Source organism: Myotis myotis, unplaced genomic scaffold (assembly GCF_014108235.1).
Source record: "Myotis myotis isolate mMyoMyo1 unplaced genomic scaffold, mMyoMyo1.p scaffold_m19_p_12, whole genome shotgun sequence".
NCBI lineage: Eukaryota > Metazoa > Chordata > Mammalia > Chiroptera > Vespertilionidae > Myotis > Myotis myotis.
In genome coordinates this window covers 46,863,909-46,991,888 of record NW_023416316.1, presented here as the reverse complement: position 1 = coordinate 46,991,888, position 127,980 = coordinate 46,863,909, and the positions used below count along the sequence as shown (strand labels likewise).

General features: G+C 42.3%; 1 protein-coding gene and 2 long non-coding RNA genes across 10 annotated transcripts; 2 read left to right on the top strand and 1 right to left on the bottom strand.

Moving 5' to 3' along the window:
- Positions 1–18,332: 18,332 nt before the first annotated feature.
- SLC1A1 (solute carrier family 1 member 1) lies at positions 18,333–79,908 on the bottom strand. Of its 7 annotated transcripts, XM_036331018.1 has the most exons (13): positions 79,660–79,750; positions 54,610–54,750; positions 40,220–40,312; positions 38,895–39,009; positions 37,623–37,665; positions 36,028–36,126; positions 32,567–32,751; positions 31,244–31,351; positions 29,271–29,393; positions 28,493–28,687; positions 23,379–23,513; positions 20,983–21,243; positions 18,333–18,743 (listed from the first exon to the last, which is right to left on the bottom strand). In XM_036331018.1, the coding sequence occupies exons 1-12, from the start codon at positions 79,748–79,750 to the stop codon at positions 20,997–20,999; spliced, it is 1,575 nt and encodes a 524-aa protein (XP_036186911.1). In that variant the 3' UTR covers positions 18,333–18,743; positions 20,983–20,996. The 7 variants fall into 7 exon arrangements, with proteins under 7 accessions (XP_036186911.1, XP_036186915.1, XP_036186910.1 ...); XM_036331022.1 differs by lacking the exon at positions 20,983–21,243 and having other exon boundaries at positions 18,335–18,743; positions 79,660–79,908; XM_036331017.1 differs by lacking the exon at positions 18,333–18,743 and having other exon boundaries at positions 20,279–21,243; positions 79,660–79,908.
- A 15-nt stretch (positions 79,909–79,923) lies between these two features.
- On the top strand, positions 79,924–127,367 carry LOC118667501. Of its 2 annotated transcripts, XR_004971296.1 has the most exons (5): positions 79,924–80,828; positions 117,647–117,767; positions 122,345–122,652; positions 126,780–126,848; positions 127,071–127,367. It is a non-coding gene; the product is annotated as an uncharacterized LOC118667501 (long non-coding RNA). The 2 variants fall into 2 exon arrangements; XR_004971295.1 differs by lacking the exons at positions 126,780–126,848; positions 127,071–127,367 and having other exon boundaries at positions 80,186–80,828; positions 122,345–123,533.
- On the top strand, positions 105,953–108,801 carry LOC118667502. Its single transcript, XR_004971297.1, has 3 exons — positions 105,953–106,008; positions 107,138–107,295; positions 107,790–108,801. It is a non-coding gene; the product is annotated as an uncharacterized LOC118667502 (long non-coding RNA).
- Positions 127,368–127,980: the final 613 nt, after the last annotated feature.

Genomic DNA, 127,980 nt, shown 5'->3' with positions numbered 1-127,980 from the left:
TTATATGGTTTGATTGCTTAAAAGTCTGCCTCTTCTACTTAAGTGAAACCTGTCCCTCCTGCTCCCTGTTTCGTAGCCGGCATGTAGTGCACGACAATGGGATCTCATTTAACTCAGCCACACATGCCAGGCTTGTGGCCTCAACAAGACTCCCACTCCCACTCCCTACCTGCCGCTGTCTTTGTTTCAGATGACTCCACACTGTGGTTGGTGCTCAGTAAATATTTTTTGAGTGAAGGTTTAATGAGGGAATGAGGTAGCTCTAGAATTCAGGTAAGTGGCAAGTAGTTGGCTATAGAGTGGGTATTGTCATTTTTCAGGTATTCTCTTCTTTTCCATTTCCAGCCCAGGACCCAGATAACACTAGGTCTTCATTATCAAGTCCTCCCTGAGTGCCAGGAACTGGCCCCAATACTTCACATCTATTAAATGAGTTAACATTTAATCCTCACAATCCTGTGAAGTAATTATTATCACTACTTCCATTTTACAGATAGGGAAACTGAGGCCCAGAGCACTCAGGTGCCTTGCTCAAGGTGACATGGCTAGTGGATGGCACAGCTGGAATGTGAACCTGACTATGGGTCTGGCTTCAGTGCCCACGCTGTGAACCATTGCCTTCTAGTGCTTCTCCAAACCTCGAGTTGTGATGGGGAACCTGGGGAGAAAGACAAAGAGAGCCCTTTGGAACCCCAGGAGAGCTTGTCTCCCACAAGGATCCTATGGTGCTGTATCATGAAGTCCCTCATGCTAGCCACTTCAAAATAAGTACGAGTCTTTTTAAACAATAAAGGAGTGTAGGATGACATGCTAAGTTTTTACTTAGTTAGGGTCAGGCTCCCAGGGTTGGCCAGGACTCCCCGCCTTCAGCGCAGAGGAATGTGGAGGACAGCTCAGTAATTGCCTAGTCTGCAGGCTTCCACCTTAGGACGTTCTGCTTGGTAGATTAAAGGATGGATTCTGGGCCACTTAATGTCCCGTAGTCAAAACAGCCATCTAGGCATTTATTAGGTGGTTATTCGGAACATAACCCACATAATTACCACTTAGGGAACACGGCCACATAATTACCAAATGCCAGACTGCATCGAATTTCAACATAGGTGGTGGCATTGAGTTACAGAGTCCTGGAACAGCGGATATGTGCACACTGATGTAAGGGGATAGAGCGAAGGTGAGAAAAGAATTAGTAAATTCTGTCTTACAAAATGGGTTTCCCAGGTAACATGAGATCCATGCCAATGGCCTCTACCTCCGCTTGCTGGGTCATGGATGGGTCATGGATTCCTGGTGAGGCAGGGGGCCTGGAGGTTTTCATGCTTATAAAAAAACCCAGGTGGCTTTGACTGTCTTGAGCAAATAGAGCATTTATTAGAAAGATGCTGAGTATCACAGTGAATCCAGAGAAGACCCAAATAAGTAGGGCCAAGCAGCTAACGCTGGGCAGTCGCAGTCTCGTCACGAGTTGGGAATACAGTCCCGGAGAGGAGCACTCGGCAGAAGACCCGGTGGGCTTCCAGGGCACGCCTCCTTCCCTGCTGCTCTTTTACAAACAGTGCTGCACGAACATGCTACACGTCCTAATAGCCAATCCCTCCCACCCCAGAGTAAGCCTCTGGGTTCTCATCTCTGGAATGGAATGTTTTGTCAGACATTGCAAAATGATACTGTTAACAGAGAAGGTGCTGTCAGTATTCAGCTAACACACTGACTCAAGATACTAATATGCTTGATCAGTGATATCCCAAATTCTGCTTTGAACCTTTTTTTTTTTCCACTGAGGGCGCTCACATCCCACTTCCTGGCACCAGTCACTGAGGGATCGGAGGGCAGCACCAGTTCTCGTCCCTCTCCCACCTTCTCCACTTCTGCTGTTTCACTGGTGATCAGCCTGCCCTCTCCTGGTTTCCTAGTGATCTCAAGATTCGGGGGGAATTGAAAAAGTTGAGTCTTGCCACAGAAAGGCCAGGGATTCTTGAGCCAACAAATAATGAGCCCGATTGTCTGACCAGGGAATGGGTAGAGGAAAGGAGTCAAAGGGGTTGGAATATACTTCTTCTTATTCTGGATGGTTTGGGATTTGATATTTTTGGTATAAAGTAGATGATCCCTTATATATTTTTAAGTGGTTAAAATGGTGAACGTTGTGTTATGTGAATTTTATCACAAAAAAATTCCCATAAGTGCACGCACACACACACACACACACACATACACACACACACACTCTTCCTCGCTCTCTCAGAAGCTTGGTTTCCTCTGTGTCCTTGTTCTTCCCAAGTGTGTGAGCTGATCTCCCATGTCCAGTGTGCGCTCACTGAGATGCCGCTCGGAAGGATGGGCTTGTGAGGCCCTCTTCTGCGAAACCTCTGGGTCCCTCAGGAGGAGCCAGGGCCTCTGCCACTTGCTCCTCCGCACGCCTCCACTTGTACTTGTTTCCCTCAGCCTTGTACTGTAATTGGGTTTCCTTATGAACACTCCCCCAAGAAGGGGACAGAGGACGGGAGGGCAAGCCTCTAGGAAGGGAGGGGAGACTGACCACAGGGCACCACCTCTGGCCCCAGGAGTGTTCCACACCTGTGAGCAGTGTCCTGTGATCCATTTCCACCACCACAGCTGGCCTTCAGGGGGAGCTAGCCCACCTGTAATGCTCCCACCCCGACGGTGAGCCGGGAAACCAGGCACAGACAAGAATGATAGAATAAACTTTTCTAGAATTAAACAATAGCCAAAAGGAGATAAACCAAGAAAAGGAAAAGTAAATAAAGGACAACAATTAACTGAAGCACAGGTTTCTGATTCTGTCGCCTTCAGCTCCTAAGATAGTGGCCAGTATGGCTTCCACCCTTACCTGTCTGCTGGCAGGCAGGAGCTGTTTTACTTCCACCCACAGGGCCCCCTTCGCCTCCAATACAACCAAAGCAAAAAGCAAACCAGACTACAGATTCTAAACTCCCACCTGCGGGACCTCCCTCTCTGATTTGGTCAGCAGTTTCTGCGGGATTTGTCATTTGGTGGCTTGTGGGGATTGGCTCAATAGGTAATAATGCACCTCCCTTCATCCCAGGAGCTCCTGGTCCCGTCAGAGTCCAAGAGACCCCACAGGCTTGTCTGTGTCCCCGAATCACAAGGCAGACTCCTGAGTCAGCAGTCTTCCATAAATGGCAGAATCACGGGGAAGTGGGAGGGGTGCTCAGGCCCCACTTCAGACCAATTCAATTGGAATCTCTGCGGTAGTGCCTAGTATTTTTATAAAGGTCCTTTGGGGGATTCTGATGCACATTTAGGATTGAGAATCTCTGCAGTAGGCTGCCAGTGCCTGATGACGAGGGACTTCGAACACCCTCCAATCCCATACTGACCCCACTCCACGTTCAAAAATAATTGTTTCATAGAATAGAATTGATTGGGGGCATGGTTAACAGTTTAGCTCAGTGACACCTGGCAGTTTCTGCTCATTTACAGTGTGCCAAGGACTAGCCTAACACCTCACAATGACACTCTCCAGAGATGGCTCCTCTGCTGATCATCATACTCATATTATTCAAAGAGGTCAGGTCACTTGCCCGAGACCACACAGCTGTCTTGTCAGGCTCACAAATATTGCCTCACTCTGCACTGTGAGTGTAGAAGGGGCTCAGACACCAAGTGATCCCTAGAGAGAGAGAGAGAGGCCAAGATTAGGGTAGAGTGAGATCATCTCCTTGGTCCTGTTGACTGTTGGCTCTTTTTCTCAGTCCCACCTGTAGAGGAAGCTGAAAGAACATTGGAGGAGCATCATGAAGAACTCCCTCATCCAGACAACTGGCACGTCCTTAGGGAAACGAACAACAATTTTTTGTTATGTGAATGGAGTTGCTGGTCTCTAATCCCCTTTAAATCAAACCCTGTACTCAATCTTTTGTACCCAGGTAAGAGTCGTTGATTAAAGTCTTCGTCGTTTGGGGCTCAGATTTTCTTGTCAAGCTGGAACATTTGTGTCTCATTTGGTTTGTTTTGAGTTTGAAATAGAAAAATAGCAATAGTTGAGTGATAGGTCCTTGGAAAGTACTTCTTAGATTTCTACTGAAAATGTCAAGATGCCTTTTCAATGTTCCTCATTTGGGCAGTGGAGTGTCCTTGAAAAGTACTCTCTCTCTTTCTCTCTCTCTCTCTCTCTCTCCCTCCCTCCCTCCCTCCCTCTTTCCCTCCCTCCCTCCCTTCTTTCCTCCCTTCCCCCCCACCCCCTTTCTTTCCAAATCAACTTACAGTTCGCATGAGCTAGAGGAAGCTGCTATTTAGAAGAATAACCCAATCAATCTTCTAGGAAAAGGTTTTCTCTTTTTGGTAAATCTGCTTTTTGTGTTGTTCATTTGTTTTTTAGTGTTAGGCTTGATGTGCCTGAAGTTCACTGAACACCTAGGAAGAGGGAGGATTGTATCTGGACAATTCAGGTCTTGCTTTAAAGGTTTAATTTCTATGATACTTTTGTAGGAGGAGGCTAATTTCTTTGGACCATCGTTCAAACATTTTTTTCTGTCACTACCCCTCCTTTTGTTCAGCGATTCTGAATAAATTCACATGAGAAACAACAGCTTCCTCAAATAGATCTACTTGAAGTCAATAGGCTCTGTAAACATGATTGTCAAAACTGAGTTTAAAATCGGTTAGAGCCCTAGCTTGTTTGGCTCAGTGGACTGAGGAGTCCCAGGTTCTATTCCGGTCAAGGGCACATGCCAGGGTTGCGGGCTCAATCCCAGTTGGGGGTGTGCAGGAGGCAGCCGATCAATGATTCTCTCTCATCATTGATGTTTCTATCTCTCTCTCCCTCTCCCTTCCTCTCTGAAATCAATCAATCAATATATATATATATTTAAAAATTGGTTAGGAAGTTGCCTTTATGAAATGCTTACACAGTTTGTGAGAGCAGGAAGAGGACAGAGTGGGAGGAAGTGGGACTAGAGCAGGGGTGGGCAAACTTTTTGACTCGAGGGCCACAATGGGTTCTTAAACTGGACCGGAGGGCCGGAACAAAAGCATGGATGGAGTGTTTGTGTGAACTAATATAAATTCAAAGTAAACATCATTACATAAAAGGGTACGGTCTTTTTTTTTTTTTTTTAGTTTTATTCATTTCAAATGGGCCGGATCCGGCCCGCGGGCTGTAGTTTGCCCACGGCTGGACTAGAGGCACATTTGTCTTCATGAGTATAGACCCAGAGAAGAGGGGCCTGAAATGGAGACCTTTTTCCTTCAGACTACAACCTGGGCACTTTGCTCTGTCTGGCACTGAAACCACTTTCGATTTTGGAAGATTCAGTGAAGAGTCCAGTTTCCTTTTCTCATTATGACCACAGGAAGTAGGTAAATTAGGAAAAGAAAATTGTAAAACTAAACTCATTTATCCTCTTCTCAGAGTTTCCACCAAATAAAGATACAGTATACATTACAACAAACATTGCTTCTTTGGAAAACAGACAGCATGCTTAAATTACACCTGCTTATCTGTTCTCAAAGTGCCTGAAACTATAGTTGCCGATTTATTATTTCAGTGTCTAAGGAGTCATCAAAAATAAAAAAATACTGTATTATATTAAGACTGAGGTACAAGTCTCAGAAAAGGGCCTTATAAAGCAGGACAGAAGCAGCCAAAGGAGATCAGTTCTGATGAATCGGTACCCCACGTCAGTTGTTGCTCAAATATACACTCTGACACTCATGTTCAGGTTTTTTTTTATGTTCGGTTTTTTTGAGCATAATTCCTTAATTTGATTAATGGATAAAATCTTAAATGCCCATTCTTACTTAAAGTGGTTTTTTTTCTTTTTATTTGCACAACTCAATCTGCCTTTTTCTCATTTTCGGGTCTGCTAACTCTATTGTTTAAACGAGTCCTACTTAACTTTTTATTTCTCCAGGAATTACTTTAGTTTTGGGGAATCATTTTAGGCCAGGATTGCAGTTGAGACATTTTGGGTTTTTTGTTTGTTTTTGTGAATCCCCACCTGAGGATATTTTGTCCATTGATTTTTAGAGAGAATGGAAGGAAGGGAGGGAGGGGGAGGAAGGGGGAAGGAGGGAGAGAGGGAGAGAGAGAGGGAGAGAGAGACATCGATGTGAGAGACACACATTGATTGGTTGCCTCCCACATGCACCCTGACCAGGGCCAGGGATTGAACCTGCAATTCAGAAACATGTCCTTGACTGGGAATCGAACCCATGACCCCCACGATCCTTTGGTGCACAGGCCGATGCCCTAACCACCGAGCACACTGACCAGTCCAAGACATTTTGCTTTTGGTGTATATGATAACATGAATAATTTTGTGACATATTGGGGTTTGGATTTCTTTTGGGAAGGCCTGTGTCATTAACCATAATAAAAATCCCCACTTGTCTTCAGTTTATTAGTCCTTTCTTGAGTTTCACAGTTGCTGACCTATGAAAGCTGGGACCATATTTTACAAGTATGCTTCACAGGGGCTGGGTTTTCAGAGACTCCTGGAAAAATCTCCCTTGTGGAGCTTGGGCCCTCTAAGCAAAAGCCACCATCCAGTGAGGCCATTTCCCTATGGTCACCCGACTGACTCCAAGTTAGTTGAAGCCTGAAGACCCTGAATTATAAATAGGATTTAAAAAATGAGACTGTATATGTCTGTTTTTTTTTTTTTAAAAATTTATTGATTTCAGAGAGGAAGGGAGAGAGAGAGATAGAAACATCAATGATGAGAGAGAATCATTGATCGGCTGCCTCCTGCATGCCCCCTACCGGGGATGGAGCCTGCAACCCCGGGCATGCACCCTGACCGGGAATCTTCCCGGTTCATAGCTTGATGCTCAACCGCTGAGCACCACCGGATGAGCAAGAGCGTATATGTAAGTTTAACATAAAGGAAGGTGGGTGCTTTTCAGTGTATAATTAGAGGATGAATGGGTTGCATGTGCAAGTTCAGCCTAGCCCCCAATGCCTGGCCACTCTCAGTAAGAGCCCTGGCTCTCTTTGATTGGTCCCATTAAAGGAGCCTTCGGGCCTCTCTAAGGGCAACCCGAGGAAAGGCCGTGCCCTCTAATCTGTGTGTGACCAACGAACCTGCTAGCACTGCCTGGTGGAACCTCTGTGCTTCTCAGAACAGGGGACCTCTCCCAGCACTCCTCTGGGGTGTGCAGGTCCTGGGGAGAAGCCCCTCCTCTCGCCATGTACTTGGAGCTCTGCTGACAGTGAGAAGAGCTAAAACCCTCAGGCTTCCCGGGAGCTGTTCCCTCCTACGCCTCCACGCTGGGTCTAGGCGCAGCAATCATTACTTTGTCATCAGAGGAAAGACCTGTGCTTAGTTTCACCTTCAGAACTAGGAAATTTGGCAAAAACAGGCTCTTGCCTAGGCCATGAGCTTTCCCCTGGGGCACGTGGGTCCTTTCCAGGAGGGCTGGGTTGTTGGAGCTTCCTCAGCCAAGTGAGGAGCTCCCGCTCTGAAATTTCCCTTTGAGATTCCGTATCTTTTAGAGAGATCCTCCTGCACCCGGTAAGTCTATATTTTTCTTTCTCCTTATCTTTATTTTAAAAGCAGCTCGTAGCTAGTATTATCCTCAACTACCCATTAGATCCACCTGCTGGGGCTCATTTGCTCTCTGTATTGATCACAGCTTTGCCTCCTCTCCAAGACCAGGCCAGCCAATAGGACAGACAGAATACAGCATATTGCATGGCGGGGTTTGCTTTGTTTGTGTGGGACGGGCAGGTGGGGAGGGCGCTAAGCTTCATCTAGGCAGCGGGAACGTTGAGGAGGCAGCACGGAGTGACTCAGCATTTCATGGCTTGCCCCAGAAATGCTGAAGGGAATCGGAGGGCCGTTAGGTTGCTGAGTCACCAGCATTAGGACTTTCCAATGAAGAGGGAGAAGGAAGACCCTGATGAGGCACAGAGTTGGCTCCAAGGTAAGAGTGTTGAAGTACTTGTGGCCTTTGTTTTGTGTTTGGTTGCGGATGCTTTTGAACCAGCCAGGGTTACTGCATGGATGGGTGTGGAGGGTGATGTATTCTAGGTTCTTCCACAGGGGAGGCCAGGACAAGAGCAACGTAGAGGGGCTTGGGAGAGCTACAGTCTTTTCAAGGTCTTCCCATCTAACCTTGGTAAACCCAAATCCCAGCAAAGAATTGGAAAAAGGGCTTTTCCCTTCTTCCTTCCCCCTCTTTCTCTCATTTTTCCACTCCTTTGTTTAGCGCCTCAGCCTGCCAGGCTGTATCAAATGCTTCATGAGGGTGTTATTGTGTTGGTGTGAAGACTGAGGCTCTGGAGGTAGAACACCTAGGTTTGAATCCTGATTCTGCCACTTAGTGGCTGAGTGACTTGGGCAAATGACTTAACCTCCTTGTGCCTCAGTGTCTTTCTTTGTGAAATGCAGGCAATAATAGTAATGCTGTCATAAGTAGATGAGTCAACACATTTAAATAAAGCACTTTAAACTAGTGCCTAGAATAAAATAAGCACTCAGTAAGTATTAGTTGTTATTATTTTTATTAAATTATTTGCAGAAAACATTCCCCCCTCCCCCACCCCCTCTTTTTTTGCTAGGGACACAGAGGCTCAGAAAAACTAATGTGTATCAGAAGCAATTTCCAAACCCTGGTTTGTCTTGTTTCCAAACCTCTTGGGTTTGTTTTTTTTCCCTACCACTTTTTACCGCCTCTGGGTTGTCACCTGATTGTCCCTGAGGTTGGTGCATGCTGGATAATTCAAGGGGTTGAAAAGTGAACTCAGTGTTTCAGTAGAGTGATGGGACAATTGCCTGGAGTTGGAATGAGGTTAACCACTTCCTGTTTAGACCAACAAAAGATGATTTCCGCTCTTATGTCCTGTCATTGGGATATTATGTTTGTAAATAGCCACCCCACCACCCCAAAATAAATATCCCTGTTCCTTTTCCTCCAGGAACTAACACTCAAATTGCTATCTTGAACTGAGATAAATATCACACCTATTTTAGTGGAATGATTTCCAGGAACAGATTGTATGTGAGAGGTGCCATTGTTGGAAGTGCTGAATTCGTGGTGAGAGTTCCTTGTCATGAAGGCTCATTTGTCATTGCGTAAGGGAAGTTCAACCCGGTTGAATGATGACATCCTTTGTTTACTGAGTCATGCGGTCTCCCAGCCCTGACAGATAACTAAACGGATTCCATAGCCTTGCATGAAATCACTCAACTTGTATTTATTCAGCTTCTACTATGTGCTCAGAATTGTACTGGGCCCTGTGGAGTAGGGGAAGCATTATGCTCAGGAATATCTTTCTGGAGTCTCTGGAATTATTAGGGCAATGAGATATTTCAGGTGTGACTGTCTAAAGGTGTTCCACCCTCCAGTGCCCTCAGAACCAGGCAGGATTTGTGATTGCCAGAAGCAGTGGGTTGGAAATAATTGTTAGTGATGGGGGCTGGGGTGAAATGGAAACTATAACTTCATCCCCTCCACCTCTGGCAAGGTGTTCAAATTATTCAAATTCAAAACAATAAAAGGCTTGATGGCCACAAGCTTTTTATTGAAGCTAATCTTGCCTACAGCCACCAGTTATGACTCTTACTTAATAATATGAAATAATACCTAAAGTTTGTGGAACTCAATTTATTACATTATAATCAACTCTCATATTGATTAACTTAATAATACAAGGCAATATCTGATTATGCACCAAGATTATTACTTCTCTAGGTTCCATGAGGTAAAAAATAATGGGATTTTGTCCTAGCTGGTGTTGCTGTTTAGAGCACTGGCCCTCAGACTGAAGGGTCATGGGTTCTATTCCTGGTCAAGGGCAAATATCTGGGTATCTGGGTTGCAGGCTCGATCCCCAGCCCTGGTTGGGGTGTGTATGGGAGGCAACCAATCAATGTGTCTCTCTCACATCGATGTTTTTCTCCCTCCCTCCTTTCTTCCCTCCCTTCCTCCCCACCCTCCCTCCTTCCCTTCCACTCTCTCTAAAAAAATCAATGGAAAAAATATCCTGGGGGGACGATGAACAACAATAACAAAAAGAAATAATGGTATCTTGGGGTCAGGGGCCAAGAATTTATTTTTGACATTAAGAACTAAAAGCACCAGGTGGAGAAGAGGTTTGGGAGAAGTGAGGAAATTGGGAATATCCTCTAGGGATATCTTCTGAAGTGTCTTAAATATCGGGCCTGGGATTTTAGACTGTGCTGTAGACAATAAGAAACCATTCGAATTTTGCGATGGGAAAGCAGACTATTAATCGGATGATCTTGTTCAGGTGGTTTGGGAGTGGGTAGAGGCTGGCGGCAGGGAGACTGTGACAAAGCCATTGAAGAAGTCTGGATATTAGAGTCTGGACAGGATGGGAGGGTCATAGAGAAGAGAGGGGCTCATTAAACATGGGGGTGGGAAGAAATCAGGCAATTTTGTTTAAGGTGCTTTAATGGTGTGTGGGGGTCGGGGAGGGGGAGTCTGGTTCCTTTAAGGAAGAAGCAGTTAAGTCAGAAGGCGTGGGGGGAGTTGCAAAATGAAGGTGAACTATTTAATCAGGAGTGAAGTACTGATTGAGAGAATAATTTACTCTGCAGATAGAAGGACACAGTGTCCTTCATTTTGTAGATGTACATTCTTTATGACATGAGGTAAGATGAACTCAGGACTAAGAGAACAAAGTAAGAGGCCAAATAAAACCTTTTGGGGAGGATTCCCCTGCCCCCCCGCCCCCCCCCCCCCCCCCCCCCCCCGCCTCCATGATGTCTTTTTGGCAATAGGGCCACAGTAGGGAACACTCAGAATTACAAGGGGTGTGTGTGTGGTGGGGTGGGGGGTGGGGGGGTGCTGTGAGGCAGGGTGGGTGCTCAGAGGCAATGGGCACCTTCTCTTGGATTTAGATTTTTGTTGTGTTTGTTCTTGCTTTGAAGCTGTCATTGTTGAAAGTAGAACTGAGGATTGTCAAAGTACACATTATTTATTTAAGAATGATGTGGGGAGATAAAATGCAGGAATGCACTATGTCTGAACTGAGGCTAAGCCATAGGCCACCCACTGTCACTCAGGGGCAACATGTGGAGGGATTCAAATAAATGGACGAACCTCTGTATACCTGCCATACCACCTCCAACCTCAAAGAAATTATGATCTGAAGTTGCAGAGGAAATCATGGTGGTTTTAAAAGCACAATGCTCAATTTAGGAAAGAGCGACTGCAGAAGAAAATGTATAAGTTTGACTTTGGGTAAGTTCAGTTTAAAAAGAGGGTGCAAAGGTCAAAGGGAAATGTCCAGTAATAGTTGGAAATATGGATCTGAAATTTGGCTGGGAGGTCAGGGTTGGCGAAACCAAAGGCAGCTATAGATTTGGGGGATACACATTTTTGTTAATCATCCGAATAGAGGTGGCATTTGAAGCCATAACAATGGATGAGTCTCCGGTGGAGAGAATGGAGAGAGAGAGAGAGAGAGAGAGAGAGAGAGAGAGAGAGAGAGAGAGAGAGAGAGAAACCAGAAGGAAATGGAGCTTCTTCACTCATCCCACATTTGAGGGACCCCTGTGTGCTTGGCACAGGTGGAGCACTGGGCAGAGATGAGGCCCACAGGACGGGAGCAGCAGGAGGAGGAGGTTACAAAGGTAACTGAAGAATGCGGGAAGAAATTTGGGGCAGAACCCAGTCATGTCTTAGAATTCAAAGGAGCTTGGTGGAAATTAGATAATTACCAGCGACAAATGTTGCAAAAAGGTAAACATTAATGCCTAAGAAATTGTTCGTTGGATTTTACAAGCAGGACATTGGTTTGTTGACCTTTGAGTTTATGCTGTTCCTTATCTGAGAGGAAATACTTTCAGCTTTTCACCATTGAGTATGTTAGCCGTGGGATTGTCATGTATGGCCTTTGTTATGTTGAGAAACATTCCTTTTATTCCCAATTTGTTGAGTTTTTATCATGAATGGAGATTGAATTTTGTCAAATGCTTTTTCTACATATATTGAGATGCTCATATGATTTTTATCCTTCATTTTGTTAATGTGACGCATCATATTTATTGATTTGCCTATGTTGAACCATCCTGTATCCCAGAAATAAATCCCACCTGATCATTGTGTATGATTTTTTTGAAAGTTCTATTGAATTCAGTTTGCTAATATTTTGTCGAGTATTTTTGCATCTATGTTCATCAAGAATATTGACCTGCAAATTTTTTTTTTTTCTTGTAAATGTCCTTGTTTGGCTTTGTTTCAGGGTAACGCTGACCTCATAAAACAAGTTTGACAATGTTTGCTCCTGCCTCTTCTATTTTTTGGAAGAGTTACAGAAGGATTGGTATTAATTCCTTAAATGTTAGAATTTACCAGTGAGGCCATCCAGACCTGGATTTTTCTTTGTTGGGAGATTTTTGATTACCCCTGCTTTCTTTTGGTGGAATTTTTAGGCATTTTGAAGTACCATATCTTAATGGTTAGGAACACAGACTTGGGAATCAGGTTTGAGTTCCAGTTGTGTGAACTTGGGTGAGCTAATCTCTCCAAGCCACAGATTCCTCATCTGGAAAATGGAGGGTAATAATACCTGTCTCATAGGACTGTTGAAAAGAATACATGAATTAAGCATGTAAAATATTTAGTACAGTGCCAGGCATGCTGTTAACACTGGGCAAATATTAACGATTATTATTTGTCTTGAAAATGTTAGGCCATCCCAGACTTGAGTTAGAATTAATATTCTAGCACTCCTGGCCTTCCATAGCTTTCAATGCCTAGTAAAGAATGTTGCCCTAACCGGTTTGGCTCAGTGGATAGAGCATTGGCCTGCGGACTCAAGGGCCCCAGGTTCAATTCTGCTCAAGGGCATGTACCTTGGTTGTGGGCACATCCCCAGTGGGGAGTGTGCAGGAGGCAGCTGATCGATGTTTCTCTCTCATCGATGTTTCTAACTCTCTATCCCTCTCCCTTCCTCTCTGTAAAAAATCAATACAATATATTTAAAAAAAAAAAAAGAATGCTGACACTGGAGCCAAATTGCTGTGCCACCTATTCGTTGTGTGATCTTGGGGGCAAGTTACTTGACCTTTTGTACCAGTTTCTCGTCTGTGGTACTTGCTTCATGATGTTGATGAGATCAAATTAGTTAATATTTGTTAAGTGCTAAGAACAGTGCTTGTCACATAGTAACGGCTATGCAAACATTTGTCAAGTAAATAAAAACGCATTTCCTCTATGTTGTATTTGCTGTCTTTAGTTCTGGGGAGACATGACATCCCATCCTCTCACCCACCCAGTTTCCTAAAGACCCGAACATTTCATTGTCCTCAGATTCATATTGGAGAAACTTTTTTCCCCCCAACTCCTCAGCTCTGATGAAGTTTTTTTCTGGGTTCTTACTATTCTTGCTAAGCTAAACTGATGACTTTGAAAACACAACACGAGGACCCCTTAAATCAGCGGTTCTCAACCTGTGGGTCGCGACCCCTTTGGGGGTCCAACGACCCTTTCACAGGAGTCCCCTAAATACATCCTGCATATCAGATATTTACATTACGATTCATAACAGTAGCAAAATTACAGTTATGAAGTAGCACCAAAAATAATTTTATGGTTGGGGGTCACCACAACATGAGGAACTGTATTAAAGGGTTGAGGCATTAGGAAGGTTGAGAACCACTGCTAAATGAAAGTCACATTCATTTAGTGATCCAAGTCATCTTTAACAGGTGCATGTCTTCAGGACTTTGTGAAGGTGGGTCCATAAAGGGAAGCACCTGTGCAATGACGGAGTGGTGCCTTTTCTGTGACTACCCTCCTGGGACTACTCAATTCACTTCAATCAATCTTATTCTCACCTTGGAAAAGGCATCTTTCCACAGGGTCTGGACAAAATAAAGTAGATCCTGTCTAATGACTCATTTTTTCCCCCTTGGCAACTGGACCTTTGACTCTGAAACACCCAGGTGATAAAACTCCTCAAATGCCCTGAAGTGAGGGATGAGAATGTGACATCCTCATAACCTTGCTGATAGAACAGCAGGTACCAGATTCTATGGTCTGAAAATGATGTGTGTGTGCTGGGATCCAGACACTACTCTTCAGGCGTTTGGTTGATTCTGTATATTAGTTTCTAGTGTCTCTGTGTAATAATATCCTGGTTCTGCTCTCATGAGGGCAGTTTTCTAGCTTCAGGCTGGTGAGGACTTCTGGAAACCAAACTTCTCTAGAAGAGGCCACAGCTTTCCTTTTTCCTTTTCTTCAACAGAATAACAAAGGGGTGTTGATTTTATCTTGGCTTTGGGGGTTTACTAATGACTCTTCTGAATTTTGGAGTATCTTAAAATTGGCACACCAAGTGAGGCTTTGTAGACAAGTATCTCGGTGATCCTGGAGAGACCACCACCAGATCACACATGGCACTGGTTTTTCCCAGCGAGGAGAAATGGACCGGTCAGCAGTTGTGAGATGGATCTGAATGCTTTCTTAGGACTTTTGGGGTGTTATTTAGCCTGGGCCACTGAGAAATGTCCCCAGTCATCTCCATTCATTATCAATAACTTCATACACTTAATGTACAGTCATCTAATTCGATACATGTGGACCAGTATGTATTGTTTCCAAAGCTAATTAAACAAGGCTTACTTCTTGTTTATATTATACAGCTTTTACTTAAAAAGTTAAGATTGCAGGGGGGAGAGGCACATTTCCTACCACAGAGGGTATTTTAAAAACCTCACGTGGGGCCCAGAGCCAAATCTCAGCATGGGGAGAACAGTCTCATGAGACATCCATGCAGACATGGCAGAAGTGAACTTCATGTCACAAATCTCAGGACTTAGAGTTCTGGAAGGATTAAAGCATCTGTGACTGTACCTATAACCTTGGTTGAGCTGGGGTGATGTCACTAAGGAGTGAATGAATGGCATCTGGAAGAAGACACTAACGAGACTTTATGCCTTCAACAATCAAGTTTAGAAATAAATTACAGCCATCTGAGTGCTAACTGTGAAAAAGAGATCCAGGAGCCAGGAAGCCCAGAGGTCAGAGTGGGACCATCCAGTTTGCAGCTCTGTGGAACCATAAAAGACACACTCAGGGGGAAGACTCAGTGAGCACCAAAGCCCCATTGAAGCAAGTCTAGCCCCAGAGGGGTGTCTCCAGCACAGAAGTTCTCCCACTGCAGACCCAGCTGATTCTCACAGCCAATTGGCCTGGAGGTCAATTCCTCACAGTGATAACTACAACAATCAAGGCTTAATTACAACAAGACTGTGCACAAAGCCCACAAGGGGGTGCACCAAGAGTGTCTACCTCAGGTAATTGGGGCACTTAGCACAGAAATGCCGAGACAAAGAAACAGGACACAAACGACAGAATTGGAGGAAAGCAAACTGCTGCATATAGAGTTCAAAACCACACTTTTAAGGTCTTCAAAGAACTGTCTAGAAGCCGCCGATAAACTTAATAAGGCCCTCAAAAAGACTGGTGAGACCGTCGATAAATGTAGTGAGATCTTCAAGAAGACTGGTGAGACCGCCGATAAATGTAGTGAGATCCTCAAGAAATCTAATGAGACCCTCGATGTTGTGATAAAGGACCAACTAGAAATTAAGCATACACTGACTGAAATAAAGAACATTATACAGACTCCCAACAACAGACCAGAGGATCGCAAGAATCAAGTCAAAGATTTGAAACACGAAGAAACAAAAAACACCCAACCGGAAAAGCAAAATGAAAAAAGAATCCAAAAATACGAAGATAGTGTAAGGAGCCTCTGGGACAGCTTTAAGCGTACCAACATCAGAATTATAGGGGTGCCAGAAGATGAGAGAGACCAAGATATTGAAAACCTATTTGAAGAAATAATGACAGAAAACTTCCCCTACCTGGTGAAAGAAATAGACTTACAAGTCCAGGAAGCGCAGAGAACCCCAAACAAAAGGAATCCAAAGAGGACCACACCAAGATACATCATCATTAAAATGCCAAGAGCAAAAGACAAAGAGAGAATCCTAAAAGCAGCAAGAGAAAGAAAATCAGTTACCTACAAGGGAGTACCCATATGACTGTCAGCTGATTTCTCAACAGAAATTTTGCAGGCCAGAAGGGAGTGGCAAGAAATATTCAAAGTGATGAATACCAAGAACCTACAACCAAGACTACTTTATCCAGCAAAACTATCATTCAGAAGGGAAGGCCAGATAAAGAGCTTCACAGATAAGAAAAAGCTAAAGGAGTTCATCACCACCAAACCAGTATTATATGAAATGCTGAAAAATATCCTTTAAGAAGAGGAAGAAGAAGAAAAAGGTAAAGATACAAATTATGAACAACAAATACACATCTATTAACAAGTGAATCTAAAAATCAAGGGAATAAATAATCTGATGAACAGTATGAACTGGCGATTGTAATAGAATCAGGGACATAGAAAGGGAATGGACTATTCTTGGGGGGGGGAAGGGGGTGAGGGAAGAGATTGCACAATAATCGTGCACCTATGGATGAGGACAGTGGGTGGGGAGTGAGGGCGGAGGGTGGGGTGGGAACTGGGTGGAGGGGAGTTATGGTGGGAAAAAAGAGTAACTAATGTAATAATCTGAACAATAAAGATTTAATTAAAAAACAACAACAAACAAACAAAAAAAAACAAAAACAAAATCTCAGGACTTAATAGAAAGAGTGCTATGTGAATGCACAGCTCCGCCTCACACAACCTGATCTCAAACCTCTCTGCCGCAGGTCACAGCCAAAAAATTGTGGATGCTTTTTGTTCAGTGCCCATGTGATACTTTACAGGAGAGAATATTCTAAGTCTTACACTATTTATATCAAAATGTCCGGTTTCCCCTTCATAGGATGGGATTTGTTAGTATATTAAGTCTCACTAAGTTGGATGCACTATTTGCTTTAATAACTGAGACAGGTCTCAAAACACTGACTAGCAACTAAAGTTGCATCTCTATGGGTTGCCCATGTAAAAGGGGGTGAGAGTGTAGGGGTTTTGTGTGGTGTGGGGGGCACTAGCATTTATCAAACATGTGACAGGGCCTCTGCTAAATGAATTATATGCATTTTCTCATTTAACTTAAAGCAACCCCAAGGGGCAAGATTTATCACCATTTCACAGAAGATTAAACCAAGGCCTTAGATTACTGGCAAGGGTCACAAAATGGTTAAGAGACCAGCCACATGCCTACTCATGGGTCCCTTGCTGGGCAGCTAGAGAATACAGAATATTCTGTTGCATAGAACTTTTTAGGATTCTGCCAAGGTTCTGCATGACCATTTCTTCTTTCTGTACCAGGAGGGAAGATTCTTAAACACCTGCAAAGCCAACACTGTTGCTGGCCCACTGCCAACGAGAAGCCAAACACAGTTTCTTCATACTATTCTAAGACTGCTATGGTTTAAATAACAGGCATTATACCAAGTGGGCTCACTAAGGTTTTGTGGGGAAAGAGTTATTTTCCAGCGCTAATAACACCTTTGCTCTGTTCATGAGTATACTTTGGGCAGATCAAAATCATATGGGGGTCCCTACCCAGGTTCACTAACATTTCCAAACAGATCTCTCTGTAAGGACTTGTGTTGTTGGGTATTTTATCCCATGTTGCCAAAAGAGAAGACTGTTCCGAATTAGTTTGACCAGGCAGTGATAAGCATTTTTATGAGACACACACTAAGTGGGGCAGAGAGAGCTGTCCATTCCGTATTGTCTGTCACTAACCAGTGTGTCTGCTGGAGGAACCCCATCATGACCGAGGTTCCAGGCAGGACTGTGCCATTCCTTTAAAGAACTCTCTGAAGTACAGCTGGTGGGCTCAGTGGTTGAGCATTGACCTATGAACCAGGAGGTGATGGTTCGATTCCCAGTGAGGGCACATGCCAGTGTGGGGTGTGTAGGAGGCAGCCAATCAATGATTCTCTTTCATCATTGATGTTTCTATTTCTCTCTCTTTCTCCCTTCCTCTCTGAAATCAATAAAAACATATTTTAGAGAGAAAAAAAAAGAGCACTCTGAATACAGCCATTTGTCGTTTGTAGGAACATTTCAGAGGTCCCAGGATCATTCCTTCAGTGAAACCAAGTCACCATCAATATGGTGATTTTCCCCCATTACAGTAATTTCTAACCAAATTCTATTTTCCTTTTCATCTCCGTCATCAAGTATGGGCAAGCTGTCCATAATGACAATGAATTTCAACCTTTTAATCCCCACTGAGTAACATGAAGAATTAGATTACTCCCCCTCAGCCCTGCTTCTTCATTCTTGGCTATAAAGACAGTTTTGGAAATGACAATCTGTCTACAATCTGAATGAACTGACCACGTCTCCACCTTCCCACACCCAGCAGGGTGAGATAAAAGAACAGAGAAAGACGGGGAAGAAAGAATGATGGGAATGTTTATTGAGACTGAAATGGAACATTGTTCTCTTTGATGAATTAACAGCACAGTGTGTTAAGAGGTCAGTTACAAACGGACTCCAAAATAAGGATGGCCCGCAGTTCATGAACAGCTCTGCAACTCTGGTGCCTCAAATCGGAGAAACCTGCCAAGGGGGTAGAACCATTCAACCTAAGATAAATTACCAACTCAACTGCATTATATTTAGATTGACTTTCTATAAACAATACCATTCTTTGCATTTAAAAACTCACATTGAATTACTGGTTCATATCTATGATGTTTACTGGACAATTCAGTATCATGCTCCTGTAGACTGCAGGTGCAGGTGGTCCACACTGAGCATGTATTCAAGTCTCCATGCTCTTTGGCACAATTCTGGTTTCTTACTAGGTAAATACGAAAGCACAGGCTTAAAGTGGCTACTCAGTACTGCAGAAGCACAAGTATTTTGGATCTCAGTGTAAATACAAAAGTCATGTTAAGCATTATTTACAAGATGTGAGCTGAAGCACAGACTTCAATAAGATATCTTCATAAATTAGCAGGAGAATGGCAAATGATGGATTTTAACAAGCAGGGCCAAGATCACTAGACTGCTAGTCGGTTAGAACAATCCTCTCTGGAGGAAGAGACAAGTGCCACACGAGTGAAGGATTTTCCTGAACCACTGATCCCAAGGTCTCAGGTTGTGGGAGTTACTCTGCAAGAATCCAGGGCAGGGATAGTTCTTTTCTGGGCAATGTGGCTTGTTCAACCTATCAAATTCGTATTGAAATACAAGTTATCTGGTAGCTTGCCACTGTTGCTTGGGCCCTGATGGGTACAAAAGGGCAAAGTACTATCATTTTTAAGTGGGCATTACTAACCTTGGAAGAACGAAGCCTTACAGTTGGATAAAGACACATCCAGCCTTATGTGAGTGACATCTTCGAACATAATCTCACACAGAGCTGATATGATTCCCTCCCAACAGAATTTAGAAGGTGTAACGAATGTCTATGCCACATCAGAATATCACCATAACACATCTCTGCTTTGGGGCAGAAATGATCAAACAACATGATTTCTCAGTCTAGTGCTCCTGGGAGAGGAGTTCTGATAAGCCCCAGAGTAGGTCTGGATTAGAATCATAGTTCATATTCAAGTATTAGGAGAGCTCTTTATTTCACATTGACTGTTCCACTCTGATCTCTGTCTGGCAAATTATATGAAAATAATATATACATATCTATCTATCTATATATATATAAAACCCTAATATGCAAATAGACGAAACTGCGGACAACTGAACAACTGTTCGCTATGACGTGCACTGACCACCAGGGGGCGTGCGCAGAACATGGTGGGTGTCGGCCACAGCAGGATGGTGGAGCAGGTGAGCAGGGGCACCAGACCAAGGCGGGGCGCTGGTTGCTATCATCAGGGTGAGCCTCTGGTGGTTATTGAAAATTTTTTGCTCCTGTGCGCCGCAGTCCCGCCTGGCACTCGCACCCACTGCTGGTGATGGCCCTGCTCACACCCACTGACGGCACGCAGCAATTGGGGCTGGCACCAGCAGCAGGTGCCGAGGGACTGGCGCCATCAGTGGGTGCGAGCGGTAGCTGCTGGCCCTAATCGCCCTTGAGGGCTTCTCTCCCTGCTCCTGAGGGGTGATCTGGGCAGCAGCTGCCGCTCGCACCTGCTCCTGGCACCAGCCCCAATCACTCCATGCTGTCAGTGTGTGCAAGCAGGGCCAGCACGGTCAGTGCGTAGGAGCGGCAACGGCGGGAGTGGAGCTGCGTGCGGAAAGAGGACTGGGGGTCACGGTGGGAGGGGTTAGGCGGAGCCATGAAGGATGGGCCAAGACCTGCCCCTGTGGCCACCGCAGCCTTGTGGCCCACAGTTCCTTTCAAGGTGCACGAATTCGTGCACTGGGCCCCTAGTATATATATGTGTGTGTGTGTGTGTGTGTGTGTGTGTGTGTGTGTGTGTATAGTTCTACACTGAACACTGGGTTAGGTTAATAGTTACCAGTGTCCCAATACAGTACATTGAAAAAAGGATTTCCCTTCCCCCCAAACCTGACATTCATCTTAAAACTGTTATTGCAGAACTGTGCTGATCTGTTTTCTTTCAAAGAAGTTTCTTTGAAATTGGCTGGAGATGAGTTCAAAATGGACAATTTGGCACATTAACTAGAGAAGAGGGATGGTTTGGATGCATTAAAATCTATAAAAAATGTGAGACGTCAAAGGAAATCCATGCCATAGAAAGCCTGAGTAAAAAAGTTGTAGTCACTGACAGAATAGTTTTTTAAAAACCCCAAACACTGATGTGTGCGTGAGAAAGCAATTGCGCTTTCACATCTGTTACCTAATTCCAACAGCTGCTATGTTATATACTTCTAAACTTCGTCTCTTGTAGAATTTTAAAACTCCAGATAATATAGCTTGCTTTTTCATCAATTTCCTTTTCTCTTACCCCACCCCCAAGTCCCAGAACATAGAGAGCAAAAGTTCTGAATCCAAATATAGAAAGTAATTTGGAGGTCTGTGTATCAGGTCAAATGTACAATTGGCCATTAGTGTTCTTCTTTTCCTTAATGTTTGAATTCGCTAAGAGATGTCCTTCATCATTCCCAGTCACCTGAAGCCAGGGCTCTAGAACTGTGAGGTCTGGGTGAATGAGATGGCGTCAGATCTGTCGATGGCAAAGCCTCCGTTGACATAGGACTTCTTGGCGTCTGAGTCTTCATTATCGAGTGTTGTGGTTTCCACAGCAAAGGGGTTCGAGAAGTTGACGTCAGATGCAACACTCATCTGCTCCAGCTCCTTCTTAGAGAGCTTCTCCACGATGCCCGTCCCAAAGGCATCACCAAGGACGTTCACCATGGTCCTGAACCGGTCCCTGGGGAAGGGAGAGGGTGAGTCAGACAGGAGGCCCAGATTTCATTTCCCTGGCCATTGGAGAGAAGAAAGGACCTGAAGTGTTGAGTTACAAGTTAAGCAAATGCAGAAAGTGCTGTCCTCATGGCTGGCTGACCAGAGGCTCCTCTCCTCACAGGCCTGGAGCAGAAGTTGGTTTATAAAGGGGACAGAATGAGCAACCCAGCTCCCCCAGGCCTGTGCTCCCAATAAGTCACAGTGACTCCCCAAACTTCAGCACCAATTTACCTGAATTCCCTCTTTTCTTCCCAAAGAAATGGGAATAGCATTCACAGATTATTTTGGGACAGTCAAAATTCCATAAATCTTTCACCCCTAACTTCTGTTTTGTGAACATTTCCGGGTTCTCTTAGCTAAGCTGAGAGAACTTGGATGTTTTGTGGGTGGCACATGGTATGTGTCCAAGTGTTCTTGTGTTTGTGTGTCCCTGGTGTACTTATTTCTTTACCACACCAAGCCACTCCATGAATAAGCCAGCAGGGATGCCACAGATCGCAGGGTCAGAAAACCAGGTTTGCCTGGGAATGTCTTTCTCTTTGAGGCACCCCCAGCTAGTCTTTACTCCCAAACAGCCTGGAGAAGAGGCTGAAGGCAGGAAGCTGTGTAGAAAGAGAAGGCATCCTGGTGAGAGGATGCTAGAGCACTGTTGGTAGAAACTATGTACATGAATATCCTTATGAAAACTACACCTGCAGGACAGAAAAGGCCAACAGTGCTTACACATGTCCACTCTGGATGCCCTGCTGTTATACAGAACAAGGCTATGGGTTGAACTAGACCCTAGAATGGACCATGGATCAGACTAAACCTTTGACTTTTCTGGGATTTTGGAGTGAAGGTCATCAATTCCAGGAAGAACCAGGGAAAGGAGAGAAGTGCAAATCCACCAACACCATTGGAAAAATTGAAGCATTCGCCTCAGTGGTTGGGTACCTTTGCAAGAAAGGTGCCACCTCAGTAGGGCTTTGTAGAACCAAGTAGCCACTAAGGGGAGCCCACATGGCACAGCTTCCCTGTGCAGGAGCTTCTGCCTTCAGGGACATGACTGTATCTTCACACCCACATGGAATGTTTCCCTTTCCTTAGCTGCCACTTGCAAACTGCACACCACTGGACTCCCCAGTAAGCCTGGCTGGCTCTGAGTGAAGGCTCGCTAAGGAGCTACACTTACTCCTGATGGCCAGGGGACAGAGACCTCGATGCCAGATGATCAATGCACAACGTGGGTATTAACCAAGGATAGAGGTGGAATCAGGCTTGTTCTAACTTTAACCTTCAGGGTCACAAAAGGCACATTCTTAACCTTACCCTGAACATACCACAGATGCTCTGCTGTGTTCCTTAGCCGTGTGTGTGTGTGTGTGTGTGTGTGTGTGTGTGTGTGTGTGTGTGTGAGAGAGAGAGAGAGAGAGAGAGAGAGAGAGAGAGAGAGAGGGGATTATTGGCTTGAATGGTCTAACTTATTCTAGTTATAACAAGACTTGCCTTTTATTGAGCACATACTGCTTCCAGACACCGTTTTAGATCCCCCACATTAGCTCACTCAGTCCTTAAACCAACCCAATGAGATAGACGGGATCTTTTCCATCTTACAGATAATGCAACAGGACCTCAGAGAGGTTAAGGAACTTAAGGTCAAAAACCAGTAAGACACTGATGAGGGATTCAAACCCAAGTCAGTCTTATTGCAAAGCCTTTGCTTGTGCCACTGCCCCTGGTGGTCTGAAGCTGGGAAGATAGGCTGATTTTGAACTAGGTGGTCTGAACCTATGCTGCTGACCTAGGGCTGGGATAGGCCAGGGTGGCCTATGGGGTTTGGAATGTCTGGGGCCTTGCCTACCTTCTTCACTATATCGTTTTGTGTTTATCTTGTCCAATGCCAGGCTCTTAACCTTGAGCATTTCCAGGTATAATGAGCTAGTAGAGATCATTGGCTTTTTTAAATCACTGCTTGAAGTTACGAGGAGTTAATTTTTAACCACATTATCAGATAGCCTGGTCAGAGGGAAATGAAAGCAGCAACAGATGGCTCATTAGGCAATCTGAAGAGAGAATGATGACAGACTGCAGATTCTGCAGCACTTTATTCCAACTCACAGGAACCAGTCGACAGCGATGATCAGGGTGACATCCTCAGTGGGCAGGCCCACAGCACTCAGCACGATCACCATGGTCACCAGGCCAGCCTGGGGTACACCCGCAGCTCCGATGCTGGCAGCTGTGGCTGTGACACTGTAGCCAAAACACACCAGCACGAAAGGAGTTAGACACCCATTTCTTCCTTCAGGGTTCCTGGCCCGAAACAGTCCCAATGGCTGTTACTGCTGTGTCCCCAAAGTGGCCAGTCAGAATCTGTTATCTGCTGAGCACCAGCTCTGCCTTATTAAAGGGCTGTGGGAGACTGAGGAGAGTATGGTCTTCTAGCCGTGGTCGGCAAACTGCGGCTCGTGAGCCACATGCGGCTCTTTGGCCCCTTCAGTGTAGCTCTTCCACAAAATACCACGTGCGGGCGCACATGTACAGTGCGATTGAAACTTTGTGGCCCGTGCGCAGAAGTCGGTATTTTGTGGAAGAGCCGGTATTTCGTGGAGGAGCCACACTGAAGGGGCCAAAGAGCCGCATGTGGCTCGTGAGCCTCGGTTTACCGAGCCGCAGTTTGCCGACCACTGTTCTAGGGGAAATAGGGCAAACCACTCTAATGCAAGGACTGCATGAGGCACACAACATGCAAGAGATATATTTAAGAGGAAGGCAAGTGTTTACCAACTGGGGTGGGTGACTATCTACCCATCCCTCCTGAACAAATGACAAATGTCTCTCCACCTACTTCTGTCTACTCACCCATCATGCATTTAATGAGAATCTAATATGTGCCAGGGATTTATGTTGCCTTGAAGGATAGTAGAGGGATAGTGGTATGGATAGATGGACAAGGGCATTTTAGGTGAAGCTAAAACCTCAAGTGTTTGAGGTTTTATTCACTTTCTCAACATCATAAGACTCTTGACATCTCTGGCAGATGCCCTTTAGGGCACTGACTTGAGAAATAGCTGACTCCTGTCCAAGGTATAAGCGTTCATTCCTGACTGCTCCTTTTTGCCAGTGGATGCTCTTTGTACAAAAGAAAGGTCTGGAATTCAGGAGAGGCAGTCATGTGAACTTTGCTAAGTATTTAAAAAGATCCCTCTTGGGCAGATAAAATGTGGCACATCCCTTTGGAATGTACAGTTTTTCATCAGCAACTTCCTAAGTCTGGTCACTTTGGAGGAAACAAGGGCTCTCCTCCGGTCCTGAAAAGTTCCTTGATTTGAGTCAGCTTGAAGGGGACACCCACGACATTTTCTCAGACACGTCCTTACTCTCGGCTAAAGCCTGAACTGTCTCCAGGATGTCACTGAGTTGAAAAGTAAAGATGCAGAAACTGCCTATTTAGACAAGAAGAATCCCCGATTCAAGCCACAAATCCATATTCTTGTGAGTTCATAAAGCCTCAGAGTTCCTACAAAGCTGATTCCAGTGCCCATTCATCTGCCCAGTGTGGGTCACAGGTGGTGTTTGAGGGTATGGTTAAACTCAGGCCAGAATTCTTAGACAAGTAAGTTTTTTCTTAGTGGCTATGGCCACCCAATTTCTAGTAAGTTAGAGATTTCTGGGGCTGTCCCAATTCCTCTCAAAGTTCCAGGCCTGCACAATCCTTTGGATCTGTTCTGACTTAAGTATTTGTTGTTAAATTCAAGTTTGTCTCAATGCTGGTTGAAAAAATTTAAACTGACCGCAATGATGGATTTTCTTTGTCAGAAGTAGTAGGTGCCCATGTCCACTGCTCCTTCTTGGAACCCCCAACACATCACTGTTAACCATGGGGTCACTATAGCCTGAGGCTGGGCTTGAGATTCAAAATCCATTTAGTTAAAACTCTGCTCTTTGACCTTGACCTTACTTTACTGGACTTTAGCTATCTAATTGACTTTTGTCTGAAGTATAAATCTTCAGATAGGTGGGAAAAATTTTACTAATAGCTGCCCTTAGGCAAGTTACTTCTCTGAATCTGTTTGTCACCTATAAGATGGAACTAATGTGTTTACTTTGTAGTGCTGCTGTGCAGATTCAATGAGGTAACACATTTAAGGCACCCAGCACAGCACCTGGATCTAGTAGATTCTTAAAAACTGATGCCACTTCTGCTACGTCAGCAGCTGCTGCTATTGCTTCTACTACCAGTGGTAGTATTATTACTACCACTACAAAAACTATCACTGCTACTTTTTCCTCCAAGCTCTTTCTGGGCCCCAAATTCTATAATTACCTTTCATTATAAGAAAATGTATCCTACTTTTAATCAGTTATAACCTTTGATAAATGAATGTTATGAGAAAACCACAACAGGGTGTGTTTTGGGTAGATGGTGCTTACATTTTTTTGATGTCCAGTCCAAAATGGCCAGAGAAAGAGATAAACTATAGGTCCCCAAATCTTTTTAACCACAGGAGCCACAACTGTAACTTGTCAAGTTTAACATTTATTATTTCATTCTCTCCCAGGTAGAGCCAGAGAGGATTCTTTATTTTAAGTTAATGATTACCCTGGCCAGGCAGCTGTTATTGGCTCTGGGCCAGTATTAGCAGCCAAGTCTGATATAAGAATACCCCAGAGCAGGGAGAGAGGTTTTTATGTGAATTGAGTATGTAGCCTCAAGGCCCAAAGTTTATTCCTCTAGCAGTTTTTTGTTTGTTTTTAAAGGTTACAAAGATCCAGGAAACCTATGACTGAGGCAGGGAGGGAATTCATCACAAAGTGACAAAGACCCAAAAGAACTGGCATCTCTTACAACCACTCCTTAGAAACCAGTTCAGTGCAGACGGGGTCCCACAGCCCAAGGTGAGGGAGGTGGAGAAAGGCACTGGGGAGTCTAAAAGTAACAACTGCTGGAACCACCGTGGCTATGGATCAAGATTTCAATTTTAACATGCTTGTTGCTGTTCAAACTACAGAACTTTATTCAAGCTCTTTCTGATTGAAAACATTTAAACTGACTGCAATGATGGGTTTTCTTTGTTAGAAGTAGTAGGTGCCCATGCCCACTGCTCCCTTTTGGAACCCCCAATACATCACTGTTAACCACGTGGTCACTATAGCCTGAGGCTCTTTAGCCACTAACATGGCTTGTTAGCCACTAACACTTTATAGATCATGCAGCTGCCCAGCTGAATATGCCAAATGGTCCAGTTTGCACTTGTCTTCGGTTAATTTCAAGCAAACTGCAATAAGTATGTTATGACTTAGGGTTGGGGAAGATTTAAAAATGTACTGTATGAGAACACTGTTAGAATTATTTGTTTGCCTGGAAGTTATGCCTATACCAAGTGCTACGGGTGAAAGAATGAATTAACTCTGAAGTGTTCAGGTTCAGCCTTGAGTAGGCGCAAGAACCCAGTTTAGTCTCAAACTCCCACTCTAAAGTTCTGACTAATCACAATCCACTCTTCAAAGCAGCACTGACCAGTAGGAGTTTCTACAACGACAGCACCTATTTCTACAATGACAGAACCTTCTGTGTCTGCTCCGTCCAATTCGTGTGTGTAGCTAATGGTACTATATTGAGAAGTGCTGTTCCAGAGAAACAGCTCTGGCAAAATTCACTAAGGACATTTTCACCCCCTACTTGAGTAGACAATTTCAGTCTTCATTTGACTAGGATTCTCTACAGTATTTGACTCCACGGACCATTTAATCTTTGAAAATCTCTCTTTTCTGGGTGTCAATGATACCATGGTTTCAGGGCTCTCTTCCCATCTTTCTTTCCTTCTCACTCTTCCTCTTGGGTTCTTCCCTCCCTGCCTCTACCATTAGGATTTTCTAGGGCTCAGTCCTTAGTCCTTTTCTCTTCCCTAGGACTCTCCTATGCAGTGCCATCCATTTCGAACATTTACTGAACGCTCATGATGTAGGCATCATTCTAAGCATTTTATATGCATCATCTGACTTAATGATCACTACTTGCACAAAATGTAGATACTATCATTATCCTCATTTTACGGATGAGAAACAGAAGCTTAGATAATGCAAGTAGCTTGGCCAAGGTTATAGCTAATCATGGTGAAGCTCAGATTCAAACTCAGATAATTGACTTCCTATCAAGCTGAGGACCCTGGCTTCTGTAGCTACAGCGAAGACCACATTTCTCTCACTGCTTACTTCTACCTGGGTGTCTTAAAGGCATTTCAAATTCATTATGTCTAAAAGCATAAACTCTATCTTCCTACCTAGACTTGCTTCTCCTACACTAGTTCCTGTTCTGGTAAGCACCATCCACCAATCCAGAAACACCCACCAATCCTGGGAGTCATCCTATCTGCCACCTGTCCCTCACTCCAAATCTAACTGATGCCTCTTTAATTCACTAGCTCTTCTCCATCCCTCATGTCAGTGCCTTGATGTGGGCCTTTTCATACCATACCTGGACTCCTGTAATAGTCTCCTAACAGGTCTTCCAGCTATGGTTCCTGCTCCCACCCAGTTGCCTTTCTAAAATGAAAATCTGTCCCTGGTATGAAAGATTGTCGAAGACTTTTCCATGAGCTCCCCATACAAAGATTTCATGGCATGATCCCTGACTCCTCATTTCTTTATGTTCTCCACATCGCACTCTATGTCAGTCATACAAAATAATCTGTACTTGCTATTCCTTTCATCTAAAATGCTCTTAGCTTCTTTTTCTATGAAATTCTTACTCCTCTTCTAAGACTTAGCTAAATTCTCTCCAGGAAGCCTTTCCTCACCTTCCCAGGGAGAGCTAACCCTTCCTTCCTTGGTGTCTTCGATGCCTCCCATTCAAACCTCTACTATAGCCCTTATCACACCACTCAGCATTTATTTAGATATGTGTACCCCTTATCTACCTACTAGGAACCCCTTGAAAGAAGAGACTGGCCCTTGTTCAATCTTGAATCCTTGGTACCTACTCTGTGCCTAGGACCCAGTGAGGCACTGAACTGAAAACAGAATGATGCTTTTGGCTTATCCAGACCTTGAAGCAGTGCAACACAATCCCACTGCTTGTAACAGAGTTGTGCTTAGTCTTGGGAACAGACTTTGTAGACCAAAAAAATCAACCCACCACTGGACCACTCTTGATCTCCCCTCACAGGCAACTTTTACTAGAGGCAATTCCAGTAACGGAGATGAGAATGACTGTGACACCATGCCCCCACCTGATAGTGACGATCTGCCCAATGCTCAAGTCCATGTCATTCAACTGTGCAATGAACACAGCTGCTACTGCTTCGTAGAGTGCAGTCCCGTCCATGTTGATTGTAGCACCAACGGGTAACACAAATCTAGTGATCCTTTTGTCCACGTGGTTCTTTTCTTCAGCACAGCGGAAAGTGACAGGCAGGGTTGCTGAACTGTGTGATAAAAAGACAAATGCGTTACGGTTTAGAAATGCTGGTTCTCAGTCCCTGCCTGAAGAAGAGACACCTCCATTCCAAAAACTAACCAGGTATGCTGGCACCTTTGACAGGTTCAGGAATCAGAAGGTGCTATGGTTGCCACTGTTCCAAGTTACAACATAATCCCTTCGTGGGCTGTAGGCTGTGCCAAGAGGGCCAGAAACATCCCCCAGGGTGAAGAACTACATTCAAGGACATGGGTAGAGACTATGGGGATCATTTCTTTCTTTCTTTCTTTCTTTTTAAAATTGATCTCAGAGAGAGAGGGAGAGAAGCCAATTGGTTGCTTCCCGCATGCACTCCAACTGGTGATCGAACCCACCACCTAGTTATATGCCCTGACTGGGAATTGAACCACCACCTTTTGATGAATGGACCCATACTCCAACCAACTGAGCCACACTGGCTGGGGCAATCATTTCTTGAATTAAAGGCAACTACAAAAACTATAAGCTGCAGATACTGCTTCATCAAGTGAGGCGAGGGTTGATAAAAGCTTGGTTCAGAGACTTCCTCTAGACACCCCTCTTCGATTTACCTGGAAGAGATCATGAGAGCTGTCAGGAGAGCCTGGGCCATCCCCATGGCAAACCGGAAAGGGTTCTTTCTTACCACAATGAAATATATCAGTGGAAGAATTACAATGGAGTGGATTGCAAGCCTGTAGATGAGAAAGGAACAGGTTCATGGATGATACCACCTCTTCATATTAATCCTTTTTTCAAACAGCTTTTTTCATGTCATTCAACTTTCATATTGATCTAATGAGAAAATGAGAAGTAGGGCAGGAATATGTCTCCAGTCCACATATGAGGATGAGGAGATTCATTCAGCAAATGAAGTATCTTATCAAAGTTACTGGCAAAGCCAGTAGCTGAATGCACATTCTAGGGCTCACAGAACAATTACATCATGCTTCCAAGCCCTGATCGTGCTGTTCCTGCTAAATGTGCTAAAATCTTTCACTTCCTTCTGTTGCTGAATTCTTACTCCTCCTCTAAGACTCAGTAAGACTTCCCTCTCCTTCAGGAAGCCTTCCCTCAACTTCCCAGCTCCTGCTGACCCCTCCCTCCTTGGTGCCTCTGTCGACCCCTCTATTATAGCCCTTCACAGTCTCAGCCACTCTGCTCCCTGGGCCTCATCGCTGTTTTGTTGGATGGCACCCACTGTCTAAGAGGGAAGTGAGGATTGCAATGAGGAGGAGGAAGCCCTTGCTCTTCCATTTTCATACTTTGGACCGACTCTCTTTGTCATTCCTGTCTTCCAAAACTATTCCTTGTTCCACATGGAAATATATGGGTTACACAAAACAGGGGGCTTCAGAAAGGAGACTGATTCAGTGGATGCCATATATGTGGCAGTGTAGAGTTTAAAGATATGTGAAGCTGAAATAGTAAGAAGTGGTCATTGAAAATACAGCTCCCAGGGGTGTGGAAAGAGGGTCTCCTGGATAGAGAGCTTGTGGCTAAGAACTCTGAGGAACTGACTTCGTTTACTCTTAGGAACCTAGCTAGGATAAGAGAACAGAAGCCAGCAGAACCCCGTTATGAAGTGGCTCAGCATAATACACCGCAGCCCCTTCACTGCCTGGACGCAGCCTCTGGCCTCTTTGAACCGGGCCAAAGAGGTCCTGCCTCCCTTTGCACTGGGCCCTGGGATTTGACTGACCCTCACACTGTAGGAATCCAGGCTGCTTCTCTGTTGGCCATCAGGGCTATGCTCTTGGTAAACACAGATTAAGTACTAAATGCTATGCAGTGGAAATAGGTGAGCTGATTGCTTAAGTGGGTGTTTGGGGGCATTGATCAGTGGGAGTCAAATTGATGATGTTTACTCATTCCTATGGCCCATATTTCAAGGCACATGTGATGTATCCCACCCCCGGCTGATATCTGGGAGCACCATTTATCACCTATTCCCCTCAAGGAACCAATAACTGGACTAATAAGTATGCAAATGACCTGTCTCCTGCTGCCTTCCTGCTTTACACAATTCCTTCTAGCATGAAGATTTCCCCTGCACCCTGTCTGGCCCTGTGAGGATGCAGGGGGTGACAGTGGTCACCAGCCCCACCAACAGGGTCCTGGAACCGACCAGCCATCCTGCTCCTACTTGCTCGAGTCTGATTTTATTTAGGCACTGCCTAATTTCTTTCAGGCCCAGGGTACATGGGGTTATTTTTATTTGCTTGGTTAGTTTATATCCCTGAGGAAGTGAAGACCAGGAGACAGCCAAGATTGGCTGCCAGTGGGTTTTAAAAAACTATTTGAATACAACTAACAAAGGCAGTGACAAAGCCTGGTCCAGGCTGTTCTGCCAAGATCTGGCACTGAGCACAGTGCAATCCACCTCCAGTACAGCTGTTAAAGGGCACCCCTCCCCACCTCCAACCGGCTCTCTTATCGCTGAACCCCATTTCCCCCTGCACATAGGAGAGAAGCCAATGTTAATCCTCTGAAACCCAGACTCTCATGAGCTCAAGTGAGGTTTCTTCTCTTGGGTCTGACATACCCAGTCAGGACAGTGGCCATGTAAAGGCCCAGCTTGCGGAATATGTCCCAGTCTTCAACTTCTATGATCTTTCCGGCAATCAGGAATAAAATGCCGATTGGCATGTAACTAGGAAGTAAGCACAACAAAGTCAGCAGGTGTTTTCTCAGGGTGGGATTTTTGGGGAAGAAACAAGCCTCAGCTTTGCACCCGCCCTCAGCTGGGAGGAGCACAGGGTGCACAATGAAGTGAAGGTCTCAGTTTCATCTCAGTTCCAGGCTGTGGGGGACTACACTGGCTTCAGGTTTCAACATCTGTGTGTACCTTAAATTCTACCCACCTAAGCTACCGTAATGGGACACACTTGGCAAGAAGGTATGGTTATTGAATACCTGAAACCTATATAATTTTATTAACCAATGCACCCCAATACATAAAATAAGTACATAAAAAGGTGTGATTAAACTACTGCATATCCCATTTCTTGTTCCCAGTACATATGCATTCTACCGATTGCTACCTCCGAGATCTCATTTTAGCTTGATCCTGCAAATAAGGTCACTAGGCTCTTTCTAACCATGGTCACCTTGTTTCCCAGGTTGTAGTATCAGCAAAGAGCAATAGGGTTAGTAGTGGGAGTGGTCATAATAGCTGTTGTGGAGCTCTCATGACAGGTCTTGTGTTGGCTTAAGTATTTTACATGCATCAATTCAGTTAGTGTGCTTCTCCCAATCCTAGTGGGAGATTTTATTATCCTTTTTTATAGATAATTAAGCTGAGGTGCAATGGGATTAAGTGACTGAAATAACTGAACCTTTTACATCACTGTCAATGTCTATAATTTGGATTAAATAATGTTAAATCAACTCAATATGAGATAAGTGGGACAGAGGTCTCTGAGGAAAGGTGGACTTTTCGGCATCTCTGAGACAAGTCAGGTACTCAAGCAGCTTTCGTTTGGATGGGTTAGTGCTCGTGCTGTACCTGTTTTAAGTATCTGGAATATCACTTCTGCATGGGGCCTACTAAGGAAAGCACTTTGTGTTTTGATGTGCAGGGAACCCCTTCAAGTCATGCTTTTAAGAGCTACCTCTTACATGAATGCTAGTTGGGTACAAGATGATCAAGGGCTTTGGCAGTAAACACAATGGCTAATATCTAGATTCTTGTTAGTGGACAAAAAGTAACATGTGGAGTGATTCAGTACTCTTGTTAGTGTCTTAATATTCAGGGTTCCCCTTTCTAAGGTGAGTCAGTTGAGACACATAAGACTTTTGGTTCTAATTCTGAGGGGACAGTTCTAATTCAGGGGAAGCAAGATGGCATTAATGAGCGTTAGCTCACCACATAATGATCTGAATGATTTTCATGGTTGCATCGGTCAGAGCATTGAAGAAATCCACCAGAACCTGTCCCTTTTCTCCCATTTTTCCAATGACAAGTCCAAAGACAAGGCAAAAGACAATCAAGCCGAGGACATTGATGCCATCTGAATACATGCCTACGACTTTGTATTCCTTTGTTTCATTCTGTGAATCAAAACCAAGAAAATATATTGGTGCATGGTTATAATCTTGTTAGACTGCATAGGCATTGAAATGAGAAGATACAATAGGCAAACATAATAAACCAGTGATCTACCAGTCAGAGTCAACAATACTTTGGGAAATATAACTAAAAATACAAAAAAGAGAACCCATCTATACATATATCACATTTTTTACTGCCCCCACCTTTAGCCATTGAAGTTTAAAGTGTTTTTTCTCCTCTATCTCTCAACAAATCCATATCTGAATATTTCTTTTGAAGATTTCTTATTATGGGATGTTTTACATTTTTTATTTTATTTTTTAAAATTCTTCATTGTTTAAAGTATTATATATGTCTCCTTTCCCCCCATTGTATTTTACATTTTTTGTAAGAACTTCAGAATCAAGGCACTTGCAGGGTTATTTTAACTACTCACTATATTTGGAGGCTATATAAAAAGAATAGGAACTAGTAATGCAGGAAACAGAAAATATTGACCAGTGTGGACATTTTTAGGGCATTTTACTGGTTTATCCTGATAATGAAGCATGAGAACATTCTTGCCCTGGCTGGTGTGGCTCAGTTCGTTAAGCATCGTTCCATGCACCAAAAGGTCACTGGTTCGATTCCTGCTCAGGGCACATGCCCAGGTTATGGGCTGGATCCCCAGTAGGGGGATGCAGGAGGCAGCCAATAGATATTTCTCTCACATAGATGTTTTTCTCTCCCTCTCCCTTCCTCTCTAACATAAATAAAAACATATTTAAAAAAAGAACATTCTTTACTGCCTCTAATTTTGAATGACCAATAGGATTTTGGAGATATAAAAGTTAACCAGCCCGACCAGCATGGCTCAGTGGTTGAGCATCGACCTATGAACCAGGTGGTCATGGTTTGATTCCCAGTCAGGGCACATGCTGGGGGTATATAGGAGGCAGCTGATGAATGATTCTCTCTCATTAATGTTTCTCTCTCAAACCAATAAATATATATATTTTTTAAAAAGTTAACCAGGTTCCTACTATTAGGAACCATTTGTTTGCTTTATCCTGTGTAAGAATAGCATGAGATTTACTGAGAGATTTCATAAGGACATAACATAAATGGACAAGCCCCTGGGGCACCAGTTATTTCTCAATTATGATGTGATTTAATCAAACACATATTTACCAAGCAGCTGGAGTGTGCCAACTGCAGTGGCTACAGCATAAGGTCATCAATAAAAGGGGAAAGATATATTCATTCTGAAGAGAAACACAGTGAGATGGTGTGTAATTAACTGCACAGCCAAGCTATGAGTTATAGGCATCCTATGGAACCTGGGGACATGGATGAGGGCTGTGAGGTTACCATTAAGAAATGATAAGCCAAGGCAAAAGTCATCCTGTATCCTGCTTGGAGAATTCCTACCCATGTTTTATGGCTCCCCAACGAATTTAAGCCATCCTGTTGGATGCCCCGGAGTACCCTGTTCTTCCCTATTGTAATACTCATCACTCTTCATACGAGGGCAGATGCCACATCTGTCTTTTCACTATTGCAATCCAATGTTCGGCAGGGCCTGGCTCAGGGAGGGTGATCAGAAAATGCTTGTGGAACCACATCAAAGGCAGGAATAAGGAGTAATGAAGGAGGCTGATCAGGATAGGATAGAAGGGGCCCACTGGGAACTGAGCCCAGAAACTAGGAAGGAGCCGGGAGTGCTGGACCTGTCAGAGGGGTTAACTGGGGAGTGAAGGCTTTCTGCAGGTGGAAGCAGGGAGACAATGGTGGCCTAGTTAATCTGAATTCTTAAGTCTACCGAACATTTATCTTTTCCTTAAATTTTCCCTTCCCGTGTGAAGGCAGAGAACATTCAGGAAAAAATCTACAGGACTAAAAAAATGTATTACTTCAGGTCCATACATTCTAAGCCTTCAATAGGGAAATCCCCAAAGCTCTCAAAGCCCATTGATTTTAACTATGAGTTCATGGCAAACTCTAGGTGGCAAAACCTAACCCGAACTGAAATGAGGCCACGTATGGTCTATTTCTTGTAATTTGGCAGAATATTCATAAATTCGGTGCAAGAATATTGATGTGCTTGATTCTAGAGCAGTGGTTCTCAACCTTGGCTGCACATTAGAATCACCTGGGAATCTTTTTAAAATCCTGAAATTCTGTTTCCATGTTACTAATGTTGTGGCCCCACCCCATAACAAAGAAACAGAATTTCCGGAGGATGAGGCCCAGAAATCAGGATTTTAAAAAGATTTCCAGGTGATTCTAATGTGCAGCCAAGGTTGAGAACCACTGTTCTAGAGTGTTGTTGCCAATCCTACTTCAGGGAAGTGTTTAACGTGTACACTCACCGCCTGGCCCATCTAACGTGGAAAACTATGGATCTGCATCACATCTGGGCAGAGAGTTTCAAGAAAGAAATTGTGGGCCTGCATTCTGCGTTTACATAGTCGTGCAAACCTAGAGCAGTTCCCAGAGGTGCGCACCTCAGCTCTAAGGAGTGGCGGAGATACAGAGGCAACAGGGCTCTCTCTCCTCCATGTGGTTCAATGGCTGCTCATTATTCTTGGTAGTTAGGTTCTATGAAGTGGTCACCAACACTGAATTAGCGAATACTAATGCATTGTTTCTTGGGAAAATGTATGAGTAAGTTCTTGGGAATCAATGTTCACAACATTTTTGTCAAATCATCCACACATGACCTACTTTATACATGTTTCTGTTCAGAGACGACCTTATTTCTATATATACTGTTGATTCATTAACACTGAATTCACAACCCACACACTAGAACTCATGCCTGAATGAAGTGTATCTAACATACTGTATTCTCTGGAAGGCACATTGGAGCCCTCTTCATTTAGGAACCATAGACAGCACTTCAGCACTACGGTTGGGGGATATTTTAAACAGTGAAATTACCACGAAAAGTACAAAACTGAAAATGTGGCATAAGCGCACCACGAAAAGACACGTGTTAATAGCATGAGAGCTGAAACAAGAAGGCAGAGCATAGCTGTGTTCAGCATCTGCTGGGAACACATGTGCATTGGGCAACTTAAATTTTTCACCGCTCCATGCACGTCTGCGAATGACACGAAAACGCCTGAGTGTTGGTTTTTGAGGTTGCAAATACATTTTAGCAAGTAGGTGAATTCACAAAGTGTGGAATACATGAATAATGAGGATGGACTGTACTTCCATCTCCTGCTCACTCACAACTCAGGCCCTGTCTACTGGGGAGGGGGCGTGGGTGACAAGGAAGGAAGCAGTACCTTGGCAACAGCAGTTGTCATGACGGCTGTGACAGATGCTCCCGTCATATTCATCCCTGGCTCACTGGGAGGACTCACTTCTTTTCGCGTGGTTTTATACTGCACGTTAGAAGAAAAAAACCCAAGAAACAAATGAAGAAAGTTTTTTAAGCACCTGAGGCTAAATCACAGGAATACAGTTACTTTGGCAAACAAATACCACTGAAAGGTTCTACCTCCGATGCCTCTGTTGGCTCCAGGTGTTGATAGAACCTCTTATGAGGCTTTGGAACCAAAAGCAGAATTGAGAAATCCAACCCAAGGCGCCCACAGCCACCATTCAATGATGTCAAAGTGTTCTCTCACTTTTATAAGAAAGGACAAATTAATGGAGCAACAAAGTGAATGAAATTATTGGTGTTATCTGTAGGTGCTTTGACAGACTCAGGAATCCTGTGCATCATTTTTTTATCCTATTTATTATTTATAACCTGGGAGAAACCTCACCACTTTGATAAATGCAGTCGCTATGACTTTAATAAACATCAACAACTATATGATTGTTCCCAAATCAACAGTCGTTTTAGGGCTACTCCATGAGATTTCTGTTGACTCCTCCTCCTTCAGCCCCGTCTGGTTCTGTGGAGCTTCAACAGAGAGGTTGAAGAAAGAGCTAGTATGCCCTCACACCAGGTCAGCTTACAGGCTCTGCCAACACCGAGAACCTCACAAGCGACCACTGTGGCTGAAGCGCAAAGGCACCCCTGAAATAGAGGTGGTTCTGTGCTGCTTGGAGGTCGGCAGCGAGCAGTTTAATTGCTGCTCCTGCTGGTATACACAGAGGTCTCTGTGCATATAATTTATGTAAATCAATTCAGCACTTTGCGATAGACTCAGCTGTCTAAGTGCATAGAAAAACGAGAGAAAAAGACGTGAAGAAAATGGAGTGGAGAGATTTTTAAACTTTCCTAGAGAAAAAAAAAATCATGGCGTTGTTATATTGTGCCTTAAGAGTGTCAGCAATGGGGACAGAATGATTAAGAAAAAGACCAAATACCAGGAACACCAGCCACCTTGTGGGTCAGACACTGATCTGCCCACAGGAGTGAAAGAGGAGATGGAGGCCACTTTTCCCACTGCACGGCATCTCCCCACAGTCTAAGTCTATTCACAAATACAGTACAATGTGGTTCTACAAAAACAGGTATGAGAAGCCATGTTCTAAAACATTCATTGGCAGAGTAGACGGGGTCAATGGTGGAAAAAAGGGGACATCTATAATACTTTCAACAATAAAGAGAAAATTTTAAAAAAGAAAAGAAAACATTCATTGTTTGACATTTTTTTCTGATTTGCTCCGTTTGAGCCCCTTTTTTGTGGGGGTGGGGAGAACATACAGGAAATGGGAGCGGAATAAGCTACAATAGGCACTTACTTCACTGTGACCGAAAGACCAGGGATACAGTACAGAGGAGGCACCTGAAATTCCTCCATTCCCAGGTACATCTCCTGCCATTTTTGATGGGCTAATTCCATTTGTTGGGTTATGGCAGGAAAAAAAAATTAATTGGTAGTGGGAAGAGGGGAGCAATGTGGGCAAAAGTCAATATTATTACCTGCTGAAAACAGGCTTGGACAAGGTTCTCAGGGAACATATTCCTGTTGGAGACATGAAAAGCAGTATTAAGGTAAGGCAGAAGTGTTTTGTTTTGTTTGTCATACCCAGTACATAGGTGGAAAAGAGTGTAACATAGAATCAGTCCTCTGGTTTCTCTTCTGGCTTCTTTACATAATACTTACTTGTAGTAAGATTTATTCTTCCCTGCTAAGCTTCAACCAAGAATAGGAAGCTCTCCTAACTGACCGTTCCTTAACTGACTCACTGAGGAGCCGATACACATGCTGTCCTGGGGGAAACACCACACTGGCAGGTGGACACTCGCAGTTAAGAGACGACTTTAATATTCTGCACATTTCTGTTTTCACCCATGAGAATGTATAGCTTACCAAGAGTCCACTGCATTTCTCCCCAAATTCTTGATGCCAACTGCAAATATCATTGTCGTTACTGAATTAAAAATTATGTAAATCAAGGAAATACGAGTGTGAGAAGGAAGGTATGATTTCTATAAAAACTAAGCAGAGTGCCTAGAAACTCAATCAAGCCAAGTGACTAAAACTTCTGCAGTTAAATTAGGTATGGGAAGGCAACTAGAATCAAAAGGGAAACTGGAAGGATTCGGCACTCCACTTTCTTTGCAAGTCTAAGGGTTTTTGTTTGTTCCGCTTCACAGAAACTGAGTCTGGAAATTCTAGACGATGCATTTCTGTTGCATCCTGCAGCGTATGCAACAGAAATGGTAGGAAATTACAATCAACTGACACTCGAAGAAAAGACCTGGACCCTACATAAAAAACTTGGCAAATAAACACGTTTAAGTTTTAACTGTACACAAAATATGTAATGCATATCTATCATTTTTTAATGATTCTCTTCTTTAATTGCTATTTATTAACTAACCAATTTCCAGCCCTAACTGCTTCAGATTAAGAGGGTTTTTTCCTGTACAATTAAAAAAATGTATTTCTTCAAATGTGCTTCAGACTGACTACCCAGCATCCTACTGCAACAAGCATACTTTCTGCATCTCTGTCCATCCTAAGTCCTGCCAGAGGAGCTCATTCCTTCCATGCCCTTTTGGAGCCATGACTCCGCAAGCAGCACTGGCTATGTAATTTGCAGGGCCCAGGGAAAAATGAAAATGCACAATTTTAAAATTATTAAAAATTTCAAGATGGCAATAGCAGATCATTATAGTAAGCCTGGGGCCCTGTGTGACCACACAGGCCGAATGCTAATGAAGCCATTCTGCTGGCAAGACACTCACCTGATCAAGTCTAACATGGCATCGACAGTACTGACTTCAGGGCTGCTGCCTCTCCTGTCAATTTCACCCACTTTCTGGCTGACACCAGGCTTGATGGTCACCACCAGCACGATACCTGTGGCCAAGGAGAGCATCCACAGAGCAGTGAGACCCTTCCAGGGCACCCAGCACCCCCAGTACATCCTTCTTGGACCCTCTGGACATGGTGGAACCCCGGGGTCCAGCCAAAATGCTGAATCTCAGCTGCGACTTCAGCAGCAGCCTTAATTACTATTCCATTTAAATGAAGCAGAAAGAACTTTTCCCATGTCTTTTTTTAAAACGAAGGGGCTACCCCTTCTCTTCGTCCATCCTCTCTCTCTCTCTCTCAAAAAAAAAAAAAAAAAAAAAAAAATCAATGGAAAAAATATCCTTGGGTGAGGATTTAAAAACATAATAATAAAAAAAGAGAATAAAAATGAAGGGGCTATATTCCAGAATTGCTTCTGGAAACACCTGCTGACAAGAATGTTCTTTTTTCTTTTTTTAAAAAAAAATATATTTTATTGATTTTTTTTACAAGAGAGGAAGGGAGAGGGATAGAGTTAGAAATATCGATCAGCTGCCTCCTGCACAGTCCCTACTGGGGATGTGCCCACAACCAAGGTACATGCCCTTGGCCGGAATCGAACCTGGGACCCTTGAGTCCACAGGCCGACGCTCTCTCTATCCACTGAGCCAAACCGGTGAGGGCTATTCTTTTTTCTTTATTTTAGCTTATGAGGTCAACCTAGGCAGGGCATCCTTAAAATATCAAGCTAGATCATAATGGACGGACCATATTTTCTTCACAAAAGAATGCCAAAGGTACAAGAGCAGCTCTATTCCCTTAGAACGTTCTCCTTCTTTCAAGTGGAATTTATACTTGGCAAGACTCAGCCATTAGCTCTCACTACTATGTGAAGTTTGAAATGCACTCAACTGCTATCTTTCCAGAAATCTTTTATAGTTATACTCAACTCCACTACTATAGACTCATTGCTCTAAAGATTGTATAAGCTCTTGGCTCCACTTCTACCCAATGATCTTGGAGACGTATAGAGCTGCCACCCTCTTTCTGTTCTTACTAGAGACTTTAATAAAGAATATCATAGCTGAAATTCAGTCACTATTACATTTTCTTCACATAAAAGGTGCATGTAGATTTCAAGCCAAAAAGCTTCATGGTAGTGTAACAATACTGCTTTCTAATTTTCTAAAAAATGCACATTATAAAAAGCCCAACCACCTTTTAAGTGAAAAGTCACAATTATACAGAGGAATAAGAATTCAGCGATAAATTTTACCTAGAATGACAGCAATGAGAGTGGTGCAGAAATAATATGCAACAGCACGTAGCCCAATTTTTCCAGATACGTTGGAATCCAATGCAGCGACACCTGAAAGGGAGGAGAAGTCAAATTACATTACTTTTAGAAAGACTGATTTACAGGACTAGTGATGAGTCAATCCTTAAGGTGTGAAAGAGCTGAGAGCTGTCGCTGGATCTCTTGGGCATGTCGCACACATTTGGACAATATGTGAAGGGTGAAAAAAGCAAAATTCCAAACACAGAATTAAGAGATGGGAGCCTACTGAGAGCCAAGTTCCCCTTCTTGGCAAGCCCTCACTGCCGCTGCCCATTGTGAGCGTCCTGCCTTGGGCTCCTCTTGGGGTGTGGTCATGAGACACAGTCAGAAGGAGTCCTCCTTCTGCATTTGCTTGCTGTGTGGGTGGGGGAAAGGTGGGAGAGGACATAAAGGGGATACATGATGATGGAAAAAATAAAATAAAAAATTTAAATATATGAAAAAGAAGACCGTTATCAAGATTTGTGTACTATGTCACTCAACATCCTTTTGGAATTCAGTATCAAGGAAGAGTTTATTTTAAAGAACTGAGATAATTCTTTCCTCATGTAATGAAAATCAAATAACCCCTTCGTCCTTTTGTTAGGAAGCTCAGAGTCAACTAAAAGATAACTTTTACATATGTGTTCATGATAATTATCTGATTAAAAAAGAGAAAAATATAAAGAAAACAAAAATGACTTCAGCTCATCAGCCATAGTCAAAATTCTGTTGATTTATCTTCCAATATGTTTTCCTCAATTTTTTGTAAACATAGCTGAGATAATTTTATAGCTTTTAATCCTCTCTCTTCCTAATACTGTATTATAAACATTTTTCCTTATTATTATAAATTCACCCTGAAGAAGGCTACATAATTTGTCATGGGGCTGTACCATAGGTATTTAATCATCCACTCACTGCTAGATCTTTAAGTAGTCTCAGGGCCAAAGTCAGTAATAAATCACAGTAATTTCACTTACCATTCTGGCTAGCATATTTTTTCTTCTTTTATTGATTTTCAAATTGCTTCTATGTTAATTTTATTGTGTGTGCCTTTGATTGTGACACACCTAAAAATTCCCATTTTATTTTATTTTTAAATTGTTTTTATTGATTTTCAGAGAGAGAGAGATGAAGGGAAAGGGAGAGAGAGAAACATCGATGAGAGAAACATGGATGGGCTGCCTCTTGCATACCCCCTATTGGGGATCGAGCCCATAACCTGGGCATGTGCCCTGACCAGGAATCAAATTGGCAACCTCTCTCTGCAGGGGTCAATGTTCAACCAACTGAGCCATATCTGCCAGGGCTAACAAAGATTCCATTTTTATAGAGGCAGGATATAAATAAAAATTTCTAAAAGCATAGGAAGATATATGGCCTTGTTGTTAGATGCAGTTTCAAATGAACTTTGACTGCCAATAAAACTCTTGAATGTCGCCTGGATTTGCACGGGTTGTCTAGAGTGCCAAGGATGGCTGCAGAGGTGGAAGGCATACACCTTTCCTCACCAGAAGGCCTTGCCCTCCATCAAGGATGCTCATATAAATGGAGTCAATGACGCAGCTCTCTAACCAGACCCCTCCCATGTGGGATACATGAGAAACAACCAAACCATCTTTCAGCAAGTTGTCATTTGGGGGTTTCAAACTACCCCCCTGATTTCCAAAAAGAGAATCACATTTTGATCACCAAGAAAATGATTTCTTGAGCTTGCAACATGCGTGAGTTGTGTCATACTGTTTGCAAAACCTGAAGTACAGGGCAGCAGGAAAATGAAGAGGTTGTCATGAAGCAACCCCAGAGAAAAGGTAGTAAACATGTAGGCTATCAGTACACACAGGTAGCTTTTATATTCACTCCTCACACTATAAAAGGCCTGTCTGTTTTTTTATGTGACTGGAGGATTATGTTCCTCACATATAATTGAACATATTTGATATAGGAAAAATCTCTAAGGAAGCTATCACCTCTCACTCTAAACACATCATTCCTCTGACTGTTGATTGCTCCTTTGGAAGTTAACATTTTGGGGGAAGGGGCTTTGACTTCTTTAACAGCCACCCCAGAATGTTGTTAAGGGCCCATTCTCCAACATCTGGGACAAGGTTGTGCAATTACTATACATATACATATGGTGGAATACTGCAACAGTCACATCCTGGAATAACCATGATCATCTTTTTCGCTTTCTTTGGGAAAAATGCAGTTGGGTGTGCTCAGAAGACTTTCTTGTCCTAATGGCAAGACAATGAAAAATAATTCTGCAAGAAACAACAACAAAATTAAGAGACTTAAGGCCACAATTCAGAAAAAAGTGGACTATTTCATATTTAGTTTTGGTCTCTTAAAAAGAGAGGAAACAATAATGCAAACATATCAGTTTGTTAAGTATATAACTACAAAATGTGCCTATCCCATTTTAGAGCTCTGCATATTATTCTGATAAACAAAACAATTAAGTATAACAATAAGCTATGTTAAAAAGACAAGAAAATCATCAGATTAACAGAACTGAGTCACCTGTATAAGTGCCTGTAGCCCTGACCTAAGAGACCTATTTTCAGATATATTGGCCCTTGATTGATGTCCAATTTAAGCAGCTCGCAGCCCCCAAGGTGCTGATAAGTGATAGGCTCATGGGGTAGTTGCAGAACTATTCTTGGGTATGTGTTTCACGTCTCCTCAGGATTTCCTTCTAGCAGTGAAACAAATTAAATCTATGTGGGTAACTGTTCCCAGCATATGTTAATATTGTATGTCTTCATTTGTCTTAATGATGAGGCCGAGGGCTGGTGCCTCTGCTTCTATTCTAGGACCCAGCCGCCAATAAAAGGCTTCGTACTAATGAGATTCTCAGTGGAAATATCTTAAACAAATACATGCCCAAAGAAGGCAGCCAGCTTCTTCCTGCTGGAGTACAGCAACTATCTTGTAGTTATTTGCAGGAAGAGCTTTGTTTTCCATTCCTCAAATTTACCCTAGTCCTACAATTCTTCTGGACATATCAGAAATGTATTAAAATCAACAACCGTACTTCTCTGCCTCTCTCTGGAGTTGCCCTCTACCTCCCAGTCATCACTGACTGAGGGCAGAGCTGCCCCCAAATCCAGGCTTTTGGACAATTTATAATGTGGTGTTGAGAATCGGGGCAGTGACCACTGGAGAGGGAAGGATCACAGGTAGGGAAACAGCCTAATCTTTGAAAACCTCTATAATAGGAACATTACTAAAGTTAACTTGAATATAAAATGCCTGTCTGCATGGTCTAAACACCCCACCTGCCAAAAACAACAACAACGATGATGATAATTATACACAATGATGACAATAAGGATGACAAGAGACACTGTGTACTGAGCAATGACTCAATGTTGAGTGCATCACCTTTAATTCTCACTACAACCCTATGAGATTAGGCATCATTCCCCCCATTTTATAGAGGAGAAGTCGGTGGTTCAGAAAGGCTAAGTAACATGTCGTGGTCCTATGGCTGGTGAATGATGAAGCCAGGAACCCGAATCCAAGTTTGACCCCAAAGGCCATATTCTTAACCACTATGTCATACTGGCTCTACCAACATGCTACAGAGTTCTAGACCAGGGCTGCCCAATAGAATTTCCTGCGATGATGGAAATATTCTCTGTTTGTGCTGTCTACTGCAGTAGTCACAAGCCACATGTGGCTAGTAAACACCTGAAATGTGGCTAGTGTGAGTGAGGAACTGAATTTTGATTTTAATTAACCTCAATTTAAACAGCCATATGTGGGTAATGACTACCATACTGGACAGCATAATCTCTAGACCTTCCCAGAGTGTCCAACATTTAGTGGATGCTCAACAATGTTGAATGAACAAACTCAAGCTTGACTCCATTACAAAGACACCCTCTCCACCTTGCCAGCACAGGGGCAGGGGAGAGGATGAAGGGAAACCATCATCTCCAGGTATGCATTTCCTTCACCACCCTGGCCACACTGCTCCAAGGCCTGAGGCTTCTTCTTCACCGGTCCCAGTGCAATAAATAAATAAGGTGCTCTGTGGGTGTTGTGTTCGAAGCCTTCCACATGAAGAACAGAGCTGCACTTTTTATGGGCGGTGTTCTTACAAAGTGAGCTCATTTCAAAGATCCACACGTGTGTCAGAGATTAGGAACTTGGCAGGTAGTCTCCTTAGAAACCATGTGCACAGGGCAGTTTGGCTCGGTTTCCAGGGCGACCATCCTGATAGACCTCCATTAGAGAACACATTTAGCATCTTAGTGCCTCTCTCACATTTTTTTCATTACTGTGTACTCTACCCCACACCCCACTCACCTCCCAGCCTTTTAGACAATTTTTTCCTTATGGCAACCCCATGAAATTTTAATACCATAGACAAACTTTACATCTGTTTATGTACTAAATAAATACATGTTTTTTTTTTTTACATAAAAAGATTAAGTTTCTATCCCTTAACTCCTACCCCAAACCAGCTTTTGTTGCCTTGGGGGCGATATTGCTCCTGTTGAGAACATGGAGTCTAGCTTGAGGGATACCGTTGTGTGAATAGCACCTTAATCCAGAAGGCAGTGCCTCTTCATCAGTTCCTCTGTCAAACTAGTTACCTTCCAAGTGTTCACTAGCTACAAGTAGCTTGTGTCTACTGCAGTGGACAGCACAAGCAGAGATCATGCTGGGAAGTGCTGGTCTAAAATTTGTAGCAGGTGGATAGAGCCAGTATGACACAATGGTTAAGAATATGGCCCCCACCACTTACTGGGGAAGGTCAGTTCCAAACAAGTGAAACATCACCATGCTTTATCCTGGGGTTTTACTCTCAATAGTCGGGAACAGTTCTGCGGCTGGGCTGTGCTCTAGAAACAGGAATACAATCTAAGGTTGTCCTTGGAAGTGGGGGGCACCTGCTAGCTCTTTATTTTAAGAAACCACACTTGCTTTTTCACTTTGGGAGGAGGTTCTGATGAGCTGAGTTGCTGGCCCAAACAGTAATAATCGATTAGAACTTTTTATAAAAACACTACAAAAGAAGCAGCTGCCATGGGCTAAACAATAGCATGTTTTAAAAATAAACACTTGAGGGCAGAAGTCTCCTCTGAGAGCTCCCTGATGTAGCTTACCACCCACTGGAGAACAAAGTTTTCATGACTATCTCTCCAAGTTGCCACTAAGAGTTCAGCACTAACTATTACTGGACGTTTTTTGGCCTGGCAGCTGATGGGTGTTTCACAACTTGGAATGGACACAACCAGGAAACTCACTGTTGCATCCTTGCATCTGGATGGCTTCTTCTTCACCTGCAGAGAGCCACCGGTATAGGGAGAAATAAACATTGGCTTTGGCGGGACAGATTGGGCTCAAATCCCAGCCTTCTCCTACCAGACTCAGTTTCCCCAACTATCAAATGAGGTTTTAAGTGCCTCTACATCTTAAAGGGTAATTGTGAGGAGCACATGGACAACCTCATTTTATACAGCTGTTGTGAGGATTAGAAATAGTATCTGTAACACACCTAGCACTGTGCCTAGAACTTAATTTGTATTAGTAAGTAGATTATTCTTGAACGAAATGATCACTATCCAGTGTGTCACTGAGCCAATGGAAGGCATTTAACAAGGGTCAGCTCATTCATTCCCTCATTCTTTCTTCCATCATCCTTCTGGACTCCTTCATCATGTGGTCACTAAAGAAATCTCTAAAAAATATGAATCAGGCCATTTCACATGCATGTATAACCCTCTGGTGGTACTTAAACCAGAAAATCCTTAATCCGGCTAACGAGGCCCTCCACGAAGAGTGCCTGCCTGCCTCCCTGTCTCAGCTGGTGCCACCTTCCTGTCGCCTCCTCCTACCCTCTGGAGCCCAGGGAGCTCCCCACCACTTGAAGGCTTTTGCACAGGCTTCTCCCTCTGTTGGACTACTCCCCGCCCCTTCTCTCCCCTTCGTTTGGCTACTTTCAAGTCCTTTCCTCAGAGTCCTTCCCTGAGTCTCAGGATGAACCAGGCTCCTCTGTTTTCATGTGCATCTTGCTCATGTCATGTTTCACATGGTTTATCAACGGGTTCATTTAACTTCTGTCTTTCTCACTAGACTAGAAGCTCCTTGATGGCAGGAGGCTATCTGCCTGTTCACCAGTGTGGATGCAGTGCCCGCACACAGAGGAACTTGAGAAACACATATGGACAGAATGAATGACCTGGTTATTTATGAACAGCTGCCTGTACTCAGGACCCCTCTTCCCAGGGTCTGGTCCCTGGGCAGCAGAATGTTCCAGAATGGAATTCTAGACTCTGTGTCAGTCCCAGGTGCTGCCCTTAGGGTCTGTGTGATCTTGCAAAAGCGGCTTCATTTCTCTTCAACCTCCAGTTTCCTTATCTCTAAAGATGAAGATAAGGTCCTACCTAATGTACTGTTACATTGGGCTGCTATGAGGATCCAATAAACAGGGTCACTGCCCAGAGAAAACAAGGCTGGGTATGAGTTCACTTTGTTCATCCAGGGTACAGGGAAGTCTCTGCAGGTTCCATTATACCTGGGATGATGAAAGGGAAGAGAAAAGGCAGAGGGGAGTATGCAAAATATATTTCTGTGCATGCTTCCCCTGGGACATCTATTTTTCTTAGAGACATTAATACAAAGAACTCCCCTAAATAGTTACATCACCAGCATAGACTATTCTGTGAAGTTAAGGAAATAACCTGGTCCTCAGGCAGAACCAACTAAAGGTCACTTTGCAGCCTCTGTCAGCAGGTCCACATTTGATGTTCAAAGCGTGTCAAGAAGCTGCGGGCTGGCCTGCTTCCTCAGCAGTCTGGGGAGCTGTTTGAACACTTTTCCAATACCACAAAGTGTCCTGGTATTTGCATTGGGACCGATTTCTTAGAAGACCCCACGAGCTTTTAGAGGCGGCTTAGTGTCTAAATAAGAGCATTAACCAGACCTTAGAGGATCTGGGGACTCAGCCACTCCCTTCAGAGCTGATAGGAATGCTCTGACATCAGGATAGCTAAGAGCTCTGACACATCTCTGGTTTTCTACCACAACCTAATTATCACCTAGCTCTCTCTTTGCTTCTCCTTATAAAACGGGTAGACCAGGCTTCTGCGTAGAAGCTACCTGAATGCTGGTGAACTTCATAAACCAGCCACAAAGCAAGTCTTTTTATATTGTTTTCATCTCCAGAATGGGTGCATTGTGTGCACTCCCAGTGTATGGCTCAATTCTAATACTGGCCTGATAGTGTCTACTGCCAATGCAGGGACTTCCTTGAAACTATGGATGAAAGAAAAACAGGTTCTATGGCAGGAACCTCCCAAGGTGATCTGATCATAAATTCCTAACCGAGCAGGTCATGGTGGTAGTCACATTCCAGACATATAACTATTTCAGTAAAAGATGTATCTTTGCCTTAAGTGAACCCAGTCCATTGTTTTTATGGACCTGGGTTAACACACCTTTGAAATGAACATAACCACCCTGAAGAGAAACTGCAAAACTGTCATCCTCCGGAGCATTTGAGATCTTGCTTCCTGGCAATTGTCACCAATTTTGGCTCAAATAAACTCTTACAGACGTTCTCTGCAGGTTTGGATGTTTCTTAGGTCGACATTTCTGACAGTATTAGACAAAAGATTAAAGAACTAGATAGCACTTCAAATGCACCAGGACATGGTTATGTAACACGGTATTATCACTTCCCTGTTTTACAGTTGAGGCAAAGTTAAGTAACTGGTTCAAGGTTTCACAGCTAGTTAATGGCAAAGCCAGGATTCAAACCCAGGCAGTCTGTCTCCTATGGCTGCACTCTTAACCACTAGACTCCCTTGCCCTCCTATCTATGTCTGATACTAACTAAGACTCTCTGCTTGACCAATCTTTAGTCAGGCTCCTGCACCTTCCCCTAGGCCCATTTACACTTTCTTGTAAGATCTAGTTTTAGTAAGAACCCTGCTAAGTCAATTTAATCAGAACCCTCCACTCTTGATATTGGATCACTGACATCTACTTAGGTTCCTTAGTCTCCACCACCTCCCAGGTGATGTCTGATTACCCTGGCCTACCTTCAGCAAGAATCAGGTTAGGCCAATTCAGCCAGAATTCTCTTTACCTCCTGATGCCTCCTCTTAGTAATCCATCCACTTATCCCTCCCTTTCGAGGTGGACATCAATTTCTTCTTGCTCAATATATCTCCCCCCACTGCAAATCCCATTGCAGTGGTCCTGGTACCTATCACAATGGGCCTGAATAAAGTCCACCTTTACCCAGGGTCACTGAATTTTCTTTTCTTTCAGAACACCTCCACACCTGAAGATTGTCACTGTGTCCCTTTGGAGAGAATGGCACAGTGGGGAGTCGCTGCTAAAAGTTGCTTCTCTACGCCGGCAGGCTCCGGTCTAAACCCCTCAGGAAGGCACACAACCTCACGAAGCCACATGCTCACCTTTCATTTCCACTCCTCTTCCCCATGTTTCCAGCATTCCAAAGTCTCACAGTCCTCCCAAGAGGCCATGCCTTCTGCTATTTTCTTCTTTCAACATGTGCACCCCCACATCATCTAATTTCTATTTTTTCTTTAAAACTGCACCCTCTGCTGTCCTCATCTGCACAAAGCACTTATCACACAGAACTGCAATCCACTTTCTCTTTCTTGCGGGACAGGACTTCTCTTTATATCTGTGTGCCTAGCACAGAGCCTGGGGCACCAAAGATCAATGAATGAATGCGTGGTCTCCCATGTCCATGCATTCAACACAAAGGAGGTGCCTTAGAATCCCTGCAAGGTTCCTTAGATCCTTTTTTAAAGAAATAAAACTAGGTTAATTCATCGTCAAACAGAGCTGTGAACCAGTCTAGTACCAGTTTAGGCAGAAGGGACAGCCTGGTGAGTTCTTTAGGCTTAACTATCTCAAAGAGAGACTGAAGCAGGGCACATTTATCTCTTGCCAGTTTTCATTTTATTACTGTTCCAAGTGGCACGTTCCTTCATACACTACATGCCCCGTCCTTCTTTGGATAAAAGGCACTGTAGAAATCCAATTGATATATTAAGTCCTCTGGCTTCAATAGTTGTGTTCTAACTCAACTTCTTGATGGTCTTAGGGAAACGTTTACTTCATGTGTGCAAAACTGCTTCCAGGGGTTCTCAACCTTCTGGCCCTTTAAATACAGTTCCTCATGTTGTGACCCAACCATAAAATTATTTTCGTTGCTACTTCATAACTGTAATGTTGCTACTGTTATGAATCGTAATGTAAATATCTGATATGCAGGATGGTCTTAGGCGACTCCTGTGAAAGAGTCGTTCAACCGCCAAAGGGGTTGCGACCCACAGGTTGAGAACTGCTGGCTTAGGCCATCTTATTTTCTTGGTTCCCAAACAAGGCTGAGGAAAGAAAAAAGAGGTGCTCCTTGAAATGAAGGCAGAGCCCAGTGGCTCCAGATGTTGCCAATGAGGCAAGATGTTCATCCTCAGCCTGTATGGAGTTTTAAGTTCGTAAGCCACTTTGAAATGGCAATTTTCATAGAGACTGAACTATATAAAAAACCACCATGTTTCAAGAACAGCATGCACACTTTCCCTCAGAGGTAAGTAACATATGATTTCACTCATATGTGGAATCTAATGAACAAATAAACTAACAAGCAAAATAGAGACAGACTCATAGATAGAGCAGACTGACAGCTGTGTGTGTGGGTGTGGGGGGGCGGGGCGGGAGAGAAGGAGGGAAGAGATTGAAAAAAAAGAGAGTGAGAAAATGTTTGTTGGTTTGTCACCAGGATTCTACCTGACTAGACTGTATCTTTGAAGGTCAGAATCTGATCTTATCTTTCATCTCAGCTTGGGTTAGAACCTGGCTGGCCTCCCGTTTTTTGTAAATAAAGGTTTTATTGGCACACAGCCATGCCCAGTCATTTATCTAATGTCTATCTTTTCTACAACAACCAGTTGGGTAGTTGGACAGAGACACAATGTCCTGAAAAGCCCCAAACATGCACTACCTGGCTCTTTACAAGAAGCTTGCATTCTCCCACTTGAAAAGAAATGGACTCACATAGGTATTCTCCAGCTGGCTGTTTAATAAATACTGGTTATAGTGAAGCCTTTAATTTCTTTTCTTTGTTAAAAAGTGGTGGAAAACCTCTGCCCTGTCAGGTGAGATCAAGCCCTAAAAATTTTGAAATCCTGATGCAGAAGTTGGAGTAACAACCATTTAAAAGTTTGGAGCCTTTAAAAAAATATTTTTCCTCCCCACGGTGGTGTCTTAAATTTATCTTTGGGGAAGCTCCCTTAAAGGTAAGTCTGTTACCCAATCAGTGCTCTTATGGAAACTGGAAAGTCACTGACAAACATCACAAAAGTTTTTATCGAAGTCATCAGTACTAGGGTCCAGGTCTCAGGGTCCTGAGGTGGCGGGAAAGGGAAAGACTTGGTGTAAACGTGGGATGCACAGAGCTGCAAACTGGTGCTGCTTCTTGAGGAGCCAGCATCTGTAGGAAATCCAGAGTAAGATGCCACAGGAGGGGGTAGGAATGAGCCTCTTGCTCTGGAGGGGGACTGTGCACAGGAGCCACGCGGACTTGGTATAGCCCAAACTGGACAAACTCCAAGTCTGCCAAGTTGGGTGGGTATGCCACAACACAGCTGGTACTAAAGGTATTCATTCTAGTGTGAGTCTCCTGATGAGGCCCTCACAACAAAGCCAGCCCGCTGAGGCTTTGGTAGGGGTTTTCCCTGAAGTGGATATTTCATAAGAGCAATCGAGGTTGCTCCTGGCCAACACAAAAGGGCCTCTGTGATGACGAAACTTTTCACTCTTAGAATCTAGTGTTGGGTGATGCGCCTGGGGCGCAGCAATGCCTGGATAGAACATCTTCGTGTATAAGAATAAGCTGGTCGCACACTCATGGAGGTGGATCGACAGCTAAGCAGAGGGGCAGCCCCCTTAGGGGACCCCAAAGCTCTCGGAAGAGCCCCTTCAGGGAGCAGCTCTATGCCACTGTTGTTTCACCTCCTTTTATCCTCCAACCTTTCAGAAAACTTTGTCCCAAACAGCAGCCTAGTCTTTGCTGTGCTATGAAGAATTAAATTCTCATTCTCATCTTGGGATGAGAAGCAGAGGGGAGCTCCTCAGAGTCAGAGGAGTGGCGGCAGCCACAGGAGACCCCACAGGTGGCAGCTGTGCCCAGGGGAGCACTTCTGAGGCGCATCCTGGAAAGATGCTCTGGGAACCTCTGGGAGTGGGAGCTGAGGGGCTGTTCCTTTCCTGTGCTGCTCGTAGGAAGTGAAAATCATCATAATTTGGGCATGAAAGAAAATGTGACCCGAATTTATACTCACTGGCTGGTGAGACTGGAGCAGGATTTTGTGGGGACACAGTTCTCAGGCATGTTCATAAGCCATTTCCCCTGCTAGTTCCCTCGTGGTTTGATGTAAATAGAGCTTTCAAACCTAAATGTTAACAGGCCCACAGTGTGCATGGCACCAGTGTCCCTCAGATATAAATTATGGGTAAAAATTTGTGAGTGCCTACATTGTCTGTCTGTAAAAACGCCTTGAGATTATGTCTACTGTCCCTTGTCGCTCTCTCCCTTTTTAAGGCAAATTCCAGACATTGTCATCTCAAACCTACATAATCCCATATACATTTAAAACTGACATTTTCTTACATAACGAATACCATTATCAACACAGACTTATCAACCATTTCTTGGCGCCATCTAATAGCCAGTCTGTATTCAAATGTTCCTGATTAACATGATATCGGATCCTCACCATCACAGGAAGAGGGATTCTCCTCATTTTTTTTTTTAAAGCTATAAAGTAATTACTTTTATGTTAGCAGAGGCTTTAACAGCAGAGAGTTTTTTCCACTTGTTACTTTGACGAGAGCATTTCCTTTAAGCAGGAGCACAGGTTCTTAGTCTTGGGCCTCAATTTTTGCTGTGTCTCTATCTTCAGTTAATGCATCCCCGGGGCTCATTCAACTCACCCAGCTTCCAACATGCATCCTCTGCTGGCCTGCTGGATGCATAAAATAAGCTATTGATCTGTGGATTTATAAAGGCTTCTGAGATGTGAAAGCAGCTCCTCCTGAGTATTTCCTAACTTCAGCTTTACCCTCCTGACTGCACGAGTATTATTACTTTTTTCTTTTAGTCTGACAACTTAAAAACATGTGGAATTACTGTTCCCATCCTGCTTTGCTCATGTCCCTTGAATCTTTGACCATTTTATTGATCTATGTCAAAGGTATGGGTAGTGGTTCTTCTCTCTGAGTCCTGTTTAACTGCTGGGGGTTTAGTGAAGGAAAAATGGAGTCCTGTGCTATAGCTCCAAAAAAATAGCTGGGTTATGTGAGGGGAATGCTGAAGGTTGTAAATTATTTCCTAGATTATATGCAAGGCTAAGTAGCACCGAAAACAGCCAGACTGCAAAAATCTTACTACTTACTGACTGCCAAGAGCAGTACATGTTTTCAAACATTATACAGCTAGTATATTCATACATGTATTATCTTCTAAAGCCTGGTTCACTGCATGAGTTTTGGATTTGCTGACTAATTTGGATCAACTTCCATACCTTCCTCCATAGAAACAAATTTTAAATAGTATCGATCACCAAGTGGTTTATGAACTTTGTGAAACTGCATGCACAATACAGTATGTAAGTACAACGGTGAACATTTTTCTTGGGAGGGAGTCCAAAACTTCCATCATGGTTTCAAAGGAGCCTAAGAAAACACTAAGAGCCTTTGATATGGAAAAAAATTCTAAAGGGTTGTCACAACAGCAATGCTCACAGGGGCCGGAGAGATTAACATAAATGAGTGAAGTGGATGAGGTATTAGGCAATAGGGAATGGTGGAAACTGATAGCCTCAAATACATTCACTCCAACTACATAGAGTAGCTAGCTATCTTTAAGCTCCAGATCACTGTTGGTAGGTGGGAACACAGGTTCAAGTGTTTCCTGGTCTTACCTTCTCTTTCCCCCCACCAAGGAAGCCAGAAATCTGGATGCTTACATGAAATCTTCCAAATTTTAAATGCTGATAATAATTTCAAGTTAAATAAACAAACATTGTATGGTACCGACAACTGGTCTGCTGACTTGGTCCTCCGGCTTGCAGGGCCTAACTGAAGCCAGGCATTTAAAAACATAATTAAATTCATAAATAAAAATAACTAAACTCTCTCTTCAGATCTGTAATAAGCCAACAACACCAAGACCATTTAGGAACAAGGCTCCCAAGGGATTCTAGTCTGGTGGTTTGGCATTTGAAAAGTTCAATGGCCAAATCTATAGCAATGCAACTGCTGAATGCAGCGGATCCTGACACCCACCCTTCCTTCCCCAGCCAATGTCCAGTACTCTACATAGGTTAATCCCAGGCCTCTTTAGTAGCAGTGGGAAAAATGTTCCAGAAGAGGACATGTCAAGAATCCTAATATAGACCATCTAACCACTCCAGTACACTTGAAACTAATACAAAATAATATGGAATGTAAACTGTAATAGAAAAACAAGAATCCTAATTACATAGTTATATAAAACCTTGGTTGTCCAGCTGACAGCACTAATAGATTGTCATGCCACATTTTGCTTATTGCCAGAATTAAGGTAAGTACAAGAAACTGTGAAATGCACAGAGAAGTTTACCAGAACCAGACAAATAGCATTTTTTGTAAACCAAATTAATTTCCATCTATATAAGGGATCTTGATCTTTAAAGGGAATCTGCAATATAATGATCAGTAAGGGAAAAATAATTTCCAAATTTAACTGCGTCACAAGTTTAGATTTAAAAATACTAGGCTTTTAAAATATGGTGCAAACCTATCACTGAACCTGTCCCACAGGATGTGGCTGCTGGCACCCTGGGACCATTTGCAGGGCAGGTATGTAGCAGGCTCTGAGTTCTGTGGAGGATTGCAAGTGGGTGAGGAGAAGGGGGAGAGGACCCTGAAGGCAGCTGCTGAGAGGATCGAGGGCAGGACGGCTGCAGTGGGGAAACAAATGAGTGAACTATGGAAAACGCAATCAAAACTGACAACCACATTTCGCCTGAGAACACTGGCTGACATTTCAGTGAAAAAACGTGCCTTTTTTTTTTTTAAACTTTTGTGCCCTGGATAGAGTTTTATTTATAATATGTTTGAAAATGGTCGTATGAATATTTGAGCTCTGGTAGATAGTACCACAAAGCAATGCCACTTTGTGAATAATGGAATATTTCCACTCAAGCAATTATACACTTTCCAAGTAAGGTATGTGAGAGAGTGTGTATGTTACATCAAATACATTTTGATTTTTCCCATAATTAGAAAAGAGCAATTTAAGGTACCTGTGATCATGCTGGATACAATTAGTGGCAAAATGATGAGTTTCAGCATCCTCATTAGGATTTCTCCAGGAAAGGCAAAGTAGAACTTCTCCAGATTAGAGAGTTTGCTGTATTCTCGAACCAAGACTCCTATGCCAATCCCTAAAAAAAAAAAAGGGGGGGGGGAGGGAAAAAAACAAAACATTGTTGAGTTCTTCTGTATAAATTTCTATGGAAAAATACTCCCCCCAAATGCAAATTTTAATGGCAAGTTCAGATAATCTCCCAGGAGTCTGTAAATTTTAGACTTAAAAACCAAATCACATTTTAATGAATGGGAAGTACACATTATTTGGTAAACCTGTAAAAAATATTCTTCACGTGAAAAATTGTTTTTAATTTATTTTCTTCTTCAATCATGTTTATTATAATGAAAAAACATCACAAAATACTGTGAGAAAGAAAATAATCATCTTGGTCGACCCAATACAGTATAACTTTGGTTTTTACACACCAACCTTATATTTTGTCTAGCTTAGATAGCTTACGTATTTTATAGTTTACATAACTGTTTTCATTTTCTATTTTATCATAATTACTTTTTATAACTTTTATAAAAAAACTCTTCCGTTTATGCAACTTTTTTTAAAAAAAAAATATTTTATTGATTTTCTACAGAGAGGAAGGGAGAGAGATAGTTAGAAACATCGATGAGAGAGAAACATCGATCAGCTGCCTCCTGCATATCCCCCACTGGGGATGTGCCCGCAACCCAGGTACATGCCCTTGACTGGAATCGAACCTGCGACCCTTCAGTCCACAGGCTGACGCTCTATCCACTGAGCCAAACCGGCTTTGGCCGTTTATGCAACTTTTATAATTTTAATAGCAACATAAGATTCTGTTGGTTTGACATATTTACCATATTGTTGAACAATTATGTTCTCTAATGCTTTGCATTCTTTTCAGGTCTTTTTAGATAATGATGTGTTCAAGTTTTTTTGGTCAAGAGCTTTTTACAAAGTTTCTAATCCTGGACATTTAGGCTTATTATGTGAGTAGGGGAACGTTTACTATCAAGACATGTTATACATTCTCTGAAAGCTTGCCTTATCTACATGAAATCCTTCTGTTGTGATGACTTGGTAACTAAAAATCACAAATTTTAAACATGTCTTCTTTATCCTCTCCCAAATGGTTCCAATAATATCTAACTGCCCTACGCCATCCCATTCCCCACAAACCCCATTCAGAATCCCCCCTTTTTAAAACCAAGAAGTAAAATGGGCTGGGATGACTAGTGCATCAACTTCTGAGGATGACAGGCTAGTTGGAGGTAAGATGACTAAGGAGCAAGAAGATTCCAGGAGGATATCACTGGATACGCTAATTTACAAATGTGAAAATTTAGAGTTGTTTGGGCATTGTTAAGAACTCCAGGGCAATGAAAAGAGATGTGAATTATAATCAGTATTAGAGTTTTCATTTAAATTCAGGTATACTTCCCATACCTATTAGTAGACCAAGTAGATGCACCTCACAAGATACATTTTTTTTTAAATATATTTTATTGATTTTTTACAGAGAGGAAGGGAGAGAGATAGAGAGCTAGAAACATCGATGGGAGAGAAACATCGATCAGCCGCCTCCCGCACATCTCCCACTGGGGATGTGCCCGCAGCCCAGGTACATGCCCCCGACCGGAATCGAACCCGGGACCCCTCAGTCCGCAGGCCGACGCTCCATCCACTGAGCCAAACCGGTTTCGGCGCAAGATACATTTGTGTAGTAATATTATTCTTACTAGTAGCTTAATTTTATATTCCCACATATTTTACTTTTGCTTTCATCTCTTTATTTTGTGTATGCATTACTGATTTCTGATCAGCCACTTTAAATGATTTCTGATCAGCCACTTTAAAATATATATATATACATATACATATATATATATATATATATATATATATATATATATTTCATGTTCAAAGGCTGTTAAATTGCGTTGTTTACCCATATCTTCAGAAAAAAAAAATCACTTCTACTGTCATGTTAAACAACCTGCTTCCCTATTTATAATGGTCTGGCCTTCTAGCAACTTCAGTGCAAAATTATAGCTAATTTGCCTACAAATGTCAGGTGGTCATAATAATCTGGCCACTCAGTGTATATGTAAACATTTTCCAAAATGTAGCTAAGACAGAAAAAAAAAAGGCTTTATTCTCAAACCCATTTGGCTCATATTTCAAAACCTAGTGTTAGAGACTCCTGAGTAATTAAGGTACACCAAGGGTTCAAAATATTTTAAGTGAATTCAAAAAGCTTTTTGTGCTCACTTCCTCCTTAATAAGTTGCTTACGTTCAGCTGTTCTATATGGAACACACCTACATTATGCTGTAAGGATACTCTACAATGCTCAGTGTTTTAAAAAAAGAAACCAACCAAACAGACATTTTTTTCTCATACTATTTAGGTTGCTTCAAGTAAATTTCTGGCTTGTATGTCAAAGAGAGCTCTGTATGTAAAAATAAAGGAGATGTGTCTGTGCTCAAAAACCAGCCACAAAAGCACTCTGTTGAGTAGCAAAGAACCCAAAGTGCTCCGATCTTACTAACAATTAACTGTGCTTCTAATCATCTCCACCCCAAATGAATGCAGGGCAGTTAGAAGGAAACGTGCTTGCTTTTCCAGCCTTTAGCCAGATATGGGTTTTCATGGCAGAGATAAAAGAGTCTGCACAAGGAGTCATTTGAAAGCAACCAAAGGTGACAAACACTATAAATAGGTTACTGTGTTTAGTAATGAAAGCTTTCTCTCAAGCTTGTGCTTGACTTACCACAAATTGTATTCCAGTATTTCTCTTCTTTTTTCTTTTTTTCTTTTTTTTTACTGAAAAAATTATTGCAGAGATAGAACCTTGGACTGGATTAAGGAGCATGGAGTGGTCTCCAAATCTAAAGGATGCTGGGAATAAGTGTCTGTCTGGGGGTGCACAGGTCAGACCCACTCCCAGAGGTAGAGAAGAAGATCAAGATCAAGTATTGCTCTAAGGAAGGCCTTCAGCAGGGCCTATAAGGAAGCCCGAAGGTAAAATTGGTACCTAGACCTCTACAGCCCCCGAAAATACCAGGAATTGATTTCTGGGCTGCCTTCCTCCAACACAGGCAAGAAAATCCCAAGCAGGTACTGAGGCAGCTTGGAAAGAACATGGTTTTAGGACAGGCTTGAATTCTGCCTCCACCATTTACAAGGTGTTAACCTTCCCCAGGTGTCAAGTGGTCAAATTAGAGGTAGGCGCAAAAGGGTTGGATTAGATGCCTTCAAAGGCCCCTCTTAATGCCTAAAATGCCGTGATCATCTCAGCCTTGGTGTCCTCAACTTTAAAATGGGATCATAGGAGCAGCTCATTAGCTCCAAGGGAGCTGGCCAGTTTTCTTCAGTTTTTACACCAAATGTTACGCATACTGGTAAAACAGGAAAGGGAGAAACTAGGGAGGAAAGCAATTAAGACCTGAGCTAGAGATTTCTTCTTTAAGCTCATGTTCAAAAATTTAAGCTTAAAAGAGAAGATGCTCTCTTCATGTCCATGTTGTCTGTCTCAAACAACTGTTACTCCAATAGCCTTATCTTGGAAGTAATGTATGACTGCCCCCCCACCCCTGACAATGTTTATAAAAAAATTGTTAAAAAAAAAAGCTAAAAAAATTATTGTTCAAGTAATAATTCTGGCAATCAAAATAAAGAACAAGTAATGATTTCATGAACCTATCCACTCCTTTAACCACCCCCTCATGCCACTTTCCAGGCCCTACCTACCCAGCCTTCATTCTTATATATGGTTTTTTAATAGTTATAACAATTTAATCCAGGAATAGTAGTTGAAATGCATTTGATTCATGAAAATAGCATTGCTCCTATTTTAGGATATTTGCAGTAAAGAGATTAAAACCTTCTGTGATTTTTAATCAAAGTCCCAGAATAGTATTATGATCCACAGATTGATTTTGGCTTGGTTAAACAAGAATTATTGGCAGAGGAAAAAATATTTTTAACCATCACTGAAATAGTTATCTAGCCATGCCATTATTCTAGACATATTAAGCAAATACAATGTGCTTTTTTTGTCTAAAGTTAATGCTGATAACCAGAAAATAAAAAGTACAGAATAAATAGAGTTATCAACAAATAACTACTTGTATACCCTGAATAGACTGGGGGGGGAGGGGGAGGAGAAAGGGGGAGACGGTCTCTCTATCCTGTCCTTCCAATGAAATATCTGTCTCTTTTCTCATCATTTTCTTTAGAGCTAAGTAGTTCTACCAGTGCAAGCTCTTACATGAACTCTGGCTCAAAAATAGATGCCTCTGAGTCAGTACAGCTTTTTTTTTTTTTTTTTTTTTTTTTTTTTACTGCACAAGAAATATTATCACAGCTCTACTGGAAATAATAAGTGCAAAAATTCACCTACAACTTTATCAACTTAAATATGTGAAAAGTGAAATTGTGTCCATGTTCCATATACTATTGCAGTTAATCATAATAAAATGGTTAATAATTATTGAGTATATACTATATGTCAGAATCTGTGCTAAGTACTTCAAATAAATGTTTTCTTGTATACCAGTACTGTTATTTTTTGTTTTACCAACAGCTTTTTTTAAATTTTCCAAAAATTTTTTTTATAATTCTTTATTGTTTAAAATATTACATATATCTCCCTTTTTTCCCCATTGACCTCTCCCCAGCCACTCCTACCGTCCCCCCCCCCACCCCCAACACATGCCCTCACCCCCCCTAGTGTCTGTGTGCATTGGTTGTGCTTATATGCATGCATACAAGTCCTTTGGTTGATCTCTTACCCCTCTGCCCCCACCCTCCCCTGCCTTCCCTCTGAGGGTTGATGGTCTGATCAATGCTTCTCTGTCTCTGAATCTATTTTTGTCCATCAGTTTATGTTGTTGATTATATTCCACAAATGAGTGAGATCATGTGATATTTATCTTTCTCCAACTGGCTTATTTCATTTAGCATAATGCTCCCCATGTCCAGCCATGGTGTTGTCAATGGTTAAGAGTTCTTTCTTTTTTACAGCAGTGTAGTATTCCATTGTGTAAATGTACCAGTTTTCTAATCCACTCATCTGCTGATGGGCACTAAGGCTGTTTCCAAATCTTAGCTATTGTAAATTGTGCTGCTATGAACATAGGGGTGCATATATCCTTTCTGATTGGTGTTTCTGATTTCTTGAGAAATATTACTAGAAAGGGGATCACTGAGTCAAATGGGAGTTCCATTTTTTATGTTTTGAGGAAACTCCATACTGTTTTCCACAGTGGCTGCACCAGTCTGCATTCCCACCAGCAGTGCATAAGGGTTCCTTTTTCTCCACATCCTTGACAGCACTTGTCATTTGTTGATTTGTTGATGATAAGCATTCTGACAGGTATGAGATGGTACCTCATTGTTGTTTTGATTTGCATCTTTTGGATGATTAGTGACTTTGAGCATGTTTTCATATGTCTCTTGGCCTTCTGTACCAGTATGTCCACTTTTGAAAAATGTCTATTTAGGTCCTTTGCCCTTTTTTTGATGGGATTGTTTATCTTCCTTTTGTTAAGATGTATGAGTTCCTTATAAATTTTGGAGATTAGACCCTTATCGGAGATAACATTGGCAAATATATTTTTCCATGCAATGGGCTTTCTTATTGTTTTGTTGATTGGTTCTTTTGCTGTGCAGAAGCTTTTTATTTTGATGTAGTCCCATTTGTTTATTTTCTTCTTAGTTACCATTGTCCAAGGAGCTGTATTGGTAAAGATATTGCTACAACATTTGTCTGATATTTTGTTGCCTGTGGATTCTTCTAATATTTTTTATGGTTTCCCACCTTACATTTAAGTCTTTTATCATTTTGAGTTTATTTTTGTGTATGGTGTAAGTCGGTGGTCTAGTTTCACTTTTTTGCATGTATCTGACCAATTTTCCCAACACTATTATTAAAGAGACTGTCTTGACTCCATTGTATGCTCTTGCCTCCTTTGTCAAATATTAATTGAGTATAATTGCTTGGGCTGATTGCTGGGCTTACTGTTCTGTTCCATTTGTCTATATGTCTGTTTTTGTGCCAGTACCAGGCAGTTTTGAGAACAGTAGTTTTGTAATATAGCTTGATATCTGGTATTGTGATCCTTCAAACTTTGTTCTTCTTTCTCAGGATTGATGTGGCTATTTGGGGTTTTTATTCCATATGAATTATTGGAGAGTGTTCTAGGTCTGTGAAGTATGCCATTGGTATTTTAATGGGGATTGCATTGAATCTATACATTGCTTTGGGTAGCATGGACATTTTAATAATGTTGATTCTACCAATCCATGAACACAGTATATTCTTCCATTTGTTTATGTCTTCCTTTATCTGTTTTTTCAACATCCTGTAGTTTTCCGAGTACAGGTCTTTTACCTCCTTATTTAAGTTATTCCTAGGTATCTTAATTTTTTTGTTGCAATGGTAAATGGGATTGTTTTTTTGGTTTCTTTTTCTGTGAGTTCATTATCCTATATAATAAAAGGCTAATATGCAAATAGACCAAAACAGCAGAACAACCGGAACAACTGGTTGCTATGATGCACGCTGACCACCAGGGGGCATGCGTGGAACATGGTGGGCATTGGCCGTGGTGGGGGGCGCCAGACCAAGGCAGGGCTCTGGTTGCTGTCATTGGGGCAAGGCTCTGGTGGTTACTGAAAATTCTTCGCTCCTGCACGCTGCGGTCCCGCCCAGCGCTTGCACCTGATGCTGGCACCTGGCACTGGCCCCAATTACTTGGCACTGTCAGTGGGTGCAGGCGGCGGCTGTCGGCCCCAATTGCCCCTCAGGGCTTCTCCACCTCCCCCTGCTCCTGGGGGGCGAGCCGGGCTGGCAGCTACTTCTCACAACTGCTGCAGGTGATGGCCCCACTTGCACCTGCTGCCAGCGCCAGAGCCGCTGCTTACACCTGCTGCCAGTGCCCAGAGCCAGTCCTGATCACTAGGTGCTGCCAGTGGGTATGAGTGGTGGCCGCCGGCCCCGATCACCCCTGAGGGCTTCTCTACCTCCCCCTGCTCCTGAGGGGTGATCGGGGCAGCAGCCACCGCTCGCATCCGCTGCTGGTGCCAGCCCCAATTGCTCCATGCCATCAGCGGGTGTGAGCAGGGCCAGTGCCATCAGCGCATGGGAGCGGGGCTGCCAGCAGACAGAGGACCCAGGGCCAAGGTGGGAGGGGCCAGGCGGAGGCACGGAGGATGGGCCAAGACCTGCCCCTATGCCCACCACAGCATCACAGCCCACAGTTCCTTTCAAGGTGCATGAATTCGTGCACTGGACCCCTAGTAAAGTAAGAAGATTCTCTTCCTCTTCTTCCTTTTCTACCTGCAGGAGGGTGGGCCTTCCCTGTGGTTTCTGCAGTCCCTAGGAAAGGGAGGGACCAGTGTTGAAAGGTGACTGGAGAAGAAGAGTGACCTGTCGTTTTTCACTCTTCCCTGAGGGACAGAATGGGACTGCTGGCTTCTCCATCTGAAAGAAGCCACAGACAGGCGCTGAAGAATAACCTTTCACCCCAGGAAATAACAACTCCTTGGTCACCTTTTCTAAAATAGAAAGGAGGAACTACACTGTCCTTAAATGTGAATTTTAAATATGTTTGAGTGATTTTCACTGTTTACAACAAAGATTACAAATGCCCAAGGCTAGGGGTCAGGGCAGTAGTGAGACCCAGGCCTGTGGGGTCTGTGGTGGTCCTCACAGTTCCAGCCAAGCACCGTCACATTGAAATGAGGGTCTAGGGTGGCCTCACTGTCTGAATTTTTAAAAGAGAAACTGAGAATTTGGGTCTTTGTGTGAAATGGCTCAATTTTTAAATGTTCAAAGCTTAAAAAACAATTGTTAAACTCTGTGAGATCACAGCAACTACCTCTGCAAGCCAATTTCATCAGGAGGGAGAGAGAGAGAAGGCAAGAGAATGAGAATCTAAGATCCATGAATTGGGTCAGGGAAAGGTTTGGTAAGATGATGATAGTGGTTTATTTCAGAGCTTAGATGAGAGGGAGTATGAATCAGGTAATTAACTCATCTGTTTTCCAGAGAGAAGAGGAGGTCAGATAAAGCCATGTTGATTATCCCATGTCCCAACAGCAAGCCCTGTTTTGTTTTTTTTGTTTTTAAATATTTTATTGATTTTTTACAGAGAGGAGGGGAGAGAGATAGAGAGTTAGAAACATCGATGAGAGAGAAACATCGATCAGCTGCCTCCTGCACGCCCCCCACTGGGGATGTGCCCGCAACCAAGGTACATGCCCTTGACCGGAATCGAACCTGGGACCCTTGAGTCCATAGGCCGACGCTCTATCCGTTGAGCCAAACTGGTCAGGGCAGCAAGCCCTGTTTTATCACACCTGTTTCCTCAAACTAAACCCACCAGACCTGTGCTTAATCTCTCAAGAACCATTTAATGTGTATTGTATTCAATTGTCCAAATGTTCTGGCCCATTCAGGGTAAGTTTACACTCTGTCTTTGGAGGCATGGCTGGGGTGAAGGGCTCAGCCCCGAAGTCAGACAGACATACCTGATTTGGAACCTGGCTCTTTCATAGACTCACAGGTCACCTTCTCTTTCCTGTGGCAATTCACAAAGGAGGAACCAGGCTAGCTCTAGTACCAATGGTTCTCTAAAAGGATCTGGAACTGAAGGCCAATTACAAGAATGTGGCTTAAATTCTGAAGGTCATTTTGAGGTGGTTGAAGGGAAGGAACTTACCTAACAACTTCAAGTACTCTTTTAGTTCAGACAACACCTGACTGGGAGGAGGGAGGAGGACAGAAGTAATCAGAACCCAGTACTCCCTGCATGGACTGCCTGGCCTGCAGGGAAGGCTGGGGAGTCTGACAATTAGCAGCCTGGTGGGAAATGTGGGAAAGGATGCTTGATGTGAACAATCAGGGGTCCACTCTGGCTGGAAAGATAACTCTTTTGTCAAGAAGATGGTGGGACCCAGAGAAAGAATTCTCAGACTGCAACACCCTAGGGGTAAAACAAGATGGATTTCTGGAGGAACCCAGCAAGGCTGAGTACTAGTAAGCTCGCCATCTCCCCGCCACTGGACATTCTCCTTTCCATTGATGTATTTTCCCAAGGAGTTTGTATTCCAACCTCTTCTCGGGCTGCACACTCTCCCAGAGCGATCCTATCTGCTCTTAGAGATTCAATTCCACCTGTATCTCTTGCCTCATTCTGTCTCCCAACTACCTTCAGGGCATCTCTGCCTGGATATGTACTTCAACATGAGACACAACATGGGCCAATTAAACACATCTTTCTTTTCCCTAGAAGACCTCTGACTTTTCTTTCTGGGTTACCCTGGTGATTTTATTTTATTTTTTTAAAATATATTTTATTGATTTTTTACAGAGAGGAAGAGAGAGGGATAGAGAGTTAGAAACATCAATGAGAGAGAAACATTGATCAGCTGCCTCCTGCACACTCCCCACTGGGGATGCGCCCGCAACCAAGGTACATGCCCTTGACCAGAATTGAACCCAGGACCCTTGAGTCCACAGGCCAATGCTCTATCCACTGAGCCAAACTAACCCTGGTGATTTTAAAATAAGTTCACAAATCATTTGACGCTCCTCCCATCAGGAGATGAAGTCTCTGTCCCCTTCCCCTAAACCTGGGTGGGCCTTGGTGATAGCCTTGATAAAGAGAATGAGCAAAAGTGAGGCTCAATGGCTGGGTCAGAAAGGGCCAGCTTCTGATGGTTTCTCTTCCTGAGACATTCAGTGTAAAAAGTCCAGCAACCTTGAAGCTGCTGTTGGAGAGACCACATGGGAAAGAGAGAGAGAGAGAGAGAGAGAGAGAGAGAGAGAGAGAGAGAGAGAGAGAGAGATACATCAGAGTTTGAGTCTTCCAGGTAGGAGACAAGTAGGTCATGCAATGCACATTAGCTGCTTCTAGCCCCAGCTGCTGTCACCCTGTAATCACAAAAGAGAACCAACCCAAGGGAGAAATGCCTAACTGAGCCAGTCAACTCTCAGAACCATAAGGGATAATATGATCATTGTATGTTAAGCCACTAAAGTTTGGGAGTGATTGGTTACATAGAAATAGAGATCTGAAAGAGTTTCCTATCTCCCTAAATTGTGCTATCATTGCAAACCTTTATTGAGGGCTGCAGACTATGTATGTATCAGGTACTGGTCTAAGCATAATTAACTGTGATCTTCAACAACTCTGTGAGGTAACTTCATTTCCAGGTGCAAAACTGAAGCACAAGGAAGTGAAGTAACTTGCCTGAGGCCCCACAGGAAATCAGTGACACAACTGAGATAACGAAGCCATCTGGGTACACTTTGGGGACATTCTAGAGGACTCTGTGTCACATTCCAGTCTACAATACTGAGAAGTCACCAATTCCACTGATTCTACTGGGTAAACAACTCTCAAATCTCTCTCTCTCCCTCCCAGTCAATGACACTTGCCATGGCTCAGGTCCACCTCATTTCTTACCAAAACTGTTTCATTAACTTCCTAAAGCTCTTCCTGCTTCCAGTCTTGTCTCTACTAATTCGTCCTCCATATCAAAGCCAGTGCCATCTTCCCAAGATGCAAATCGGGTTGAATCACTACTTAAAGCCCTTTCAATGATTCCCCATCACAGAGTGGCATCCAAGCTCCTTGGTCCAACCCCGCCCTGCACCAGCGTATCAATTCTGCTAAGACCCAGGTCTCTGGGCCTTTGCACATTGCCCCCTCTATTTTTCCATTTTACCTGATCACCACTTCAGCAACTTAAAAACTCAGCTCCAGGGTATTTGGAAAGCCTTCCCAACTTCCTCCTTGATCCATATGACATGTGTGTCCCTGGGCCAGATAACCAGGCAGGCCTTGGCTGGCCCTGCAGATGTGGAATTAAGAAGTCCCCTTACCTTCCATGCCCAACAGTGCCCAAAACAATCAGAGCAGATGTGACCGGGGAAGGGCACATGCTAGGAATAAAACCACAGTTGTCTCATGATTATTCACCTTACTAACTACAGATATGAGGTTTTTTTACAGACCCTGGGAAACTGGGGATGTGTTGCAAGAGGAAACACAGGGCTGTAAAAAGATAGGATGCCTTGGAGCACAGACGGGTTCATTACTCAGAAAAGAAATTACATTTTGAGAGCAGATGAAGGACAGGACACACTTTGACTTGGTTGCTGTGCCTGGACCCTGACCCTCTCTGGGTGTTTGCCTCAGGAATGCTGACCATTCTCTGGTTCCAGGAATGGGCTGAGCTGGTTTTTAACAGAGAAAATTAACTACCTTGTTACTGGACTTCAAGATCCTGGAAGGAAACACACAAACCCCAGACCCTGCAGCCCTTATCCTGTACCCCTTCCCTCTTGCATGCAGAACCTTCTTCCTTATCCCCTATATAATTGCCAGCTAGTAGGAAATGTTGGAGCAGAATTTTCAGGATGACCTGCTGCTCTCTCCATACTGCTGGCGTTATTGGAATAAATGCTCATATATGATTCAGCCTTGCCTCTGCTTAATTTGGCTCAAGTAGTGACAGGCAGCCCCATACCCATTTCGTATCCCTGTCCCTGCCTCCAGCCCCTCCCCCCCATCTTAAGCTCTTGAGGCATAAGCATTGTATACTCACTTCTGTACCCACCCATTGCCCAAGGCACTGAGCCTGACACTCCAGGGGTGTCTGATTAATACCTGCTGCACTGAACTGAACGAGGAATACACTGTAATTGCTATTTAAGGCATGTGTCCCGGAAGCCACCACAATTTCTATATTTTCTCTTTTGTAATCCTCAGGCATAATTACAAAAGGCAGGAGAAAATAGAGGATGACGTTAGCAGAGCAAAAAAACTGAGCCAGAGGAATATGGGTATAAACTCTGCCACATTGCCCCAAGGCCTTCATACCCAAACATGGGCTCTCCAGTAGTCCTGACTCCTGAAATTGTCCTCCTTGGACAATGGCTGGCTATGGCATTGCACCCATGAGAAGCTGGGTGCCTGGTTTCTATGCCTTAGGACTCCTTCCAGGCTTCTGGGGGCCCTGGGGTACAAAGAGCCCTTTGGATTCAAATGAGGATGAGTCTGGTTGTAGGACCAGTCCACAGGAACCCGGCTCTCCAGCAAACATCCAACTGGCTTAGAGGTCCAGCTTATGAGTGAACCTGTCAATCTAGGAGCAACCAGACTCTCCTTCCTCTCAAAGGTGTGTTAGTCCCACACAGGTGTGCTGGGTTATTTCCAGAGATAATATCTATGGCTTGACTTGTGGATTCTAAAACAAACAAAAAAACCACCTCCTTTTTTTTTTTTAAACATCTGGTGTACTCTTTTGTACTCCCCCCCCCCCCCCCCTCCGCCCCCCGCCTTCTTGAAATGGTTTATATCTGATAATCTCATGGGTGATTCATGCATTCCTGTGAAAGACTTTTATCTATTTTGTGGTCACATTCTACTCTCTCCCCATCTTGCTACCTCAGCAAATATTTGGCCTCCAAGGCACTGAAGGAATGACAAGTCCCCTCACCCCAACTTATACAGTTTGGAGAGGCTCTGGAATCCTGTGCTCGAAGGACACACCTCTTCCGTAGGTTTAACATCGATGGCTGGAAATAATACCTCTTTGTAATAACCAGTTTCACAACTCCCATAAATACCTTCTTGGTTCATTATACAATCCTAGAAAGCCTTCTCCCCAGGTGTAGATGAAATCTGACCGTCTCCCCCACAGCAGGTTTTAGTCAGGAGCAATTTGAAGGCAGAGAAAGGGATAGACCTCTGGGGAAAACAAGCCAGTCATCCTGGACTTTCTAGACCTGTCACAAGGCTGGAACTCCCAGTCTGATGAACCCTGCATCCAGAATGCTAAGTCTGAGTAACTGGGACTCCCTGACTATCCTCAGCCTGCTCCTCACCTCCGCTTCTAACATTTGTGTTACCCTGAACTCTATTCTCCATGATTCCTAACCACGGGGCCTGCCTGCCAGCCGTGTACCCTTCCCCCCTAACTTCTGTGGAGATGTAACTCTCACCTCTCCTTCCCTACTCCAAGGACTGCAGAAAAGTTTACTTTTGTCTTCAAGTAGTTAAGACATATTTGAAGAATGTTATGATATTTCTTTCTTTTTTAAAAAAGTTTTTTTATTGATTTCAGAGAGGAAGGAAGAGGGAGAGAGAGATAGAAACATCAATGATGAGAGAATCATTGATCGGCCGCCTCCTGCAGAGCCTCCCACTGGGGATCGAGCCTGCAACCCAGGCACATGCCCCTGACCGGAATCGAACCCGGGACCCTTCAGTCCACAGGCCGATGCTCCATCCACTGAGCCAAACCAGTCAGTGCTATGATATTTCTAAAAATGAAAGTGGTCTGCAGTGTTGAAAGGCTGAGTCAGGAATCTCTGTCTGTAATACCTCAGATGCTTCTCATAATCCTCACTGGGAGAATAAAGGCAAAGACAGGCCAGCTTGTTTGTGAAAGGAAAGAACACTTACATAGAGAATGTTAAAGAGGCCATATAGCAACTAAATAGGGCCCAGCTGCCCGTTGGTGCAGGATGTGATCAGGACCCCAGAAAACACACAAAGATGACCTCGTCTTCTAGGGTCTTCAAACATGGGGAGTACAATCTTTTCACAGCAACACTGAGGATTTTTATTCTTGGAATCTCAAAATGTTTTAGGTTTGTGAGGATCTTTAGTCTCCTTTCTCAGTATTTCCCTCACAGACAACAGATGTTCCCTGGGGCCTGGGCAGAGGCTGTACAAGGGGAGATAGAATCTGTCTGTAGGAAGAAAGAAAATCTAAGCAAAAAGTCACAGGTGCACACCCCTCCCCCTACAGTCGCCAACACCTTTCCCTAGAGCACAGAGCAGAGCACAGAGCGGGATTTACTACAGATCCTGCAAGAGCTCAGAGATGAGCACCACTTCAGGGAACTCCAGGGTTCTAGGTCTGAGAATCAGTAAGTCCAGACTTCTATGGTTACTCACTTGAAGTTGAAAAAGCAACCAAACTTTACCCTCCATCATTTCCACTTAAATAATAGTAGATATAAACTTTCAGTTTTAGATTTTGTGTTTTTTTCCCTTCAAAAAACAAGCTAGCTAAAGATTAGTAGAAAATATTAATATTCAGTGCAGGTGGCAAACTAGTTTCAGAGGCAATCTGGGTAGGTTTCTCAGGGTCTGTGAGTTCTGGACTGACAACAAGACCTCAAGCTCCATTACTCAGTGGACCTCAGATTCTCCTCCATGAAATGAAAACTTAGGCCGTTCTCCAGATGTAAGAAAGAAATGAAGGGGAATCAGAAATGGAGCAAACCTGTTATGTCTCCTGGTTGACAATTAACTTTTGCTAATAAATAAAGTAATCTTCCCAATTCTCAGGCCCAGGAATCCAGGCACACCTGCTCAAGACCATTCTTGACGTCCTTCAGGACCCTTTCTCAATCCCATCTCTTGTTGAAGGCCATTGGTACATTGGCAACCAGCTTTCTCATAGCACTTACCACATGTAGGATCATGTTATTGTTTATTTTTATCTATTAGGCTCGTGTTACTAATATCTGTGCACATAATGCATCTGGCGGTCTAAGACAAAAAACAGACCTCAACTCTGCATCTCTTACCAGGAACATCAATACTTGTTCAATTTAAATTGAGTTTCTAATTGAATGCTAAATGAATAGATTTTCACAGCAATGCACAATACTTTTCATCTTACATGCACATTCCCTTTGATTAACAGTGGTTGTCTGGAGCATAGTTTTGGAGATTCTGTGCCGTAACAAAGCTCTGTGGCAAAGAGGGCTGTAATCAATTAGCGATGTCTGCCTAGGTCAGGACTGGGGGTAGTGGTGCAAATGCAGTATAACTTGGGAAGGTAAATTAAGGGTTATTAGAGTGCAGCAAAGAAATTAGAGTACTACACAGTCAGAGAAGTCTATATGATAAAAGCAAAAATTAGATCTTCAAGGATGGGTAGGACAACAGTGGGTGAAACACAAGCAAAAGTACTAGAGTAGGAAAGTACAATACAACCCGGTAAAGCAAGGATGAGGCAAGTTCAAATAGGAGGTTTACAAAGAATGGGGGAAATGCTGTGAATGCCCCAAGTTAAGGGACAGAATAAAGAATAGCCAAGAGATCTCCTCCCCCTCTCCTAGCCCTCTCCTCCCAGTGCGGGGGGGGGGGGGGGGGGGGGGGGGGGAATAGCCAAGAGACAGAGAAGGGATGGAGCAAGAGGTAAGATAATAGGCTTTATTTAGTTATGTCCAAGAGTGAATTGAAGTCTGCAAGAATGATTTGAACTCTCTTCTTTTTTTAAAAAAATCCTCACCCAAGGATATTTTTTCCATTGCTTCCCGCCCCCCCCCCCCCCCCCCAGTTTTTATCATTCCCCGTAGTCCATTGATTTTTTTAAAGAGCGCGGAAGGAAGGGAAGGGGCAAGAGAGCGAGAGCGAGAGAAACATTGATGTGAGAGAGGCATATCGATTAGTTGCCTCCTGCACACACCCCGACCAGTGCCAGGGATGGAACCTGCAGCTCAGGTACATGCCCTTGACCTTGACTGGGAATGGAACTGGTCACCCTTTGGTGAGTGGGCCAATGCTTTAACCACTGAGAAACACCAGCCAGTGCTGAATTGAAATTTCAATTAGGTATATCAAGGTTTTCCAGGAAGGAAGTGGCCTTGCTTAATGGTTAATAACCTAAGTTTTGCAATCAGGTAGTTCTGGGTATAAATTCCAGTTCTGACTCTGACCTCAGCTGGATAACTTAAGCCTTGTAAGTCTCAATCCCCTCATCTGTAAAATAAGTAAATGCCCTACTTCATTGTCCTGAGGGTCAAATGGGGAAGAAATATGCATTAATCTCATAGCAAGCCCTCACTAACTATTAGCTATTACACTTGGTTAACCATAAGAAAAAGAACTTTTCAAAAGAGAAAATGTCTACCTCATTATCTCATAATTTGCGGAATCTCATATGAAACCTATACAATAGTTATTAGGTGGCTCAGAAAACAATTAAGTATATGAAATACACAGAGAAATAGAGCCAGATCACTTGATTTTCCAGTAATGGGAAGAGGCTTGGACTTTAGGCTTTCTATAGTTAAGCATTTCTGGGGATGGTGCATTTTTTTTGTTGACTTAATTCTTTACTGAGTTATAAGGAACCAGGTAACTCTCAAGCAATAGGACGGTGATAGAGAAGTAATTTAATGATATGATCTCACTTAAGCTCTCTCCTCTAAGAGATTCCCTCTTAGTTGAGTAACTAAATGCAGTTTTAACCATTTGAGAGCCCTGAGCCCTGAGATGTTGTCTCAGTGCTGTAATAAGAGTAAAGACACACAGGATGGACCCCCTCTAAAGCTCTTTCTGAATTGAAATTCTGGCCCCAAAGGCCATCTCTTTGCTTCAACATGCAGATCTAGCAGAAAGTCCCATGATGCGAGATTCAGGAGCCTTCCTGGACACATGAAGATTTGCTGTGACAGCTGTCCTGTCTGTGCACATGGTTAGGGACTCTGCAACCAAAAGGGCCCAGGGAACAAAGCCTTCAACTTGAGCATGGAGTGACTGGTGAGAGGGTCTTATCTCCTCGCTGTGGGCCTGGGTCTCCAGGTGGAAAATGAGGCACAATATCCTCCCAGCCTGACTGAGTGGGGATGGCGGCCCTGAGCTCACACAGCTGGGCCTGGACCTGGGAGAGGAATGATCCAGGACACCCAGCATGAACTGTCTGTGAATGGGGCGGGGTCCACCCATCCCAGAAAATTCAGGAGTATTTTCTGGGAAGGAAATACCCTACCGCTGGTAATGGGACGGACAGTCCAAACCCAGGGTTAGCAACATTTGAGTCACGGAAACACTTCCTTTCCATTAACAGAGGTGTTACTGTGCAGGGTATTAATTGCAACAGAGCACTCTTTGTTGCAATTTGGGGCTGTTTCTTCAGCAAGTATAATGAATTACCTCCCTCCAAATCTATCTGTGAGCTAAACTATAGCTCCGTAAATGAATTACTGGCTTAACAGTACCGTCTCCAATACTGCCTTCTATTAGACGTATGTGTCACATTCAAAATAGGAAAGGCCATTGAAACACGTGCGACTTTAGCAGACACTGCTGCAGGGGAGTTTAAATGGGCCACTGGATGTCATCTAAAATGAGTGCATTTTCTTTGTCAGGGCTCCAGTCCCCACAGTATACGTGACCCCAGATCTCCAGCGACACCAACACCGGGGAGGCCTGCAATTCCTCAGGCAAACAGAGCTCCCCTGGCCAGAGGCGTGTCACTGACTCTCTCCCTACAGGACAGTTATTTTCAGTCTCAGCTCTGGTAAAGGTAATCACAATTTCTCACAATTAATTAATGTGGAAAGCTTTTTCTCTCTGCAAGCAAGTGCTCACAGGATCATCCCACTTATGTACACCTTGTCTGGCTAACCCAGGGTTTTTACCCATCTGAGGCACTACTCGAGCCCTACCACATCCTGACTTAGCACACAGTAATTTCTTGTGTCATGTGACGCTTCCCTTATTTCTTACGCCTGCTGCTCAAATCTGTAAACACTGCATCACAGATTAAGCAACATCTAACAAGATGCTGAGTATTTATCAACCATCTTCTCTTTTCTGAGTACGAAAGCTGAATTAAGTCAGACAGACAGACCGACACACAGTCCCTTTCCCTTTTCTATGTACTTTAGTGATTTACAAAGTCCTCCCTACAGATACACTAAGAATGTCTATACCAACCCTGATGTGCAGAGTCTAACACTTAAAAATAAATTTTTAAGATTCATTTTATAATTATGTGTCTAGATAATTTTGTGTGAGGTTTTGGTTTGATAGACTTTAGGCACATACTATGCCTAGCCCTAGAACAACCCAAAATCAGAATCTTTTTAGTGATTCCCTAAATCTGGTGGGTTCTGATTTGATTTCAGAAATAGGCACTCAAAGCCCAAAATTCCTTTCCTAATTGTTCAATATGTGGAACTCGGGCCAAGCCAGCCAAAGGACCTTTCTTTCTAAGGTACATAAGTAGCTGTGTGCAAAATATATATACTAGTACACATCTAGAAATAGTATAGGTTTACTGAACTCATATTACTACTCTAATGGATAATCTAATACTGACACAGAACATTGCCCTCATAATAGCCCCATATACAATTTACATTCTTATACTCAAGTCACTGATTAAACAGTTCAAATGCAGAACAACTGAGTCAACGTCAAGGTCATTTTATCCTCCAGTAATGACCTTTAACCCTCCCTCAGTTCCCTATGGAAGAGTTTCTCTCTCTCCTAGCAATGAACCAAGGAATTACTATATAATCATAAAGCTAAAGGATCATAAACTAAAAGGAAACCCAAGAGATTTTCTAATCCAAGGTCAGCAATTATTCAGGACACATGCTACTACTTCCTGATCCTAAGCCTTTGACAGACATCAGCAATCAATTTCAGAACTTTTGTTTCCAATCCGTTGTCAACAAACCTATCGTATGGGATATAAATGGGAGTTGGTACATGAATGGAATCCTCTTTGCTCTTCTACCTAATCTAAACCACTCTTCTTTCTGATAAGAAACAAAGGCCCAGAGAGTTTAACTATCAGATATACTTTCTTACATAGCTTTTGAGTGTCTCATTTACTTTAAGTTCTCATTTTATTTTCAAGTTAGACTTTGAGCTCATTTATTCACTCAATAAACCAAGACAATGCCTTACTAACTCTCTGGGTCATAAATGACTCAACAATTCAACTCATGTATTGAGACTACCAGCCTTGTGACAGGTGATGTGGGTACTGAGAGGACCAACACAGAATTCCTTTCCTCAAAGACTTATGGGCAGGAAGAGAGACAGAAAATTAGAATATATTCTAACTAATAAATACCAAGTAGACATTGGTTCAGTACAGTGGGAGAGCATCATAATTCTTTCCAAGCTGGTGTCCCTCCCAGGACTCCCTCTTCTGCTAGAGGTCACCCCCTCCTTCTCCTGTGGACCAAACCCAGCCAAGCCCCCTTAGGCTAACCCACGGAAGACGTGGCATAGCTGTCTTTTCCTTTCCACTCTCAATGCTGCTGTCCAGTGGAGGTCTCCATTTCTCCCTCCCTGGACCTTCACAGTAAACCCCTGGGGGTCAGCCCACCTGCACGTTTGCCCTTCTTGGATCCATTTTCCACATCCATCCACCTCAATGATCTTTTCTAAGCACAGCTCTAACCTTGTTACTACCCAATTTAATTCATCCTCAGGACCACGTCCAAACTCGTCAGCATGGCATTACAGGTCCCCCAGGATCTGCCCCTGACCTCCTGTGCAGCCTTGCTTTTTTGTTTTTTCCTGTCACTCAATTGCACCCTCTACTCCAGTCACACCAAGTCACTTAATTAAAAGGTAGGAAGCGCAGAATTTAGAGGCAGAAAGAAAAGCAAGGCAGCCTCATGGGAAGAGGGGTCAGGGTAGGTCTGAGACCAGAGTGGAAACCAGCCTGGCTGAGTGGTCTGGCAAATGCCACTGGAGAGGTGTTTCTCCACTGCACACACTGCAATTCTGAGAGCCCGGTGGAGACACACTGCTGCCCCCTCTCAGCCTCAGTGCATGGTATAGGATTCCTACTCCCCACTCCACCCTGGCTCTCAACCAAGGTTGAGATAGATTTGGAAGGAGGTAATTCATTATACTTGCTGAAGAAACAGCCCCACATTGCAACAAAGAGTGCTCTGTTGCGATTAATAGGCCCAGAGTCTGAACCAAGACTCCCAGGTGGATCAGCAAGGAGATGGGGAGCAAGATGTAGGAGGAGAAGCAGCCTGAAGGAGGAGGAGGGAAGGAACAGGAACATCTGGTGTTGCCAATCATTATTTGAATCTCAGTTTTCTCATCTATATAATGGCAACAATGGCTACTTTATAGTTGCACACTTTTTTTCCCCCATCAGCATTTCCTAAGATTTCACTAGCCATGATGGAAATGAGATTAGACAAGTGTAACAAGTAAAATACATACATAGGTTAACTGCACTAGCCTCCTAAACTGGTATCACTTTCTCTGCTCTTGCCTCTGCAGTCTGTGGTCAAAACAGCTGCCGGGGAGAGCTGATTAAAATACAACCAGACCATGTCACTTCTCTGCTCAAAACCTTTTAATGGTTTCCCATCTCCCAGTAAAAAGTCAAAGTCCTTATAATAGAAGAGCTTACACCATCGTAGTGCTCTGTCCCCGTCCCAGCCTCCTGCCTCATCCACCCTTACTCACTCCACGCCATGTGCTTTCTCAAATAAGCCAGGATGCTCCGCAGGTAACTGTGCCCATGTTCCCTCACCTCTTTTGTCTCAATTTGATCATCACCTTCTCAACAGAGCCTTCCCTGTAACCCTATTTAAAACTGCACCCCGACCCTCTTTCCTGCCTTATGTTACTCTAGAGCAGCGGTTCTCAACCTGTGGGTTGCGACCCCTTTGGAGGTCGAACGACCCTTTCACAGGGGTCGCCTAAGACCATCGGAAAACACATATATAATTACATGTTGTTTTTGTGATTAATCGCTATGCTTTAATTATGTTCAATTTGTAACAATGAAAATACATCCTGCATATCAGATATATACAGTACGATTCATAACAGTAGCAACATTACAGTTATGAAGTAGCAACGAAAATAATTTTATGGTTGGGGGTCACCACAACATGAGGAACTGTATGAAAGGGTCGCGGCATTAGGAAGGTTGAGAACCACTGCTCTAGAGCATGCTCACCCTCTAATATATTCTATTGTCTTTTACCAATTTATTTTGTTTACTGGTTACCTCTCTCCATCTAAACATAAATTCCAGGAGGACAGGGTTTTTACTGTTTTATTCACTGCTGTATGCCCTACCCCTAGAACAGTCCCTGGCACACAGTAGGTGCCCAATATATATTTGTTGAATGAATGAATGATTTAAGTGTTGGTTACTGCAGGTACATTCCAAGGCTGAGCTGATTAGAGGCCCAGCAGTACCAGGCCTGGGACCTGCCACAATAAATGAGCTTCATGGAAAACAAAACATATTTTGAACACTGCCGTACGCAAGGCTCCGTGCAGGTGATGAGCTGGGCCTGGAATTAGCCTGAGCTGTGGCTCGCCCCTGTCCTCAGGGGCTTCACAGACACATAAAAACAGGTAGAGCAAGAAAGCATATCCCATGACTCAAATTAGCACCGCCAGATATAAATTTACAGGAACTCAAGTGCAGGAGGTGCAAGGCTGAGGCAAGGGTATTACTAAGAACGGTTCCTGGTTGTAGACAATGGAATCTGAATCTAGAAATGATTGCTTCCTTGGGTACTCCAAAGAAAATTATTCAGAATGAATAAGCTTGCCAGCTCTGTTGTGTAAATAACATCTATTTCCTTTCCTGAAAATCCATAAGCTAGAAATCAGATTTTCTAAATGATTGAAATAAAGCACAAACTGTCTTGAAAGACAGAAAGACCAGGCTTTATGCTGTGAATAGGGTGCGGACCCCACGAGCGCTTTACCAAGATTATGCACAATATAAGCATTGGGTGACCTGAATCAGAATGCCCTGCGGCACAGAATTCTCACACCGTGATTCTTCGTGAACAGAATTCCCACTTGAAGCACAAAAATTCTTCCCTCACTGTTTCAGCCTGTTAAACGAATTGAGAATCGGGCTATGGGGCACAAGACAAAATGATTAAGTCTTTAAAAAAAGCATTTAAAAAATATCCTTTTAAAAAATTGAACAATGCCGTGGAGGCTGGTATTTGGGGAACATTTGGCCCATGGGCTGTATTAGGCCCAAGAAATCATTTGGTCTGGCCCTGCCAAGGCATTAGAGGTGAGTTAATTAAATGTTCAACCAAATATAGCAGGCTGATTTTTAAGGTGATAATGTATGGCCTGCGAATGATGTTATAAATATCCAAATGGCCCTTGGCAGAAAAAAGGTCCCCCACTCCTGGGCCTTAGAGCATGTCATCAAAACACTCGAATCACCTTGAACTCTGTAGTATAAGGCAGACACTAAGCAGAACAGACCATGAGAGTTCATTTCATAAGAAAATATTAACTTTCTCAGAATAAAATTATTGCAATTTACCTTAAGATAACATTTATTAAGTGCTTATTATGTGCCACAACTGTGTGTTTTTACACTATATTAATCAACCCTGATAACAAATGAAGTCATGACAAATATCCCTGTTTTCCAGATGAGGACATTGAGGATCCCAGAGCATAAGAGATTTGGCTAAATGGTAGAGTCTGGTAGTGTCAGAATTCAAATCCAGCACTCTCGAATCCAGGCTCTGTGCTCATTCTACTACACTACAGAAGCAGGGAAAAGCCTGTGAGAATTGTAATGAAGGCAACAAAAACTGTCCCTAATGGAGTTTGCGTAAAGGCCTCTCATCTGAATAGCCAAGATATTATTTCTAGGACCTTGTAGGCTTTCACAGAAATTAACAAATCTGGTTATCTAACTATTTAGTCCCATTATCTCGTGACTGAGAAAATGTTTAGCAGTTAGCGTCTTGTTGTCCATGAAAAGAAAGAACTTTCACACCTAATGAAGATATACTATGTCTTGAAAAATCAAAGACTTTAAGCTGTTTCATACTTTTGCCCCTCATTTTAATAATAAAAATATTTGAAAGTGTCAAGGCTGCTGAATTACAGCAGGGACCAAACATTTTAATGGCTACAATCAGCCCTACACTGTGCCAGGGTAGTTAATAAATTTAAGAGTTCATACATCTTTAAGATCCACATGCTCAAAGGTCCAGAAGGAAAATTGCATGAAAGTGTTTTGTGATTTTGTTTCAGTTAAGCTTATAAAAATAAACTTAATATCATGAACTAGTAAGTTCTTAGGAATGAACTCAGCATCACTGCTACAAGTGGGCTGGAATTTCACTTCTGGTTAAACTAATGAGACAACACAAACAGATATACTAATAATTTCCACACAGGCCCAGTGCTCTGAAGAAAGAGGGAAAAAGGAGGATCTCGGAAAGTGCCTGTGATGGATGGGTACACTGGGGGTAGCCAGGCTTGACACTTCTCCGACCAGGAGCAGAAACACTAGGGGACTCCCCTGTGTTGCTCCTAGAGGGGCAAACGTCTAGGAATACTTCAGCTGGGCCCTCACAATTTTTATGTGGGGGTTTTCCTTTCTGAATCAAGCTCCTGGGCTCACCCACATTAAAACTGGAGGGAAAATGACCATCAGGACCAAATGCCAGGTTTGCAAAATAGGCATGTCATCCTTCTTGACTCCAAAGATGTACCTATGCAACACGTTCTAAAGGCCAGGGGACAACTGCTCAAAATCCTTTCCAAGTCAGCAACACATGGTTAACAGGCGAGTGAGTCTCTCTGGAGAACCCCATTCCAGGAAAAGCAGGATTCCACTTCCACAGGGAATTGGGAGGGAAATGTCAGGGTAGGATTACCCTTGAAAACTGTCCTTAAACAGAGACAGGAAAACAATCAAGATCATCTCATCTATTTGGCCGCAGGGAAATCTAATCACTTTCTTTGTGACATGTGTAATTTGAACAGGGTGGGGAAAGAAATCTTCCCTAAAACCACCCTAAGCCACTTGACCCTTCTAGGGGGAGATACAGTAGAGCTAAGTGGTCAAGACTTGGTTCTCTACTTCTCTGCTTTCCTCCCACAAATGGCCTCTGCTAAGACAATTAGAGAACGCTACTTATTTACTAGAAACCTGACTTTACTTTGCACAAGTTTCTGGAGGAGCAAATCTGGGGGGTTAAGTGAGAGAGCAGGCAACACCAACGATTCTGAGATGCAGAAGTAGCAGCTGCAGACGGGGGCCGGGGTGGTGGGGGGCGGGGGTGCGAGCATGCACTCGGACCAGGAATCAAACCAAGACCTCCTGGTTCACAGGTTGACGCTCATCTACTGAACCATGCCAGCTGGCGGGTCCCAGCTTCTGTTTCCAAATGGAAGGTGGGGACTTAGAAGGAGTCTCACCTCCTGTGTGTCCTCACCTGTGTAAACTCACAGAGTAAAGGAGACAGACATGGCTCCGACTCAAAGAGGAGCATCCCAGAGCCCAGATTGTAAAACAGACAACCTGGCAGAAATCCAGAATCCAAACAGGAACCACTCACACCTCTGAGCAATGGCTCAGACATCCACCCAGTGCAGCGATCTGTCAGGAGTGAATCACTTAAATACGTTTTTGTTGAAAAACAAGCAAATATGACTTGAAAATTATTTTCAATAGAAGAACAGTGTGGAGAGTAAGGAAGTTCAGGGAGCCCATGTCTACAACATTAGCAGGTTGGGGAAGGAGGAAAACTGAGTTCTGCTGGATCTCTTCTTCCCACTCCCATCACCCCTGCATTTGGCACGAATGTGTCAGGTTTTCAGAGCTTGGGTGCCGGCAGTTCATGCCCGCTGCCTGGGAAGGCGCCTTTCCAGACCCTGCCCCCTGGGAAGCAAGGGCAACATTCCCCACCCTACGCCCTGGCCGTCCCAGGCTAAGGTGCCTCTTCCAGTCAAAGGAGAACTGTAATCCACATCTCTGTCCGGGCAGCGTGGTTCAGACCAAAAATTGGGGAGCAGATACCATTAAACACACACACACACACACACACACACACACACACACACACACACTATGTTTGCTTCCACTCGGGAAGAACCCAGAGCTACTTGCTTCCCTTTCCAAACCCGTTTGATCGTTTTGGGTAAAGCAGGACCCGGTAGCTCAGCTCCTGGGGCACCCAAATGGAATCCCCGATGAGCTTTGTTCTTCACATGCACAAAACAACACCCTGGGCGAGGCAAGCTCCCGCGTGGGGTCCGAGGCCGAGAAGGCGCCGAGCGACCCGGGCACTGGGTGTGCAACGCCTGGCCCACCCTCGCACCCGCCCGCCCGCCCCGCACGCGGCCTGGGCGCTGGAGCGCGTGAGGGTGCGCGCGTCGCCCACCCGCCGCGCCGCTCACCTAGCACCACCGCGGCGACGGTGGAGAGCAGCAGCCAGTTATTCTTCAGGAAGCGCTTGTGGTCGCATCCCTTCCTCGCCAGTTTCTTCATGGCGGGCGGTAGGGCTTGGAGCCGCGGCGGCGGCCGCTATAGTGCGCGGTGCTCGGTGGTGCGCGTCGGGGCCGGCTGGGGGCTGGGGGCCGGGGGCCGGGGGCCGGGAGGCCGCCGGGGTTCCAAGGCGCAGTGGAGGCGGGACGCGGCGGCGTCGGGGAGAGGGTGTGCGCTGCCTGCTGCCGCCGCCGCTGTCACTGACGCTGTCACCGCCGCCGCCGCCGCCACCTGAGATTGCGCGCCGCGCCTTTCGCTCGGGGAATGTGCGTGGCGGGCGCGCCCGGCTCCTCCTGCCGCCGCGGCGCTGTGCGGCCCGCGTGCCAACCAGCGAGAAAGGAGGGAGGAGCGGGAGAGCAGGGAGGCGGGTGGTGCGTGTGTGGCGCCCGCGGTGCCGGTGGAACAAGCCTGGGAGCACGCCCTGCGCGCCCGAGGCTGCTGCTCCGGAACCTGCGCCCCGCCCCGCCTTCTCCCGGAATGTCTCGCCTTTTCTTTTCTTTTTCTTTTTTTTTTTTTTTAGATGGTCAGGCTAAGTTTTCGCATTTAGGGTTTCCTCCTGTCCGTAATCCAGAACGGAGGAGCCACTGACCCCTTTGGTTTGGCCTTTACCCTGCACACCCCTTCTGGTCCCCTTTCTTCACACCAGCCATTATCAGCACATCACTGGAGAACGTGGTGCCCTTCTGGGCAGGAGGAGTCGCGGGGAAACTGAGTTCTGCCTTGGGACCCCTTTGCTTTTCCACGCAGCCTCTAGGAGGAGGGAAAGAAAGAGACCTGAACTTTCATGTGAGGACTTTAACCACCTCGCCCCCTCCGCCTCAGGTATTATTAACTCTCCTTTTGAGTGGCGGGGAGGTGAAGGTCCAACGAGATCATCTGTGGACCCAGGGCTTGGAATGGGCCCTCTTAGAACCTCACTTTTGCTCCTTGCGATTGGTTCTGTGGCTGACAAAGGCCCCCAAACTGTGAGTCTTGGCAGAGTGATTAAGACCGAGATCCCGACCCAGCGGTTCTGAGGAGTGGGCGGGCCCCTCCCTAAGGCCAAACGGATTGGAAAGGCAAACAGAGTTGGAGAAACTAGGTAAGTGGTACCAAATTTACTCTGTACTGCTGAGTGAATTTTCTAATTCTCTTCCATTCTTCTATCCAGTTTTCCACCGTTGCTTACACAGACTCTTTCCCTCCTCTCACCACATCTCCACCTTCACAGCTCTAGCCGCCTTCTCTTCAGATTCACTAACATGAAGTAAGCCCTGAACCTTTTTGCTATTGTGGAGTCTACTCTCTGATTGGGGAGGTTGGAGGATCTCCCCAGCTAGATTTTTTGATAACTAAAACCTCACAATAAGAGCTTCATTCTTTTGGCTTAAATTGATACAGCTATCTTTGAAGAGATAATAAACTAAGCTTCACAAACCATATACTACACTTTAGTATGAATGAGCTTACCAGCTCCTTTCCAGAAAGTAAATTTTGAGAGAAGGAAGGGTAGAGGGATAGCAAGGTCATTGTATGCTAAGGAAGATATGAAGAAATGTCAAAAAAAGGAAATTAAGAAAGAGGGGACATAGATTTTCATCCCAGAGTAAAAAAGCTGGAAGTGCTCAGATGTCCAACATGAAAGGAATAGTAAGTATATTATGGAACTGTCATGCGATGGTACATTATGCAGCCTCTGAAATTCATAAGGAACTTTATGAACTTTCTAAAGCACATGTTACAGTATTATGAAGGGAAAAAGGAAGATTAAAATTATATATACAATTTGATCACAAGTATATAAAGCAAACATGTAAAACAAAACCACGAACTTAGAAAAAAGTCTAGAAGGAAATGCACCAAAAATTTAACAATGGTCATCTTTGAGCGATAATATCATTATTGATTCTTTTTGCTTTCTATCTTTCTGTATTTTCAAAAATGTTTATTTAGCATATGAATGCCTATTACAATTGTAATGGCAGTATTTAAGAAGTAAACAGATCCCAATGGGGGGAAAGGGGACATATGTAACACTTTCAAGAATAAAGAATTATTTTTTTAAAGAAGTAAACAAATCCTGAAGAGAGAAAAAAGTGGAAGAAACTAAAATGAACTTTTTACATCACAACCTTTTGAGGTATAGTAAGAAAATTACATCTCAGTTTTGGGAGTAGAATATTTAGGTTTAAATCTTAGCACCACTACTTACCAGCTGGGTGACCTGGTCAAGTTGCTTAAATATTTTGTCTCAGTTTCTATATCTTTAAAATGGGGGTATTGTAAGAATTGAATACAATGTGTATAAAATACTTAGACTACCCCTGGCTCATGTGACTCAATTGGTTGGAATGTTGTCACACACCTCAAATGCCGGGAGCCGGTCCATGCTTGCTGTTTCAAGGGACCTGGCATATATGGCATACTGTTCTTAATATGTTTGCTCACCTTCTTGGCACTATGTGTTTTAACCAAGGTCTCTGAGAAAGGTTGTTTCCCCAGGTAGGGATTTTCCCCTGAAGTTAGGGAGGGAATAAAACCTCTTAACTAAGTGCCAGGTGGGTAATTAATCACTTTAACTACGAACAATCATGCTTAAGCTACATAATCTTTACTCCCTGGAATGGAGATAAGAAACACCCTAACCTTTGTAATAGAGATTGATAGGATTGAATCAACTGGTATAAATACAGATGTAATAAGACAGCAAGAGTCAGAACTTAGAATACAGAGCTTAGAACACAGAACTAAGAAGACAGAACCAGGAGGCACAGAACCTACACAGAACGTTCTCTAGAGACAGAAGAACTTTGCTGGGGAGAACATGGCAAAAGATCCTGGACTGAACCTGACTACAGAAATTGGCAAGAGAACCTGACTAGAACCTGGTAACTGAACCTGGCTGGAGAACCTGGGCAGAACCTGACTGGAAAACCTAGCGAGGGAACATGGCTACAGAACCTGGCTGGAGAACCTAGCAAGAGAACATGGACACAGAACCTGGCTGGAGATCTGAAGCAGAACCTCTCTGGAGATCCAGACCAGAACTTGGCTGGAGATCCTGGCTAGAGATCCTGGCTAGGCTGCTGATCAACTGAACACTGTCTCCGTGTCCTTCCTTCTTCGCCGACTCTGTCTACGTCTTCGGGGACCCCTGGACCTGCTGGGGTTGGACCCCGGCACTCAAAAGGTAGTGGGTTCAATTCTCAGTCAGGGCACATATCCAGGTTATAGGTTTAATCCCTGGTGAGGTGGGTACAGGAGGCAACCAATTGACGTTTCTCTACCTCTCCCTCTCCCTCTCGCTCTCGCTCTCGCTCTTGCTCTCGCGTTCTCTCATTCTCCCTCGTCCTCTCTCTAAAAAAATCAATAAAATTAAATATATGTATATATTTTAAAAGGACTTAGACCAGTGCCTAGAACACAAAAATTATTATCACTAGTTTTACTTTAAGTCAACTCTCTCTCTTGTTGCCTGCCTTTTGTGTATATATCCTGAACCACTTCAGAAGCACAAGAACACTTGTATATTGATCAATAGTAATTGCCCTTTAGAATTGCAATGAACCCTAAATCTATTGCACATTCATGCCTAAAGCCCATATAGTACACATCTGTTTGTTGCTTATTTAAATTATACAAATTTAAAATAGTGCAACATAAAAAGATAAAGTCTAAATATATATATATACTCCTTTTGAAATAATGGAAATCTCCTAAATGAAAAGAATCTAAAAAGTTCAAAGTGGGTGGGCCAAGTGAATTATAAACTGCATTTATGCTATTGCTACATGGCTGTTCCTCTTTAGCTGGTAATAATTAATAAGCAAATAGTTCTAATGCACTTATGTGTTAGGCATCTTTTTAAACCACTCTACACATACTAACTCATTAGGGTTCCCACAACAACTTAATGAGGTAGGGACTATTGCTACCTCATGGGGCTGTTTGAAGAATCAATCAAATGAGATCTTGTGTATTATCATCATCTTTGCTTAACAGGAATCAAAGGCAAAAAGAGATTAACTTGCTTAAGTTCTCTTCATTAGTCAGAGGAGGAGCAAGGATTGGACTAGGTAGTCTGCCGCAAGCTAAATGCAGCAATCCATGCCTTAAAACTTCTACCTCTTACATAAGGAACAAATACAGAATTGTTATGGGAAAATTACTCTTGAGTTATGTGAATTTTACTTTATGCAAGACCTTCAAGAACCCAGCCATCCACAACTAAGATGTCCTAACATGCTGAGCTCCCCTGGAAACTGCATGCATTTCATAGGGTCAGTGATTGAACTCTCAAATTTCTGTCTTCATTGCTGCTATTGGCACCTAATTCTGTATGATTTATTTACTTAAAATGAGAAATGGTATAGGAAGCATCACTTTGGGGAGGGGGTAGAGTAGAAACCCCTAGTGCTTAAATTTAATTCTTTTACTTTCTTGGCCTGGGATAGTCATGAACACAAATGATCTCAAACTGGACATGTATTCAGAGGCATTTCCCTTTTCCTGAGGGAACTTGAACACTCAGATCCTGGAACAAAAACTTCACTCTCCTGGGATATGAATTTAAAGTCAAATAGAAAGAATTTTAGGAGCCCCCCCCTCACCCCCAAAAGAATATTAACATCTCCATTTTCCAGGTCCCTCAAATTCCTTCCTCTTGCTGAAGTACACCTTTGGTCAGTTCTTAACTAGATTACATTTGGCCAGTGTGCTTTTTTAAGTTTTTAAAAAACATTTCAGTAACTCTGGCATTTCCTTTATTGTTATTCTTTTTTTTATTGTTGACTCATGAAGTATGTTGTTAGTTATTACAGAAAGAAATCTTTGACTTTGCCACACAAAGTTAAAGCAGCAGGTAACAGCCTGGTTTTACATATCCATTGCGATAGAAATGAAAAAAAGACATTCAGAAACAAAAAACCAGGTATCAGCTTCTGTTCATTGCTAGAAATAGTTTGCTGGTTGCATTCTACCATCATAAAACATATTCAGTTGGCTGCTTTGTCCTCATGATGTAATAATGGGGAGAAGGAGGACAGGGGGTACCAGAGTCTCCTTCAGCATCTACCACTGTGTAGCCATTCATGACCAATGGATGGTAAGACGGATGCTGTCAACATATTCAGACACTCTTTTTAACAGTCTCTTCTTTATCTCCCAATCTTGTTCTGGATTTAATTTATCTGAGACTGAAATTAAAGAATAAAGGAACTCTAACTCATTAAACCTTCATAATAATTCTTCAAGCAATATTTTATAACAATGATTTGTTCTGAAGAGACTTATATATTAGATGTCCTTCAACTCTTGGATTAAACAGAACTTTGCTCCATAGGCTTTATTGCTCACTCTGACAAACTGAAGAACAATCCCATTTCATTTTAGAACATGAAAAAAGTTATCTTCTTCATAGAATCTGTGTGTGCTTACACAGTCATTTTACCTCTCAGCACCTCAGTTTCCTCATCTGAAGATGCTATTTAGACTGGAGTAATAAACACAAATGGTCAATACATATTTGAAATATATGAAAAAACTTTCAGTGTCATTAGTAATCAACAAAATAACAATTTTTAAAATATATTTTATTGATTTTTTACAGAGAGGAAGGGAGAGGGATAGAGAGTTAGAAACATCGATGAGAGAGAAACATCAATAAGCTGCCTCCTGCACACCCCCTACTGGGGATGTGCCCACAACCAAGGTACATGCCCTTGACTGGAATCAAACCTGGGACCCTTCAGTCCGCAGGCCGATGCTCTATCCACTGAGCCAAACCGGTTAGGGCCAAAATAACAATTTAAACTAATATTTGTTCACCAACTGAGTAAAGATAGTTTAACATAAAATATTTTAAAATTCATAATTATAACATTTATAATTTTAACAGGATAAGTTGTAAACTTAGAGAAGGTATGGAGAAGTGGGTAGTGTCACACTCTGCTGGTAGTCCTAGAAAATGCTACGACTTGTCTGAGGATAATTAGACAATTTGTAACATTTTCCATCAGAAGTGTTTATATTCTTTAACTCAACCATTCTACCTCTAGAAATCCATACAAAAAAATATCAAAGGACTGTTCATCCCAGCTCAGTTGGAAACAACCTTACTGTCCAGTAAAGTGGATTGGCTAAAGATTGAGAGAATTAGGATTTGTTACAGAAGGAATTTAAAAAAAAAAGTACTAACATTCCACTTTTGCATGCTATCCAAGATTATGTACAGGAAAGACTATTATCGTGAGAAAGAATGTTCCATATTCCTTTGTTGGGGGCAGCAAGAACACACCAGGTGTTAGACCAGTGAGGTCAGCAACCTCCATATGGTACTTGAGTTTGGCTAGGAAAGAATTCAGAGTCAAGGCTCAAACAATAAGAGAACATTTACTTGGAAAATCACAGAGGTAGAAGAAGTAATTCGAAGAAGAAATGGGCTTAGGAAACAAGTTATAGAGGTAAAGGAAGGGCTGGTGGAGCTTAGAAGTGAGGGAGGGGGTGGAGAGAGGGAAAGACATGGCCATGCTCCCAGGAGGGAGAGTGCACTGGGTACTCTGTCCTAAGGGTTTTAAGGGTGAATATTTTAGGAGAGGCCCCAGGGAAGATCTTAATAGAATATTCAGCAGCTTTCCAGGTGTGTCTCTTCAGGGTCTAGGTCTCCACTGATTGATTGGTCAGCACCGGAGGAGAGGGTCATTATTCAATGTAGATGGTCCTGAGGGCAGCCATGGTGTTGCTTATCTGGTTTTGCTGCTTTTCTGGACCTAGAGCTGAAATACAACATAAGGCCTAGATATTAACTCAATAGAGGAAAGGTCAGGAGGTCTAAACCACATGACCAGAGATATGCTAGGGTAGGAAAGGACCCTGGGGAAAAGGAGCCACAATTGTCCTTTGCTAGACACCCAGGGCTTTCTGCCCTGGTGACCTTCTGTACTTGACCCATTGTCTTTGCTCTGCTCATATCTGTCTAACTGCCTACCACACCTGCATCTCCCTATTAGAATATCAAAATCCCAGCATGGAAGACCCGTCACACAGAATTCTCCTGTAGTGGAGGAAAAATATCCTCTACTTGTCACTCTGTTGCAGCAGGAGATGAAGACATCAGGGAATTAGAAGTAAAACTCACCACTTTCTGGTTAAGGAAGAAGGAAGGGAGAGGAGGAGAGCAATATTGGTCCTGTTTTCTCTCTCCAGGCTTCTTCCAGGAAGGGGGTGTAAGAGAAAAGAGGGGGAATCTCTGTCTCCTACCTCCCATTGGGAGGCTGCCTCCCAGGCTGTTCCTTCCCAGGCATCCATGCAAATGTGGCAGGGCAGTGTGCTCAGGCAGAGAGAGGCTCTGAGATTTCACTTCCTAACCACCTGGTTCCTCATGGCAGGGATGCTGAGCCAAAGGCCATGGAATGGTTATAGCAGGATGAAGTGACCATCCTTAGAGTCTGGGGGAACCCATGTAAACTGGCTTAATGAAGAGACTCATTTGTTGCTAGTAGTAGCTGAGGTGAGACCGAGTATGTGAGTAAATGCCCCTCAGCTCCAAGGGAGGCCAAGAGTAAGGACAGAATACATCTTCACAGCTGCAGATTTCAACCACAAATACTGCAGGGCAAGTTGCAACCAGGAACACAGAGGATAATGCTCTGGACACCGGGATCCAAATAAGTCCACACTACAATGGGTTGTTAATTAAAAAAAAATTTTTCTTTTATTCTAAGACAGATACTCCTCATCTCATTGCTTGTTAAAGGGGCGAGATCTTTTGTCCTACAAAATTCCTCACATTCGGATTTGGCTGAGTGCTTCTTCACAGTAGCAACTAATGAGTTCTCTACCCCCACTGTTTTCTCTAAGCTGGTGGTTAGAACTAGAGGTTTGATATTTAGCAATGATAAACTTGAACAGTGAATTCTGATATAGTCAGCCTGATTCATCTGTGATAAATTCACCATCAACCTTTCGAATATGTTTTTGGCATCTGTTGGCGATGGTTGCTTAAGACCATTTTATTTAATCCATCCTAATTCTATCATTCCTTCTGAACATATTTGCTGGAATTCTTGTATAAAAAGATTTTTTTTTTTAACCTCATCAACTATTTGGTTACCCTGAAATAGAGTTTGTACAGAAAAGGCAGGATCCATGCTTAATTTTTTTCTTTCTTGGTTTTCTTGATAATGAATATGGTGTACTAGCAACCTCCAATGGTGACTGATGAAATTTTGTGTTCTTGTTTTTTATTAGCATTATTATGGACATGTGGATTTATATGTGTTTTGGATGGATTAATATGTTTCAATCAATTATAGTCACGATGCTTTTCCTTGCTCAGATTGTTCCATATTTGGTAATGGCTGCCCCTTCATTTTGGCTTCTATGTTCTTTTGATAGGACCATTTGTCTTCAATAGTGTCCTTATTTTTTGGATCAGCAAGGTGTCCCACGAAATTTCTTGCCTTAGAACTATAACCAGCTACTTCTTCAAAGGGTCCAGGTTCCTTTTAGCTGAAAATAATATTTGGAAAATACAGCCTTGCTGATGGGGAGACTCACTGCCACTAGGTTGTCAATGATGCGAGGCCATTTTAGTGGGCAACACTCAGAAATACATGGTTCATAGTAATAGACAAAGAAATGATGAGTTCATACTAATATTATCTATTCAAAATTTTTAATTATGGTAAAATATCCATAAAATATTTTACCATTTTAACCATTTTTAAATGTATGGTTTTGTGGCATTACATACATTCGCATTGTAGCAACCATCAACATTATCCGTGGCTAGGACTTTTTCATCTTCCTAAATTGAAACCTGTACCCATTAAACATTAAATCCCACTCCATTTTTTTTTTCTCCAGTTCCTGGCAACCACCATTCTACTTTCTGTATCTTCAAATGTTTGCCTTTTTGTGGCAGGTTATTTTCCATTTAGCATAATGTTCTTGAGACTGAATAATATCCTATTGTATGTATATAGCACATTTTGTTTATCCACTCATCCACTGATGAACATTTGGATTGTTTCCACCTTTTGGCTATTGTGAATAATGTTGCAATGCAAATGGATTACAAATATCTGTTCAAGTCCCTGCCCTTATTGATTTTGTGTCTATACCTGGAAGTGAAATTGCTGGGTAATTCTTTGTTTAATATTTTGAAGAATAGCCACATTGTTTTCCATTTTCACAGCAATGAATAGGGTTCCAATTTCACCACATTCTTATCAACTCTTGCTATTTTCTCTTTGTTTTAATAGTAGCCATCCTAATGAATGTGAACCAGTTCAAATGTCAGATTATAGAGTTTTGATTAGACTTCTTTGATTTATTTTGTATAATTTTTCTCTTTACTTTGAAAATCTTGGTTCTTAAAGACATCGATTCAAGTATTTATTTCCTATTCTTAAATGTATATATTATAGTTTAAAAAGCAATGTCAATATTACTTCCAATAATAAGGCCACTGAATGTAGCTTAAGATTTCTTTGTCGTTCTTCTATCCCCAGGGAATAGCCCCTGAGGGATACACAGTCAAATTACTGTTTTAAAAGTCACTTGAAATATTTTCCCCCCTGTGGTTATGCTATCAGTTTGATATACAGTTGGGGCTACAGGTTTCCATTTGTTTTCAAATTTTAAAAATTGGTTTTTAAATTTTTAATAATTTTAAAAGTATATGAAACATTTACATAGTTCAGTCAAAAATATAAAGCAGCACAATCAGAGAATTTTCATTTAATCTCCATCTCCTGAGACACCTTTAGGGGGTGCCAGGCTAGAGTCATTAGATATACTTAGTCTTACAGACTTACAGAAAGGTGAAGAGGACACAATTACTTTTATGAAATATCTTAATCTTTAGTAATGCTTTCTATCGAAAAGTCTCCTTTTCTAATATTAGTAAAGTTATACCACCTTTATTTTAATTAGTATTTTCATGATATATAATTTTCCATACTTTTACAGACCTCTCTGACCTTCTTATTTGAAGTATGTTTCTTAAAAGCAGAAAACAGCTGGCTTTGAGTTCATTATCAGTCTGAAAAATCTTAGTTTTCCTGAATAGACACTTCTCCAAAGAGGACATACAATAGATGTGAAAAAAATGCTCAAAGGTCATTAATTGTTAGAGAAATGCAAAATAAAACCAAAGTGAGATACCATCTCACACCTGTCAGAATTGCTATCATTGTCCCACTGGTGTGGCTCATTGCTTGAGCATTGACCCATGAACCAGGAGGAGGTCACTGTCTCTCTCCCTCTCTTCCTCTCTCTGGAAAAAAAAAAGAATATGTATATATATGAATTGCCTGGCTGGTGCAGCTCAGTGGTTGACTGTGGACCTATGAACTGGGAGGTCACAGTTTGATTCCCAGTCAGGGGTCACATGCCAGGTTTGAGGGCTCAATCCCCAGTAGTGGGTGTGCAGAAGGCAGCCAATCAATGATTCTCTCTCATCATTGATGTTTCCATCTCTCCTTTCCTCTCTGAAATCAATAAAAACTATTTTAAAAAAAGAGAATTGCTATAATCAATAAATCAAATAAGTTTTGGCGAGGATATGGAGAAAAGGAAACTCTCATGCACTGTTGGTAGGAATGCAGATTGGTACAGCCACTGTGGAAAGCAGTATGGTGTTACCTCAAAAAATTGAAAATGGAACTGCCTTATGAACCAGTGATTCCACTTCTGGGTATGTATTTAAAGAAACCCAAAACATTAATTCAAAAGAATATATGCACCCCTCTGTTCATTGCAGCATTATTTACAACTAGAGGCCTGGTGCAGGAAATTCGTGTGTGTGAGGGGGGTCCCCCCAGCCGAGCCTGCACGCTCTCCAATTCAGGACCCCTTGGGGGATGTCCCACTGCCGGCAGTGGGACATCCCTCTCACAATCTGGGACCGCTGGCTCCTAACTGCTCACCTGCCTGCCCGCCTGATCACCCCTAACTGCCCCCCTTGCCAACCTGGTTTCCCCCAACTGTCCCCCCGCCCCCGCCATTTTATGCTCTTTTTTTGCTCTTATTGTTTCCTTTTGGCCTAATCAACTATTTTTACCATTCCAATCAACTTGTTGGTCATACATTCTTTATGCCTTTCGAGGTTACACTGGAGATGACTGCATTCAAACAATCATTCTTGAGTTATTAGTGTTTAATATAAATTAGTACTTCTCACATAATAATAAGACCTTGGAATATATGAACTCTATCTTTTCTATGTTTATGTTGTAATACATTTTAATTTTACATAAATATAAAACCTCATAAGACAGAATTAGTAGTACTAATATTAGTATTATTTTTATATATTCCATGTTCACTTAGGTTTACTCATATATTTACCCTTTCTGGTTCTCTTAATTTCTTCCTATATTCTGTATTTCTGCCTGAGATCATTTTTCTTTTTCTTGAAGAATTCCTTTTAATAGTTCTTGCTATGTTGGTCTCATGGCAATGAATTATGCTGGTCTCATGGCAATGAATTATCTTTGTCTTTGTTTATCTGGAAATGTCTTTGTTTCACTTTCACTTTCAAAGTATGTTTTTGTTCTTGTTTTAGCTCCTGCTGTGGCCCAATGCAGACACTTCATGTCCCAGGGCTTGTGCTGCCCTGCTGATGATGGGCCCCTGATTCCTGACTCCCTCTTCATGCCCATGTACCAGCTTTGACCTACCTGAACTATAGGAGGGTGTTTCTTACTGGCCTGGTAACTGTGGACCAGTTCTTACCTGGGAAACCCAAAAAACCTTTTCACAATCCATTGGGCTATAACCACATCTTCTCCAATTAGGCTTCTATTCCAGCCTTGGGGAGAGGGCTTTCTTCTAAGTTTTTCCATCCTTGGGTACTTTCCTCAGGGCTGTTGTATTGTTTAGCATTCTCCTTATATCTTTATAGTTACTCCCTTGATGGAATTAGTAATTCTTTATATCAGACTTTCCTTATTTATATTACTGTGTGATTTCTCTCTACTTGGGTCTTTAATGATATAACTGCATCCCCAGAATAAACCCTATTGGTCATGATGCATTATCTTCATTGGATATGTATTATTCAATATATTAGATATACATGTTTTGATTAAATTTGATAATATCTTGTTACGTTTCACATGTATGTTAGGAGGAAGAATGTTCTATTTTCTTTTCTTTTTTAAAAAAATATATTTTATTGATTTTTTTACAGAGAGGAAGGGAGAGAGATAGAGAGAAACATCGATGAGAGAGAAACATCAATCAGCTGCTTCCTGCACATCTCCTACTGGGGATGTGCCTGCAACCAAGGTACATGCCCTTGACCGGAATCAAACCCGGGACCCTTCAGTCCACAGGCCAACGGTCTATCCACTGAGCCAGACCGGTTTCGGCCTTTTTTTTTTTTTTTAATTATTAGTTAAGGTATTACAAATGTGTCCTCATCCCCCCCATTATCGGCCTATTTTCTTTTAATGTCTTTGTCTACTTCTGGAATTAGGGAAATACTGGCCTCATAAAATGATTTGGTGTTTCTTCTCTATTTTCTGTAAAAGTATGTGTAGGATTGGTATTACAGTGGGGCCTTGACTTACGAGTTTAATTCGTTCCGAGATCGAGCTCATTAAGGAGCTGGTTAAGGAGCTCATTAACTCAAATTACTCTATCAACTCAATGCAAAAAATTGGCCGAGAGACAGCTGGTATCTCAAAAAACTGGTTAGTCGGGACACTCGTAAGTCAAGGCCCCACTGTATTTCTTTCTTAAAGGTTGTATGGAATTCACTAGTGAAGTTGTCTGGGCCTGAAGTTTCTTTGTGGAAGTTGTTAAACATGAATTCAATTTCTTTCATTGCTAATGGTCTGCTCAGGTTTCTATTTCTTCTTGAGTCAGTTTTCAATAATGTGTGTCTTTCAATGAATGCATCCATTTCATCTAAGTTGTCCAATATATTGGCATAAAGTTGTTCACAATACAGTATACCCTTTTATCCTGAATGTCTTTTAGGTCTGTAGTGATGTCCTTTCATTCTCTCCTGATATTGGTAATTTGCATCTTCTCTTCATGTTTTGCTTAATGAGTCATCTGGGTAGGAGCTTGTGAATTTTATCAGTTTCACTCCCTTAGAACCAGATTTTAGGTTTATTGATTTTCTGCATTGTTTTCCTGTTTGGTAGGCCACATTTTGACACTTCTTCATCTCTGTAATCTTGTACTCTAAAATCCTGGCTGCTAAGGCAATTTTTCTAATGATGTCCAATAAACACAATGCCTTCAAACAGATTTTATTTTTGCATTCTTTCTGGCTATTCAAGTTGTCCTCAGCAGGAACACATGCTACTTCATTACAGCCAGAAGCAGAAATCTGAGAGGAATAATTTTGGGAGGCCGGTATTGCAGGCAGAGCACTGATTTGGAGGCAGGATTCGCAGGTTCAGACTTTTCTCTGTTGCTTACTAATATGCTATTAATAACCTTGGGCGAGTCAACTTGACTAGTTTTCGTTTCCTTGTATGTAAAATGGGGATAACAATAATATCTCACATCACGATGTTTTTCTAAGTATTAAGTAATTTCAACATAAAACTTTTATGAATTGTAACACATTTTATAAATAAAGGGTGACTCATATTTAATATGTACAACTGTGGATGCCTTGAAGGCAGGGACTGAGTCTTTTTTATCATGATTCTTCAACACCTAGCACAATTTCTGGAATATATTTTAGTGTTTAATAAACATTTGTTGAGCTCAAACAAAGCTATTTTACATTAATAATTTAAAATTCTCACATACTGGCTCAGAATAAATGTATACTGTATGCCCATGGTTATTGATAATATCTGAATGAATCTAGGTCGTGCTGACTTGTTAATTATCATTATTTAGACTAAAAATGTATACTATACATAAATTTCCTGTATTATTCTTATAGGGTTATCCTCTTTCTGGTCACAAGTAGAAAAAAGTGCTGAAAGAGCAATATACTGTGGGAAATCCCCAAAGATTGTCTCCAAGGAGGAGGAGGAGGTAGAAACACACCCTGATTCTGGTAATGCTGGAGACGGAATGTACAAATATAAACTGAGGTTCCTGAGAGGTGTGTCACTGAAGTGTGTAAGCTCTCATCTTGTGGCCACATCTCTTTACATTGGGCTGCTGGGTGTGTCCAGAGGAATTAACTACACTGCTTTCAGGTGACAGGTTTGTGTTTGATCTTAACACCATTTCTGTTTTATTTTGTTTGAGTTTTTTTTCTTCCACATGTCATCAATTTTAAATTCAAGGTGAAGCTCATTCAGGCTATGTCAGTGTTTCCCCAGCTTCAGTATTCTGCATATCACCTTCATAATTCTTTTCTCCATCTACGTACCGCTTATACTACTAATATTTTTTTGAACTTATTTTTTCCTAAGTGAATGTGTCTTAAAAGAAACTTAATGTCACGATCACCAATGGAAAATCAATACCACTTTTTGAGATTATAGGAAAGATAAATAATAGTAAAAACAATTTTATTAATTGCTACAAAGAGGCCATTGCCTATTGATTGTGAGCCCTAAGCCTGCTCTTCATGAACTTAAGCAACAGAGAGGTGTTAAAGCCTTTATAAGTTGAGTTGTTATCCTTGATATAATTTTTAAAAACTTGGAAAAGAATTGAAAGGGAGTGATTTCTTCCTTAAGTGATTCCATTTAATTTAATGATTTGCCAGCATGCTACCTAAAGGTATTTCATGTACCACACTTTGTGATATACTAGTTTAGATAATCTCCAAGCTCTCTTTCAGCTTTCAATATTTATAGTGTTTTAAACATTTTCTCTTCCAGTATTTGTGTAGTTCTCACTCAATCTGTCCTTGACTTATATACATCATGAACAGACAATTCCTTTTCATCAATGACCATCTCTGCTCCTAGTCCTGAGAGTCACTATGAAAACAATTGGGAATTTCATGTAATAAGTAGAAAAAGGGGGGAAACCGAAAATCAGGAAGTGATTGAGAGAAGGCAACTCAGACAAAAGTCATCCTGCTTTCTTTCTTTTAAAAATATATCTTTTTATTACTTTTCAGAGAGGAAAGGAGAGAGAGATAGATAGGAACATCAATGATGAGAGAGAATCATTGATTGGCTGCCTCCTGCACAGCCCCCCATGTTGAGCCCGCAACCCAGCATGTGCTCTGGACCAGAATTGAACCCGAAACCCCTCAGTCCACAGGCCAACGCTCTATCCACTGAGCCAAATCAGCCAGGGTCATCCTGCTTTCTTGACCTAGAATAATTTCATATATTTTCTCAAACATTTTCTTTTAATTCCCTTGCATATTTCCTTTGAGTGTTATTTGAGTTAAAATAAGCATGTTCTCCACAAAAACAGACATGTAGGAGGATTAAGAGGTTATTAGCCATCTATCCCTTACTATAAATTAATCCAATATGCTTATTTCCTTAATACCTGAGATTACCTACATTGAAGAGAAGGGGATTAAATAACTTTGATGAGTAGTGTCTTTTGGGAGTCTAGGGAGCATAAGAGGAGAGAGAATTGGTTGAGAAGTCATGGAGAGGCAGAAGAGACATAAGGAAGGCAAGTCTCAAAAGTTTAGTGTGGTTTAACATTTTCTCTCTTTCCCCTTGTTCTCACTCCGTCACTTTAATTTCCGTTCTAGAGACCCAGAAGTCAGGTTAGTACAGTCTTGACTTCTAGAGGTAAAATTATACAGTTTATCTTCTTAGGTTAAGTCAACTTTTATAGGCATGAGTACTCCCCACCATTAGTAAAACTACGTCTGAGAAAAAATGTATTGTGTTCTGTAACATAGTATTTGGTAACCTGAGAACTGTCTGTACAGTGCCCCACACACAAAGGGGAATTAAGAAGTGTTATTACTTCTGTCTGCCTTTGTAAATCTCCAGTGGGACAGAAAATGTCAGGCAGGTTGTTAGTACAGACATGGATTTTCCCAAGAAAACAGTTCAATTTTACATATAGTGTTACTGTGTGTTTTAGGTCCTGTTTTCCTATTATGCTAAGTGCAATGGTTCTTTTGATGGCTGTCAAGCAGGTTCTAGATCAGCGCTTTTCAAACTATCTGTGGTGAAGGATAGGATTCTTTCTTTCTTTTTTTTGTTTTTTGTCTCTGACCTGTGGCAGACCAATCCTGGCATGCAGCTTGGGCCACGTTTGACTCACCATGCCAATCTAACAACACACTCAGGTCTGTTACCTCGCTCAACTAGACAACTTGTCCAGTCTTGAGCTTGGATATTGCTGGCAATGTCAGATTGCATTCAGAGCTTCTACACACATTTTCCTAATTTCTGGTTTATCTAATTGAAGATTAGTGAAAGAAGTTCACCGACCACACTTTGTGTAGACTTGGTCTGGTAGGTATGCTCTGAGAGTTTCTCTTATAAAATGACAAGACCCCTCCAACCCTGGGCAGTCCTTTTATTGACCTAAAATCAATGTAATCTAACATTCCATCAACAAAAATTATCCGAGCACTACTGGTTTGTAGTATGAATTTTCCAACTCATTTGGCATACTCTTGTTGCTGTTTTCATTCTTTTGAACTCTACCAGAAAATTAGGAACCCAGAAAATCTATAGATCGTATTATTATATTTTACCAATGATAATACTTATATTATATAAACATAATATGTAAAATAATTTATAAAGCTTTATTCTGTCAGGTTGTTATGATCCCTGAGGTTTTAGAACTTTATAACAATGCACATTTCTTTCTTTCTTTCTTTTTTTTTTTTTGGAACTTTACTTATTTTTATTAGTATTATTCTTTAATCCTCACCGGAGGATATTTTCCCATTGATTTCCTCAGGCCAGGCTGCTAGGGTGGGATCATTAGCATCAGAAAAATGCCCTTGGGGGACCTGTGACCTGACTCTTTCCAGAGTCCCTCCTCTGCCCGTGGCTCCCACCCCTCCCTGGCTGCTCTTCCCCACCCGGCCTCCGGAGCCAGGAGCCTTCCAGAGATGTGGGCAGGGCCAGGTGCCAGCCCTAGGGGTGGGCGAGAAGTGGTGGAGGGGCATGCATTCAGTGCTCCCTTCCCTAGGAGCACCCAGCCCCCCCCCCAGGCTGTCCACCCCCCCTCCAGGCTCTGCCCCAGCCAAGCTCTTTCCAGACCCCCCACCCCCAACCTCTCCCTACCCCCACCCCCGCGAGAGGCTCTGTCGGAGAGGCTGAGGGTCAGAGACGAATAAAACCCAGGCAGGCGGTGCTCACTCAGGCCCCCTGCTGCAGGGGAGACAGACAGCTGGCACTTGGACTTGGACCAAATGTATCCTGAACAGGATCCGTCACATTTATTTCTTGTTCATGCTCTATGTCCATCATGGGTCTGTTTTAGCTCAGCTTCAATTTACCTTCGTTTTAGGACCCACGCTCAGAGAGTAGTCCAAGTTGGGACCCTGCTGGTCTTGTGTGTGCTTAGAGAAAAGAGAAGATGGCACCATGTGATGACTTCTAAAACTCTCCCCAAAAGTATACACATTACTTTCTCTCATATTTCAATGGCTGACAAGTCACATGACCAAGGCTGAAGTCAATGAATCAGGGATATGTAACTTTCCAGAGGGAGGGCCTGGAAGGAAGGGCAGCAAAGAATTCAAGTACTGATAACATCGATGTCACTCACTGTTAAAATTGAGTGAGAGTTGGCAGAAGAATAGAGAGGCGTTCCATAATCAAGAAAGATGAAATTCCTTTTACTACTTTCAATACCAATTTGAGAACATTGTACTCTCTTTTCCAGTTTCATTGAGATATAATTGACATATAACATCATATAAGTTTAAGGTATACAATGTAATGATTTGCATATGTATATATTGTGAAATGATTACCACAATAAGGTTATTTAACACATCCATTACCTCACATAGTGATAATTTTTCTATGTGTGGTGAGAACTTTTAAGATCTGTTTTCTAAGCAACTTTTAAGTATATGCCAAGACCAATATCAAGGAGCTTTCTCCTCTATGTTCTCTTTTAGGAGTTTTATGGTTTCAGGTTTTACATTTCAGTCTTTAATGCATTTTGAGTTACTTTTGTGAATGGTGTAAGATAGTGGCCCAGTTTCATTTTTTTCCCCCATGTGACTGATTAGTTTTCCCAACACTATTTATTGAAGAAACTACCTTTTCTTGATTGAGTATTCTTGGTTTCGTTGTCAAATATTTAGATGACCGTATATGCATGCATTTATTTCTGGGTTCTCAATTCTGTTCCATTGATCTGTGTGTCTGTTTTATGCCAGTACCATGCTGTTTTGATTACTATGACTTTGTAATATAGTTTGAAACCAGGAAGCATGGTGCCTCCATGTTTTTCTTTCTCAGGATTACTTTGGCCATTCAGGGTCTTTGTGGTTTTATATTAACTTTAGGATTTTTTTTTCTATTTCTGTAAAAAATGTCATTGGGATCTTGATAGAGATTGCATTGAATCTATAGATGGTTTGGGGTAGTATGGCCATTTTATTTATTTATTTATTATTTTTAAAATATATTTTATTGATTTTTTACAGAGAGAAAGGGAGAGGGATAGAGAGTTAGAAACATCGATAAGCTGCCTCCTGCATACCCCCTACTGGGGATGTGCCCGCAACCAAGGTATATGCCCTTGACCGGAATCGAACCTGGGACTCTTGAGTCCGCAGGCTGACGCTCTATCCACTGAGCCAAACCGGTTAGGGCAAAGTCCAATCTTATATTCACTCAAATTATATCTGAGGTTTCAAAATTCAACATCTTTTATCTCTATTTGGTTTATTTTAGAAGATGAGGATATCACAAAAAAAGAGTAATGTATTCATGTTCTGAGACTTGTCAGAGAATTCCTGCTTTGGTAAATTAAGATGGGACATGTACAGTTCCCAGAGAAGAAGTCAGACTGGTATTAATAGTTCTTTAAAATTCTTAGTTCTCTAAGGATAGGAACAAAATTTTCTCAAACCTTTCTTCAAATAGGGCCCTTTTCATATCAAAGGATTAATAATCATCCTTAAACACCTAACATACAGCCATGGACTAATTAGGCCCATTTGGGGTTAGGGCTCTTTAAGATCTCGTATATTTTAAAAATACATCAGGTTTGAAATGCCTTGTCAGAACTAGAAAAAAAGAACAAGGACAAATCCCCCTGTATGCAGATACAGTGGGGCTTTGACTTACGAGTTTAATTCGTTTCATGAAGGAACTCATAACTCAAATTACTCGTATGTCAAATCTTAAAGTGAACGAGTGAGACACGTGATGCTGGGCTGATGTGGAGTTCACTGTGACATTCGCTGCGCCAACTAGCGGTGGGTATCTGAAGCTGGCTCGTAACCTGAATTTTAGCTCACAACTCAAAGCAAAAAATCAGCCGAGAGAAGGCTTATATCTCGAAAAACTCATTAGTGGGGACGGGACACTCGTAAGTCAAGGCCCCACTGTATGTAGTGTGTGTGTGTGTGTGTGTGTGTGTGTGTGTGTGTGTGTGTGTGTGTGGAGATGTCTTTATTTGCTTCTTTCCTTTACCTCCTTACCAGTGATTTTTTAAAAAAATTGACTTTGAGCCTATGCTATTCCCTTAAGTTCTTCTTGGGATGGCTTTTTCTACTTTCTGTTTTGAGAGATATTAACAGTGCATTTTCTTAGGAGCCCCAATGTTTAAACTTGGGAAAAATAATTATTTTGTTTTAGCAAGAATATCCAGCTACTTGTTTTAAATATATGTGTGTACAGCATCTTAATGGGGCACAGTGCATCTAGGGAGTGTGTCCTGGAGAAGTGCCACATGGGCGTGCACGTTCATTTTGGAACCATGATGGTAACCCATTATATTTATTTGGTTTTATTTTTTATATTAATCCTCACCTGAGGATATTTTTTCATTGATTTTTAGAGAGAGTAGAAGGAAGGGAGGGAAGGAGAGGGAGGGAAAGGGGAGGGGGAGAGAGAGAGAGAGAGAGAGAGAGAGAGAGAGAGATAAGAGAGATAAGAGAGACACATCAATTGGTTGCTTCCTGCATGTGCCTGGACCAGGACTAGTGATCAGACCTGCAGCCCAGGTATGTGCCCTTGACCAGGAATCAAACCCATGACTGGTAACCCATTATTTTGTATAGAAGTTACAGTATGTGCAGAGTTCATTTACCACATCCTCTTATTTGATCTGCTTTTGACACTACTTCTGTGAAACTAGGACTTTCAACCCCATTTTATAATTAAAGATTAAGTTACAGACCCAGTGTTGGGGAGATCAGTGGTGACTTCCTCCTCCTGTCTTCTTTCTCCATTCACACCTATTTCAGGAGTGCCCATGTTCTTACATGACAGCCTGAGATTCCCCCACTGATGATCAGTCTATCACTGATCCATCAAAATACCTTTTTCCTTAATCATGGTTTATTGGCCTAAAGATGAGTACTCGACCTGAGCTATGTTAATCAGGGTCTATCATTAGGATTTTAGAAACTGGAACTGAGAATTCACCTCTTCACTGGCATAAGCTTATAGAGTATTTGTCTGTCTCTAGCATTCCACTGAAAACAGCTCTTGTCCTGGTCACCTATGACTTCCCTGTGGCCATATCTCTAGTGGTCAATTCTCAGGCCACATTTTTCTCCATCATTCAGCAGTATTTAGCAGAGTTGATCACTTTCTCCTCATTCATTTTCTCCAGGTGGCTTCTGGGACACCTGTCTCTCTTACTTCTCATTCTACTTTGCTGGCCATTCCTTCTCAACCTTCTTTACAGGCTTGTTCCCAGCTCCCAATCTCTAAATGTTGGAGAGCTCCAGAGCTCAGTCTTCAAACCTCTTTTATTCTCTATTTTTGGCTATCTGGATTCTCTCCTCTTTTACCTCCATCCAGAATACTCCAGAATATAATGTTGACTACCTTCAAAAGATATTCAGTGTATGACCATTTCTCACCAAGTCTACCACATAGTCTCTTATCTAGATTATAGAAATAGCCTCCTAAATATGCTCCCTGCCTTCACTTTGCACTCCTACAGTTTAATCTCCATTCATCAGCCAGAGTGATTCTACTGAGACATAACTCAGATCCTGTCACTTCTCAGCTCAATATTTCCCAATGACTTTCCATCCCAGAGTAGAAGCACAAGTTTTTACAATTATCTTGAGTCTACATGGTCTGGTCATTGTCACCTTTCTGATCTTGTCTCTTAGCACTCTCCTTTCCCCCACTTCTACTCTAGCACACTGGCCCCTTGCTTGTCCTTGAACATGTCATGAGTATGTTCCCCTTTAGAAATCTTTGTGTTTGTGGTCTCACCAGATATTCTTGTTACTTTCTCCCTAACTTCTTCCTTTGTTCAAATATCACCAAATATTAGAAGACATTCTGTGGCTACTTTTATAAAATAACTAATACCACTACTGCCACTTGGCACTCTTAACTCCTTATGCTGGCTCTTTTTTCTCCATAGCCATTACCACTACCTGATGTACTATTTGTACTTTTGTTTATTGTGTGACTTTCTCCACTCCATGAGAACATGAGTTCCCCAAGGGCCAACATTTTCCTTGTCACAACCATGTTACTAGCACTGAGAATGCTGGCTATGGTGTAGTCAGGCTCAAAAGCAACAGCAGATCGAGTGAATTAATGTAACATCTATAGCTGCGGAAGGCCAGGTTTTCTAGCAAATAGAGAAAGCCAGTCTGCAATAAGAGAGACCAAAGCCAGCATGCTGTGTGGAGCAGACACCAGGGGAAAGATGGGTGCTGGCTGAGCTTGAGTCCCCGATAGCTCCTGGTGCTCAGGTGCTTTCCTGATCTCCTGAAGTTTGGTGGCTCAATCCTCCCGTGGAGTCTATGGACTTTTGTGTTTAAGTGCATTGAGTTTTTGTATCTACCAGGGTCCTAATAAGTACACCAAGGACATATACACAGAAGAAGTTATAGTGAGAGCCAGAATCCAGGTCTTGGATTTATTTTATTTTTTTTAATTAAATCTTTATTGTTCAGATTATTACAGTTGTTCCTCTTTTTTCCCCCATAACTCCCCTCCACCCGGTTCTCACCCCACCCTCTGCCCTTACCCCGCCCCCCCCCCCCGCCCACTGTCCTCATCCATAGGTGTACGATTTTTGTCCAGTCTCTTCCCGCACCCCCCATACCCCTTCCCCCCCGAGAATAATCAGTCCACTCCCTTTCTATGCCCCCGATTCTATTATATTCACCAGTTTATTCTGTTCATCAGATTATTTATTCACTTGATTTTTAGATTCACTTGTTGATAGATGTGTATTTGTTGTTCATAATTTGTATCTTTACCTTTTTCTTCTTCTTCCTCTTCTTAAAGGATACCTTTCAGCATTTCATATAATACTGGTTTGGTGATATTGAACTCCTTTAGCTTTTTCTTATTTGTGAAGCTCTTTATCTGACCTTCAATTCTGAATGATAGCTTTGCTGGGTAAAGTAATCTTGGTTGTAGGTTCTTAGTATTCATCACTTTGAATATTTCTTGCCACTCCCTTCTGGCCTGCATAGTTTCTGTTGAGAAATCAGCTGACAGTCGTATGGGTACTCCCTTGTAGGTAACTGACTGTTTTTCTCTTGCTGCTTTTAAGATTCTCTCTTTGTCTTTTGCTCTTGGCATTTTAATTATGATGTGTCTTGGTGTGGTTGTCTTTGGATTCCTTTTGTTTGGGGTTCTCTGCACTTCCTGGAGTTGTAAGTCTATTTCTTTCACCAGGTAGAGGAAGTTTTCTGTCATGATTTCTTCAAATAGGTATTCATATCTTGCTCTCTCTCATCTTCTGGCACCCCTATATTCGGATGTTGGTACGCTTGAAGTTGTCCCAGAGGCTCCTTACACTATCTTCATATTTTTGGATTAATTTTTCTTTTTGTTTTTCCGGTTGGGTTTTTTTGCTTCTTCGTATTTCAAATCTTTGACTTGATTCTTGCGATCCTCTAGTCTGCTGTTGGAACTCTGTAAAATATTCTTTATTTCATTCAGTGTATGCTTAATTTCTAGTTGGTCCTTTTCCATAACCTCGAGGGTCTCACTAGATTTCTTGAGGGTCTCACGAAATTTATTGGTGGTTTCTAGAAAATTCTTGAAAAACCTTATAACCATGGTTTTGAACTCTATATCCAGTGGTTTGCTTTCCTTCATTTCTGCCATTTGTGACCTGTTTCTTTGTCTCCACATTTTTTAGGCTTCCCTGTGTTGATAGAGTGGCTTTGTGTGCTAGGTGTCCTATAGGGCCCAGTGGTTCAGCCTCCCCAATTACCTGAGGTGGACATGCTTGGTGCACCCCTTTGTGGGCTTTGTGCACAGTCTTATTGTAGTTAAGCCTTGATTGTTGTAGGTATCACTGGGAGGAATTGACCTCCAGGCCAATTGGCTGTGAGAATCAGCTATGTCATCAGTGAGAGAACTTCTGTGCTGGAGACACCCTTCTGGGGCAAGACTTGCTTCAGTGGGGCTTTGGTGCTAACTGAGTCTGCCCCCTGAGTGTTTCCCTTATGGATCTAAGGCATTGTAATCTGGATGGTCCCACTCTGACCACTGGGTACACTGGCTCTTGGATCTCTAAGGAGGTGCTAATTTAGCTTCTTCCTGAGGCTACCCAGCAGGAGCTATGGAGAGATCTGCAAATTCTTCTTCTTTGTTTGGGATTTGGAGGTGCCTAGATGAGGCCCAGCTATGAAGCAATGCAAGCTTCTGTGGGGTCTTGGGCCTTCTTTTGGAAGTTCTGGGTCTCTGCCCCAGCTGCAGTTTGTTAGGTAATTTCAGATTGCAAAGGGCCAGACCATGTATATGCAAAAGCCTCTGCTAGCAGCTTGGTTGGGGCGTGGTCTCAGGGAATCAACATGGTGGAGCAAACAGCTATGGCTGCTCCTCAGCCCTGCCCTAAGAGGCCCCAGGTCTCAGTGTCCCGCAGTAATTGCTGCAAGCACCTTTGAGAGAAAGATGCCCTCGAGTTCTGCCCGCTGCCAGACAGTCCAGTTTCTCCCCCGTATGAGTCTGGGTCCCCAGAGATTCGCCCAGAACTGGAGTTCAGAGCACTTGGGAGCTTGTATCTCCCTACCGATAGTAAACAACAACCGTGTCCTCAGTTGCCAGCCATTTCCACGTGCGCCTCCGTACCTCTGCACTTTACTTCCGCACCTCCTCTGAGTCTCAGTGTGCTTTTCTCTTTCCTTCTAGTTGTAGGATTTCCACTCAGCCAGCCTTCCTGTGGTTCTGGATGATGTCCGTTTTGTCTTTTAGTTGTATTTTTGAATTTGTTGTGGGAGGCAGCAATTTCCGGTGTTTACCTATGCCACCATCTTGGTTTCTCCAACCTTGGATTTTTTGAAGTATATTTTTATTGATTTCAGAAAGGGAGGGAAAGGAAGAGAGAGATAGAAACATCAGTGTGAGAGAGAATCATTGACCTGATGCCTCTTGCAGGCTCCTTACTAGTATCGAGCCCACAACCCCAGGCCTGTGCCCTGATTGGGAATCGAACCATGGCCTCCTGGTTCACAGGTTGACATACAGGTTTAGGCACATCAGCCAGGTCAGGTGTTTCTGCAGTTCAATGACCTTATGTGATTACAAGGCCTGAAAATGTATGTGCCAAAATCCACTTGAAACAAAGTCACAGAGGGCATCAAAGGTGAATGATGTTGTTTCATTTACTAATTACCTGCTTTATACCTGTCAGAGGGTTTAATCAATCTCCTTAATAAATATATATTTGTAGAATCCAGAAAGGAATAAAGAACACATGACCTTTGAGTGCCTCACTTCATGATGATATTAAGAACAGAGTTTTAAAGAAAATGATTGCACAAAGGACAGGAGAAATCCAACAATGTTAGGTTAGAATGAATGTTAAACTTTATCCACCCAACGAAATCAGAGAAATGATATGATCTACCCAAGGTAACTTGGTTAGGCGTAGAGTTAGGTTTAGAACTAGAATCCTAATTCCCAAGTCTGTCTGTTCCTCAATCCAGGCTCTTTATACTGAAAAAGATGCTTAATTCTTCTTCTTTTTTTTTTTGCCCTTTCATTCCTGTTGTGCTTTCTGGGGTTATATATAGCTACTAGTGGCCCAGTGCATGAAAGTTGTGCACATTAAAAGGGAATTAATTAGAGGAAATATTTTAATATTGCTATTTGCCCTTTCTCTATAATAGAAGTGTGAGAGTTGAAAGGTACTTAGTAAAATGTATATGAAAATAATATATAAATTTATTAATAAATAAACAGTAACAAAAGTATAGAACAACAGAGGCATATATAAAAACAACAAAAACGAAATGAAAAACAACAAAAACATGATATGAAAACGACAAAAACATATGAAAACAACAAAAACATGATATAAAAACAACAGTGATGCAAACAATGACTGATACAGTGATTAAACTTATTCTAATATCTCCCTGTACACCACATTAAGAGTGAAAACACTTTCAGAGTGCTTGACTAATTTCCCTTGTGATGAAGTATTTAGGACTTTAACTTTAACGCCACATGCTCTTCGAACTCGAGAGAAAGCAAACATTTAACTGACCATGTGCAAAAACGGGTTCAGGTAGGAATATCCATACTGTCTCTAGAGTTTGTCCTTGTGATTTATTAATAGTCATTGCAAATGCTGGCATCACGGGAAACTGTCATCGAATTAATTTAAATGGGAGACCAGTGTCAGATGAAGACAAATCAATTCTTGGAATCAGAACAACCTCTCCCTCTGCAGATCCTGTTAATACTTCACCTTCGATAATCTTAGGTCATAATCTTTTGATAATAAATCTGGTACCATTACAAAGACCCCATTTACTATTGAGATTTCTCAATAGCATGATGATTGAACCCACTTTCAATTTTAATTTATGACACAGCATTCCCGAAGGAGTAATACTATTAAGAAATTCCATGGGAAAATTTTCTTTTTCAGCATCATCTGTGGAATCAATGGAATCATCACTCAAATATGTGTGAAAATCTCCACCAAGTATATCCAAAATTTCTTCATTTAATTTTTGAACGTGCTCATTTTTTGGACAAAGAATTGCATGTTTAGATATATTTTTAATATTATCTATAGATATACTATTTCCAAAGGTAGCTTCAATAATAGATCCATTACAAATCATTTCACAGGGGATTTCAGTAATATCCATTCCTAAATGAAGATTGCTATCAAGTTTGCCATCTCCAAGTTTTACTAACCATTCATCATAAGCATAATCCTCTGATCTCATATTTGTTGTAAGAGACAACTTTCTGAAACATCCCCAAACAGTAAGTACTTTAAGCTCGTTTGTACTATGGCCAATCGCATAGCATGTGATACAATACTGAGACGTTGTCGAAAATCCCCTCCAAGAAGGAGAACTTTCCCACCAAATACAACATTCAAATTCATAATTTCTCTTAGTAATCTGTCTATGGCATTTATAGCATGACTGGATGCCATGGTGCATTCATCAATAATGAGAAGTTGGGCCTTTTTAATAGTTTTAGCAATTTCACTGTTTATATTGAGTCTAGCAATTGAAGTTTCATTGAATGGAATCGGTAATTTATGTTGGGAATGAAAGGTTCTTCCACCGAGAAGTGAATTTGCAGCAATCCCTGTAGATGCTGTGGATAAAACAGTACCAGCACAACCTCTAATATAATGTATTAAAACTTTATAAAGATATGCCTCCACACTGTGAGGGCGGGTTCCTCCCTCAAACCTCACCCTCACGGGGAAACAGCTCAGGGAGGGCGCAACCCTTGCCAAGGCGACCCAGGACTCAGTGCCTCCACACTCTGAGGGTGGGTTCCTGCCTGAAACCTTGTCCTCGCCAGAAACAGCTCAGGGAGTGCACAGCCATTGCCAAGGTGACCCCTGCAGGACTGACTGCCTTCTGGTTGGTAAAGCCTCGGTCGTGATGGGTGTTATACCCAGGGTTTTTATATAAATAGATGTAAACTCTATTAATAATCTCTCCACCAATAAATTGTGGATAATGGTATTTAGTTTCCTACAATGAGTGTAGTGATATATTTTAAATGAATTGAGGGTAACAGAAGACTATAATATGGAAGGCAATCTCACACAAGCTGTGACTGAAATATAAGTCAGTATATAAGTCAGTCCAAATAGCAATTTATGGGCTTACTCATGTGAAAGAATAATAATTTTAGAATATGCCACAAAGACAGGTTTAAGATAATCATGAGTAGACTTTTTTTGTATTTCTATTTTAGAATGAAATTATCTCAGAGGTAAATTATACTTTGTAGTATTTGTCCAGAACTATGGAAAAAGGTATAAATGAAATTAAAGTGTTTTTTGGGTTTTTTTTTCAAATTTGGAAGATCCACATCAGGATGCTGGCAAGGAAATGTGTCACCTCCAATTATTATGTCCTTTTTTTAGAATTGAAATCATGAGAGAAGAAGAAACTAATTGGCCCATTCTGGGATACATCTTATCTACTGACCAGAGGAGAGCACGGCATATTCTCTGCAATACATAAATGGAGCTGTATTTATCAAAATTAGAGGATATTCATGCTGGAAAGGGAGAAGTAACAGGTGTCCACTACTGTCCCTTAAATTTGTCCCTTTGCCCTTTCCCCCATGTTATCATAATGTGCTGAGAAATAGCAGGTGTAGCACAAAGGGACATGGACTTGAATTTTAAGGCTCCCTAATCTTGAACAAGTCATCTGTAACCTTTTTGTGCCCTAGTTTTCTCATTTGTAAAACTAGAGACCTTTAACATGTTGCAAAAATTTCTTCCGGCTTCACGTAGTTAAGAATTTCTGGTGCAAACTTGGGTGCTGTCCATAGTACTGACAATTTAAGGTGAAATCGTTATAACTGTAATTTGAAAGCTTTATTATGATAAATAGCCCAAATTAGAGTTTTAGTCTGGTTAAATACCAAGATTCTGAAGACAGGACTTAATTAGCTACCCAGGTTGGGGTGATAGGGAACTGTGGAAGAAATCTCGGACTTGTAATTAAGCGATATAGTGCAGTGCTCATCTGTTTTGATCTATCTGACATTCATTTACTCTTCTTTAGTTGACAGGACCCTGAAGATTTTCCTTTCGGTCAATCAGTCATCCTCCATCAGTCCATATGATTCCAATAGAGTTGACTTCACCCCCGATGTCCCCTCCATTTACTCCTCATTTTTGCTGTGAGGGATTGTAGTTCTGTAAAAGATCCCAGATGAGAGCTCTGAGGAGTTGGCTTTAGTGTCCAGCACCAGGTAGGGAAAGCTTTGCATCTTTGGAGCACAAATAGGACAGAAACAGTGAAAGATCACATACAATGGAGCCAGGGAAAAGCAGGACCTGGACATGGAGTAAGCTAGTTTCAGGTGCTGAACAGAGGGCTGCATTTAGGAGGCTGACTGCTTCCCATAAACCCCAACAAAAGAAAAGGTGAAGCCACCTGGGTCTCTGGGAAGTCATTCATTGGAGAGAAAATTTTAGCATCTCTTCCAGCAGATGAGCAGTACTTAGAGTCAAAGACCAGTCTTGGAGCAAAGAGAGGTTCAGGAAGGGGGAGATCAGTGATAACATTTGAGTAAAAATGAAGAGTTTAATTTCAGTTCAACAGCCGAGATTCTGGTGGGAACGAGAGACATAAACGTACAGTACTATTAAGCAAATGGAATGACATGGATGAACACATTGGGTGGTGGTGTGCTGGCGAGACTGTTCAGGGACAACTTCCTGGTGGAAATAAGATCTGAGCCATCTTAAAAGAAATATAAGAGTTATGGGAGAGAAGTTCATTGCAAGCCTGAGGTACAACATGAGCAAGGAGCAAAGGTAGCAGAGTGACAATAAGTGGGCATGTTTGCGAGAATCACCAGGTGTGTCTGTCAGATCAGAAGCTGTTCAGAGCCTAAGCCCAAGGAAAGGAGAAGATAGTAAGTGAGCTGGAGAAGGAAGCAGTGCCCACATCATGAAAGGCCTTTGGTATCTTGAGACAGAATTTGGTCATTTTCCTGTAGATCAGAGCTCACAAGTTGGTAAACCATGAGCTAGGCATGACCCTCATATATTTTATTTATTTATACAGTATTATTTTAAAAATTGAAATATTGCCCTGACTGGTTTGGCTCAGTGGATAGAGCGCGGGCCTGCAGACTCAAGGGTCCAGGTTCGATTCCGGTCAAGGGCATGTACCTTGGTTGCGGGCACATACTCAGTGGGGAGTGTGCAGGAGGCAGCTGATCGATGTTTCTCTCTCATCGATGTTTCTAACTCTCTATCCCTCTCCCTTCCTCTCTGTAAAAAATCAATAAAATATATATATTAAAAATTGAAATATCATTTAACAATCAGGAGGTTTCACATATTAAAAAAATCTAGATTTCTGATCTTTCTAGAAAAAAATGAGATCTGACAATGCTGAGCCTGCACGCTGATATGGTGAAAATTACCCAGAAATAAATACTAGCTGGCTGATTGGGGCATGTGCATTTCCAGTTCTCCTCAGCCCCCAGTACTCTCCCCTGCTTCCTCAACCAGCACCCAGCTTCTCTCTTTTTATCTGCATGACCCTTGTAGAAAAGAAAGAACCTGAGAAGGCTTTAGATATGAGCATACACAGTGTGAGTTGCCCCCCAAATACTCTATATTCATGAGTAGGTCATTTAGTACCGCTGGTCTTTAGTTTCCTCATCTCTTAAATCCAGACTAGTTATTTCCAAGGTCCCGACCTGCTCTATCACGCTATGATTCTATTATTAACAGTGATGAAAAATACTCTACTACTGTACATTTTTCAAAGCTGTTATACTTTTTTCAAAGTCCCTATGAGATAAACACTGTGTTTCTGATTGAACAGATGAGTAAACTGAGGTCCACAGAGACTAAGAAACAAATCCTGTGCCCTTTCTCCCACACTGCAATATACTGTAAGGCTATGCCTGAATTTCCCTGTTTTTTCATATTCCCCAGAGTTGGCACATAATGATTAAAATAACAAAATGCAACCAACTAGCATCTATGAGATAAAAATCCAAGGGAACAGGTCAGATAAACAATAAGTAGCCTTATATATATTTTAAATCCTCATGTTTTTGGTGAGATATTTTGGCATCCTGGGAGGAAGGAGCTAAATCAGAGCTCATAAGAAGGTTTTTATTCAATTCTTTTCAGGTAGTTTATCCAAGCATAAAATCTTTAAAGCAATTTTGTAATAAAAACTGACCGCAATTTTTAATCCTCAGATGCAGCAAAGCCTGGACTAGAGTGAGAGGGTGTATTTGCAGGGAATGCAGATGTTACTGGTTCCATATACACCAGGGCTTTGTCGTCTTATGAGTTCATCTGAAGGGAGAGGAAGCCAGACTTCTAATGTTGGAATGTCTTGCTTTCTTTATGATAACTGACAAAATGATTGGAATACCAGACTTGTGAAGTCATGTCCAGCAGCCAGATGTTTTGCTTTACACAGGTGAATTTGAAGTTACTGGAAAGAAAAGGCTAATGGAATTGCTAAGTTTGGCTTAATGATACACATATGGCAAATAGATTAAAGTCAAGAGCTCATCATTCCTGTTCATTCAAGAAAAATGTGTGAACAGGAAGATAATTGAGATAATGATGCTGCCCTGGCCAGTGTGTTCAGTGGTTAGAGTGTCAGTCCACAATCCGAAGGGTCTTGGGTTCAGTTCCCAGTCAAGGGCACGCAGCTGGGTTGCAGGTTCAATCTTGGGCTCCTACTGGGGCACTTGCAGGGAGCAACCAATCTATGTGTCTCTCTCACATCAATGTTTCTCTCTCTCTCTGTTTCTCTCTCTCTGTTTCTCTCTCTCCCCCTCCCTTCCTCCCTTCTACTCTCTCTCTCTAAAAAAGGAAAAAATGTCTTCCAGTGAGGATTAAAAAAAAAAAAAAGATAATGATGCTAACCAAGACAGAATGGCAAAGGGAAAACTTAGCATGTGATTACATATCACCTCTGATGAGGGAACAATAGGGCATTCCTTAGGTCTCTTTATTATTGTGAAGCATAGTAATTATTAGGATGCTCTTGTGAATCAACAGAAGTGGTATGTATTATTTTGCAGGAGAGTCTTTGTATGCTTGAGATGCTGATTGATGGAAGGGCATCCTGAGTTGAGTAAGAAAACCCAAGATCACATTTCAAACAATCAGTTCCCATCAGTTTCTTCTGGTCATCATCCAATGATCACCCACCAGATCAAGAGAGTTCTCTTCGTTCTCCCATGGTCCTATCCCTTAACCCTTTCTAGAGTTCCTCTGTGGTGAATCACCAGCACCTCATACAGCTTCAGGGAGTCAAGTCTCCTCGACTCTTTGTGGAGAAGCTTTGGGTAGAACCTCTACAGCCATACAACAGACAGGAAGGGACACACATAGCAGAACTATAGAGTGTCAGCCTGAGATGGATTAACATAAACCAGCTTCTTTGAACCTACTTCTTTGAACCCAGCTATTTCCTGTTGCACTTAGGAAAAACAAGGACCTTTCTGATGAGTTCCCAGGGCAATCCAGAGTTTAGGTCAAATCTGCTTTCTTTGCAATCACTTGACATATAAGCTTATTATTCCTTTCCCTGGACCTCACATTCACTTCTTGAAGTTGTCTCTAGAAACATGTTTGGCAAATAAGTTTTCTAAACAGCGTCCTTTTGATTCCTTTAATCCCTTCTTACCCCCCTTTTCAACCCTGGTTATTTCCTTCTCCACCATTGCTCTCAGTTTAGTCTGTTTAACAGTTGGGCAACACTTCTTTCCTTTGACCTTTCTCTCTGATTTTAAGAACCCTGCATCTTCAATGTTTATTTTTCTTCTAACTTATCATGAATGAGAATTAACTTTTATGGGAGAGACCAAACTTCTCGTCAAGTTAGAAAAGTTAATTAGTATTTCGACACATCCCTCTCTGCTCTAACATGCAGATTTGATAGATAAAACATGAAAAAAGAAAACAAATAACATGAAATGGAATCTTCTGTTATTGCAGCTCTCATAAATTAAATAGCAACATTTTATTAGGTTAAACATTGGTTATATATTGATTCAGTTGACTAAAGATATAAGATAAATATTCCTGTATGTCAGAAATGAACAAACAGTATAGGTGGTGAGTGGGCTGGAGTTATAGGCTTGCTGAGCTCTGGGTCTGGAAGCAGGCAGTAACAGTCAGGAGTTTGGCTCTTTCAGGTAACAGGGACTCAAAAATGCTCCATGGGAGTTGGAGAATTGAACACGGGATTGTGATTTGAAGCCAGGTGCTGGAATGCACTCAATGTCCCATAAAAGACGATTAGGAGGAAAAAAACCTGCTTCTAACTAATACTTGGAGCTGTGCATCCTGGCACATGCCTGATTTGGACACAGGCCCAATGGTTTGGCCAGCAGCTGAGCCAAGCGGCTTGCTGACTCAGTGACGTGATGGGCAATGCTCCAGTTATCACCACAGGGTATCTCTAAGCTATTCTTATGAGGTTGTGTTCTTCATTGGGTTCTGGGGCACCAAGTAGAGGCAACTTCAAAACTCTTAGAAAGAGAGACGGCAAAGAGGAATCTAATGGTAGGAAAGACCTGAATTCACTATAAATGAGATTGATTCATTCTTTAATTTAATTGCATTAATTTACCTGACAAAAATTTTAAGATATTCAAGGAGAAAAAGGAAGACATAACATTATTGAAAGTAAAAAATTGTATGACAAAAGTAATAGAAATGAAACGTGAAGTGAAAAAGGATAAATTGGAAATTCTGGAAAAATAGAAAAAAAAGTCTTTGAAATATAAAATTTTATCCTTGTAGGGAGAACTAATGAATTGGAAGATAGTACTAAAGAATTCACACTCAGAATGCAGAGAGACAAAGGGATAAAAAAGATGAAAGCATGTTGAAGAGACAATAGATTGAGCTTGAGAGGGACCAATATTGACCATTGAGTACATTTTCCCCCCCACATTAGACCCCTGTATATAATTCTTCAAAGTAGGCCAGACAGTGCTATGTCTAATGAAAATCTACATATGTTAGAGGGTTGAACAAAACATGCAAGAAAGTGATAAACACCAAATTCAAGATAGTCTGTTGTTTCTGAAGTAGGACTGGGGTTGGGTAAAAAACTTCACACTGCCCCACTATCTCACAATCTATTTGGCTCGTTTCACTTCCTTAGAAACATGAGCATTGGTCTCCTTGTCATCAGAACTCCCTGTTGTTGATTATGGGGTGGACTGGTCCAGAGTCAGATTGTTTGGGGTCATATCCTGTCTCTTCAACTACTAGCTGAGTGACTTAAGGCAAGTTGCCAAAACTCTCTGTGCATGCCTCAGTTTCCTTACCTGTAAAACAGGTCTCATCATGATGCCTACTTCATGGAGGTACTTGAGTAAATGAAAGCAATTATTTATACAGACACACAACTAAAATATTTAGAAAATATAGATATGTAAAAAGAATAAAACAATCCCATCTAAATCATATTAATGTCTTGCTGGAGAAACTTGTAGTTTTCTTTGTGGATGTGCATATAAATATACCCTAATAAATCCAAGCCCCTCATACAGTTTTGGGGCCAGCAAGCAAAATTAGTATTTAAAGAACTCAAATTCTTTATTTGCTACTATATTTCTATAGTAAGTTTTTACAACTCTTTCCTCTTCTATCCGATTTCCTCCCACCTTGGTGCTGTTCTCACACCAAAAAACTCTTTCTCTCCCCCACCTCAAGATCCTTTTCTCTATAGTTCAGCACTTTATTATATACATGTAGTTATCCTTGAGATGGAAGTCTTTTTCTCTTTAGTTCCATCTTTCTCCATTATTCTAATTACATATGACAAAACTCAAAGAATTTGAGAAAAACAGAACTCTTCTTAAAGCAAGATGTCATGGATGGTAATCGTATAGGTAGCTTGAGGGTCATGGCATCAGTGACATTGGGAACTGGGGCAGACAAAGACTGAGTTCGCTTTGGAGGTGGAGGGAGGAAGAATGTGAACTTTATGAGGTTACAATTTTTACTGTATTTCCTATTAGCATGAGAATATAGTTTATATTAATTTAAAACCAACTTTTAAACTTAATATGTTACAAATATCTCACTTGTCTTTAATATTTTTCTATAATACCACTTTCTGTACATAGTATCCCATAATATAGATTAAACATTTCTCTACAGTTTTTTCTAATTTTTTTATACTATGAACAAAGCTCTGATGATCCTCTTCATAGTTTCATCTATGTTTATACCTAAATTCGTGGCAGAAGCATTGTTGGGTCTAAGGATATACCAAATATCTGAGGCTTTTTCTATATAGATGGTCCCTGATTTACAATGGTTTGATTTACAATTTTTTGACTTTACAATGGTTTGAAAGTGATATCCTATATAATAAAAGGCTAATATGCAAAACCACCAAGCAGCAGAATGACCGGTTGCTATGATGCGCACTGACCACCAGAGAGCAGACACTCAATGCTGGAGCTGCCCCCTGGTGGTCAGTGCACTCCCACAGTGGGAGCACTGCTCAGCCAGAAGCCAGGCTCACGGCCGGCGAGCATAGCGGCAGTGGTGGGAGCCTCTCCCACCTCTGCGGCAGTGCTAAGGATGTCCGACTGTTGGCTTAGGCCTGCTCCCCAAGTGGGTCTAAGCCGTCAGTCGGACATTCCCCGAGAGCTCCCGGACTGCAAGAGGGTGCAGGCCGGGCTGAGGGGAACCACCCCCCCCAAGTGCATGAATTTTGTGCACTGGGCCTCTAGTGTTTAATAAATTACATGAGATATTCAATACTGATACCCCCCCTCCCCCCGCCCAGCACGAATTTTGTGTACTGGGCCTCTAGTGTTTAATAAATTACATGAGATATTCAATACTTTATTATAAAAGGGGCTTTGTGTTAGGTGATTTTGCCCAACTGGAGGCTAATCTCAGTGTTCTGAGCATGTTTAGGTGGCCTAGGCAAAACTCTGATGTTCAGTAGGTTAGGTGTATTAAATGCATTTCAATTTCTATGTTTTCAACTTAGTATGGGTTTATCAGGATGGAACCCCATTATACGTCAAGGAGCATCTGTAGTAAAAAAAAAAAAAAAAAAAAAAAAAAAAAAAAAAATCAGCCCCAATGTGTGAGTCACTGATGAGCTTTTTTAAAGTATTCACATTTTCACCGATATTCTTGAGGTGACTACAGTCCCCAGAAAATCTGGGAGGAGATTTTTGTTACAGGTTATTGTCTCAGTCTCTTTGAAGAGATTTAAATATAAGATCCTTTTCAGTGGCATGGAAAATCTGTCTTTAAATACTGGATCATATAAACTTAATACCAAAGAACCTTTTTAAGAGGATGCCTTTTTAGGGTCCTGTGACAAGGGTCAGGAGACCCAGAGAAGGCAAAGGGACATTTGTCTGGCAAGCTGAGGCATAGTTCTCACACTAAAGTGAAGAAATGAGAATCTGCTCAGCTCCTCGAAACTTTGCTTTTTGATTTATCACTCTGTGATTTTACCCAGCATTCCTTGCATCTGTCTCCTTTCCTTGAGTCTCATAATCTCCTTCAGTTTGTACAATTAGTTGTAATTCTGGATATGAAACAGTCAATGGGGAGAGGGGAAGTGAAGGGGGTGGGATAAGGAGAAGGAAAGAAGTAAGCAAAGAAAGTGTCTCCTAGGCCAGGCAAACCCTTGTGGAAAGGAGGAAACTGCAGAAATTCTTTAGGTTGGCCACATTCAAACCCCGTCAACTAGCAAAGTTTCTCTCTACAAAGTGTTTCAGAGAATTGTCTATGAGAGACAGAACTCTGAGCTTCAGCTGCATTAATGACTGAGCAATCCAAATTCTTGTATAACTTTTAATCCAAATCAGACAGTTTGGTTCTTGCTGGCTTGGTTCTGATTTACCTCTTGAATACAAATCTTGATTCTCCAGGGAGATTAGTGTTTCTCGGTGGCCCAATCACATCTCAGTGGCATCTCTTCCCAGCACACAGCCCAGCACTGAGCTCACAGTGGGTGTGTGGGTATGGGGTTGTATTCAGCATCTCATTTGCTTAAGCTGTGCATTAGGATGAAAACCCTTCATTGTCAAGATTTAAAATTTTTTAATTTAACGAAATCAGAAAAAGTCAGCATGTCTTCTGGAGAGCCAGAGGTAGAATTGGGATAAAACTACAAACCACACTGGAGATCTGTAAGGAAGAAGGACTGACTGACTTACCTCGGGTAGAGGACAATATTGGGCTTCCAAGGAAGGTTTCTTCACTTCCACCCATCCACTGAGCAAAATACTTTTTGAAGATGCTACAATGATCTGTGATCAAATGCTTTGGATATTTGCTGATCTCCCTACCTGAGATGTTTGCCTCCCATTCTCTGTAAAACTTCTGTTTGTTTTAGCATCTCAGCTCAGATATTATCTCTTGGGAATAAATTATAATATGATAGTGTAAACACTGTTTCAGATGGACTGTCTCTACTTCCTCTGTTGCCAGTGCAGTATTTGGCACATAGCAGATACTCATAAATATTTGTGGAATAAATAAATGACTACTAACATTAACTGTTAGAATGAGGCACTGGTCTTGGGTCCTCTAATTTTGAGGCTTCCACTCAACTGCAATTTAGGTAGACATTACTTGAATACCAGAACAGGTTTCTCCAGCAGCAGGTGGAAGAAAGGATTCCTGCACAGAAGGCAGTTAAAGCCAATGCTTTCAACACAGATGGGTTCTGACAAACAAGCCAACAGGTTTGCATCAGTTAGGGGTAAGTACTTCTTTTTAGGGATCTAGAAATGAAGGCCCAGCTAAACACACTTTTGACTTCATGGTTCTACCTTTATGCAAATCATTTCTCAGTATCCAAATGAGTTGGCAAAAAATTGTGTCTATATTTATTATGCATACTCTTCCAGGAATTTCAATAGTTGGCTGTACATCTCTGTATAAATTAACTGAGGAACTTTATAAGGAAAGCTTATTTTAGATTAAGACAATGATAATTAGAGCAGCATTTATATGGCTCTATAGCAGAATAATTTTCTGGGCATGCTGGTTGGGTAAAACAGTTCTCCTTCGCAGATAGTTACAAGTTATAAACACCTGATAAACAAGCTTCTGTTGACTAATCTGGGACTCTAACACCCATTTCATATACTATGTTAGGACACATAGTCTGTGTTTCATACAACAAATTTACAAACAGGATTTTTGGAACATAGGACTTGCATGTATAGTAGTATGTATTCTCAACAATTTTCAGTGGCTCTGTTGGCACTGAACTTTAAACCTGGTGTTGATAGCATTCTTAGCTTTCCAAATGTATGTCCCACAATTCCTTCATATAACCCCATGTTGTTAACAGCCAAACTGAACTGCACACGCTTACTAAACCTACAATGCTTCCAGCTGCGACACATTTGCTCAAGCTGTTCCCCTACTTCTGTTTGTTAAAATCTTGTTCTCCTTCAGAAAATCAACTGTAACCTTCCCTGATCTCCCTCAGTATGACCACTTCCTCCTGTAAATACCAAAGGTACTTTGTTTCTGCATAAAAACAAAAAAGATGACAGTGCCATTTATCAAGCAACTTCTATATACTGACCTTTGCACTAAGCGCTTTACAAACATTGTTTCTTATAATCCTCATGACAGTTGTATGGGAATAGGCATTAATTTTACATGTGCCTCTTCCATAGTGCTCACTCTTTCTTTACCCACTGTCTGAATGCAGAGAGGAACAAGGTCCTTATAGCAGGGTTTGGCAAACTGAAGCCCACTGCCTGTTTTTGTAAATAAAGTTTTATTGGAACACAGCATGCTCATTCATTTACACATTGTCTATGGTTGCTCTGTGTTACAGTGGCAGAGTTGAATAGTTGTGACAGAGACCATATGGCTCACAAAACTTAAAATATTTACTATGGCCCTTTACAGGAAAAGTTTGCCGTCCCCTGGAGTAAGAGGATGATGAAACCACAAGATGGAAGGATCCTGAGTTCCTGATTAATTCACTGGAGCAGAGCTCAGCGTTCCCCCACCCCACGCTGTGACAGAAGTAAGAAATAAATTTTCATTCTGTTAGTAAATCAAAATACTGGGTTATTTGTTCCAGGAATTAGCCTAGCCTCACTAATACATGTAAACATGCCAGCTGTCCAGGACAGCAATCAAATAATTTCTCTTTCCCCAATCCAAGGATATGCAAAGGTTGTTATTGAGTTCTCCTATTGGCTTCTGATGCCTTTTAAAAATTACAGATGAGTATAAGAGAAATTCTAGGACCTCAAATCAGAAATATGCTCCACAAAATAACTTTTCCGAAGGCCTTGGTGACTTAGTTGCTTGTGATTTAATTGAGGAAAAATGTCCCAGCATAGGAAAAATGTCCCAGCAATTTCGGAGGCATGTACTTAGTTGTTGTTCAGGGGGGGAGGTTAAATTGAGAAAATCTGTGAAGTACTTCTCCATTCCAGGCTTCGCCAGAGTTAGAGGGACTGAAACAGAAGCAGACATTTATTTGATGACAGCTTCTCTCTTGGAAGAACAGTTTGTGAAATCTTTCTATTCCTTATGGAAAAACTCTAGGGAAAGGCACCCACCAGGAGATAAAGATGAACTTTCCCATGATTGCTGGCATGTTGAAAGTGATTACAATGCTCTAATGGAAATTTGAATTAAGTTAAGGGTCATCATCAGCTTATCTTTTGACTGTGTTTTCTTTGGGAGAACAGCCTAGTCCAGTGATGGCGAACCTATGACATGCGTGAGGTGACACGCAAACTCATTTTTTTGGTTGATTTTTCTTTGTTAAATGGCATTTAAATATATAAAATAAATATCAAAAATATAAGTCTTGCCCTAACCGGTTTGGCTCAGTGGATAGAGTGTCGGCCTTCGGACTCAAGGGTCCCAGGTTCAATTCCGGTCAAGGGCATGTACCTTCGTTGTGGGCACATACCCAGTAGGGAGTGTGCAGGAGGCAGATGATCGATGTTTCTCTTTCATCGATGTTTCTAACTCTCTATCCCTCTCCCTTCCTCTCTGTAAAAAATAAATAAAATATATTTTAAAAAATACATATAAGTCTTTGTTTTACTATGGTTGCAAATATCAAAAAATTTCTATATGTGACACGGCACCAGAGTTAAGTTAGGGTTTTTCAAAATGCTGACACGCCGAGCTCAAAAGGTTTGCCATCACTGGCCTAGTCAGTAATGTGTAGGCCGTTTGGGTTCCTTGCTCATTGCCATGCTCAGGGATCACATGATGGAAGTTGTTTATCCTCCTGCAGTTTTTGTTGTTTCTTTGCTTTAACAGCACATAGTGATCCTGGGGGAAATAAAGCTGGTTATAAATTAACTGATCCCAACTTCTTCCTTTCATGGACCCATCAAAGTTCATGTTGGATAACTGTTGCCAGGATGACTTACGCGGCCCTACCAAATACTTTCTATGCATAGGTCTACACTAGAAGCATATGTCTCTACTGACGACAGTGCATCTTCCCTGCTGCTCTCGAATTCATCTAGACTGGGGATTGAAAATTTGTATCAACAGCCCACATGCCTCCTGCAGACATGTTCTGTTTGAGCTTCACAGTATTTTAAAATCAGAATGATTTCATACAAAAATCCAGGTTTCAACTTCTCTTAAAAATTAAAACAGCCTAAAAATACCAAGCCCACACTCCCGTGTACCACCAATAATTTAGAGCTATAATTAGGTGGCATGCACCTTCCAGATGGATGTGGTTCCCAACACTCCCTCTTATCTTAGTTCTGGTCTGCCTTAGTCTTCACATCATCTGTCTGGTTTCTGGAATTCCTGGCTCTCACTCCAGGGCCTCTGGCTATCTCCTCTGCTTATCTCTCTCTTTTTTTCATTGAAAGAGGGCTGGCTTTAGAGTCAGATAACCTGGATTAGCAGCGGTGCAAACGGGGCCTGTGCCGGCAGCAGGTACAAGCACCCGGTGGTACCACGGCTCCCAGGAGCAACGAATTTTGAGTAACCACCAGAGGCTCGCCCAGATGACAGCCTTGGTCTGGCGCCCCGCTCACCCGCTCCACCATCCCACCATGTTCCGTGTGTGCCTCTGGTGGTCAGCATACGTCATAGCAACTGGTTGTTCCGTTGTTCAGTTGTTCAGTCTATTTGCATGTTAGGGATATATACATATACATATATATGTGTGTATATATATATATATATATATATGTATATATATATATATATATATATATACCAGCTAGAGGTTCCACATTATTGAAGTATTATAAATTAAGATATCCAAACTGTGTGTGGTGTAGGCTCAGAGTTTTGATTTTTAAAGGTGACTTTTTTTTTTCCTTTCTCAAAACCCCAGGCAGATGATATGTTTACGCAGGGAGTTCAGTTCCATTCTGTCCCTCCTAAAGGCCTGGAGTCACATTTCTTTGTTTGCTTTCTGAAGATGTTAGGAAACTAGTTCCCTTGCTTAAAGGGCCCATAACTCTATCGGAAACTTCTGTGACTTCCGGTATCAGCTCATATTTACTCCTCTGGCTGGATTTCATGGCATTCTTAGCACCTGAGGATCCATTCTTTTCTTATCAAATTTGGTTATGTGGATAATATTTTGTTACATTGTATCTAGCATTTCTGTGTGGCAAGGGGTACATTAGGTTCGGCTCAGTGGGCTGAGTGGTCAGAAATGGTCTAGTAAGTTTTCTATATACAGTAGGGCCTTGACTTATGAGTTTAATTCATTCCGAGACCGAGCTCGTTAAGGAGCTCGTTAACTCAAATTACTCTGTCAACTCAATGCAAAAAATCAGCGGAGAGACAGCTGGTATCTCGTTAGTCGGGACACTCGTAAGTCAAGGCCCCACTGTATTATTATTATTATTATAATTACTTTGTAATGAAGTATGACATGCTGTTCTGTCATTTGACATAGGTATATACACCCCTTGTCACAAGAGAGGAAAATCCTGCAGGCCAGTTGCCATCTGGCATTGGGCTTCAAACTCAAGGAATTTAAAAATGTATATATAATCTGGGTCCTAAGCTTGAATTCCAGTGCCAGGAAGACAGCTGGTTTGTAGGAGCCCAAGAAGGATATCTTTGAACCCTGCCCCTTACCACAGTTTTTGGCACCCAATAGTTGCTAAATAAATGTCTGTATAGTTGAATAAGAATTGAATTATAATTGGAGAAGATGGGAATTCTTGTCATAGTCTTTATGGTGGAATGAAAGTCCTGGAATGCCCGGCTGGCATGGCTCAGTGGTTGAGCATCGACCTGTGAACCAGGAGGTCACAGTTCGATTCCCGGTCAGGGCGCATGCCCAGGTTGCGGGACCAATCCCCAATGTGGGGCATGCAGGAGTTCATTGATGTTTCTGTCTCTCTCTCCCTATCTGAAATCAATCAATATATATATATTTTTAAAAAGTCCTAGAATTAGGACAGAGAATTAAGATCAGGATGTTTTTTCAAGACCTAGAATACTCTGTAGTCTCAATAGAACATCCATCTTACGGTTCCACGGCCTTTCATGTATTCATAAAATATAGATGACAACAATGCTGTCTGAAGTTCTTAGGTGACATTTTGGTGGATGATTCATTTTTCATTCAAATATCATATACTGGTTATTTACTATGTGCAAAGTATTTTTGCTAGCTTCTATGTGGTGTAAAGTGATGACTAAGACCCAGACTCTACCCTCAACTACTTGATAGCTTAATGTTAGGGGGTGGGGACAAAAATATCCATTAACTAAAGTAAAAATAACTACTCCTTATAAAATGCTTTCAATGTGCCAGACACTACACTAAGAATTTTGCATAGATTAGCTCATTTAAGCTTATTGTGTCCATTTTATCAATGAGAGAACTGAAACACAGAAAGGTTAAGAAACATATATAAGGTCACATAGTGAGAAAGAGGCAGAGCCAGGATTGACACCCAATCATTCTTATTCCAGAACTCAATAATTCAAATACTCTGCTGCGTGGAGGACTAAATAATCCATTATGGCAGGTATATGTTCTATAACAGATGTTCAGGCTCAGACTGAAAGCACAAAGGAAGGGTTGAGGGAAAACTTTATAGAGCAATCTCTTTTTTCCCCAGAGTCTTGATGAAGGAGTGGTACTTTGACAGACAGTGATGGATGAGAGGTGTCTAGAGGTAGGAAATTATCTGAGCAAAGACAGAGGGCAGAAGAAGGCGCCTTGGGATGCTTGGGAAACTGCAAATAAGCAGTCCAACGTGACTGCATGTGGGCTGTTTGTGTGAGATAAGTCAGGAAAGCAGAGGTAGTTGGGATTTAAATTTCAGATGAAGAACTTTGGAACAGAAAGTGGGGAGGGTGTGTTGCATTTCTCTCATTGTTGGTCATAACTAAGAGTAAAACCCATGAACAAGCTCTAGAATTGATTTGGTCTATTCTGCTTAGGAGGGACAAAGGGAGAAATCTCTCTCAAAGGGGAAATTAAATGACTTTAGAGGTTATTAAATCTGCTCTGGCTTCAAAAGCAAGACTTCCTAACGGGGATTCTGGACTCATGGATGGACTTCAGGGGCCCTAGAATATCAGGAAATTATGGGCAAATTTTGTGTTGCGTGAACATGTGTATTTCTTGTCTAGGGAGATGGTCCATAAAGATGCATCACTTTCTCTAAGCATTTATTGTCAAATACTATTGCAAAGAAGAAAAAGTCAGCAGCCATTTCACTGGGGCCTTGCCTGGAGCCAGGAACTGGAGCCAATGGACTGTGTCCTGAAGCTTTGAAATTCCACAGAAGTCAAAACTGAGAGTTTGCGTTCCTCACAGACAAGCAAAACTTTCCACAGAAATATCATCGCCGTGCAGCAGCAGGAGCCTGCCTTGTGTCAGCCTCCACCCCAGAACTGCAGGTTATCTTGGTTAGCAGAACCAACTGGAAAGGTATTAGGTAAGACAAATCTCAGTGTGGAAGTGTCAGTAGAAACTGGGTCACTTTTGATATTCTGTCCTTACAGGTGGACAAGGGTAATAGGAAGCTGCAATTTCCCAGAAGATGAGAGTTGTCTGGAATGAATTCTACTATTGAACTTTAACCCAACCCACCAGAGTCCCTCAGCAGCAAAATTGGCTTGACAGTGAGGCAACTTGTGGGCAAGGCCTGTGAGAAAACCCTTGATTACTTCCTGTTTGTCAAGTCATTGCAAAGCTTGCCCAGCAGGCTTTGCCATCAGTGACACCAGCTGAGGTGACTGAGGGTGGGAAGGCAGAAACGCCAGTGATGAAAATGAGGTTTCCAGGCGAATCCTTTGATTTGCAGAAATAGTTGTGGTTTAGTCATGCATGGTGTGTTTTGCTTGATACTCTGATAAAAGGAAACAGTCCTGTGTAGTAGTCAGGATCAGAACCATCTGCAGGTGTTAGGAAACAGTGGTTAACAGTGGTGGCTTAACCATGAGAGAAATGTGTGTATCTCATGCAAACCAAATCTGGATTTGAGCAATCTGGGACTGGTTTGGCAACCTCATGATCAGCAGGGACTGTGGCTCCCTCTTTAGCTTGTTCCTCCACCAAATCTATTCATGATCTAAGAGGGCTCTTCAACCTCTCCACCTGGAGGAAGGAGAAGAAGGGGAAGAAAGGAGCCCCCTTTCTTTGAGGACACTTCGTCAGAAGTCTCATGTTGCAGTTCTGTTTACATTCATTGCATGTGCCGGAAGCCGGTCCATCCTTGCTGCTTGACACAGTCGCTGCAGGAAAGAAACATCTGCACAGCATATGTTTCAAGGGACCTGGCGTATATAGCATACTGTTCTTAATATGTTTGCTCCCCTTAGCGCTGTGTGTTTTAACCAAGGTCACCTCTCCAAGAAAGGTTGTTTCCCCAGGTAGGAATTTTTCCCTGAAGTCAGGGAGGGGATGCCTCTCCTAGAAAGGTTGTTTCCCCAGGTAGGAATTTTTCCCTGAAGTCAGGGAGGGGATGAAACTCCTTAACTAAGTGCCAGGCGGGTAGTTAATCACTACAAACAATCATGCTTAAGCTACATAATCTTTACTCCCTGGAATGGAGATAAGAAACGCCCTAACCTTTGTAATAGAAATTGACAGGATTAAAATCAACTGGGATAAATACGGATGTAACAAGACAATAAACAGCAGAACTTCGCTGGAGATCCAGACCAGAACTTGGCTGGAGATCCTGGCTGGAGATCCTGGCTAGGCTGCTGATCAACTGAACACTGTCTCCGTGTCCTTCCTTCTTCGCCGACTCCGTCTACACCTTGGGGACCCCTGGACCTGCTGGGGTTGGACCCCGGCATGCATGGAACACATTGGCTACAACTAGAGTTGAAGATGGTTGGAATATAGTCTTCAATGGGCATCCAAGTGTCCAGCAAAACATTGGGGGTCTTGTTACACACACACACACACACACAACTGGATGTCTCTGTACACTTGTCCTCTCAGTAAAGATAAAATATCTTGATGCCATTTGATAACTCTATAGAGACCTTAGCAAGCATGTATCCTCTTTTATTTACTTAGGTGATTTAGTTAGTTCTCCTCCTGCCAGTGGACACATTTATACAGATAGCATCCTTTATTTTTGTTTGTAGGAATGTGAGAAACAAGATTTTTTCCTTCCTTTTGCTTTCCTTCCTTCCTTCCTTCCTTCCTTCCTTCCTTCCTTCCTTCCTTCCTTCCTCCCTTCCTCCCTTCCTCCCTTCCTCCCTCCCTCCCTCCCTCCCTCCCTTCCTTCCTTCCTTTCTTCCTTCCTTCTTTTTCTTTTCTTTCCTCTTTTCTCTTTCTCTCTTTCATTGATTCATTCATTCATGTATCAGTATTTTCATGGCAGAGATGATCAACGGTCTACCACATTTATGCTTCCCATTCAGCGTGTAGCATTGTTCCTGGGAAGTGGTTGTCTAGGCAGAAGCCAGATTTCTCCGCCTCCAGCATCAAGATGGGCCCATATGACCAACTTTTGCCCATGGAATGTGAGCAGAGGTGATACAGCTCTTCTGGAAGGAGGTGGTTAAACAGGCATGCTTTCTTCATCCCCTATTTTCCTATCTGCCTCTGGAAGCAAGGGACCCTGAGGCCTAGCAGATAGCAGAGCCACATGTGGAAGGAGCCTAGGACCAGAATCACCCCAGGGAAAGATGCCCACAAATATCCACATTGGACTGCTACCTAAACAAGAAATAAATCAACTGATTTCAAGTCCAAGGCTCTTTCTTCTACCCCAGGCTTCTTCTTAAATATCACTTTAGAAGGAATTGCCAAACTTAAATTGCCAAAAGGGGAAAACAGCCCAAGTATCAGCTAAAGTTTCTGGTATGACGGTGCTCAGCAGTTAGCCCACTCTAATACAACACTAGGTTGAGAGCTCAGTTCTCACATCAGATAGAACTAAATTCAAATGCCACTTGCAGTACTTAGTAGCTGTGAGATTTTGGGTAATTTCTATTATTCTCTGAATAATAATCTGTCTTTCCTCATTTATATAATGTGGAAAATATTATATTATATAATATAATATTTTATAATAATATCACATACAATATATTTTTTTTTTTGTATGAGAAACTGGCACCTAGTAAATGCTTCATACCGGTTAGTTCTTCTTATTATAATCACATATTGTTGGACTCCTCCTTTTCTATTTTAATAGAGTAGCTTTTTCTAATTTAGGGAATAATAAAAAAGTTAGGGCTCTCTCACTTTGTTCTTCTCTTGCACCCTCCAGGTCTGGGTCTCTCTGCTGATGGTCATCATGATTGTGCACAGCAGTTGTCTCCTTCTCCAGCCACTCTGTGGTAGACAGAATAATGTCCCCCAAAGGTGTTCATGTACTAATTCCTGGAGCCTATAAATATGTTACCTTATATAACAAAAGGAATTTTGCAGCTGTAAATAATTTAAGGACCTATAAATGGGGGGATTATCATGGATTACCAAAGTGGGCACCATGTAATCACAAGGATCCTTTAAAATATAGGATAGGGAGAAACACATGGACCTGTGTTTCCATATCTCTTGGGTATATTCCTAAGTCAGAGAAGTAGATATGATAATGGAAAAGAAGGAGATATGATGTTGGAGTAATTTGATTACTGGCTTAAAAGATTAAAAAAAAAAAAAAAGACCACAAGCCAATGAATGTGGGCAGCCTCTAGAACAGTGATGGCGAACCTTTTGAGCTCGCTGTGTCAGCATTTTGAAAAACCCTAACTTAACTCTGGTGCCGTGTCACATATAGAAATTTTTTGATATTTGCACCCATAGTAAAACAAAGATTTATATTTTTGATATTTATTTTATATATTTAAATGCTATTTAACAAAGAAAAATCAACCAAAAAAATGAGTTCGTGTGTCACCTCTGACACCCGTGTCATAGGTTCACCATCACTGCTCTAGAAGCTGGAAAAGGCAAGGGATGGATTCTTCCCTGGAGCCTTTAGAACAGAGGTTCTCAACCTGTGGGTCACGACCCCTTTGGCGGTCGAACGACCCTTTCACAGGGGTCACCTAAGACCATCCTGCATATCAGATATTTACATTACGATTCATAACAGTAGCAACATTATAGTTATGAAGTAGCAACGAAAATAATTTTATGGTTGGGTCACAACATGAGGAACTATATTTAAAGGGCCAGAAGGTTGAAAACCACTGCTTTAGAAGGTACATGGTCCTGCCAAATCCTTGATGTTAGACCAGCAAGACATACATCAGATGATCTTACAGAATTGTACATAATAAATTTATATTATTTGTCATTAAGTTTGTGGTAATTTGTTATAGCAGCAATAGGAAGCTGATACCCACTATTCCTAACATGCTGTGTTGCAATGTGCATGTGAAGCTTTTTACTGAAGGGAGAGGGAAAAATCTCAGAAAGGAATCACAATGCAAGAACAAAGGCAGAGGTGTTGGCTAGCATGAACTTTCCTTGGCACCACACAAGGGAAGGTAGTTCAAGACGTGGGCTTTCACAAGGGAGATGTCATCACCCTCTCTGGAATGATCCTCAACTCCTGGCCAGACTCTTGTTCTTTGTTTTGTGTCATAGATACTTCATTTTCCACCCCTGCCACAACCCTGCCACTGCAAGCTGTGAGCCTGCCAAATCCCATACTAGGTAAGAACATGTCTCCTATTTCCTCATTGGCAGGGCTCTGGCTTTGAACTTGAGCAATAGTGGACCCCATACTTATAGTGAGAGTGCTGGCATGTTCCTGCCCTTCCCACCCCCAGACCAGCAGCAACATAAAAGGCCCACACAGGCCAAAACATTTTCTTCATTCCAAAAGGAGACTCTGTACCCATTAAGTAGTCACTCCCCACTTGCTTCTTCCCCCAGGTCCTGGCAACCACCATCTGCTTTCTGTCTTTGCCAGAAGCCAATCCATCCTTGCTGCTTAACACAGTCGCTGCAGGGAAGAAACATCTGCACAGCATATGTTTCAAGGGACCTGGCGTATATGGCATACTGTTCTTAATATATTTGCTCCCCTTCTTGGCACTATGTGTTTTAACCAAGGTTACCTCTCTGAGAAAGTTGTTTCCCTAGGTGGGGATTTTTCCCTGAAGTTAGGGAGGGAATAAAACCCCTTAACTAAGTGCCAGGCGGGTAGTTAATCACTTTAACTATGAACAATCACGCTTAAACTACATAATCTTTACTCCCTGGAATGGAGATAAGAAATGCCCTAACCTTTGGAATAGAAATTGATAGGATTAAAATCAACTGGTATAAGTACAGATGTAACAAGACAATAAAATACAGAACCTGGCTATGATGATCACCTGAACGCTGCCTATGTGTCATTCATTCTTCGCCAACTCCGTCCACACCTTTGGGAACCCCTGGACCTGCTGTGGCTAGACCCCAACATGTCTTCATGGGTTTACTTATTCTGGACATTTCATATAAATTGAATAATACAATATATGGCCTTCTGTATTTGGCTTTTTTCATTTAGCATAATGTTTTTGAGTTTTATTCATATTATAGAATATATCAGTACCTAAATTTTTTTCATGCCTGAATAATATTCCATTGTATGGATATATATTTTGTTTATCCACTTATCTCTCAGTGGATACTTGGGTTGTTTTCCCCTTTTGGCAATTGTGAATAATGCTTCTATGAACATTTGTGTATGAATATTTGTTTGAATGACTCTTTCATTTCTGCATGGACCTGTGTTTTCTTATCTCTTGGGTCTATTCCTAAGAGTGGAATTACTGAGTCACCTGTCTTTGGATAG

Coding starts and splice junctions, on each gene's coding strand:
- SLC1A1 (XM_036331017.1), bottom strand. CDS start 79,750: ATGAAGAAACTGGCGAGGAAGGGATGCGACCACAAGCGCTTCCTGAAG. Junction 28,688..29,270: donor GCTCTCATGATCTCTTCCAG/GTAAATCGAAGA, acceptor TTTATCACACAG/TTCAGCAACCCTGCCTGTCA. Junction 21,244..23,378: donor ATCGCTGTCGACTGGTTCCT/GTGAGTTGGAAT, acceptor TCCCTTCCCCAG/GGACCGGTTCAGGACCATGG.